The following is a 144,179-nucleotide window of genomic DNA, read 5'->3' on the forward strand; positions in this document are numbered from 1 at the left end:
TGTGTCCTCCCCACTCTGTGACTTGGCATCAACGGCACCATGCATTCTTTATAGCCCCGGCTGGGTGGGCTATCTTAACTTTCCTCTGTGAGGGGGGAATTATCTCACCCCTTTTAACCCCTTTGTGGGTGGCATTTTGAAAAAGCCCTTCTTAGTGTGTGCCTACGTCATAGAAGCAAGCTACTGTCCAAATGTCAAGTTCTTAGTCCTTATGGTTCAGGAGATTTTGTGATGAGTCAGTGTTATTTACCTTTTATATATATATATATATATATATATATATATATATATATACACATCCAAACGACGTGGCACTCCTGGTGACTTATATAACAAAACTCGCAGGCAGGCAATGTAAATAACAACGTTTCAATGCCGAATTTATTGAGGCATTTTCCTCAGGTATAAAAAACATACAACGTGAGCTTACCTTTAAAGGTTGTAAATCACCCTGTGCTCGAGCCGCACGTGTGTGGCAGGACGCCGTCTGCTCCGTCCGGCGCAGCGGGAGTGACGTCATAATACGTCACCTCCCACAAGTGCTCCCCATCACCATGGAAACATGTATCATACTTGCGGGTAGCTGTGGCTGTAAAACAAGAGGTTGTACACAATGCACATACGGGCACCAGTTAACTCCACTAAAGACGTAGCTATGCACATCTGTGGTGAACAATTACCTTATTAGGCCGCCTGGCATCTCTTGCATGTCCCTATGGATGCTATAATTAATGTTGGTAAATATCAGGTGTACCTATATGCTTTGTATTTAGACCATGGCCATATCAAAATAGTTCACAAACATCCTGTTGCCTTATAACAGATGCAACAGTTAGTACCCGTACAGGGCATATATCAACCAATAACAAAGACCCCAGGTTTAGACATACTACTCGTAATATATATGCAAAAATACCAGGATCTAAGCAAGATAAATGGTAAATCTCCAATTAGTAGTCATATAGCAAAACCACTAGGCATCTAAAAAAAACCTCATTTTGCCCCTAGGTGCACTGTGACAACCTCATGCACATCCCAAATCGATACAACTAAACACCTAACAGATAGATGTTAACAACTACATTGTAACAAATACATACATCCTACAGTAGCAGGCTAAGCTGGATATCACATGACAGTCTGATAGTATCTAGAACTGGAATTACCCTACAGACCTATATTGCCGTAACAGTCATACAGAAATATCGCAATTTAACAACATTTAGAAGAATTCATAAGAAACTATTAAACCCCTGGGACTCATTGAGACCCCGCGGGTGTATGTTATTTACATTGCCTGCCTGCGAGTTTTGTTATATAAGTCACCAGGAGTGCCACGTCATTTGGATGTGTATGTGAGTTATCACGGAGGCACCCGGTGCAGCAAACCCCTCAATGGAGAGCCGGATCCTATGGACTGTATATATATATATATATATATATATATTAAAATAAAACAATTAGTGAAAGCGCCAGTGTACTTGTGTATAAATAGTCCAACAAAGCCAACAGATGATCTGTAGGGAGTCTGCACTTATAACCACGTATATCAGGGCCGCTGCTCCCCTACTCCAACTCCAGAAACCCAGGATTCATGGGTGTAATTTCTAACAAAAAAGACAAAAGAAGAGGGGACGCTCCATAGTGCATAAAAGTTTTAATTCAAACAGACAGATAAAAGACTGTGAACTCCAGAGAGATGTGACTCGTACCAGAGAATAAAACACTGTGGGCTGGTTACCACACGACATGTAATGTTACCATCCAGGCAATACTCGTCCCGCAGTTTAACGACTCTCCAGAGCAGAACACATGAAGCTGCCAGCCGGAAAAGATGTTTTAGCTTCACACGGACCCGCCGTGTGTGTGAGCTGCTGCACTGGATCGCTTAGACACAGTAAAGGATTGCCGGAGGTGCAGATAGAGAGCGCACTGTCAGATCACACCCTGACCGGTTTCGTCTGAAAGACTTCGTCAGAGGGACGAAGTCTTTCAGACGAAACCGGTCAGGGTGTGATCTGACAGTGCGCTCTCTATCTGCACCTCCGGCAATCCTTTACTGTGTCTAAGCGATCCAGTGCAGCAGCTCACACACACGGCGGGTCCGTGTGAAGCTAAAACATCTTTTCCGGCTGGCAGCTTCATGTGTTCTGCTCTGGAGAGTCGTTAAACTGCGGGACGAGTATTGCCTGGATGGTAACATTACATGTCGTGTGGTAACCAGCCCACAGTGTTTTATTCTCTGGTACGAGTCACATCTCTCTGGAGTTCACAGTCTTTTATCTGTCTGTTTGAATTAAAACTTTTATGCACTATGGAGCACCCCCTCTTCTTTTGTCTTTTTTGTTATATATATATATATATATATATATATATATATATATATAGCAATGGTGATATGGGCGGCACTCATGCAGACTCCACAGCGTAAGTAAGATAATTTACTTTATTACGGCCAACATGTTTCGGGGACCTAACCCCGTCCTCAGGGCCAGACAAGCCACATACAACAAAAAAATTACTTATATAGAGAACAAAACAAGACATTAATGCAGATCATACTCACCTGCTTCGCGGCGCAGCGGCCCGCCAAACCGTCCGGCCACACTTCCGCGTCGCCATCCAGTGACGTCACGGCGCGCCGCGTCGCAGGCTGGTATCCATAGCGACCAGACAAAGCCACTGCTCGGTCACCTACGGAAACACAATAAAGGCAAAAAACAGTGATAAGACAAACATACAATGAAACTAAAAAACTTTAGTGTACATACAACTAGTGAGAAACTGCAGCAACAGCAATATGAACCTATGTATGTATAACCACTAAATACTGATTATACACCTACAGTATAAGAAAATAAGCAAGGTGAATAAGAGGTGATGTATTCAAAGGAACATATAAAAGGGCCTATGTATTATATTAATGGAAACACTGCAAGCCCAGGTTCTCATTAAGCCCCCCGGGTGACAGAGTTCCCAATTTATAAATCCATCTGGATTCCTTTTGTAATAATGCCCTATCCCTATTTCCACCCCTCAATGTGCAGGGAACATGATCTATAAGGATGGCTCTAATGCTAGCTACTCTATGACCCGTTAGCATACAGTGCCGCGCAAAGGGTTGATCACTTTCTTTCTTTTCAAAAGCCTTCTTTATGGCACTCCGATGGAGAGCCATTCTCTCACGGAACTGCCTAATGGTCTTGCCAACGTATGCAAGACCACAGGGACACGTGAGAAGATACACCACATGGGTCGTGGTGCACGTCAGCCGATGTTTGATAGGTATTTTACAACCTGTGGATGGATGATTAAAGGAGGTGCCTACTATCAAAGTGTTACATGTCGCGCATCCCAAACATCGGTAACATCCATTTTTGGCTCGTAAAAAATGGGATTCCCTGTTCTTAGCCATATTAGTGATGTCTAATTTTACAATGTGGTCACCAATATTCCTCCCTCTGGTATGGCTCGGCAACAAAGCAGTATTGGCCATAGAGGACAGGGCCCCATCAGTCTATATTATGGGCCACATCTGTTTGGCTTTCTTCACCACTTGTTTACTCATGGTGGTGTGTTTGTTAACCCAAGGAAATACTTCCCATATTATGTTTTTTACTAACATGGCTGGATTCCAAAACCTGTTGACGGGTCATGTCCAAAACCCGTCTTTTGAACACCTCAAGGTCCCCTATTGGGTAACCCCTTTCAACTTTTCTTTGAAAAGAAAGAAAGTGATCAACCCTTTGCGCGGCACTGTATGCTAACGGGTCATAGAGTAGCTAGCATTAGAGCCATCCTTATAGATCATGTTCCCTGCACATTGAGGGGTGGAAATAGGGATAGGGCATTATCACAAAAGGAATCCAGATGGATTTATAAATTGGGAACTCTGTCACCCGGGGGGCTTAATGAGAACCTGGGCTTGCAGTGTTTCCTTTAATATAATACATAGGCCCTTTTATATGTCCCTTTGAATACATCACCTCTTATTCCCCTTGCTTATTTTCTTATACTGTAGGTGTATAATCAGTATTTAGTGGTTATACATACATAGGTTCATATTGCTGTTGCTGCAGTTTCTTACTAGTTGTATGTACACTAAAGTTTTTTAGTTTCATTGTATGTTTGTCTTATCACTGTTTTTTGCCTTTATTGTGTTTCCGTAGGTGACCGAGCAGTGGCTTTGTCTGGTCGCTATGGTCGCTTGTCTGGTCGCGCCGTGACATCACTGGATGGCGATGCGGAAGTGTGGCCGGACGGTTTGGCGGGCCGCTGCGCCGCGAAGCAGGTGAGTATGATCTGCATTAATGTCTTGTTTTGTTCTCTATATAAGTAATTTTTTTGTTGTATGTGGCTTGTCTGGCCCTGAGGACGGGGTTAGGTCCCCGAAACATGTTGGCCGTAATAAAGTAAATTATCTTACTTACGCTGTGGAGTCTGCATGAGTGCCGCCCATATCACCATTGCTATATACTTGGGATATTGTATCTCCAACTGGGAAGGCACCTCAGCTGTTGCTGTTACTCTGAGTGGAGTGCCGGGCTATTCCTGTTTGTTCTATATATATATATATATATATATATATAGATTCACATCTTGAGAAATCAGTTGAAACCATTATATGACCCAACCAATAGTCGTTAGTTTCCTACTAAAGGTGCGTACACACTGGCCGATATATCGCCCGTTCTCTTGAACGGCCGATATATCGTGAGTCCGTCGGCCAGGGTGTACGAGCGATATGTCTGTGAACTCCATCGTTCACAGACATATCGCGTCAGCCCTGCAGCACAGCCAACGGCCAATATATCGGCTCTTACACAAGCTGCAGCAGCCGGCGGGGACTGACAGCTGAATTGTGTAAATGCCCGCCCAGTTCATGATGTCTGTCCCCGACGGATCGGGCAGTGTGTATGCACAGCACAATGCACAGCACAATGCCCGATCCGGCTTTAGATATATCTGCAGATCAATTGATCTGCAGATATATCTGTAGGTGTGTACCCAGCATAACACTAGTAGAAGGAGCCCAGAGACCGAGGGGGACGCAGTACCCCTAAAAGTATACTCATTGGGGTTAATTCAAATGAAAAGTCGGTTGGGTGTCTGTTTTTTTCCTGTCTATTAGATAGGAAAAAACAGACACCCAACTGACTTTTCAAACACTTGCATATCCCCCATTGAGTACTATAGGGGGATCTCCCGAAAGCAACCTAGTGTAATATCCCTCTGTATTTATGGGGGAGTCTCTAATACTCCTTTGAAAGTCTATGGAGAGAGTAGCTGCATAATTTTCCCAAGTATCAAAAAATTATGAGGTTCCGTTTCGCTTTATCTAAGTTTGTTTCCAACCAATCCATCTGAAAAACATTATGCAATTTCCTTTTAAAAAGAGTTAGGGGTATATTCATCATCCTTTAAATGTCACAATTTCTAGTTCCCCAGGGAATGTAGAAATTGTGACATTCATCAAACTCAGAAAAAAAAATATTTTTTGGATTTTGAAAGGGAAACTATTAGCCGAATCTCTGCACAAGCTGTGGAGAAATAATTCCACACCGAAGAGGTGGCTCTTTTGGTATTTTGCCCAGGCATGACAACGGGCTTTTTCATCCCATGGGCATCAACTGTCTCCACTGGTGCCTTATTCAAACAAACCACATCACCATCAGAATCCTCATCGTCAACTTCCTCCGCAGCGCCAGCTACACCCATATCCTCCTCATCCTGGTGTACTTCTACGGTGGCATCCTCAATCTCAATATCAGCAACTGGACTGGCGGTGCTCCTTCCAGCACTTTTAGGGGGCGTGCAAATGGTGGGAAGAGCCTCCTCTTCCCATACAGTGTTGTGAAGGTCAGGCCTAGACATTGCAACCGCGGACAGTGCCAGCACCCCTGTATTTTCACAACACCCCTGTAATTTAACAGCATACAAGACAAGGCCAGTGTACATTTTCACTGCACCCCTGTATTTTTACAGAATACAGGACCAGTGTACTTTTATTTTAACAACAGCACCCATGAATCTTTACAGCTCACAGGGCCAGTGTACATTTATTTTCACTGCACCCCTGAATTTTTACAGCATACAAGACAGGGCCAGTGTACATTGATTTTCACTGCACCCTCAAATTATTACAGCATACTAGATAGGGCCAGTGTACATTGATTTTCACTGCACCCTAGAATTATTACAGCAAACAAGACAGTGCCAGTGTACATTTATTTTCACTGCACCCCTGAATTTTTACAGCATACAGGACCAGTGTACTTTTATTTTAACAACAGCACCCATGAATCTTTACAGCTCACAGGACCAGTGTACATTTATTTTCACTGCACCCCTGAATTTTTACAGCATACAGGGCTAGTGTACATTGATTTTAACTGCACGCCAGAATTTTTACAGCATACAAGACAGGGCCAGTGTACATTTATTTTACTGCACCCCTGAATTTTTACAGCATACAGAGCCAGTGTAATATTATTTTAACAGCAGCACCCTTATATTTTTTACAGCATACAGGAGCAGTGTGCTTTTAATTTTTAACAACTGCACCACTGAATTATTACAGCATACATGGCCAGTGTAATGTTACTTAAACAGCAGCACCCCTATATTTTTATAGCATTCAGGAGCAGTGTGCTTTTAATTTTTAACAACTGCACCCCTGAATATTTACAGCATACATGGCCATTGTAATGTTATTTTAACAGAAGCACCCCTATATTTTTACAGCATACAAGAGCAGTGTGCTTTTAATTTTAACAACTGCACCCCTGCATTTTTACAGCATACATGGCCAGTGTAATGTTATTTTAACAGCAGCACCCCTATATTTTACACCATATAGGAGGACAGTGCCCCTGCCCCCTGTACAACATAGTGACAGCCAGGACAGCAACACACCCATGTACAGCTGCAGCACCCGTAAAAGCACATGAAACACCAGTGACAGCCAGGACAGCACCCCTAACACAGCACAGTTACACCACAGTGACTGCAGCAGCACCCCTACAGAGCACACACTAACCCCACACACAGAAATACAGGTCTGTCTCCCTCACTCTCCAAGTCTGGAGTGAAAATGGCGGCGACGCGCGACTGTTTATATGGAATCCAAAACCCGTGAGAATCTGACAGCGGGATGATGATGATGTTTTGCCTCGTTCTGGATTCCGAGTCTGGCGGGAAGTCACGAACCTGCTCATCTCTAGATAAAATGTATTGCTATGTATAAGTGTGTTTATGTATTAGGTAAAGTAGTTTATACTGTATTATGTAAATGTTATTGGCAAAGGTATGATCCTTAACCGAAAGGTGATTTAAAGGATTGTAAAGAACACAGTTTGGGATTTATTTTATTTTGGCACTGATTTGTTTGTGGTCTATAAGGTTTGTGAGTTTGCATTTGGCATGTGTGATTTTATGCGAGAGAAGGGTTACATTCTATTGGGCAGGATGCAGCAAAGCCAAAAATGCAGCCAAACCACCGAACATGCCATTTCTGGAGGTCTGGCCACTTACCTAGTATGCACCAAGCCCTGGAATGCAATAGATTCTGGAGCTTGGATGCGTTGGGCAACGTCATGTTCAGATGGCGTTGCCCTATGAATCCTATGGGCTTCTTATCGCACTTCCCCACTGAGAGGGATCATTCGGATCCCTCACAGCACTCCCTGTGGCAGGCTCATCATCCGACGCATGCATAGATAGGACTACCGGGATTAGGACCCGGCGTCCTATCATCTCAAAGGACAGCTCTTACCGTAAGAACTGTCCTTTGTGATATGCATGCGGTGAGTGGCTGGATGCATTGCATGCAAAATCTGATACTTGATGCATCCCACTCATTTAGTTGATGGCATTGCTGAGTGATAACTAATAGTATCTTGGTAGGAGGTGTTTGAAAAGTTATATAAGTGGGAGTTTGGGAGATTGTACTTCCTCTTGGATCCTGATGAATGCTTTTGTTTTCACTTTCGAGGAGATTTTTTAAAGCTTGGAGAGTACCAACCAATCATCTTCAGTCATGTTTCAAACCACACGTCGGGATGCATCAAAGGGAAAAATATGGCCAAACCTCTGAAAATGGAGGTTTGGCCGCATTTATGCACCAGTTATGCACCATATGCACCAAACTCGGGAATGTGACGCATTCTGGAGCTTCTACCCATTAGGCAACGTCATCTGTAGGGTTGCCTAATAGAAGCCTATAGGTTTCTTTTTGCAATGTGCGCTGAGAAGGATCCAGGGCACTCAGGGGTGGATTGGCCCACCGGGGCAGTTTGCTGCTGAGCTGGGCCCCCTTAGTGTCTGTGCTCCCCCTCAATGACGGACTGAAGTTGCTGTGTGCCGCCCTGCCCACCATACAATTAATCCAGCAGCAGCCAGGGCCCCACCCACTATGCAAATGATCCAGCGGCAGCCAGTGAGAGGCTGGGCATCATGCATATCCATCCCGGCCTCTTGGACATTGCCTCTGCTTTGGAGCTGTTTGTGTGTGTGTGCATCCTTGCAAAGGTAGTCTGTGACTGGCAACTGTCACAATGCAGACAGGGAAGAAGAGATTACAGCCTTCTAGCAGAGCGCTGCTTCTCAGTAGAGATTGCAATCGACCATCGATGATTCATTGATGGTCTATGACCAATGTTGAATGCTTTTACCATCGATGGGGGAGAACCACATGGTTTTCCGCCATCGATGATAAAGAAGCAACTGAATAGTTTCCTTTTTCTCTTTAAGGAACTTTGCACAGATCGTGGCTCCTCCCCCTTATGCTCCCATGAAGCTCCGCCCCAGGCAGATATTTCCAATATGGTATTACATATACAGAAGTGTTCTCTTGCACCTTGCTGCGGGAGGTCGCTTGTCATAGTGTTGCCGCGAAGCGTACAATGACCTCCCACAGCGTCTGAATACCTATTCAGTCATAAGGTGGCAGGGAGCATGCGTACGCACACTCCCGCCTTTTCTCCTGGCTGCCGCAGACATTTCTATGGGTGGTCGGTGGTGTGGGTAGTGTGGCATATAGTAGCTCCAGCGACTATATGCCACAGTACGTTACACTATATAGCCCGCAATGCATTCACAAAGCATCTGGACACATCTGTCATTTAAAAAGTAATTACCCCTTGCCTTTGTTATTATACAGCTTGGTGATGGGCAAGTGCATAGGTCAGTGCAAAATGGTCTATCAAACTTCCAGCTCACTGTTTGGTGCCAGTGTAACGGTTATTTTCCTGTCGGTGTCAGTGTAATGGTTATTTTTCTGTCTAGTGTCAGTGTGATGGTTAATTTCCCGTAGAGGACAATATGATGGTTATTTTCCTGTGGGGAACAATGTGAGGGCAAATGTGTTTATTTTTTCTTGTGCAGTGTTTTTCCTGAGCTGCGTCTGAGTGGCACCTCACATGCGTCCTGGTGGTGTTCGTACAAAACCGCAGTACATGGTGAGACACACACACAAAGAAGTGTATTAGGAATGTGTTGGGCGCTTCTGGTCGGTTACAAGGGGTTAGCTTATCAGATGCATATGTAGCACAGTATGGGTGTGATATTGGAGTGACAATAGAGTGACTCGGGCGTGTTGCTGAAAGTGGATGCATACAGAGACACTGAATTGCTCACATTGGAGGGCATACTCAGATGGGTGATCTGCACCTAGCATAGGGCTGCTGCAAGAGTCAATGGTGTGACTGATGGTGGCTTATGAAGACACACATAGCATGATTGCAGGGACTGTAGACACTGACAGAGGGCGTATCAGTCCTGCATATTTGGACACGCGCATGTACACCAGGGAAGGGCTCTGTAGCAGCATTTACATACTGTAGCAGACACAATTGCTGCAAAAGACCCAAGGAAGGCTGCAACTACATCCAACTCAGAATCAGGCTCTATGAGGAGGAATCCCACCCCGCTCGACAGCCTCCACCCCCCTCAGCAGACTCCGCCCCCATCAGGGTCTCATCCAGAAATTCTCCGGCCTGGTTTTCTCTCCCAATCCGCCCATGTGGATGCTAATATCGCACCCAGATCACTTTGAATATGTAACCAATGATAAATGGTTTCCATAGTGATACAATTAGCAATTCCAAATCAATGCATCAAAGTAAACTGCTTTAAATGTACACTTTAACTTTGACACATTGCAGGAAACCTCCAATTAAAAAGCTAGTGTTGACTTTGTTGATGATTATTTCCCTATAATCAACTGTGAAACAGTAAGTAAAATACAGTTTATTAGCTAATAGGCTTAAACAATACTTACATTCTTTCCGCTAATGAGCAAACATGTTAGTATTTCCTCAGTTCCTTCTAAAGCAAAATTGTATTCATTGTTTTTCTTTCTGTCCCAGTCTCTACCATGTCACTGTATGCCGTCAGTGGAGCCACAACACATACCTATGAGACCTTACATAATGATACAGCAGATGTTCCCCGGATGAATAGGATGGTAATTCCTGCTTACCAGAATGTCAACCCCCGATCCCTTGAATGCAAAGTTCCACCAGCGACAGAGACGTTTACGGTCCCTCCTGAGTTGTTACAGTGGAATCTGGCTGCTGTTGTGCCACAAAATATAGATTCATCGTCCTCTTTCTTCAGAACATTTGTGAAAGGCAAGCCAAAAGCTCTGGGGGTAAGTGTTTACAGCGGCGATCTACAAGAGTGATTCACCCTGTTTATATGTGTAATAACCACTTTGTCTATAAAGATTACATTACACTGCTCTATTATTAAACCTCATGGTGGCATTATATTGACAGTGGAGTAATAACGGCATGCAGTTAATATACCAGCTGTCAGGATCCTGGCTTTCAGGACCAATGGTGGGTCCACACAGGGCCGCTTCTGGCCCTTTTGGCGCCCCGGGTAGAAAATAGGGGCATGGCTTCATACAGGGGGCGTGATCCATTACGCTACCCTGTAGAGTTGTGCCCCCATTTGTGCCCCCTGTAGGAGTAGCGCCGCTTACACCAAAAAATAAATAAATTAATACTATCCCTGCTCCTGATTCCCGACCGCTGCAGACCTCCGCCGGCGCCGCACCTCTCCTCGGATCTTTGGGACAGATAGACACTAGAGGTCAATTATGACCCCTAGCGTCTGTGTCAGTCCCACAATGCTGTGCGGTGCATGATGATGTCATTGCGCACCGCACAGCAAAGGTCCTCTCCACGAAGGGAAACTAGATGGGTAGCGTCTAGTTCCCTTCACAGCAGAGGACCAGCGGGGGGCACAGTAGCATAGTAGCAGATCTTGCCATGGTGCGGCGCCCTCCGGAAGGCGGTGCCCCGGGCAAAAGTCCTGCTTGCTCGTGGCAAGATCCGCTACTGGGTCCACACCACCAACCGAGTGGGAATGGAACCTGTGGCATGTGAAGCGAGACACCGGGCCCAAGGCGTGTTGAGGGGAGTCGCTGCTGGGATTCTGGCAGACGGGATGCCACTGTCGGTATAGTGACACCCGCCATCCCGTCTGTCAGGATTTCATATGTATTCCATCATAAGACATGTAGCAGGTGGGAATGGGCACGTTATCATACCTCCCAACATCAGAGATGATTGAATTGTGGAAGGGGCTGTTGCCACATCCTGGCCTGGAGTGGGCCTATGTGCACCATGGAGGGGGGGTGTCTATATACCCAGATGATGTGCGGATTCCTTTTATCTGCCTCTAGTCCCTCTTCTAAATAAATAAATAAAATATAACAAAAGGGGAGTTTTACCTCCTTCTGGTTCTGAACAGGTCCAGTCACGCCATCGGAGCCAGCCTTACGTACAAGCTACCCATGTGATGCCGCCTTATCACGTGATCAGGAACCCTAGCGTGTTAAGCATGGATACCAAGCATACCTCTAAGCAAACATGTAATAATTAAAATTCCACCGTTTATTTAATGGTCATCTGTATAGAGTAACAATCAAATATATATAATCATATAATCTTCTTTAGTATGAAAAAGACTTCAATACAGAGGAGCAAACCTAAATTATTGTTTTATATACAAATACAAATAATATTAATGAAGGGGTTAAGGGAATAAATGCTTAGGATAATGGGAATGTATTAATTTTTACTTATAATTCCTTTATTTTTTCCACAAGTCATTACAAATTGTCATCCTGCGAAGAGGTAGTAATCCTTAAGTAGAAAAGTAGATAAATACCTGTATATGTAATTATTTATATACAAATAGCAGCAGTGTTCCATATACTAGCTAAGGAAGTTATAGATGAACGTAACTCATAGAAAATAATATATATATATATACACACACACACACACACACACACACACACACACACACACACACACACAATAATAGAGAAAAACCGTACACTCTTCACTAAAATATCATCAGGTGCTGTAGTCCCATACTGTCATAAATATCCAATCTTTCTCCAGTCCACGTATAGCAGGCAGAGAAAAGGAGACCAGCACACCACCAAAAACTTATTTCAAATATTTCTTGTGCAATACCAAAAAGTGTCCATGAAGGTTAAGAACAGCATAGTAGCAAACAATCTGTAGTTCAATAGGAGACAAACATGTTACTTATCATGTCCTCACGGGGAACTGGACCCAGGTTATCCCACAACAGCCCTTGAAATAAGTTTTTGTTGGTGTGCTGGTCTCCTTATTTCTGCCTGCTATACGTGGACTGTGGAAAGATTGTATATATATATATATATATATATATATATATGTGTAAATATATATATATATTAGGAGTGATATTAGATTTCAATCACAATAATGCATCCACTAGAGGGCATTAAACAGATTCTTATCAGTAGTTTATACCCGAGTCTGAAGATTTGTATAAAGTAGCTCAGGGTGGTACTGCATATACATCTTTTGGTATTTATTTTACATATATTTTTCATTAAAGAAAACATGATCCTTTAAATCACTGAGTTCAATTCTGTCATTTCATTTAACCCATTGTGGTGTAAGGAATTGCATTTTAACATCCATAAAACCACAGTTGGTGATCGGTACAGTGCCGTAATGAGAGATGCATGAAAATGCCATAGATTCATTATTATTATTCCTTTTAATTATATATCTTTACATTGGAATTCATTTTTATTTTTAATCTGTAGAGGCAAATAATACTCCAGACTTCTTTTATGTTCTACGATAAATATTTAAACTGTGTTTGATGGAATATTAATGCTGGACATGATTACTTACACTCTGATGTGCATCCTCCCACTGATGACCATCTTACTAGCCACAGTCACCCACTTGATACCCATTATATCATGCATTCCTCCCACAATCATGTTGCCTACATATTACTTTATCCCTTATGGGAGAACCCAGATGAGAAGGTTTATTTGGGGGTGTGGAGCAATGAATCACCTGCACTTGTTGTACATTGCTGCAATTCCTTTATTGGGCAACAGTGGAAGAGCAATGAAGACTCAATTCAACCCAAAACATGCCATCAAGCCCTAGACCACCAACTTCATTGGTGAAGTGGGTGCAGTCCATCTACTGAGATTCCAGGACAGCTACCTGGAATGGTGGAGTCTTGTGGGCATTCTGTGATGCCCTCCAATGATGCCATCCAACAATGCCTAGTGCTAATTTGCTCTTACGGGTTCAGTATGAGTTACCGATGGACGGGATGCCGGCGGTTAGTATACCGACAGCGGCATCTCGCCCATCATAATTCCGACAGCCCCCTATTAAGCCCCCTAACCCTCACCTTTTCCCTACCCTAACCCTTCCCTTGTGAATGCCTAACCCTTACCCTCCCTGGTGGTGCCTAACCCTAGCCCTCCCTTCCCCTTTTCCTAAACCTAACCTCCCCTGCTGGGTGCCTAACCCTAACCTTCCATTTCTGGTCCCTAACCTTCACATGGCTGCACCCTAACCGTAATCCCCCTTCTGCTGCCTAAAGCTAACTCCTCTCCCCCCACACACACCCGTGTCAGGAGGGCAGCGCTTCCTGCTGTCCGAACGATCGGGATGTCGGTTGTCGGTATATCGATGCTGGGTTTGTGTGCTACCTCGGGATCCGTTCGTCGGTAAGGTAACTGCTTCCCATTCTTGCAGAGTCTCTTCTAAATGGATAATACTCACTTGCCTCCCATGTCTTTGTAAATTGTTTCCTTACAAAGGCTGCAAACAGCTGACAGACGTTGGGCTGGGTGGAGAATGTTTGACAGCGGCTGTAGGAGCTGAGTAAGGAAAAGCCAGTTTTATTAGGGCTGCTGGATTTATACTCAATGAAATCTCATTATTGCCTTATTTTCTTTCAGATTGTTCTGATTGTTTCGGCCATTCTGCAAATTGCTCTGGGTATTGGATTGTTTTTCATCCCACATTTCCTATCCTTATATTCTGGAATACCATTTTGGGGTTCAGTGTTTGTAAGTACCGAAACCCCTTCCAACAAGTTGATTCTGAAAATTTTTTATTAGGTTATTCTGTAAGACTATATTAAGCTTAGAACAAAACTTTAAAAAAGGAGATTTATGGTAAGAACTTACCTTTGTTAAATCTCTTTCTGCAAGGTACATGGATTCCACAGGGAATAAAATCGGAGTGTAGATTAGGATCTTGATATGAGGCGCCAACAGGCTAAAAGCTTTGACTGTTCCCAAGATGCATAGCGCCGCCTCCTCTATAACCCCACCTCTGTGCACAGGAGCTCAGTTTTGGCAACCAGTCCAATGCAGTAGCAGGTAGAAAAGAGACGACAACAGTTAGTAGCCACACAGAACCACAATCTCACAACAGGAGAAGGTACCAGCGGCTAGTGCCATACAAACCCAAAGAAGCTAAGTGCGTCAGGGTGGGCGCCCTGTGGAATCCAGTGTACCTCGCAGAAAGAGATTTAACAAAGGTAAGTTCTTACCATAAATCTCCTTTTCTGCAGCGGGGTACACTGTATTCCACAGGGAATAACATCGGGGATGTCCTAAAGCAGTTCCTCATGGGAGGGGACGCACTGTAGCGGGCACATGAACCCGGCGTCCAAAGGAAACATCCTGTGAGGCGGAAGTATCGAAGGCATAGAACCTTATGAACGTGTTCACTGAGGACCACGTAGCCGCCTTGCACAATTGTTCAAGGGTCGCATAACGGCGGGCCGCCCAAGAAGGTCCAACCAACGGAGTAGAATGGGCTTTAATGGTATCAGGAGATGGAAGGCCAGACTGAACATAAGCATGTGCAATCACCATTCTAATCCATCTGGCCAAGGTCTGCTTATTGGCAGGCCAGCCACGTTTGTGAAAACCAAAAAGTACAAACAGAGAGTCAGATTTCCGAACTGACTCCGTTCTTTTCACATAAATACGGAGAGCCGTACGACATCCAATGACTTCTCTTTGGATGACAAACCTGGAGAGGTAAATGCCGAAACCACAATTTCTTGGTTAAGGTGGAAAGAAGACACTAGCTTAGGCAGATAATCAGGGCGCGTCCTAAGAACTGCCCGGTCACGGTGAAAAATCAGGTAAGGTGACCGACAGGATAAGGCACCCAAATCTGAAACCCGTCTAGCAGAGGCAATAGCCAGCAAAAACAAGACCTTAAGAGCCATTAAGGTCCCCTGACCCTAGGGGTTTAAAAAGGAGCCTCTTGTAAGGCGTCCAGAACAACCAACAAATCCCAAGGAGCCACAAAAGGCACTTAGGGAGGTTGAATTCGGCGAACACCCTGAGTGAAAGTATGAACATCAGCAAAGTCACAATCTTTCTCTGAAACCAAATTGACAAGGCCGAAATATGAACCTTGAGAGAGGCCAGATGCAAGCCTAAGTCCAGGCCCTGTTGGAGAAAGGCCAACAGATTGGCAGTACTGAATTTGAACACGTCAACATTGTTAGCAGTACACCATGTGAAATAAGAATTCCAGACCCTATAATAAATCCGAGCCGAAGCCGGTTTACGGGCCTTAAACATAGTTTGAATGACCGCCTCAGAAAAACCTTTGGCCCAAGAGTCACGCCATCAAAGCCAGTCGGGCCAAATCCTGGTAGACACAGGGGCCCTGAACGAGAAGGTCTGGGCATTGTGGAAGTAGAAGAGGTCTATCAAAAGACCCTGTAAGTCTGAGAACTAATGCCGCCTGGGCCACGCTGGAGCGAGCAGAAGTAGGATTCCTCCTTCTTGCTTGAACTTCCGTAGTACCCTGGCAGGAGTGACACTGGAGGGAACACATAGGGCAGCCAAAAGTTCCATGGAATTGCCAGTGCGTCCACAAACTCTGCTTGAGGATCCCTTGTTCTTGATCTGAAGACCGGAACTTTGTGATAGTGTCGAGATGCCATAAGGTCTACATCTGGTAGGCCCCACTTGTTCACTAGGAGTTGAAAGACTTCCTGATGAAGACTCCACTCTCTGGCATGTACGTCCTGAAGACTGAGGAAATCATCTTCCCAGTTGAGGACTCCCGGAATGAACACTGCTGATATTGCCAGCAGAAGGCGATCCGCCCAACAAAGGATTTTTGACACTTCCAGCATTGCCATGTGGCTCGAGTGTTGCCCTGATGGTTTATGTACGCCACTGTGATGGCATGGTTTGACCGTACTTGAACAGGCCTGTTCTGTATCAGAGGCAGGGCGAGATACAAAGTATTGAACACAGAATGTTTATCGAGAGGAGTGATTCCTCCATGGTCCATCAACCCTGGAAAGAGTGTTGCTCCAACACCGCACCCCCAACCCTTCAGTCTGGCATCCGTAGTCAGTAGGACCCAGTTGGGGGTCCAGAAGGGACGGCACTTGCTCAACTGCTGGTCCAGTAGCCACCAGGTTAGTGACAGGCGAACCTCCGGAGTCAAGGAAATCATGTGAGACCTGATCCAGTGAAGCAGGCCGTCCCACTTGGAAAGGATTAACCTCTGTAGAGGGCAGTAATGGAATTGAGCATACTCTACCATATCGAAAGCCGACACCATGAGGCCTAGTACTTGCATCACCTAGTGTACTGACACTCTTGGGCAAGAAAGAAAGTATCTAATCCTGTCCTGAAGTTTCAGGACCTTCTCTGGAGACAGAAACAGCCGTTGACTGTGTATGTCTGGTAGTGCCCACAGGTGCACCATGCTCTGAGCAGGGACCAGCGAGGATTTCCTGCAGTTGATAAGCCACCCGTCGGCTTGTAGGAAATTTACCGTCAGTTGTAGATGACTGAGGAGGACATCGTGGGAGTTTGCCAGAATCAGAAAATCGTCCAGATATGGCAGGAACCTGACTCCCTGGCGACAGAGATGAGCCGCCATCATGACCATAACCTTGGTGAAGACCCGAGGGGCCATGGCCAGTCCAAATGGCAGACCCTGGAATTGATAGTGAAGGTTGCCAATAAAAAATCACAGACATTGTTGATGCGATATGTCATCTTGTATAACCAGGGATACCATATAGTCTCCGGGTCCATGGCCAGTACAATTGAGGGCAGTATTTCCATACGGAAATTGGACACTCTCACAAACTTGTTCAGTGATTTGAGGTTGAGAATAAGCTGGAAAGACCCATCAAATTGCAGGACTAGAAACAGGGTCGCGTAGTATCCTCTGCCTCTCTGGGACAGAGGTACCGGCACTACCACTCCTGTATCCAGGAGGGAACGCACAACCATCAGTAGAGCTTGCGCCTTTAATGGATCAGAAGGGATAACCAATGTGCAAAACTGGCGAGGGGGACGTCTCTGGGAAGAGACTGCGTACCCATGAGAAACAACTTCTCGCACCCATGCATCTGAAATGGTCATTAACCAGACCTGGATGAATTGCAGAAGTCGGCCCCCCACCATGGGATCCCCCAGGGGGAGGCCTGTCCCGTCATGCAGCAGGCTTGTCATGAGAAGCAGGCTGACGAGCAGCCCAGGAATGTTAGGCCTTGGGCTTAGTGGTTGTTGGGAGCATGAGCCAATCTCGGGTATGCCTGACCTTCGCTTTCTCTTAAGGCCGAAAGCAGAGAAAAGTGGTACCTGTTGCCTTCTTTGCAGAAGGAGTAGCATTTTGGGAGAAAGGCAGTCATAGTAGCCACCGATTCAGACCCCATTTTTAATTAGGACTTCTCCAAATAAGATGTCCCCAGTAAAAAGGGAATACCTCCAAGGACTTTTGGAGTCCAGGTCCACCATCCACGACATCAACCACAGAATACGGTGAGCCAGGACAGACGTAGTCGATGCATTGGCAGCCAACACACCCGCCTCAGGGGACGCCTCCTGGTGAAGAAAAAGGTGGTGGTGGTATTGTGAGACAGGGAATGTCTGGCATTGTCAGATGTATCCTCAGGCAGCTCTTCCTCTAATGCCTGATCCAGTCATCAATCTATTTGGCAGCCCCAAGAGGATGCAATTGTGGTCTATGTACAACACCCATAAGGGAGTAATAGACTTCAGGCTTACCTGTCGGTTCCTACAGTGAGGGGAAAGTGGTGCGAGGCAGAGTGGATGACACCCGATGGGTGACACATGAGTTCATTAGCAGTGAATTACCTACTCGTTATATAACTCTGCAGGGGGAGGATATTGAGTTAATGCCCGTTGTAGACAGGGGGAATGTCTTCCCTGGATTAGACCAGGAGTCTTGTCTGATGTACACTTAATGGTCAGATTGTGGTAACAGAATTTTAATTACCCTTTGACGTGTGAACATATCAGTTTGCTTAACCACAGTAGGGGAATCCTATTATCATCAGTGATTTGTAGGATTTGTTACCCAGTAACTACAAGGGAAGTGGTATCATTTAGCAATGGAAAATCCTTGTCAGGAACACCTAATATAGGTACTGACAGGACAGCATGATCCCCCTCTCTTCAGAAAAAATATCAGAGACTATTGGATAGGGAGGAAGAAGTAGCCTGCTCAGATGACCCAGAGACACGAGAGTGACCTGGAATAAGGTTTTGCCTGACCAGGGAATGAGTCATATGCTACAATCCATGAGGTAAAATTCACCCGCCCAAAGCAGAGTAACCATGGGGACATCAGAGACTGTAATGTCACAGGTGGTCTCATAGGGGCATAAAGCGTTCAACTAGAGAACCCAGTAGGCTTGAGAACGCAGCTCAGGTTGGCTCCTGCTTGATTACAGGAGCTGCGGATTGACTGGGAGATGTATGAGACATAGCACACAAACCATCACACAAAACTTCCCCCTCAGATAAATCCGTTGCGCGTGCTCTGCAGGATGCAGGAGCGTCTCCAGAATTACTGCCCTACATGTTAAACATTATACACAAATGCAACAGAGAGCGGTTTAGTACGATGAAGCCAGACAGAGTACAATACCTGTGAATAAATACGTTAGCATGTGACTGAGTACCCAGTACACAACACCTGCAAATAAATCCGATATTATGTGATTGAGTACACAGTACAATACACGTAATAGGTAAATACTGTGGAACACTATATATGAACCCAGACGCACCTAGTCCCCAGGGTACAGTGTACAGTGATAGATATATCTGGAATACACCGCAGTGAAATCACATAGCAGATACAGGCACACACAGTCACGTTTGCAATGCAGATAATTATTTTCATGACAATAAAATTGCACTGGATTAATATACTGTATATAACAATGCGTGGTCTGAGACCGGATGTATATATCAGAATACTCATACAATATATTCTGGCACAGGTACTCTTGTTCTTAACTAACGCTGTCTTGTTATCAACATGTAGAACACTTAAGTGTTTGTAAAACCATGGTGCAGATGTACAGGTGGGTTTACAAAGGAGACCTTGTCCTGCAGTACCGGAGACCAGTCGCATCCATTTTAGAAAATGGCGCCCAGCGTATCAGTTAGGGAGTAAGGGAGAGTGTGAGGCAGCTCCAGGGCGGAAACACCAGCAGTAGATGGTGCCCGGAGCTGGGGGAAGGGATACAGGTCAAGCGCCTTTTCCCCGCTGCTGGTCCTCACCACTGTGGAGCCTTTTTAAAGTGGATATTTTACTATCCGACCTGTGCTCCCAGTCCCTTGTGGATATAGTGGGTGCCCTGCATTGTCACAGTGTCCACGCTAGCGTGGTGTGCCTAGGAACCGGAGCGCCTGTGCCGCAAGTACCCAGGAACAGAGCCAGCGGGAGTATGCAATGCTGCTGGGAAGGTGATGGAGCCGCATTTCATCTACAGGTTTTAAGACTTCATAAGAGGAAGTCTGTATTTATTGGTGGTCATTCTGAGTTGTTCGCTCGTTGCCGATTTTCGCTATGCTGCGATTTGCTGCTAAATGCGCATGCGCATGGTACGCAGCGCGCATGCGCTAAGTTATTTAACTAAAAACTTGGCAGTTTTGCTGGTGTTCGTGCGGCGCTTTTCAGTTGCACTGCTGATCGGTGAGTGATTGACAGGAAAGGGGCGTTTCTGGGTGGTAACTGAGCGTTTTCCGGGAGTGTGCTAAAAAAACGTAGGCGTGTCAGGCAAAAACGCAGGAGTGTCTGGAGAAACGGGGGAGTGGCTGGCCGAACGCAGGGCGTGTTTGTGACATCAAACCAGGAACTAAACGGACTGAGGTGATCGCAGTCTAGGAGATAAGTCTGGAGCTACTTAGAAACTGCAGGAAATTATTTAGTAGCAGTTCTGCTAATCTTTAGTTCGCTATTCTGCTAAGCTAAGATACAGTACACTCCCAGAGGGCGGCGGCCTTGCATGTGCAATGCTGCTAAAAGCAGCTAGCGAGCGAACAACTCGGAATGAGAGCCATTGTGAGGATGCCTGCTCTGCATTCTTTGTAATTCTGCCTGATTCCTGTTGGTGACCTCGATTTTCCTGATCTACATTTGACCTTTTGTTTTCCTGACCTTAATTACTGTAGCTTACCTGATTGCATTTCTGTCTACCGCCCGCTCTGAACTTGGACCTTGACTTGTGAATCCTGACTGCCACTTGCTTCAACTTCTTGCCTGTCTTGTACCATGCTTCAGCCTCATCTCTCTTCTGCTTCATCTGTTATCCCATCTTGCGGGCACCTGTCTGTGTCCTGCCCAAATCTATACAATCACAATCAGTACTTACCAAGGGAACTATCTAAGATGCTTTATTTATGGTTGCCAGTTTCACTCTCTCGTAGGGTTGCCACCTCATCCCTTTAATCTGGACACATTAATTACACAGGTTCTGTGGCTGATTAAAACCAGGTGAAATGGAGTCTTGAAGTCAGCCAGCCATAGAACCTGTGTAATTAATATGTGTCCAGAATTAAAGGGATGAGGTGTTAACCCTAGTCTCTCGTCATCTGTTCTGGGCAGATACTTGTGGTAGTAGTGCCACATGTCAGCTGTCCTTTTAATTTTTTTGTGCAATGTTGTAGCATATGTATTATTGTTAACATAGATATTTTTGGCTAAATGAAAATTGTATAAGTTTAATTTCTTCTTTCTGTTTTTTTTTATTTCCTATTTGGGGGTCTATTCATGAAGCAGTGAAAAAAGTGGAGAAGTGAGCCAGTGGAGAAGTTGCACATGTCAACCAATCAGCTGCTCTGTATCATTTTATAGTATGCAAATTATAAATGTTACTTCAATGCTCATTGGTTGCCATGGGCAACTTCCCCACTAGCTCTCTTCTCCACACTTTTCACTACTTCATGAATAGACCCCTATGTGCTGTGCTTGTGGAATAGTGTCTTGCCTTACTTTTGGATTGTGATTTTCTGGAATGGAAAGAGTTAAAAACGAATTCTATTAAAAATCATCCCTTTAGATTTTTTACAAGCAAATACTTTTTAACACTATCTTTTCCACAACATGTAGCATAGATGGAACTGTGCTTAGGAGACCCCCCTTTAGTAACAATGTACCTGTCGATACACAGAGACAGAAGCGCATGATGGTTACAGATTCCATCTTTGACAGTGCTATACCTAGTATATAAAATATAGGTTACTGTTGTACATGGTTTTATAAATTGCCTCCAATATAATCTATGTATATAGTGTAATGTGTGAGATTTACTGTGTATTGTGTTATTGCAGTACATCATTGCAGGATCTCTGACAATTGCAGCTCAGGCGAAACCTAGCATCTGTCTGGTGAGTAAGAGATTATTTTTCTTTTTATTTATAATGTATTATAAGGCTTTAAATACAGGAGTTCAGTATGATTTACCGACGGACACAATACCGACAGTCACTGACCTACAGTCAAAATACCGACAGGGTCAAAATACCAACATTCATTATGCCAACAAGTTCAAAAAGCAGACATAGTCAGAATACCGACATTTGAAATTGCGACATGTCAAAATACCGACATGAGTTTTTAGTTATTTTTGTGTGTCAGTGTCGACATACTGTAGGTCGACATGGATACCTTCTAAGTGTTCCACGTCCCCTTGTGTGGCTTGCTGCGTTCACCATGCTTCGGGCATGGTGATTTGCTGCGCTCGACACACTATTATATTCCTCCTCCAGGTCCACTGGGATGGTAAAGTATGAACAAGTCTGTTTTTGGACAAAAATGTCTTAAGAGCGCATGTCGGTATTTTCACATGTCAGCATTTCAAATGTTGGTTTTCTGACTATGTCGCCATTTTGAACATGTCGGCATAATGAATGTTGGCATTTTGACCGAGTCGATATTTTGACTGTCGGGAAATGGTTGTCATATTATGACCATCTGTATTGTGTCCGTCGGTAAATCAACTGATGCCCAAACAAAGGGCCAGGCAAAAAAAAACTACCAGATTTTAAAGTTTTCTATTCAAAATGTTAGTACATAATGTAAGAGTGCATGGAATACAGTTTATTTTCAATTGGTTTTGAATATGATATCATCCGGATGGTGGCCTCCATTTGTGGTACACATTTGTAGTCTATTTCTGAAGTTTTGCATCACTCGGTGGATCATTTCCAGCGTTATTGCTGCAATTTCCTGACAAGTTCACTTTCATTTGTCTATGTGAAGAAGCAGAATTTTTATTACTGGGCGGAAAACAATCCTCATCAACGCAATGAAAATCTACTACACAGCCAATGTGGTCATTGGAGAGCTGAGGTCTACAAGCATTGACCAAGAACCATTAATGAACTGAAGGCTGCTATTACCAATTGAAAATAAACTGTATTCTGTGCACTTTTAGTTTATGGGGCTAATTCAGACCTGATCGATGCTGTGCGTTTTCGCACAGCGGTTGATCAGGTCTGAACTGTGCATGCGCAGGCGCTGCAGTGCGCCGGTACATGCCAGAGATGCTATCAGCATCTCAGCCCAGTGATCGCCTCTGTCTGATTGACAGGCAGAGGCGTTCGCTGGGCGGGAGGGGGCGGACCGGCGGCATTGGGCCGCTGTTTTGGGGGTGCGGTCCGGGCAACGCAGGCGGTCCCGGACCATGCCCGGGGGCACACTGCGACCCAGAGAGTGACGGGTAGCTCCCTGCCAGCGCGCAGGAGCTGAGCTGGTAGGGAGCTACTCTTCAGGTATAAAAGCATCACCGCCGTGCAATGCTTTTGTACCTATGCAGCAGGGGGAGGGCCAGACATGCAGGGCGGACTAGCCCTGTGCTGGGCGTCCCCCCGCACGTCAGGGTGGCTGATCGTAGCCGTGCAAAATTTTGCACGGCTACGATCAGGTCTGAATTAGGCACTATGATGGTCATTCCGAGTTGATCGCTCACTAGCAGTTTTTAGCAGCCGTGCAAACGCTATGCTGCCGCCCACTGGGAGTGTATTTTAGCTTATCAGAAACGTGAACGAATGGATCGCAGAGCGGCGGCAACGTTTTTTTGTGAAGTTTCAGAGTAGCTCAAAACCTACTCAGCGCTTGCGATCACTTCAGTCTGTTCAGTTCCTGTTTTGACGTCACAAACCCGCCCAGCATTCACCCAGCCACGCCTGCGTTTTTACTGGCACGCCTGCGTTTTTCTGAACATTCCCTGAAAATGGTCAGTTGACACCCAGAAACGCCCACTTCATGTCAATCACTCTGCGGTCAGCAGTGCGACTAAAATGCTTCGCTAGACCCTGTGCAAAACGACATCATTCATTGTGCCCGTAAGACGCGCGTGCGCATTGCGCCCCATACGCATGCGCAGAACTGCCATACTTTAGCCTGATTGCTGCGCTGCGAACAAATGCAGCTAGCGATCAACTCGGAATAACCCCCAATGTACTAACATTTTGAATAGCATTTGCCATGCAGTTTCTGTTAACCTTTAAAATCAAGTGACATGGGAGTTAATGCAGAGGCGTAAGTTCATACCAGATGCCCGGAGGCGAAATGCATGGTGGTGCCCCCCTCCATGGCTCCAGCCTGCGCATGTGCCAATGACCATTGACGCATGAGCAGTCGGACAGCTGAGGGGCAAGGGAGGAAGTAATGTTGTGACATTACTTCTCAGTGAGTGCCAGGATGGGCTCTGATATCCCAGCGAATCACCAGTGGTGAATAAAGATTCCAAGATAGGAGTCAGTGGCCAGGACACTGCACGGAAGCTGGGGCTTCTGTCAGACATTGTGGGGCCCAGTACAGATGACACAGCCAGGGACCCTCTAAGTCCAGGCCTGGTACATTAGTACCGGCATACTCCCCTGATGGTGATCACTGGCTTAGATGGGCTAAACTTGTCCCCTGATACTCTGAACTATATACATGGTTTATCAATGCCATACTCTCCACTCCTATATGCTGCATATACTAAGGGGCCCATATATCATTGTATATCTGCGGCTACATCCCTGAAAACACCCATTTTCGGGGGTTAATCGCAAATATTAAGTATCCCCTGAATGTAAGAAGATACCTGCTGCAATCGCTCCATTCCCATAGCAGCTGCATTCCCCATAAGTTTCTATGGAGGATGAGATGCTGCCTGAATGTGATGCATTCCTGATATTGGCCCCCTGCAGCTACCGCCTATGAGCTACACAACACACTTGTGGCCAGGCAGGGGGTTCCCCTGGAACACTTCCTGGAAGTGGCTACTGTGCAATCTGACATCGCATGCACAGAAGCCACGGCAGCCATCACAGCACATCGCAAGGACAGGCTCCTTTTGGGGCCCCTGTACGTGCATGTGCACAATAATACAATCGGGTGACAGGATTGTATATTGCAATGCGATCCTAGGCAATAAGATCCTGCCCAGTACCTGCCAAAAAGGTACAGCTGGAGGGTATGCAAATATGCAGTAGGACACAGTGCCTCTACCTCTGCAGGGTCCTGACCTCCTGTTGGGGCAGTGAGCAGGGGCAGGTGGGCTCTGCACACCAGGCTCCCCATACTTGTTGACCTTTTCTTCTATCTGCGCAGGGTTTAGGGGGCATCATGCTGCCTATACTAGATGCTGGCAGCCTCTCTCCTCACACATGTGGATCACAGGCAGCAGGGGGTCCTCCAAGGGGCTCCTGAGAAGCGACAGCAGTGGCCGCAGAAAATCACTTTTAAAATGTGAGGAGAGACAGATCTCTCTGCAGTGCCTGCACTTTTCACCAGTGATTTGCTGCAGGCACTGTTGTCGATGCTCAGCAGTCCCCCAACAAACCCCCCACCCAGGGGTGGATTGGAAACTTAAAGTGGCCCTGGAAAAATTTGTAGAAGTGGCCTCACATGAGCAGAACCAGAGGTATACAGTGTAACTATGGTAGCAGCACCACCCCTTACATGGCAAGAAACAAAATAGGCCCCACACGCTCGTTGGCACGCCGGGAATTTTCCCTGTGAAGCCTATGGCCAATCAGCCCCTGCCCCCACCCATTATGAACAGTACATATCTGTTTGTTCAGCGTATGAACTCTGTTGCTGAGGTTCTCCTGACTCCCATCCAGTGTCCTCACAGTGACAGCCGCTCCGCCCCCTTTCTCTGTACACCCGCACTGTCTCCCTGACATTTCCTCACTCAGGGTCCTGACCACAACCAGAGCACTCAGCAGAGCACTGAGCTCTCTTACAGCAGGGGGAACGGAGCCTCGTTAAAGCTATACAGCGAAACGTGCACGTCGGCATTTCAGCGGCTTGCCACACACTTGCCACATACAATGGCGTAGACTATATTTAGATAGAAAGTTTGAATAGACCCTTGCTGACACCCTCCTATATTGAGGATATTAAAATAAAGTTTTAGTGTAAGGAATGGCCATCACGGAGCAATATTGAGAGTGATAAGAAAATGTATAGGACCTACCCAAATATGGATCTTTGAATGATTGATGTTATCCACTAATGTGTTCGGAATTGTCATTAGTAACAGCACCGCGCGGCCACTTTGAATTTCATAAGTAAATGCGCTGTACCTATGACATCGCTCAGTAACAGAACATTCTATATATTATATTAATTTAACAGTGGATTAACGGCAGCTATTATTGAATGCTGCGCTCTGCCTATTAATCTAATAGATACAAATCAGTTACTTAACATACATTTTCTAGTCTTCAAGTACAAGCCTGTGATACATGAGTTAAGTGAACTGTGCAATAGAACATTGATACATTGTATAATATATGCACAGTTGTAGCTAGAATGAGAATATTAATGTAGCAACACTATCTCTATACTTTCTACTGCCACAATTTTCAAGCAGTTCTGCATGAAAAGTACAGCAGCTGATTATCACTGGAAATGTAATAGCAGCAACCGCACATGAATTATTGATCCATCACATACGCAATATATAGGCTGCAAGAGAACCAATTGATATATCCCCCTATTACTATTCATCCTTGTTGAGTGGGTAGTAACCCATGGTTTTTCCAAGTAAAATCAATGACATATAATGTGAGGAGAATGTGTGGAATTAAAGAAAATAATTAATAATAAGAAATTGTGTATACTGTATGAACAAAAACACACACTGTACTTGCAGGAGCAATTTATTGTGAAGAATGATCTCTCATGTTACATTTTTATAACATCAGGTTGCAATACATATATATCTCAACTTTAAATTAAATGAATTCCAAACATAATGCAGGCATGGCAATATTTGAACTAGTATTACTGGCTTTTTGTACATAAGAGCTCAATAGAACCAGGGGATTTGGTCATCTAATATATCACCAACTCTCAGGGGCTCCACAAGTATCTTCAAATTTACACCTTGTGGGAGGAATTAGTGGAAGTACCGCTTTTTAAATCTATCTACACCATATCTATTTCTTTTTCACTCATTTGTTTGTATGTGTTCAAGTTTTTAACCTCTATGTTTTGCTGTGTAATCCCCAGATAAATGGGGTGTTTAGAAGTCATAAATAATAAAAGTTAAGTTTTATATAGTCAATCTGTTTAAATTACACTAGTGCACCCAACTAAGCAACTACTCCTTGGTTCTTTCCTTTTTGTGCCTTGAATTTGAGTTGCAACTGGGCTGCACCCCCACACAGTCAGATCTATCAGCAGATGCACAATAATCTTATTGGGGTTACAATGCAAGATAAGACCTAATTAATCTATAGAGCTTCTGAGTGTGCAGTTACATTTTCTTTCCTATCCAAAGCAGGGGGAACGGAACCTGGGGACAATGGAGGAGGTGCCCCCTTCAGGGCTGCGAGCCAGGCGGCAACCGACTCAGTTGTCTCCAGCAGTTCTGCCCCTGGATTAATGTATCAACCAGTGATACGAGTGGAGAAGTTACCCATTACAATCAATCAGCTTTTGAGGAAGCATTTATCAACCAATGCTTATTGGTTGCTATGGGAAACTCCTCCACTAGTCCACTGCTCTACTTTTTTCACTGCTTGATACATGTCAACCTCTTTTTTCTTACGTCCTAGAGGATACTGGGGTCCACATTAGTAACATGGAGTATAGACGGGTCCACTAGGAGCCTTGAGCACTTTAAGAAATCAATAATGTGCACTGGCTCCTCCCTCTATGCCCCTCCTACCAGACTCAGTTTAGAAAATGTGCCCGGAGGTCACGCTTGGAAAGCTCCTGAAGAGTTTTCCGCATTTATTTTCTATTTTATTGTTTTCAGGCAGGTCTGGTTGGCACCAGCCTGTCTGCTTCGTGGGACTTAGGGGGGAGAATAGCCCAACCTCCCTAGGGTTAATGGTCCCGTTTCCCGCTGACAGGACACTGAGTTCCTGAGGGTCCTATTCGCAAGTCCCACCACAGCGAGCGTAAAGACCCGCAGCACGCTGCCACCCCTAACAGAGACAGAAGAATGAAGAGTGGTGAGTAGGTGGCCGGCGTCCTGGTTAGCAGGTCGCCGGCTGTAATGGCGGCATAAAGGTAGGAGCGCAGCGCTGCATGCTCTGTGTGACTGCAGTGAGGGGTGGTTAGAGCCCCGACTATTACCCACAACTGGCACATATTACAGGGGTTTTAACCCACTGTAACCCTTTTTATGCACCTTAGTATAAAAAGCAGGAAGACCGCGCTCCATTACGGGGGCGGGGCCTTCACTATGAGCGGATCCAGCAACTCACCAGTGCCATTTCCCTTCTGCAGCTTACACAGGCAGCCTGACAGGAAAGCGCAGCTCCTCCACATGGACTCCAGAGCACCTCAGTGGTACCAGGGGGACATAGCAAAAGGGGGAGCAATAATTTGGTGTACTAAGCCCTATTAAGGGTACTTAGTTTGAGACCAACTAAGTCTATAGTTTAGCTATAGGGGCACTGTGTAGCTGGCTCCAATACTCTGTGCCTCCCTAGAAGGGTCTGTGTGGGTTAACTGTGCTTTTAACCTATTCCTCACTGTGTGTGTGTTCTTTTACATTTATCATGTCAAAGGAGTGTGTATCATACACAGCAGAGTGCTTTTCTCAATCTGGGGGATCTCTGCAGTGTACTCAGTATAGTACACAGTCTCAGGCTAGTGGATCTGAACCTGTATGGTTAGATTCATTAAAGGGGATGATTTCAAATATTTCCAACAAATTGTCCCAAAATGAAAAGGAGACGCAATATTTAAGACAATCTGTAGATGACTTGACGATTAGAGATTCAGTGGTCATCCCAGCGTCTCAGACCATTGCTATTTGTCCTCAGAAGCGTACTCTAGCCCAAATCATGTAGGCCGATACAGATGATGATGATGTATCAGACCCAGAGGAGGGGGAGGTGGACTTAGTGGGGGGGGGGGGGGGGGGGGAGATGCATCTTTAGCACAGGGAATACAGGCACTGGATGAAGCTATAAGAGAGGTCTTGCACATTCCTGACAAAGTGTCAGAGGAAGAGGAGGAATCCTTTTTAAATGTGAAAAAGAAATCCTCTGCTACTTTCCCTGGTTCTACGGAATTAAATTCCCTCTTTGAAGCACCTTGGGTTAACCCTGACAGGAGGTTTCAGATTCCAAAACGGTTGATTACATCCTTCCCATTTCCTCAGGACGATAGAAAAAAATGGCAAAACCCACCGATAGTTAACGCATCAGTTTCCAGGCTGTCACGTAAAATAGTTTTACCTGTTCCTGGGGCAGCTTCATTGAAGGATGCTGCAAACCGCAAGATTGAGACCACTCTCAAATCTCTGTACACAGCTGCGGGGGTGGCCCAAAGACCCGTTATAGCTTGTGCATGGATCACTAGAGCCATTGCAAAATGGTCTGGTAATCTAATTGATGGGTTAGATTCCTTGTCTAGGGGGGGAGATTATTTTACTCCTACAGCATATACAGGATTCTGCTAACTTTATGGTGGAGGCCATAAAGGAGATTGGACTGCTCAATGCACACACCACTGCAATGGCACTGTCAGCGTGCAGGGAATTGTGGCTACGCAGATTCCAGGAAAGGCGTGGAAAGCTTACCTTTCACAGGTGAAGCCCTGTTTGAAGATGAACTGGATACGTGGATATCCAAAGCTAAGGTAGAAAATCCTATTCTGCACCAGCTTTGCAGTCCTTTCAGACAGCAAAGTTTAAAGGTAAGTCCAAAGGTTCTTCTGCTGCCTTCAAAGGCAATAGAGGTAAGCACAGAAAACCTGCAAATACAGGCTCACAGGATCAGACCTCCGGTTCTGCTTCCGCAAAACCTTCAGCATGACGGTGGACCACACTGCCTGTTCAACAGGCAGGTGGGAGCCTGGTTACGATATTTAAGTCACATATGGACCACATCATGCCTGGATCCATGGGTAAAAGATCTTATCGTCCAGGGCTACAGACTAGAGTTTCAGGAGCTCCCACCTCACAGATTCTTCAAGTCAGGCTTACCAGCTTCACCGGAAGCAAGTATAACCTTACAAATGGCAGTTCAAAAACCGGTACAGACTCAGGTCATTGTTCCAGTTCCAATTCAACTACAAAACAAAGGTTTTTATTCCAACCTGTTTGTGGTACCGAAACCGGACAGTTCGGTGAGGCCTATTTTAAACCTCAAGTCACTAAACCCATATTTACGGGTGTTCAAATTCAAAATGGAGTCGCTGAGAACTTTTATCTCAGGTCTGGAGGAGGGAGAATTCCTAGTGTCTCTGGATATCAAGTATGCGTACCTTCATATTCCGATTTGGCCGCCTCAGGCTTATCTAAGGTTTGCATTGCAGGACTGTCACAACCAGATTCAGGCCCTACCCTTTGGGATCTCCATGGCACTGAGGGTGTTTACCAAAGTAATGGCAGAGATGATGTTTCTCCTTCGCAAGCAAGGAGTGAACATAATACCGTACCTGGACGATCTACTGATAAAAGCACCTTCCAAGGAGGGGTTGTTCCATAGCATTGCCCTCTCCACACATCTACTCCAGGATCCCGGGTGGATTCTGAATCTTCCAAAATCTCACCTGGAACCAACACAGAGGCTTCCGTTCCGGGGGATGATCCTGGATTCGGAGGTACAGAAGGTATTCCTTCCACTGGAAAAGGCGTTGGTGATTCAGTCAATGGTAAGGGACGTCCTAAGGCCGACCCGAATTTTGGTGCATCTGTGCATTCGCCTCCTGGGAAAGATGGTAGCCTCTTATGAGGCACTGCAGTACGGAAGGTTTCATGCAAGGCTCTTCCAGCTGGATCTGCTGGACAAATGGTCCGGATCGCATCTACACATGCACCAGAGGATACGTCTGTCGCCAAAAGCCAGGATTTCTCTTCTGTGGTGGCTACAGACTTCTCACCTGACAGAGGGCCGAAGGTTCGGGATTCAAAATTGGATTCTGCTAACCATGGATGCAAGCCTCAGAGGGTGGGGAGCGGTCACCCAAGGGGAACACTTCCAAGGAAAGTGGTCAAGTCAGGAAACCATTCTTTCAAACAATGTTCTGGAACTAAGGGCCATATACAATGCCCTTCTGCAGGCATCTCATCTTCTTCACAATCGAGCCATCCAGGTTCAGTTGGACAATATGACGGCAGTGATGTACATAAACCAACAGGGTGGCACGAAGAACAGAGCAGCAATGTCAAAGGTAACAAGGATTCTCCTCTGGGCAGAGAAACATGTGGTGGCACTGTCCGTGATCTACATTACAGGTGTGGACAACTGGGAAGCAGACTTCCTCAGCAGACACGACCTCCACCCAGGGGAGTGGGGCCTTTACCCGGAGGTGTTTGGGTGCTTGACTCGTCGGTGGGGGACTGCACAGATCGACATGATGGCCTCTCGTCTCAACAAGAAGCTCCAGCGGTATTGCTCCAGGTCAAGAGACAGTGGCGGTGGACACTCTCGTGACTCTGTGGGTCTATCAGATGGTGTATGTCTTTCCTCCACTTCCACTGATCCCAAGAATTCTCAAAAGATTAAAAAGGGAAAGGGTTCAAGCAATTTTCATTGCTCCGGATTGGCCAAAAAGGGCTTGGTACGCAGATCTACTGGAACTGCTTCTGGAGGATCCGTGGCCTCTATCAATTCAGGAGGATCTTCTGCAACAGGGGCCATTCGTCTATCAAGACTTACCGCGGCTACGTTTGACGGCATGGAGGTTGAGTGTCAAATTCTAGCCTGGAAAGGGATTCTGGACAGGGTAATTCCTACCTTGATCCAAGCCAGAAGAGGGGTAGCGTCTAAACATTACCACCGGATTTGAAAAAAATACGTCTCTTGGTGTGAAAACAGGAAATTCCCTGCGGTGGAATTTAAGATGGGTCGTTTTCTGCTTTTTCTGCAGTCTGGGGTGGATGTGGGCCTACACCTTGGATCAGTAAAAGTCCAGATTTCAGCCTTATGCATTTTCTTCCAGAAACAGTTGGCTTCCCTTCCTGAGATTCAGACGTTCTTGAAAGGGGTTCTGCACATCCAACCACCCTTTGTGCCTCTCACGGCACCTTGGGATCTTAACATGGTGTTGCAGTTTCTGCAATCAGATTAGTTTGAGCCTTTACAGGAGGTAGATGTAAAGTTTCTTACGTGGAAGACCGTCACACTATTGGGCTTGGCTTCGGTGAGGCGTGTTTCAGAATTGGGGGCCTTGTTTCACAAGAGCCCCTATTTGATTTTTCATGAAGATAGAGCTGAACTCAGTACTCGTCGGCAGTTTCTTCCAAAGGTGGTGTCTGCGTTTCACATCAACCAGCCTATTGTGGTTCTGGTGCTTACTGACACCTCTTCCTCTTCAAAGTCCCTGGATGTTGTGCGGGCTTTGAAAATCTATGTCAAATGGACAGCTCGTCACAGAAAATCCGAGTCGCTGTTTGTGCTTTATGATCCCAAGAAAATTGAGTGTCCTGCTTCAAAGCAGTCTATTGCTCAATGGATCACGCTTACTATCCGGCATGCTTACTCTACGGCAGGTTTGCCGGTTCCTAAATCTGTTCATGCCCACTCTGCTTGGTCAGTGGGTTCTTCCTGGGCAGCTGCCCGGGGTGTCTCGGCCTTACAGCTCTGCCGAGCAGCTGCTTGGTCTGGTTTGAACACGTTTGCTGAGTTCTACAAGTTCGATACCTTGGCCTCTGAGGACCTTCAGTTTGGTCAGTCAGTTCTGCAGGAACCTCAGCACTTTCCCACCTGGTTTGGTAGCTTTAGTACATCCCCATGGTACTAATGTGGACCCCAGTATCCTCTAGGACGTAAGAGAAAATAGGTAAATCCTTTTCTCGTAGTCCATAAAGGATACTGGGCGCCTGCCCAGCGCTTCGTGTTTCCTGCATGGTTACTTGGTTAAGTATTGTTGTTGGTTCAGCTGTTACTGTTCCTGTTCATGTTGGGTTAACATGGTTTTCTTCTTGTGTGTGTGTGTGTGTGTGTGTGTGTGTGTGTGTGTGTGTGTGTGTGTGTGCTGGTTCGAATCTCACCACTATCCTTTCTGAATCCTTCTCTCAAGATACGTCCGTCTCCTCGGGCACAGTTTCTAGACTGAGTCTGGTAGGAGGGGCATAGAGGGAGGAGCCAGTGCACACTATTGATTTCTTAAAGTGCCCAAGGCTCCCAGTGGACCCGTCTATACCCCATGGTACTAATGTGGACCCCAGTATCCTCTACGGACTACGAGAAAAGGATTTACCTATTTTCTCTTACGTCCTAGAGGATACTGGATTAAAATCCTATTATTCTCACCCAACCCCTTCCCTCTGCACCATCCTTCACAAATGTGACAGATTGTTTTATTATACAATGTTAGTTACAGAATTGTAATCTTGGGAATGTTCAAATGCAGCAAGAGATGTGTTTGGGGCACAGGCACAGGTTTGCTAATGGTATACTGTACATGAAGAGGTCAGGGTTGCAACTTGCAAGCAAAGGTTTAACAAAGAGGGGCACAAACACAGGTGACCTCATTCAGGACAAATCTAAAATGCACCAAGGGAATAAGTTGTATTTTGCTACCTATGAAGGGTTGGTTGCAAGGGTTAAAGTGAGCCGGAACGGGGCGGAACTGCATTCCGTCAGTTCCACTTGGAGACGGAACGCAGTTCCGCCTCCTTCGGCTCACCTCACCCGATGTGTGCCCGGCGCCGCAGGGAGATGCTGTGTGCCCGCTGAGATTGTGTTACCATCGGGCGCCTGGCTCTGTCTTCACAGCAGAAGCCGGCAGCAGGAGCTCACTACTGGGTTCCGGCTTCTGGCTTTGTCAGTGCGCACTATGGGAGAGATGTCATGACGTTTCTCCCATAGTGCAGAGGAGCGGACGCCAGGAGGATCACAGCGGTCGTACACAGGAGCAGGGCTTGGTAAGTATGGTGTTTTTTGTTTTTTAAACATATGTGTGACTGTACTAGCAGCACGTCTACTGGGGGCAAGGTACAGGGGGGCAAATTACTGGGGGCAAGCTACAGGGGCTAACCACTGGGGGCAAACTGCTGGGGGCAAGCTATGGGGGGGGGCAAGATACAGGGGGCTAACCATTGGTGGCAATCTACTGGGGGCAAGCTACAGGGGGCTAACCACCGGGGGCAATCTAATGGGGGCATGACTACTGTGGGGCAAACTACTGAGGGCAAGCCACAGGGGGCTAACCACTGGGGGCAATCTACTGGGGGCAAGATACTGGGGGCAAACTACAAGGGGGTTAACTACTGGGGGCAAACTACAGGGGCGCATTACTATTGGTGGCATAACTACAGGGGTGCATTACTACTGGGGGCATAACTACAGGGGGGCATTGCTACTGGGGGCATTACTACTTGGGGTCAAACTACTGGGGGCATAACTACAGAGGCTAAACTACTGGGGGCATTACTACAGGGGGCAAACTACAGGGGGCATTACTACTGGGGCTAAACTACAAGGGGGCAAACTACAAGGGAGCAAGATACTGGGGAAAACTAAAAGGGGGCAAGCTACTGGGGCAAACTACAAGGGGGCAGGCTACTGGGGACAAACTACAGGGGCGCATTACTACTGGGGGCATAACTACAGGGGCACATTACTACTGGGGGCATAACTACAGGGGGGCATTACTACTGGGGGCATTACTACTTGGGGGCAAACTACTGGGGCATAACTACAGGTGCTAAATTACTGGGGCATTACTACAGGGGGCAAACTACAGGGGGGCATTACTACTGGGGGCTAAACTACAAGGGGGCAAACTACTGGAGGCATTACTACTTGGGGCAAACTACATGGGGCTAAACTACAGGGGCTAACTACTGGGGGCAAACTACAGGGGCGCATTACTACTGGGGGCATAACTACAGGGGCACATTACTACTGGGGGCATAACTACAGGGGCATTACTACTGGGGGCATAACTACAGGAGCATTACTACTGGGGGCTAAACTACAAGGGGGCTAAACTACAAAGGGGCAAACTACAGGGGGGCATAACTACAGGGGCTAAACTACTGGGGGCATTACTACTTGGGGCAAAACACATGGGGCTAAACTACGGGGGCTAAACTACTGGGGCATTACTACTGGGGGCTAAACTACATGGGGCAAACTACAGGAGGACTAAACTACAGGGGCTAAACTACTGAGGGCATTACCACTGGGAGGCTAAACTAAAGTGGGGGTAAACTAACTGGGGTCATAACTGCAGGGGCATTACCACTGGGGGCTAAACTACTGGGGGCATAACTACTAGGGCTAAACTACAGGGTGCTAAACGACTGGGGGCATTACTACAGGCAACATTACTACTGGGAGCAATACTACACAGGGGCATTACCATTAAGGGCATTACTAATGGGGGCACTACTAGTGAGGGCATTGTAAAGGGGGCACTTCATAAGGGGCATCACTCCTTGGGACATAAGGGGCACTACTACTGGAGGCATTGCATAATGGGCACCACTACTATGGGCTCTATATAAGGAGCACTACTACTGTGGGCATTGTAAAAGGGGTGCTACTGCTGTGGGCATTGTGTATTACGGGGTGCTACTACTGTGGGCATTATGTGTATTACGGGTGCTACTACTGTGGGCATTGTTACTATTGTGTGACCACACCCCTTTCTTTTTGAGACCATGCCCCTTTTTGGGGCGGCGCGCAAACCTTTATTGCAAGGGCGCCCGGGGGAGGTAACAAAGGTAACAAACGGACTTACCCATGCAAGCAACAGAGCCGATGCGCCAGGAATAAGACAGGGGGTGTTGCTTCACATAAAAGATGATAAAAACACAGCACGGGTACGGGATCCCGGAGGTTGGAATCCCGGCGGTCAAAATCCAGACGCCGGAATCCCGACCATCAGAATGCCGGCAGGGGGGCGAGCGGAATGAAGACCCTTGTGGGCTCGGTGGCTCGCTGCGCTCGCCACAGGTTCTGTTCCCACTCCATGGGTGTCATGGACACCCAGGAGTAGGAATAGCTGTGGCGGCGCTGCCGGTATTCTGGTGGTCAGGATTCCGGCATCTGTATTATATTTTGACTGTCGGGATTCAAACCACCAGGATTCCAACTACATCCCGATTAGAAGTACCCAAGTCGCATGGAGCCTTTGAAATACTAATCGAATAAGGCACAAATATAAAATTTAGGGACTGATTTATCAATGAGTTTTAGCATACGTAACAAGTTTTAAAACTCGTTGCATATGATAAATGGTGCTCCAGCCAATCAGTCCTTTCATGTGTTGGAAAGATGACAGTTAGGAGCTGATTGGCTGGAGCACCATTTATCATATGCAACGAGTTTTAAAACTTGTTGCGTATGATAAAACTGGCTGACAAATCAGCCCCTTCATTTCTTTTTATATTTGCATAAATGGGTGTGCCTCAGACACGTGGCAGGTAAGCTGCAGCCCTTGGCCATCATCATCAGCTTTCTACTTACACCAGGGTTTCAGTACCTGCAAGTCCTGTTCCTCCAAACAGGCACAGAGGCACCTTTCAGGTGTTCAGCTTGGGTGCATTTCCTGGTATCACGCCGATCCTGTACTTTGGCTGCAACAATATGCTCCAGCCCAAGTCCCTTGGCTCAGGGAGTCATAAGTGTATCCACCCAGGCAAGTTGCCTGTTTTATTAAAGACAGGTAAGTGATTGTACATACATATACTGTACATGGACCAGCTAGAGAATGGGATATATAGAATTGAGGAAATAGTCCTAAGCACTGGCATATGGTAGAGGCCCACCCAGAACCAAAAAGCCACGTATGGCTTTCCAAAATGATCAGATTATAATCTGCCATTGGTTTCAATAAATCATCTTTAATAATCAATGAATAATTGTAAAATATATGGAACTATAGGGCAGCATAAGGGCTCTTCTGATACTATGCTTCCAACAGTCCCTGTGTATGCTATTCATTGTTTTGCCCTTTATCTCTATACAGGTGAAAGGCTCCCTCTCCATGAACATCATTAGCACAATGGTCACTTTAGTTGTATTGATCCTAAGTGGCATTGACCTAGCAGTAATTGACTGTGGTTACTTTTATTCTCCAAATGGAAGAGATAACCCCTACTTGTACAGAAGATGCCAACTACAACTTGTAAGTAGTACAGTATTCACATGTGTATGTAAAATATGCTAAGGGATGATGCCTTTATGTACAGTATAATGAAATGTAACCTTAAACATACAGTAATCAATAGTAATCCTCAATTTGATCAATTTGTGCAAAATATACTTATGTTTAAATATAGGTTTTAGTAACGTAGTTATGTATACAGTATGTATATATATATATTGTAACAAGCGACCTTCCACAAGACAAGACGCTGACACAGTTGTATAAAAGAAAAGTAGTCCGTTTACTTCCACAGCATAGCAAACAAACTTTTCACAGCAAGTTTCAATGGGTACCCTAATTAGGCACCAGTTCACAAACAGCATGTACACAATCTCAGGCTCCCTGTCCCTGTCTCTAACTCACTGGCCCGCCCTCTATCGCCTGGCCACTTGTTGGCATCAGGAGCCCTTGCCCTAACGAGCTTTATAAAAGTGTGGCACAGGTGTGCCTGATTGCTGGGAGTGCTTGCTCCAATACCTGGACCGGACCTGCATGGAAGGGATCTCATGTATGAAATTGCAGGGTATTTCTGTGTATCAACAGCAATACAATAATATCATTTCCAACTGCCAGATAATCTTTGACACAACATTAAAGAGACAACCTGCTGTGTCCCAACACCTCCCTGGGCTTCGTCTTGGTCCAGTCCTACACCCAGGTTGCTTTAGCTCGGAGCACCCAAACTGTTGTGCCACCCGGGGTGGCATCCGGACTGGACTGCCACAATATATATATATATATATATATATATATATAAAGTATATATCACTAGGAGGCTCCTGTTCTCACTTTTGTTTTCCATATAAATATATATATAAACAATAATTCTTGAGGAGCGCTCTGATTTAATAGTTTCTACCAATATGGATGTGAACTGAGGACACTCTATTAACACCCTCTATATCACACCAAAAGATCATAAAAACTTTGTTAATTTCATAAAATGTATATAAAAGACTTTTTCAATAAAATTCTTTGTTCAATCTCAATTCAAGTATTAATTTGTATAGGGTATATACCCTTACACTTTTGTTGATAAAAAATTAGTACAATAAAATATGATGTCTCAGCCAACGCGTTTCATCTGTAACAACTTCCTCAGGGGTGTCTTAAGGTGTGAAAAAAGAAGAAAAGAAGAGAATATACATGTATGTCATATTTACAGTGTGTTTACCAAATAATTCCATGTATATCACTTTTAACATTAGTACCCCAATTGGGAAACCATATACCATTTTGAAAGATATCATATGTTCTGTATTTTATATTTAGGGGAGTATATGACAATATATAGCTACAATCCATAAATTTATACTGAGACATGTTTCATTACACTTGGACAATAGAGGGTGTTTGTGAAACACAAGCAAAGGCGCAAGGGAAATGCTGCCTATAGAGCAGACTGATCCAATATGGATTTCACCTTTTATCCAAAAATAAACTGAATGTGACAAGAAGAAGGTAGGATCAGTTCGCTCTTTGGGCGCATAGGGAAAGGGAGGGAAAACAGGGTTAAATGAGACTTTCTTTTTGTCTAAATTAATTTCCCATATGTTCATACAAAGGGTAATTGTCGAAGGGTTATCTGCGTACCCCCACTCACACTGACGGGGGGTAAATCATGCACATAAAGGTATCTTTATCCTTATTCAATGGAACAGTGATGTCAATTCAGATGGATCAAAAAGCCTGGGTATCGTACCCCAACTCACACAAGGATGGAAATGATGACTCCTATCAGGGTATCTTTTAGTGCATGTTCAGTTTTGGCTCTTGATGTGTCACTGCGTCGTGTGGCGGTCTCGTGTAGTTGGAAGACAAAAAAGGAAAGCAACCAATGTGTAGAACCGTGGATGCTACAACTTTATGTAAATGAAGTACTTAGTATGGTGAATAAGTGTCTCACTTACACCTTGGGATAGTGCTGGTATGTGTGTAGCAATTTGTTAATTAGCAATAACACAAACACACCCTTCACCGTACTAAATCAATGCGTACCCCTGACTCACACAGTGATCAATAGGCTGACTTCTATCAAGGTATCTTTTGGTGACTTTTCACGTTTAGATATCGTACCACAACTCACAGCTCGATATGTAGAGGAAACTCCCATCAAGGTATCTTTACTGAATTCGTACTTTGTCAACACAATGGGGCATAAAACTCTTGGACTCCAAAAATTATCTGACTAGTTTTTATTCCTCAAAAAGTATAACAATCCATAAAAGACATGTATGAAAAAAGCAATAAAAGCAAGTTCCACAGAAAATCATCTGAGTAAAAAAAGTGGGTATAAGTAAAAAATGTAACAAAAAAATGCAGTTAAAAGTCCATAGATGAAAAAGTAGAAGGCTACTTACACAGCGGTCTGTCGACACGTTTCGGTCCTAGGACCTTTGTCAAGACATGACCTGCTGTGTGGGGAGCCAGTATTTATGATGTCAGTAGCCAATGTTGTGCTGACAGGAAATTCATCCACAGGAAGTGATGTCATCCTGTGATCAAGCACTTACAAATTCTCAAAAACAACATAATCCTTAACAATCTTCAATCATAATTAAAATGATAAAACTTCATATATAATAACCCATATGTTACAGCCATTCTATATCTTTAAAAGTGACTTGGTTGTCAAAGTATTCCCATTCACTTCCGGTCCCGCAAGGTATTGTAGGAAATGTAGTATTTTCAATCTTGTGGGACTTTAGTGCAAAGAATACAAACACCTCAACACTCTATAATATTACGTCCAGGATGGGCACATCATGATCCTAGGATGATTGTCTCTCCTTAGTGTGAAATCATCCAGATATAAACATAAAAACATCCCCGCCGCGATCCGTCGCTAAGTATTCTGGGAGATGTAGTCCAAATCATCTCCTGTCGGGAGATATGCGCATGCGTCTTCCAGCTTTATCTAACTTCCTGTTTGGCGGCATCAGTTCCGGAATTTCACCCCGCTGGTGTATGGGAGATGAAGTGCCCGAGACCAGAACGACTGTCATGATGATGAATATTGTGAGACCGGTTCTGTACAAATTGCGGAGGTGTAAAATCGAGTTGATAGAGAACACTCTCAATGGAGACCATATCCAGGTTTTTTCATCATATGAATATTCGTATATGATGCAAAAGAAATAAACAAAACCATATTAGAAACAATATTAAAAGTCCAGAATCTCAATTCCATACATATAGTGCAAAGTATCATAAAGGTGTGTTCTAGAAACAATGTACTCCACACTCAAAATTTTACAGAAACCACTTAAGTTCAAAGTCAGCGTTAAGGCCTTTTGGTGACAGGGTTTTGCATTGATAAATCAATCCCATTAATGCCTTTGCTAGCCTTGCTGCTATATCTCTATTTCTTAAATTGGGTTTAATATGCTTAATGCCATAAAAACCTGTGATTTCTGACGGGGAGCAATTATGATATTCCTTAAAATGCGAAGATAAGGAATATGTACATAATCCTTTTTTGACATTTCTTATATGTTCTCCGATACGGATTTTTAAAGGACGTGAAGTGCGTCCGATATAAAATAGACCGCAACTACAGCTGATGGCATATATCACATTTTTGGTCTCACATGTGATAAAGTCTGTAATCTTGATGATCTGGTTGTTAATACAGATTTCATTAATTTTATTTTTCCCTTCACTGTTTCTACACCCCATACAGTTTAGACACCTATAAAACCCTTGGACAAAACTTTAGGATATGCTGGAGTCACTACTGATGCACTGGACACTAATTTGGATTTTATATTAGGTGCTTTCTTGTAAATATGTCTCGGTCTATCTGGGATCAGTGAACCGATTACTGGATCTCTTTTAAGTATGTTCCAGTGTTTCCTAAAGATATTTTTCACCTGCTTATGGTGTATACTGTATTCCGTAATAAATGCCCATTCATAGCCACTTTCTTGTTTGGAAGGTACATTTATTTGTAATAATTCCTGACGGGATATTGCATCAGTGTTAGTTTTAGCTCTTTCTACAGATTGCTTAGTGTATCCACTAGCTATTAATCTGTCCGTCAGTCCGCTGGCTTGGGTCTGAAACGTAGTATTGTCTGTACAGTTCCTCTTTAACCGTTTAAATTGCCCACCTGGGATAGACTGTAACCAATTGCGGTGGTGACAGCTATCCGCTGGGATATAACACTTTGAATCTGTGGGTTTAGTGAAGGTCCTAGTGTTGATCTTCCCTGCTTCTATGTATACTGTGATATCTAAAAAGTTCACTGAATTCTTACTAGAATCAAAGATCAATCTAATGTTTCTGTCGTTATTGTTATGGTTAGTGCAGAAATCATTTAGAGTCTCACTGTCTCCTCTCCAAATAAACAATATATTGTCTATATACCGTGCATAGGACACCAGGTTCGCACCATAGGGATTGTTGGACCAGATATTTTCCAACTCCCATGCCCCCATGAAAAGGTTGGCATAGCTTGGCGCGAACCTGGTGCCCATAGCAGTATCGGTCTTTTGTATATAGAAATGATCCTTGAAGAGAAAGAAATTGTTGTCCAAGATAAAATGAATTCCCTCCAGAATCAATGTTTGGAGATTCTGATTTAAATCTGAAAGTCCTAGGAAATATTTAACCGCTCCTATACCTTTCGTATGGTTAATTATGGTATAAAGAGAACTGACATCTGCAGTAACCAAAATGCAGTTATCTTCCCAATTAACTTGTTCCAAAAGTCTAAGAAAATCCTTCGTATCTTTCAAGTGGGATTTATTAAGCAAGACCAATGGTTGTAAATAAAAGTCAATAAATTTGGACAGATTGGCAGTAATTGAGTTAACCCCCGAAATTATAGGTCTCCCTGGGGGATTGTTAGCATCTTTATGTATTTTAGGTAATGTATATATAACTGGCGTGGTGGGGGTCTCGTTCACAATAAATTTGGCTTCTTTGATGTTTAAAGTGCCATTTTTTTCATAAGGGTCGATCCATGTTTTAAGTTTGGAAATAGTTATTTCCGTAGGATCGTTCCTGAGTTTCTTGTAGGTCGTCTCATCATTTAGTTGTCTCATAACGACACCCCCGCCTTTATCTGCTGGCTTAATTATAAGTGATTTGTCCTGTCTAAGATCCTGTAGTGCCTTTCGTTCCTTAAAGGTAAGGTTTAACTTCTTTTTATGGGTTTTTTCTATCTGTTCTAGATCTCCCATAACAAGAGATCCAAAGGTCTCAATAAAGGGACCCTGTATGTGCTTAGGGAAGAATATTGATTTTGGTCTGAAAGATGTTGATGCACCTTCCTGTTCCCTATCTGAATTCTCTTGATTGGCAAAAAAATTCTTTAAAGTTAATTTGCGTAAAAATCTCTGAACGTCCAGATACATATCAAATGGATTTGGAATGTAACTGGGGGCAAACTTCAGTCCTTTTTCAAGGACTGAACTTTCACTTTCTGTGAGGAGGTGAGCACTTAAATTGAAAATCTTTACTTTAGGTATTGAACCAGTAGGTTCAACAATCTGAGGATTTTTCCTTGTTCCCCTCTTCTTTTTCCACTTTTTTCCATTAGTGCATTTGTGTACCTTTCTAACTCCGCCTCTCTTGCCCCTATACTTTCTGTGAGTTATCTGTATCTGACTGGTGGTCTGTCCTTCCCCAAAAAACGTGTGGATCGCCGTAAGTTATTCAACGGAGAAAACTGATTTGCTAAAACTACAGGATCCCTATCCTGGTAAAGTGATCTATTATTTGGTTCTTTAAAATGTACGCCCCTCCATTCCGGTGTCCGGTCTCTATGAGTCCTACTGAAATATGGTTCTACCGAGGGTTCTCGTCGTTGAGTTCTGGTAGTGGATCGTATTCTCTCCGTTTGTGGTATATAACGGGGAGGACTCCTCTTTCTCTCTTCACTCCTTCTTCCAGTAGTGACTGGTAATCTACTTCTTTTGTTCACCTTACAAAAAGAAGGGTTTTATCTTCAACAGCCTCCTCTAATGTTTCCCCATCTGCGATGTCTTCTTGTCGTTCCCTAGAATTGATTTTACCTCTGATATTTTTTTACTTTTTTGTCAATAAGGAGTTTTTGTGTTTTCCTTAAGTTCAGCTCAATTTTGCTTTCTAGAGCTTTATATTCATTAGAATTGACAAAAGGATCAATCAGAGATTTGTAGGTGGTTATCTCACCGTCTAACCTATCCAATTCCCGTTTTCTATCTTTAATGATTAATTTCATCAAGGAGAGGGAACAAGGCTAGCAAAGGCAGAAATGGGATTGATTTATCAATGCAAAACCCTGTCACCAAAAGGCCTTAACGCTGACTTTGAACTTAAGTGGTTTCTGTAAAATTTTGAGTGTGGAGTACATTGTTTCTAGAACATACCTTTATGATACTTTGCACTATATGTATGGAATTGAGATTCTGGACTTTTAATATTGTTTCTAATATGGTTTTGTTTATTTCTTTTGCATCATATACGAATATTCATATGATGAAAAAACCTGGATATGGTCTCCATTGAGAGTGTTCTCTATCAACTCGATTTTACACCTCCGCAATTTGTACAGAACAGGTCTCACAATATTCATCATCATGACAGCCGTTCTGGTCTCGGGCACTACATCTCCCATACACCAGCGGGGTGAAATTCCGGAACTGATGCCGCCGAACAGGAAGTCAGATAAAGCCGGAAGACGCATGCGCAGATCGCCCGACAGGAGATGATTTGGACTACATCTCCCAGAATACTTAGCGACGGATCGCGGCGGGGATGTTTTTATGTTTATATCTGGATGATTTCACACTAAGGAGAGACAATCATCCTAGGATCATGATGTGCCCATCCTGGACGTAATATTATAGAGTGTTGAGGTGTTTGAATTCTTTGCACTAAAGTCCCACAAGATTGAAAATACTACATTTCCTACAATACCTTGCGGGACCGGAAGTGAATGGGAATACCGTGACAACCAAGTCACTTTTAAAGATAGAGAATGGCTGTAACATATGGGTTATTATATATGAAGTTTTATCATTTTAATTATGATTGAGGATTGTTAAGGATTATGTTGTTTTTGAGAATTTGTAGTTGCTTGATCACAGGATGACATCACTTCCTGTGGATGAATTTCCTGTCAGCACAACATTGGCTACTGGCATCATAAATACTGGCTCCCCACACAGCAGGTCATGTCTTGACAAAGGTCCTAGGACCGAAACGTGTCGATAGACCGCTGTGTGAGTAGCCTTCTACTTTTTCATCTATGGACTTTTAGCTGTATTTTTTTTGTTACGTTTTTTACTTATACCCACTTTTTTTACTCGGATGATTTTCTGTGGAACTTGCTTTTATTGCTTTTTCCATACATGTCTTTTATGGATTGTTATACTTTTTGAGGAATAAAAAGTAGTCAGATAATTTTTGGAGTCCAAGAGTTTTCTGCCCCATTGTGTCGACAAAGTACGAATTCAGTAAAGATACCTTGATGGGAGTTTCCTCTACATATCGAGCTGTGAGTTGTGGTACGATATCTAAACGTGAACAGTCACCAAAAGATACCTTGATAGGAGTCACCCTATTGATCACTGTGTGATTTAGTACGGTGAAGGGTGTGTTTGTGTAATTGCTAATTAACAAATTGCTACACACATACCAGCACTATCTCAAGGTGTAAGTGAGACACTTATTCACCATACTAAGTACTTCATTTACATAAGGTTGTAGCATCCACGGTTCTACACATTGGTTGTTTTCCTTTTTTGTCTTCCAACTACACGAGACCGCCACACGACGCAGTCAAAACTGAACATGCACTAAAAGATACCCTGATAGGAGTCATCATTTCCATCCTTGTGTGAGTTGGGGTACGATACCCAGGCTTTTTGATCCATCTGAATTGACATCACTGTTCCATTGAATTAGGATAAAGATACCTTTATGTGCATGATTTACCCCCCGTCAGTGTGAGTGGGGGTACGCAGATAACCCTTCGACAATTACCCTTTGTATGAACATATGGGAAATTAATTTAGACAAAAAGAAAGTCTCATTTAACCCTGTTTTCCCTCCCTTTCCCTATGCTCCCAAAGAGCGAACTGATCCTACCTTCTTCTTGTCACATGTTTCATTACACGTCTATGTATACCATACTTAGACATATGTTATAATATATTTTGATATACAAGAGAAGAATTTTAAATAGTGTCCATTGATTGAAAGACTCCAAACCCCAAAAAATAATTAAAACCAATATACTTACTAATTATTAGTCTAATGAGAGTTCATAGTACTATCAGGAATGTTTCTCATTCTCGGATGGTAACACCATAGAAAATATTTATACCTGGTTCAAAAAATATATGTTTATTTTCTATTTGTTTATTTATTTTTTGTATAATTAATTGGTGGTAATGAGCTTTCTATGTTAGAATATATACGGTACTTACTGAAAATAGAAAATTCTCTCAATTTGGATTAATCCGTAGTATTTCAAATAATTTCTTTCTCATTAGGAGTCCTATAATAAAAGATTTGTATATATAATATTTTTGTAGGAGGTAGTAAAGGGGGTACATTGGGTTAACAGGGTTCACTGGTACATGAAGGGAAGGTATCAGTGTGGGAGTAATGTTTTTTTCCTACCTGGCCTCTGGCTTGTACAGTCCAGAGCTGATGCTGCGCGTTGAGACGGGCAGTGAGTGCCTCTGCTTTCCTCGCATTCACTTTTGGCGCCTGGGATGTCAGGAGATGGGGGTGAAATGTAAGTATAAAAGGGGAGTGAGGAGCTGAGAGAGCAGCCCCTCCTCCCCCTGTAGCCGGGCTGTCCCACACAGTCTGTATTATTGAGTATGTGGGGAGGAGCAGGGAGAACGGCCCCTCCTCCCCCTCTGGCCAGGCACTTAGCACACATCGGCAGCATTACAATATCTAAGAGGAGGAGTTATACAAGAGGCGAGGGGAGGAGATGGGAGATTGTCCCTCCTCACCCTTCACCTGCAGCATGGCACAAAGTAAGTGCTGGCATGCTGCGCAATGTTACTGGCGAATGGTGGAGAAGGTTCGGGAGGCGTCATAATGAGTCAGTGTGACTCATTATGAAGCCAGCAGTTTTGGGCCCCTTCACTGCGTTGGGCCCCAGTGCAATGTACTGGTTGCACCGGCGCAAGTTCCGCCACTGTCTCTGTCACTGGAAATACTATGGGATCAAAATTACCCCCAAATTCTATGATTTAAGCTGTTTTTGAGGGTTTTTTAAAAAAAACACCCAAATCCGACAAAAAAATTTCAGGGAGGTTTTGCCAAAACGCGTCCGAATCCAAAACACGGCCGCGGAACCGAATCCAAAACCAAAACACAAAACCCGAAAAATTTCCAGTGACAGTGGCGGAACGCCACTGTCACTGGAAATTTTTCGGGTTTTGTGTTTTGGTTTTGGATTCGGTTCCGCGGCCGTGTTTTGGATTCGGACGCGTTTTGGCAAAACCTCCCTGAAATTTTTTTGTCGGATTTGGGTGTTTTTTTTAAAAAACCCTCAAAAACAGCTTAAATCATAGAATTTGGGGGTAATTTTGATCCCATAGTATTATTAACCTCAATAACCATAATTTCCACTCATTTCCAGTCTATTCTGAACACCTCACACCTCACAATATTATTTTTACTCCTAAAATTTGCACCGAGGTCGCTGGATGGCTAAGCTAAGCGACCCAAGTGGCCGGCACAAACACCTGGCCCATCTAGGAGTGGCACTGCAGTGTCAGACAGGATGGCACTTAAAAAAAATTAGCCCCAAACATCACATGATGCAAAGATAAAAAAAAAAAAAGAGGTGCAAGATGGAATTGTCCTTGGGCCCTCCCACCCACCCTTATGTTGTATAAACAGGACATGCACACTTTAACAAACCCGTCATTTCAGCTACAGGGTCTGCCACACGACTGTGGCTGAAATGACTGGTTGGTTTGGGCCCCCACCAGTGGCGTAACTAGAAATTTTTCTTCCCCAAGCCGAAAAATTATCCGGCGCGCCCCCCCCCCCCCCCCCATCCCCCATAATTGGCACTAGTAAAGGGCTAAACATGCGCGCACAGAAGGCGCGCGCTGCAAAAAAGGGGAGTAGCTTCGTTGAAATGGCCGTGGCTTTGCATAAAGGGGCGTGGCATTGTAGGAAAAGACTACCTTATACCCCAGTTTTGCAACCTGCACGCCCAGACGTTAGCCACCACAGGAAAGAAAAATAATCCTGATTCATGCCCCTTACGTTATTTGTAATTTTTCCTCCTTACAGTAATGCCCTGTATACATTACGCAACATACTGCGATGGCCCTTAGACATGATGCCACACACAATAATGCACATGACACAATATGCACACACCATAATGCCCCCGACACATTATGCCACACACCGTAATGCCTGTGACACATTATAACAGGAATCGCAATGCCCGTTATACATTATGCTACACATTGCAATGACCCTGATACATTATAGCACATACAATGTCTGTGACACATTATGACACACACCGCAATGACCCTGAGACATTATACCACATACCACAATGCCCGTGATATAGTATCCAACACACCGTAATGCCTGACACATTATGACACACACCGCAATGTCCGTGATACATTATGCCACACACTGCAATGACCCTGAGACATTATACCACATACCACAATGCCCGTGATATAGTATACCACACACCGTAATGCCTGAGACACATACCGCAATGCCCGTTATACCCTATGCCACACACCGCAATGCCCGTTTTACATTATGCCACACTGCAATGCCCCTGAGACATTATACCACATACCACAATGCCCGTGATATAGTATGCCACACACCGTAATGCCTGTGACACATTATGACACACACCGCAATGTCCGTGATACATTATGCCACACACTGTAATGCCCATTACACATTAAGTCCTACAGTAAGGCTTCTAATTACTTTTAAATTACCTGCTCGTTGCCAGGGGTTTCATGCTCTTTGTTCCATGCACGGTGCCAGGGGTTTTCATGCTCAGGGTGTCATGCTCGTTGCCAGGGGTTTCATGCACTGGGTGTCATGCTCATTGCCAGGGGTTTCATGCACTGGGTGTCATGCTCGTTGCCAGGGGTTTCATGCACTCTGTGTCATGCTCGTTGCTAGGGGGTAGTGCCTGTTGCTAGGGCTGTGCTCCCAGTGCCACATATGCCCCCAGTGCCAGATATTCCCCCACAGTGCCAGGTACTCACATGCCCCCAGTGCCAAATATAGCCCCCCCATGTGCCAGGTACACATATACCCCCCAGTGCCAGATATGCCCCCTCAGTGCCACATATGCCCCCCGAAGTGCAAAATATGCTCCCCCTCCCCCTGTGCTGAATATGCTCCCCCAGTGCCAGTTAAATTCCCCCCGCTCCCCCGTTGTTTTGTGATGGAGTGACATGGAGGGCACAACGCGCGCCTCTCCTGTGTCCCTCCTGTGTCCCTCCTGCATTTCCGGCGGGTCTGTTAAATGAAGTGCCGGTTTGTGAGCCAATCAGAGCTCACGAACGGGCACTTCATTTAATAGACCCGCCGGAGATGCAGGAGGGACACAGGAGAGGCGCGTGCTGTGCCCTCTGTGTCCCTCCATCACAGCAGCGGAGGGAAGGAGGGAGAGGAGACAGCAGATTGACATGCGGACAGCTCGTCCGCATGTCAATCTGCACTAAATCAGTGGCGGCACCCCGCAGCCCTGCACCTCCAAGCCACCGCGAGGGCTGCGGGGGCAGTAGTTACGCCACTAGCCCCCACCAAAAAAGAAGCAATCAATCTCTCCTTGCACAAACTGGCTCTACAGAGGCAAGATGTTCACCTCCTCCTCATCGTCCGATTCATCACCCCTTTCACTGTGTACATGCCCCTCCTCACAGAGTATTAATTCGTCCCCACTGGAATCCACCATCTCTGGTCCCTGTGTACTTTCTGGAGGCCAGTTTGTGCAAGGGCCTCCAAATTGCCTCTTTTTCCTGTCAGTATACATACGGACTGTCTGACGTGCCTACTTGGATGCTGTCACTCATATAATCTTCCACCATTCTTTCAATGGTGACAGAATCATGGGGGTCATACCGAGTTGTTCGCTCGTTGCCGATTTTCGCTATGTGCGATTTGTTAAAAATTGCGCATGCGCAAGGCACGCAGGGTGCATGCGCTTAGTTATTTAACACAATACTTAGCAGTTTTGCTGTGGCATCTACGGCGCTTTTCAGTCGCACTGCTGTTCGGAAAATGATTGACAGGAAAGGGGCGTTTCTGGGCGGCAACTCAGCATTTTCCCGGTGTTGTCTAAAAAAACGCAGGCGTGTCAGGTAAAACGCAGGAGTGTCTGGAGAAACGGGGGAGTGGCTGGCCGAACGCAGGGCGTGTTTGTGACATTAAATCAGGAACTAAACGGACTGAGCTGATCGCAATCTGTGAGTAGGTCTGGAGCTACTCAGAAACTGCAAAGAATTATTTAGTAGCAGTTCTGCTAATTTTTCGTTTGCACTTCTGCTAAGCTAAGATACACTCCCAGAGGGCGGCGGCCTAGCGTGTGCAATGCTGCTAAAGCAGCTAGTGAGTGAACATCTCGGAATGAGGGCCCATATGCAGTGACAGTAGACGACATGTCAGTAATCGTTGGCAGTTCCTTCAGTCCGGACCAGATGTCAGCACTCACTCCAGACTGCCCTGCATCACCGCCAGCGGGTGGGCTCGGAATTCTCAGCCTTTTTCTCGCAGGAGGAGCTGTTGACGGGTCACGTTCCGCTTGACTTGACAATTTTCTCACAGCAGGTCTTTGAACCTCTGCAGACTTGTATCTGCCGGAAAGAGAGATACAACGTAGGCTTTAAACCTAGGATCGAGCACGGTGGCCGAAATGTAGTGCTCTGATTTCAACAGATTGACCACCCTTGAATCCTGGTTAAGCGAATGAAGGGCTCCATCCACAAGTCCCACATGCCTAGCGGAATCGCTCCATTTAGCTCCTCCTTCAATCTCTCCAGCTGCTTCTGCAAAAGCCTGATGAGGGGAATGACCTGACTCAGGCTGGCAGTGTCTGAACTGACTTCACGTGTGGCAAGTTCAAAGGGTTGCAGAACCTTGCACAACGTTGAAATCATTCTCCACTGCGCTTGAGTCAGGTGCATTCCCCTCCTTTGCCTATATCGTAGGCAGATGTATAGGCTTGAATGGCCTTTTGCTGCTCCTCCATCTGAAGCATATAGAGGGTTGAATTCCACCTCGTTACCACCTCTTGCTTCAGATGATGGCGGGGCAGGTTCAGGAGTGTTTGCTGGTGCTCCAGTCTTCGGCACGCGGTGGCTGAATGCCGAAAGTGGCCCGCAATTCTTTGGGCCACCGACAGCATCTCCTGCACGCCCCTGTCATTTTTAAAAAAATTCTACACCACCAAATTCTATGTATGTGCAAAACATGGGACGTGCTGGAATTTGCCCACATGTGATTCACGCACAATATTGGTGGCATTGTCCGATGTCACAAAAAAACTAGCCATGAACATAGGCCAGGGCCTCAGCCGTTCCTTGCCACTCCGTGTCGTAAATGGCATATTGGCAAGTTTACGCTTCTCCTCAGACGCTTTTAATTTAGATTTTTGGGTCATTTTACTGAACTTTTAGTTTTTTTGGGATTTTACATGCTCTCTGCTATGACATTGGGCATCGGCCTTGGCAGACGACGTTGATGACATTTCATCATCTCGGCCATGACTAGTGGCAGCAGCTTCAGCACGAGGTGGAAGTGGATCTTGATCTTTCCCTATTTTACCCTCCACATTTTTGTTCTCCATTTTTTAATGTGTGGAATTATATGCCAGTAATATATCAATAGCAATGGCCTACTGTACTGTCTGTACTATTACTGCTGGTCACCAAAATGCTGCACTGTCCTACTATATACTGCTCACAACAATGCAGCACAGATATGGATACTTAAAGTGATACGGAGCTGCAAGATACAGCAATAGCCTACTGTACTGTACTACTGTATATGTATACTGCTGGTCACCAAAATGCTGCACTGTCCTACTATATACTGCTCACAACAATGCAGCACAGATATGGATACTTGAAGTGATACAGAGCTGTAAGATACAGCAATGGCCTACTGTACTGTACTACTGTATATGTATACTGGTGGTCACCACAATGCAGCACAGATATGGATAGTATACTTGACACAAAGCTGCAAGATACAGCAATGGCCTACTGTACTGTACTATGGGGGTCATTCCGAGTTGTTCGCTCGTTGACGATTTTCACAATGGAGTGATTAAGGCAAAAATGCGCATGCGCATGGTACGCAGTGCGCATGCGCTAAGTATTTTAGCACAAAACTTAGTAGATTTACTCACGTCCGAATTAAGAATTTTCATCGTTGAAGTGATCGGAGTGTGATTGACAGGAAGTGGGTGTTTCTGGGCGGAAACTGGCCGTTTTCTGGGAGTGTGCGGAAAAACGGAGGCGTGCCAGGATAAAACGCGGGAGTGTCTGGAGAAACGGGGGAGTGGCTGGCCGAACGCAGGGCATGTTTGTGACGTCAAACCAGGAACAAAACGGGCTGAGCTGATTGCAGTGTAGGAGTAAGTCTCGAGCTACTCAGAAACTGCTAAGAATTTTCTATTCGCAATTCTGCTAACCTTTTGTTTGCAATTCTGCTAAGCTAAGATACACTCCCAGAGGGCGGCGGCCTAGTGTGTGCAATGCTGCTAAAATCTGCTAGCGAGCGAACAACTCGGAATGACCCCCTATATGTATACTGCTGGTCACCAAAGTGCTGCACTGTCCTACTATATACTGCTCACAATAATGCAGCACAGATATGGATAGTATACTTGACACAGAGCTGCAAGATGCAGCAATGGCCTACTGTGCTGTACTATATGTATACTGCTTGTCACCAAAATGCTGCACTGTCCTACTATATACTGCTCACAATAATGCAGCACAGATATGGATAGTATACTTGACACAGAGCTGCAAGATACAGCAATGGCCTACTGTACTGTACTATATGTATACTGCTGGTCACCAAAATGCTGCACTGTCCTACTATATACTGCCCACAATAATGCAGCACAGATATGGATAGTATAATTGACACAGAGCTGCAAGATACAGCAATGGCCTACTGTACTGTACTATATGTATACTGCTGGTCACCAAAATGCTGCACTGTCCTACTATATACTGCTCACAATAATGCAGCACAGATATGGATAGTATACTTGACACAGAGCTGCAAGATACAGCAATGGCCTACTGTACTGTACTATATGTATACTGCTTGTCACCAAAATGCTGCACTGTCCTACAATATACTGCTCACAATAATGCAGCACAGATATGGATAGTATACTTGACACAGAGCTGCAAGATACAGCAATGGCCTACTGTACTGTACTATATGCATAATGCTCGTCACCAAAATGCTACACTGTCCTACTATATACTGCTCACAATAATGCAGCACAGATATGGATAGTATACTTGACACAGAGCTGCAAGATACAGCAATGGCCTACTGTACTGTACTACTATAATTATATACTGGTGGTCCCCACAGTGCAGCACACTGAGCACAGATATTTGCAGCACACTGAGCAAAGATATGGAGCGTTTTCAGGCAGAGAACGTAGATATTTTCAGCACACTGAGCACAGATATTTGCAGCACACTGAGCACAGATACGGAGCTTTTCAGGGAGAGAACGCAGCCACGTCCTCTCCGTTCAATCTCCAATGCATGAGGGGAAATGGCGGCAACGCGCGGCTCTTTATATAGAATACGAATCTCGCGAGAATCCAACAGCGGGATAATGATGTTCGGGCACGTTCGGGTTAACCGAGCAAGGCGGGAAGATCCGAGGCTGCCTCGGACCCGTGTAAAATAGGTGAAGTTCGGGGGGGTTCGGATCTCAACGAACCGAACCCGCTCATCTCTAATTTATATCAATCTATCTTTATATATCTGCTGTATCACTCTATCTATAATTTATCAGAAAGCACACATTCCAACACATTACGGGAGTGGCCGGCATTTGGCATACCGGCGGTCAAAAGACCGACACTGACATCCTAATGGTGAGAATCCTGAAAGTATACTTACCATACCCCCTAACCCTCCCTTCATGCAGCCTGATACAAACCCCTCCCCCCGCAGCCCTAACCCTCCCCGTTGGTGATTAAACCTAACCCCCCCCCTCTCTGCAGTCTAACATAAACTGAGCGCAGCCTAACCCTAAACTCCCCAGTGGGGTGCCTAGACCTAACCCCCGCGGCCTAACCCTAGGAGTTCCCGACATACTTACGTCGCTTGGGATGTCGGCTGTTGAGATTCCGGCGTTGGCATTCCGAGTGATGTTGGGATTCCGGTGCCAGCATTCTGCCGTGTGTCGGGATTCTGGTGCTGGGATTTCAACTGCTGGCATCCCGTCCTTTGGCATTCTGACCGCTTCCCCTCATTACATATGCCTGCAGTGCAGGGGCAGATTCCCTTCTATTGGGCTGGCATACTTTGCTTGTCAGGCTGACTCACACCACCTGCTGGCCCGGGGCCTCTGCTTTGTTAGAAGAGGGGGGTACAGATGTTTTGTATTTTATTATAGCTCTGTGATGTCACAATTTTTTCCCATACCTACTTTAGATAGGCCACTCCTATAGGTTTTTGCCACACCATTTTTCCTTTACCATGCGCCAGGGCCACTTGCTCACTTCTTCCCCCAAGCTAAAAGTTGCCAGCCAGACCCTGGCCTATTCCTGCCCCTAAACAGCGGTGACATAACTCCATTTTGGAAAATAGAGGCCATTGCCACCCCCTCCCTGCCCCACAAATGGCAGCAGACTGTCAGTCACTGACAGCCTGCTGTCGTCCTGATACCTACATCACAGGACCTGGGTCCTACGCATGCGCAAAGGACCGATGATCGTTTTTATGCAAACTCAAACAGCTTAAAGAGTGGGGTGTTTGATTGGAATTCAACAGGTTATAGGTTTGAATCCTGGGGTTATGTGTTATTTAATAAAGGGTATTGTAATTGAGTAACAACGAGCTCTTAAGTTAAGTTCATGAATGTGGTACAAAGAAGATTTGTGTCCAAATCCATTTTCTTGCAGTGGTCTATAAATGTGTGTGTATAATTTATATATAATATAATATATTATCATACATTATATGTTATAAGATATATAAAATGTGGGATGGGGCATCATAGCATGGGATTTCTCTGGGATCAATCTTGTCATGTCCCTTCCCCACAAGGCATGCACCTTATGTCCCTATTGGAAAAATGGGGGGAGCCAATTCTCTCTCTGGCACAGGGCATCGAAAAGTCTAGTTACGGCTCTGGTTGTACATATGCCTTCTCCAACTAAAATCCATCCTGAAAAATAATACAGAATTTGTGTACTTATATGCAAAAGCAAAAGTAGACACTTTACAAGTAGCACCTTCTATCCAGCCATCTATTACTAGAGGTTGGTGTGAATTCCTGTGACCTAACAGATGCTATTAGCCTGGTCCATGGATCTCTGTTGTCTCTCTGTATGGACCACTGGCATATTTATAATGGGTGCAGTGTGTGTGGTGCATATGGGCCCCCGGGGTCCAGAGGGGGCCACACTGCACACCCTGCACTCTATTTTTTCATGCAGGGTAAATACTGTCAGCATATGCATGTAGCCCACATATGCTGTTTATATTTTAATTTGGACACGCCCCTCTTAAATCAAAATCTCTTTGCACATGTTACATCTGTCCTCCCTGATTTGCTACATGATTTTTTAAAGATGTACAGTTACTTGCTCTTATTTGCTTTACTCTCACCTCAAAATCAGGCCCATAATTACATAACATTTGAACATGATTCCTTTCACTAGGAGAGAGCCGATACTAGGATTTTCATCACCCGGGGCAAGACAGTAATTTGGCGCCTCCCCCCCAAAAAAAACAAACAAACAAACAAACTCTGTCAGACTAAATGAATCAGATTATCAAAAAACAAAGAAAAGGGATTCTATTGGACAATATTCCCCTATATGCCCATGATGCCTAAGCGTCACATGCTCCCCCCAGCAGCGTATTCCACCACATGCCCCCTTGTGTGTCCCCATACATTGCACTATATCACTGCACTACAGTGATCGCAAAAACGCGCAATGGCGTGTTGATGGTGGGGACTCAAAAATAAAAAAATGCAAGGTCCCTCAGGATGCGCTCTGACCAGCAGTGCTGTCATGCGCTGTCAGTTAGTTTTCGTCTCCACGGCAGCAGAGGGAGGAACTTGGAAGGGGAGGAGACCATGGAGAGAGTGTTTTCCTGCTCCGCCTCCCCTCACCTTCTGCTCCGCGCGCACACCACCAGCCCCTCCCACTTAGCCTCACAGGCCCCAACCCCTTCTGTCTGCACCGTGTCTGTATGTGTGTGTGTGCAGCGCCGGCCAGGCAGGACGTTTCCATTGATTACCGAGTAACGGGCAGTGGTGGCTATCAGCGCTCCTACCGATGTAGCCTGGCCTGTCCTGAGCACCAGCGGGTCACAGTGTGAGCGGCATCCACGCAGTACTGCACGGCGTACAGTCAGGGGGGTAGAAAGAAGAGGGTCTGCTACTATTATCATGGTAAGAGGAGAGTACAGCGAGAGGTGGCACAGCAGGGTAGTCTCAGGTCTCTCCCGTACACAACCGTACACCCGCTGCTCTGCGAGATCCAGGCTTCACCTGGCCCCGGTCCTGCATTACAGGTGACAGATGGAGGATGCGGTGCTATTGGGCCGAGCTAAAATCCGGAGGCTGAAGTCCTGAAATGCAGGGACGGCCGAGCCTCTACCTGCCCACAGGTCCCCTCTCTCAGTGCCTTCCTCCAAAGTTTGTGTGCAGGAACCTGGCTGCACCATTCACAGCATCCTCCTGGCTGCGCGACTGCTGTAACTGACAGTGTGCTCTGTGGTCCTGGCCTCCTCCTTGTTCTGTGGCTTTAGCTAAAGTTGTTCTGAGGGAGCAGAGTACTTGTTGTATGACAAATTAAATCTCTATACATTACACTGTGTTCCTGCAAACATTACTTTTGCAGTGTCTTTAGCGTAATTATCATTGATGTAAAATAGTACTGGTTACCTAGAAACCTTTTTTTTATGTTATTTTAGTCAAACTGTATTGAATGATGGCATTAGCATATTATGAATGTACATTACTACCTCCTATCTTCTGAAAGATGGATTATTTTGTATAAGTGCTCTACCTGGCGCAATGTGTATAGGGGGTTCTACCTGGTGCAATGTGTATAACGTGCTTTACCTGGTGTAATGTGTATAATGTGCTCTGCCTGGTGCAATGTATATAATGTGGTCTACCTGGTGTAATGTGTATAATGTGCTCTACCTGGTGCAATGTATATAATGTGCTCTACCTGGTGTAATGTGTATAATGTGCTCTGCCTGGTGCAATGTATATAATGTGCTCTGCCTGGTGTAATGTGTATAATGTGCTCTACCTGGTGTAATTTGTATAACGTGCTCTACCTGGTGTAATGTGTATAATGTGCTCTAGCTGGTGCAATGTATATAATGTGCTCTACCTGGTGTAATGTGTATAATGTGCTCTAGCTGGTGCAATGTGTATAACGTGCTCTACCTGGTGTAATGTGTATAATGTGCTCTGCCTGGTGCAATGTATATAATGTGCTCTACCTGGTGTAATGTGTATAATGTGCTCTACCTGGTGTAATTTGTATAATGTGCTCTGCCTGGTGTAATGTGTATAATGTGCTCTAGCTGGTGCAATGTGTATAACGTGCTCTACCTGGTGCAATGTGTATAATGTGCTCTGCCTGGTGCAATGTATATAATGTGCTCTACCTGGTGTAATGTATATAATGTGCTCTACCTGGTGTAATTTGTATAACGTGCTCTACCTGGTGTAATGTGTATAATGTGCTCTAGCTGGTGCAATGTGTATAACGTGCTCTACCTGGTGTAATGTGTATAATGTGCTCTGCCTGGTGCAAAGTATATAATGTGCTCTACCTGGTGTAATGTGTATAATGTGCTCTGTCTGGTGCAATGTATATAATGTGCTCTACCTGGTGTAATTTGTATAACGTGCTCCACCTGGTGTAATGTGTATAATGTGCTCTAGCTGGTGCAATGAGTATAACGTGCTCTACCTGGTGTAATGTGTATAATGTGCTCTAGCTGGTGCAATGTGTATAACGTGCTCTACCTGGTGCAATGTGTATAACGTGCTCTACCTGGTGCAATGTGTATAACGTGCTCTACCTAGTGCAATGTGTATAACGTGCTCTACCTGGTGTAATGTGTATAATGTGCTCTACCTGGTGTAATGTGTATAATGTGCTCTGCCTGGTGTAATTTGTATAACGTGCTCTACCTGGTGTAATGTGTATAATGTGCTCTAGCTGGTGCAATGTGTATAACGTGCTCTACCTGGTGCAATGTGTATAACGTGCTCTACCTGGTGCAATGTGTATAACGTGCTCTACCTGGTGCAATGTGTATAACGTGCTCTACCTGGTGTATTGTGTATAATGTGCTCTACCTGGTGTAATGTGTATAATGTGCTCTGCCTGGTGTAATTTGTATAACGTGCTCTACCTGGTGTAATGTGTATAATGTGCTCTAGCTGGTGTAATGTGTATAATGGGCTCTACCTGGTGCAATGTGTATAACGTGCTCTACCTGGTGCAATGTGTATAACGTGCTCTGCCTAGTGCAATGTATATAATGTGCTCTACCTGGTGTAATGTGTATAATGTGCTCTGCCTGGTGCAATGTATATAATGTGCTCTACCTGGTGTAATTTGTATAACGTGCTCTACCTGGTGTAATGTGTATAATGTGCTCTAGCTGGTGCAATGTGTATAACGTGCTCTACCTGGTGTAATGTGTATAATGTGCTCTGCCTGGTGCAATGTATATAATGTGCTCTACCTGGTGTAATGTGTATAATGTGCTCTGCCTGGTGCAATGTATATAATGTGCTCTACCTGGTGTAATTTGTATAACGTGCTCTACCTGGTGTAATGTGTATAATGTGCTCTAGCTGGTGCAATGTGTATAACGTGCTCTACTTGGTGTAATGTGTATAATGTGCTCTAGCTGGTGCAATGTGTATAACGTGCTCTACCTGGTGCAATGTGTATAACGTGCTCTACCTGGTGTAATGTGTATAATGTGCTCTAGCTGGTGCAATGTGTATAACGTGCTCTACCTGGTGCAATGTGTATAACGTGCTCTACCTGGTGCAATGTGTATAACGTGCTCTACCTGGTGCAATGTGTATAACGTGCTCTACCTGGTGTAATGTGTATAATGTGCTCTACCTGGTGTAATGTGTATAATGTGCTCTGCCTGGTGTAATTTGTATAACGTGCTCTACCTGGTGTAATGTGTATAATGTGCTCTAGCTGGTGCAATGTGTATAACGTGCTCTACCTGGTGCAATGTGTATAACGTGCTCTACCTGGTGCAATGTGTATTTCGTGCTCTACCTGGTGTAATGTGTATAACGTGCTCTACCTGGTATAACGTGTATAATGTGCTCTGCCTGGTGCAATGTATATAATGTGCTCTACCTGGTGCAATGTGTATAACGTGCTCTACCTGGTGTAATGTGTATAACGTGCTCTACCTGGTGTAATGTGTATAACGTGCTCTACCTGGTATAATGTGTATAACGTGCTCTACCTGGTGCAATGTGTATAACGTGCTCTACCTGGTGTAATGTGTATAACGTGCTCTACCTGGTATAACGTGTATAATGTGCTCTGCCTGGTGCAATGTATATAATGTGCTCTACCTGGTGCAATGTGTCTAATGTGCTCTACCTGGTGTAATGTGTATAACATGATCTACCTGGTGTAATGTGTATAATGTGCTCTGCCTGGTGCAATGTAAATAATGTGCTCTACCTGGTGCAATGTGTATAATGTGCTCTACCTGGTGCAATGTGTATAGGAGGCTCTACCTGGTGCAGTGTGTACAAGTGGCACTACTATGATGTGCCAACGCCCCTCCTCCACGAAGCCATGCCCCTACATTTTTGCTGCGTGTTTTCGGTGCACACTGTCCATGTTTTACAGTATGAGAGGGGGGGAACCAATTCAGTTTCTGCCAAAGGGAACCAAAATATATAGTTACAGCTCTGGTGCAGAGTGTCCTGTATGCTACACAGCCCGGCAGCATTGTCACCTCAATCCTCCCCCTTGCAGCACTTTTGTAGTGTCAAAATCAAGTCTGTGTTTTTATATTTGAATAATTAATAAGATTAATAAGAACCTTTATTCCGATGGAACCCAAAAAAAAGACAGGTATGACCCCAATTTTTAAAAGTGAGGGGTCCCTGGGACCCACTTTTTTTTGGGCTCAGCGCGATCACTGTACTATATCATAACACTTTATCACTGCACTACATTCCCCTATCCACTGCACTACATCACTATACTACATCCCCTACACGCTGAACCACATCACTATACTACATGCCCCTATACACTGCACTACATACCCTATATGCTACACTACATCACTACACTACATCCCCGTATATGCTACAATACATCAGTGCACTACATGCCCTTATATAGTGCAATACATCACTACACTACACCCCCTATAAGCTACACCAAATCCCCCCATCTGGGAGGCAAAGTGGAGGTTGATACCGCTAACTGGGAGCACACTGCCAATAATAAAGTTTGTCTTAAACTCACCACAAAGCTGCTGTAGTGATACTCGGTTAGAATTGGAGGTTGTCCAGGCTCTTAGTTTCCACTGCCAAGTGGATAGCTAGCTAAGTGAGCCTTTAATTTCTCTATCATCGGTGACTGAACCTGTTAACAAGCAAAAGCCTGGGGCAGTGTGTCCTCTCAATGGTGTGTAGCCAGCAGCTTGTTATCGGTTAGTGCTGGGCAGGCAGCCGGGATCATAGCTTGCTGAAAAACACAGCACCAACAGCTTGCTTCTATAGCTGGGTGGTCTTCAGGTTGCCTCCTGTCGGGATCCCGGCGCACAGTATACCGGTGCCAGAATCCCGACAGCCGGCATACCGACAGATTTTCTCCCTCGTGGGGGTCCACGACCCCCCTGGAGGGAGAATAAATGGCTCATTTGTGCTCGCCACGCTGTCGGTATGCCGGCGGTCGGGCTCCTGGCATCGGTATGCTGTTCGCCGGGAGCCCGGCCGCCAGCATACAATACTACACCCCTATAGCTTGCACGGTGCACCGCACACTAGTTGCAGCACTGCATGGCAAAGAAGAGAGTTTAAGATAGTAGCCGGCAGAGGAGAGAACCCAGGTACTGGAGCTCACCCGCACAGGGTTGGAGCCAGCTGCGGACAGATAGGTGGGTCAGACACACTACCCTGGGAGCCGTCTGCTGTCTCACTGGCGCAGCCCAGCACTGCCAGTAAAAAAAAAATAACAAAAAAACAAAAAGCAAAACATGCTCCTCTGTAACTCCTTGGCGCCCCCTTAAAATCCTTCACGCGGGGCACATGCCCCCTTAGGGGCCCCACCTAGTTGCGGCTCTGTCTAGGACATTCAACCTGTCACATCTTGCAATATAATCAGTGGTGCCTCTATGCCCCTTTCAGCTCCAGTTCCTGTACAGTATTTGATACATTTGATGAGCACCATTGCTCAGGGCTGCAGATAGGGAGTTCCAGGCATTATAGTTTCCAGCAAACTCGCAGCTGTCTGAACATGGAGCCATACCCCGTCTTACCATAAATTTACATCTCAGTTGGCACTCAGTGCTAGGTGATTATGTTCAGTTCCTTGAAATTGTGTGAACCATTTTTACCTTTCTGACTACCCCTCTGTCTGCTGTGCTAATTTGTGGTTTCCTGCTGTTAGTGCCGGGAGGCGTGTGTCCCGGCCTTTGTCATGGAGCCGGGATGCTGCACCTTCCGCTGACCCCCTGCCCGGCGCCCGGCAACAGGCGGACGCCAGGCACAAGGTTTTCTGGTCCCCGTCCGGTGCCTAGCAACAGGCAGACGCCGGGCGCTGTGAGCCACCAGATACCTAGCAACGGGGGCGCCGGAGGCAGACTGCGTTCCCCGTTGCTGGGTAACTAAGTACCCAGCTGTGTACAAGGACGTGCAGCAGGACAGCTGCACGATATTTGCAATTAAGGAGTTTCTTCTTTGATTGGTGCAGCACCATTTATATTCTCTTCCTGGTCACTCCAAAGACGCTGGTGATAGTTCTTACTTCTGTGTGAACCTGTCAGCTCATTGGAGATCCTGCCTGTGTTATGCTGTGACCTGGAGACTTTGACTGATCGATTCTTGACTAGATTTTTCCAGCCGGTGTTCAGGTTTTCGTGGAGTACCCACGCTAACAGTTCTTTGTTTATAATTATATCTTTAACATCCCTGAGCATTGTTGCTCTCACTGTTTATTTACATATATCATCTAAGACCATTGTTGTTCTCATTGTCACTCGTGCATTGGTGTTCCCCCTTACTCACTCACAGTCTCGGTGGTGACTTGCCACTTAATAAGACTGGGGGCATCGGAGTTTGGGTGGACCTAATTCGCCCATTCAAACGCAGCTGCCGTGGGCAGAAGAACTCTAGCACTGCAGGTACCATCCGATCACTAAGAGGGGTAACGGAGTCAGGGGTAGAGCATAAATTGCTGCAAACATCAATTCTAGCTGCAGCTTTACCTGTGAGTACTGGAACTTCCCAGTTGTTGCATACCCCCCTGAGTTCCAGGTACTCATAACACCTACATACAGTACATAGCAACTCAGCTCCTTGATCTGGACTTCGCTGTGCTAACTTGTTGACTGTTTGTGTACCGACCCAGGTCTCTGTCTTGTCTATTGCCTAACATTGTGGCTTTGATGCTGACTATCTTTGTGCTAGACCTTGGATTGTAATTGGACTCACAGTATTTCTTTCTTGTTGGCTCTCACCTGTCAGTGTACCAGACCTAGATTGCCCAACCACGAGATATCCCACAATTCCTCCCTGCAGGTGAGCAACGTACATGCTCACTGTATAATACTTGCATTACATTTATCTGAGTAGCCCCTAAGATCTACCCTATATGGATGTGTCTTACATGGATTTAAAATAGTATGCCTTGAATTATCAGCATAAACTGAGACTGAATGTAGTAACTGTCAGTCAAATCATTACATTACAGAGTTTTGCAGATGAATGAGATTTTATATCTGTTGCATGGTTGTAGATAAGATCATTAATCTGTGTGTGCCAAGACTGTATTTTATAGTTACTGAGGCTGGCACAATGAAGATTCTTCACTGTTACTCTTTGCTTAGAACAACCTTCCTCATTGTAATTGAAAAAGAGCAGTGCAGCAAACATAATATTTCCCATTATCAATAAGCCATTTTTTTTTGTAAGATGTTTATTGTTTTCATAAACAAGTACAACATTCCCAAATACAGTATATCAAAATGTGTAAGAAAGGCCACATACAGATCAATAAGCTATTTTGAATAATATGGAAGAGATTTTAACAAATGAATGAATGAATGAATGACTGAGAGGCCAATACCTATTCCACATCACTCTCATCATTCTGAGACTAGGGCAGTGGATCCCAAACTTTTTTAATCACGGCGCCCTGGAGTATCAGAATTTATTTTATGGCACCCCTAGGCCAAAAGTTTCTTATTGAGAAATATAGAATGAAATATTAAATTAAGTAAATTGTGTTTATTAGTCATCCTTATGGTCAGTTGTGTGGTGAGGGACAAGATTTGCTTCTGTTTGTCCACATAGTTTATGATTGGCAGCCACCAGCACTGGTTTTGCCTATTATATTTACCATAAATAATTTTCATTGTTCCTGGACCACCAACCCAGAGCACCCCTGCAAGTGTCCTGAGGCTGGTGCAGTGGGGGAGGGGCGGGTGCGTGGGTGCCGCAGGTGGGAGTCCGGAGCCACAGCGGGTGGGGGAGGAGTGGTTGCGGGGGTGCTGCGGGTGGGGGATGGGGTCCGGAGCCACCGTGGGTGGTAGAGGGGGGTCTGTGGGGGTGCCGCGGATGGGGCCCGGAGGTCCTGCGAGTGAGGGAGGGGCGGGTAATGCTTCTCCTTCTGGAAGCAGCTAAGCTGCTGTCCTCCCTTTGGCAGTGGCTCTCCCAGAGACTCGCACAGCAGCCAAGCAGCCAGTCACTATTGTTAGCGTTGGTGTCCCAGTGCGCCACATTACAGGGAAGAAGATGCATGCAATAAACTAAAGCTCCCAGCAGCCCTTAGCGCCAGAATGCTTTGGCGCTAAGGGCTGCTGGTAGCTGTAGTTTATTTAGTGCGTCTACTTCCCTGTAATGCGGCGCGTTGGGACACCGACACTAACAATAGTGACTGGCTGGCAGAACTGACTGACTCGCTGAATCAATGTAAAAGGTGTGCAGTGTCACATTGATTCAGCGCCTAGACATTACTCTCCGTGAAATCACCCACTGTATCCATTACATTAGCCATCTCGGGACTCTCAGGCCGGCAGCCCAGGTGCTGTGTTGCGGAGTCAGGGCCTCTGGGAATCTGGGCGCAGCTGTGGCGGGGAGGCACTTCTGTGACATCACGCACAGAGGAGGCTCTGGGGCTCAGAGTATGCGGCGCAAGGAGGGCTATGAAATCCTTCGGCTGCGCTGCTTTCATACACATCTATGCTGGTGGCCGCAGCAGCTTTTGTTCCACCTGAACAGCGGCTAGGGAGTGGGGATTGTTGATGCCGGAGGGGGCAGGCGGACTAGCAGCAGGACATAGGATTTTTCCCCCCCTATCTACAGTGCAGAGACTTGCTGCAGATGCAGTGGCATACCCTCCAGCTGTACCTTTTTGGCAGGTACTGTACCTTTTTTATGGTCTGTACCGATTTTCGGCTCTCCAAACTTCCATTGAAAGTATATGAAAAGGGGCGTGGTCATGTCACTACCCGTGGACACGCCCCCTTTTCGAATTTGAAGCTTTTTTTATGTGTAAATTGTTGGAGGGTATGTTGCTGCAGATGCAGTGGGCCTCTGTTGGGGTGTGGACCTGGAGCTGCAGCTCCATCAGACCCATTGTTAATCCTACTCTGGGAACACACAGCAGCCAAAGTGCAGAGCCTCCCATTGGATGTAACCTGTGTGGGAGGGCGTTTCTCGCCCAATCAACTGTGGACTGGGTGTGATAGACCTGCTGCTAACCCAATGAGAGCTCCTTGCCACGCCCAGTGTTATCCACACAGGCACAGAGTCACAGATCTGGGATATTATATAGGAGATTGCTGAATATGATTGGCTAATAATCTAAGAATATTAGATTTTTAAAAACCTAAGCCAGTGGTTCTCAAACTGTGTGCCGCGGCACCCTGCAGTGAATCAGGACACTTGCAGGGGTGCCTTGGATTGGTAGTCCAGGAACAACTCAAATTATTTATGGTCAATATAATAGGCAAAACCAGTGCTCGTGGCTGCCGGTCATAAATTATGTGGACAAACAGAAGCATACCCTGTCCCTCACCACACAAATGAACCTGACAATGAATGACATTTAAAAACAATTTACGTAATTCACTATTTCTTTCTAAATTTCCCAATAAGAAACTTTTGGCCTAAGGGCGCCGTGAAAAGAAATACCGATGCTCTAGGGCGCCATGGTTCAAAAAAGTTTGGGAACCACTCACCTAGGCCTTTTCTCCTCAGGTATAACCAGATTGGGATCAAAATAAAAAAATTTACTCCTTGCGTATTCCTTCTCATCTTGTATAATATGTAAACAAATGTTTTAACACCATTTAATGACAGAATATGAAGTCAAGTCCAACGTAAGGTGGTGCATATATATAAAAAGAGGGTAAATAAAGGGCACTCTAAAATCAACAAGTGTAAACATGATGAATAACATTAACTATTACATTGTGTGACAACTGACACCCATCATTTCAAATGTGGTGTTTACTGTAAAAGCTATTTATATTTTGAAAATAAATAAATCCCAGGCGCACTAAAGCCCCGTATACACTGGGCGACATAAGTATAATGTTCGATGAGCGCTATATTGTTCAATGGTATAGCACATACACACTGAACGAATATCAATTAACGACATTGTTCAGTGATGTCATCCCCGCATTCAGCTCAACAGAACATGCAGCTCAACGATATAGTCAAAGTTAAGCAGCATGTTCGATAGACCATAGATCAGGGGTGGGGAACCTCAGGCCCGCGGGCAGTATAAGGCCCACAGAGCCACTTGATCCGGCCCGGCCAGGCTCACCTAACCGTGGAGATACTGGGCGCCCGCTGAGATTAGTTACTAGCAGGCACTTGGCTTCTTTCCCTCAGCAGCAGCCGGAAGCAGGAGCTCACTCCTGAGCCCCAGCTTCCGGCTCTGGCAGTGTGCATGTGCGGCTGTGCGGTGCTATAGGAGAGATGTCATGACATCTCTCCCATAGTTCTGCGGAGCGGGCGACCAGGCGGAGGGCAACGGTCCAGAAGCAGGAGCAGGGCTGGTGAGTACTGTGGCTTTTTTCTTTTAATGTGTGTGTATGTTGCGCTACTAGGGGGCATACTTAATGGGGCATAACAACTGACTGGGGGCATATCTAATGAGGAATACCAAATGACTGGGGGTATATCTACTAGGGGCATAACTACTGACTTGGGGCATAACTACTCGGGGCATATCTACTGGGGCATAATTACTGGGGGCAGGCTCATTTTTAAGTTGATAATTTTTGTCTGGCCCCCCAAAGGATTTTATAAATATCCAAATGGCCCTTGGTAGAAAAAAGGTTCCCCACCCCTGCCATAGATGATAGTGAACGACCCGCGGGTGCACTCATCATTCATCGTTCAGGCATACACACTGGACTATATGAACTATGGACTAGAGATCTTTCAAAAAGATTGTTATTGTTTACATCGTCCAGTCTTATTGCGCAGTGTGTATGGGGCTAAGGGGTCTATTTACTAAGCCTTGGATGAAGATAAAGTGCATGGAGATAAAGTACCAGCCAATCGGCTCCTAACTGTCATTTTCCAAACACAGTCTGTGGCATAGCAGTTAGGAGCCGATTGGTTGCTACTTTATCTCCAGCGACTTTATCTCCATCCAAGGCTTAGTAAATAGACCCCTTAAATCTTTACATTTAGGGGGGGTATTCAATTAGTAACGTTTTTAGGACCAGTCGAAAAAACTGCACTTTTCGCTCACTGTTAGGTCGAATTTACAGTCAACCTATTCACTGTCCGTGCCGTTTTTCAAGTGGTTTGAAAATCCGTCACTGGCTAAAACCACGTGTATGTCAAACGGTATGGGCGAAAATGGATTAAAAAACGGGTGAAAATTGAATACCCGCAATTGACCCTGTGTCAAATTAGTGCCGTTTTTTTGACCAGTCGAAAAAACAGAACTTAATTGAAATCCCCTATTAGTGTGATTAAAAGAGAAATCATTTTGAAAAATGATTACAGTATTTCAAGGAGCAGAAACATTTTGCATTTAGTCAAAGACAAAATGTGTTTCTGGTACTATTATAACCAACTGCAAATCTTTCCAGAAAGTGTAAAAATTACCACTTCTATATGGTTTACAGGGGTACTGTTCTTTATTGGAAAACTGGTTCCAAGTTGATTTTAAGCAATGAATGTACTGTACACTCTGCTGTCACTGGTGATTACAGACAACTATTCCCATCAATACAATTATTTATCATGTATAAATCAAATATACTCCACAAAATTAAACTGGAGATATAAAACATATATAACATATAAAACATTTGAAATATTTAAAATCATTTCTCAGTATGAATTTCTATGTTAAAAATTAATTTAACTTATAAAGTTTGGCTTCACTGTCGCAACCGTCTGAAACGGACAAGATTTGCTGCTCTGCCCAGCAAAAGTTCCACACGGAGTTTAATTAATCCATGAGGTTTAAAAGGTTTTAATCATTGTGATTATGACAATCTGAGGAATTGACAGAATTTACACAGTCAATTTATAATCTTTTGTAACTGCGAAAACATTATAAAAGATTATTAATTGACTGTACTATCTGTCAATTCCTTAGATTGTCATAATCACAATCTATACATTGAATTTTAAGCTGCAATTTCATTATTTGTTCAAACATTTAAACAGATTTGTTGTTCTATTTTATTGAATTAATAAATAATTAAAAGAAAAGTGGTATGGTTGTAATACATTTGGGAATGTAATTTGAATATTTCAATCCTTTCAGTTTATGTAGTTGAACCTGAAACAATTTCAATTAATTCTACCAAGAATGGAGCTGTATAATCAGCATCAGGCTCTTTGAGCCGGTTCTGATCCAAGAAGGAAATATGGGGAACAAAATTGCTCAGTACTCCCCCGTATTTTAAGAACCTGCACTGGGCTGGACTACTGTCACAGCCAGGGGACACACTTCTCGGTTGGGCCTGTGCCCCCATACTAGTAAGCCCAGGCCAGGGATTCCTTGGGACGTGCTGAAAGATATGAATGAACGAGATCGTTCATATCTTTCAGTGTAATCGCTAAGTGTGTAAGGCCCATAAGACTGACTTAAATGATGTACACAGTATCACAGGCAATAAATGTGTAAAACTAAAAGTTCTGTATATTTTGCGTTCCATTTCCAATAAATACACAGTAAAATGTTAAGTATTTTTACTTTGTCTTCACAGATCATTGGATATGTCTGTCATTCTCTTCTCCTTGGGGTAAATCTGCTGCTGTTTTGTATCACCATTTCTGTCTCCATCTTTGGATGTCGTTCCCTATCTCATGTGCAAACAAATGTTACGCAGGTAAAGGACCTTTATGTCAGCTGTGTCAACACTGAGAAAGTTGATACCTAGTTTCACCTAAATAAGTCCTCACATCTTAACAGCCTTAAATGGTATCTCTGGACAAGTCAAATACCAGACATTTTTTTGAATTTTAAATTCCCCTTAAAGTATGATTTACCCCTTGTTTGAGCTTGCCTTGATAAAGTAGGTGTTTTTCTGCTGTGTACTCAAGGTCAAGAAAACAGATCCCGAGGCTCCAATGGCCCTAGGTCACAGCCAATATAAAGCTGAAACTGAGGACCAACTGTAAAAGAAGAATTAAGAGTTTTTTCTCCTCATTTAAGAATTGTGGCAACATTATTTCAATGATTCTTAAAGAAGAAACTGCTTTCCACAGGGGACACCACTACCAGGAGTTAAGGTTGGGGAGATACTGGGAAAGAGGAGGGGGTGGAGAGTATAGAGAACTGAAGGGAGAATGAAGCTTAGACGGGGAGGAGAGGACCAGAGTTGAGGCATAAGCAGAGGATTAGAGCGAGGATTGGCGGCATAGATTCTGAGAGTGGGGAGGAAACACAACAAGAAAGAGAGGGGAGAGAACCGGGGGGAAAGGGAGTAGACATGAGTAGTAAAAGAACCAGAGATTGGTATAGAACTAAAGAGGAGAGAAGAAAAAACTGGAGAGCGAGAGATCCAATGAAGGTGAGGAGGTGAAACAACAAGGAGGAGAGAGGACCATGAAGACAGAGTGTCATGCTAGGCTGGAATTGAGGATCCGGCAACTGAGATTTTCGCGAGGAAGCGATTGCCTGGGGATGAAGGAGACGAGGGGGCTGGATATAGTTCCTTCTCATGAGACAAAAGGCCAATGGAATACGTAGCCTGAGGTAGGAGTGAGTGAGTTGTAGTTGAAAAAACGAGACTGAGGAAAAGAACTGCGGGCTAGTGAACTGTGGTTTGAAAAGATGAGGTTAAAGATAATGAGCTGCGGACTTGAGAACTGTGGCTTGAAAGACGACGCTGAAGATAATGAACTGTGGAATTATGAACTGTGGCTTGAAAAACGAGGCTGAAGATAATGAACTGCAGAATTATAAACTTTGGCTTGAAAGACGAGGCTGAAGATAATGAACTGCAGAATTATGAACTGTGGCTTGAACAACGAGGCTGAAGAACTCTGCCTTAAAGAACTGAACACTGCGGAGGTCCCCGTAGCGCCCACGATTCCTCTACGGCTTAGGGTCCCTGTGGGCACTCTACGAGAGGAGGCGGGCTGAAGGTAATAGGACTGCTGCAGCGAAAGATGGTAATCTGAACCAGGGCATCTCAAGCAACCTGGGAGCACAGAGCTAGAGTACCTTATGCAAGTAAGCAACTTGAAGCACTGGCACCCTTACTCTGAACCAGCCCCTTTTTGTAAGGGAAGCCAGCCCTGGATTGGCTGAACACAGAATGGGACTAAATTGGCTTTGTTGGTCTCCAATATGGCGGCCCCCAGCAGAGAGGGGACACACACACACACACACACACACACACACACACACACACACAGACACCACAGCACCTCAGGTCCCCAGCCTCCGGCCCCCAGCCGCCGGACGGGCGCACCAGAGGTCCGCACTGCAGCAGCATCCTGGCGCCGCAGCCCTGCCACCTGTCGGAGCGGCGATACCCGGGACCTCTGGCCGGAGGTAAGGCTCCGGTCACTGACACAGAGAGCTGGAGGTGGTGAGATTAAACACGGAACTGTAATGGATAACATGGGAAAATATGAAGAAAGGATAGAGAGAGAATCCTGGGGGACTCTGGTGAAATCTGAGAGAGCACAATGGCAGTATCAACAATATTCACTTGTTGTATTGCACAAAATTTAACAGTATGCAAATGCTTGCCCCAGAATTCACAAGGTTGGAAGATGCTGGCCAACTTTAGAAGGCATGGCCCATTGTGCTATCCATACTGGGACTCCCCTATCTCTCCATCCCTTCCACCTTGATGTGAGCCATTTCATATGAATATAACTACCTCAGCAAATACTGCAGGTCTTCTTTGTATCACATTATTTATCAGTTAGGTATAAAAATGATAAAATACACCTGTTCAACTTCTTGGCAGTTTTAAATCAGTACAGTAATAGAATCTGGGCACTATATACAAAGACTCATCCAGTGTTAAAGTCAGTGTAGACTCATTTTTATGTTACAATCAGTTGCTTCTTCTAAATGGAGTATAGTTGTAAACTCTCTTTGAAAACAACAGTAAAGCTTTCAAGTTAGTAAATTGTGCACGTTGAAGAAACTTCTCATGCTGTGTGGTACAAAACAGGTGTTCCCCAGTACTCTTACTCTTATTTAAGCCATTGGTTATGCTGTACTCTTATTGACCTTGGGCCTTATTCAAAGGGAAATGTATTTGCAGCTTATTTTTGGCCGAAAGTTGCATTTGACTTTAGTGCAGGTCTGTGTCTTTTTGCAATGTACATATTTTTCAGTTGTGCAACAGCTAGGGGCCAGAGGCCGGGGCTGACATGGCATTCAGTTGCAGGCAGTAGGTGTGCAGATACAGCTGAGGTACAGTAAAGGAGTGGTGTAGCTGTGTAGTCGCGAATGTATGTGCATGAACAGCCTACATGAGTTAGGCTTCCTGTCTGATTGTTTTGCTCATGTAGGGTTGCTATAATCATACCTCCCAACTGCTCCCGCTATTCGGACCCTGTCCCGCTGTCCCACCCGCGGGCATCAGTGTCCCGCGGGCGGAGGGGAGGACGGCAGTTGGGAGAGCCTTTGATCACCCGCTGCTCTGCTCTGCAGAGCATCCGGTGATCACTGAAAACATGCCGTGCGCACGAGCACGGCATGCATTCAGTGCTAGGAGGGGAGCGGGGGCTGCCCAGCTGCTCGGGGAGCGCTGGGCACGCCCCCAAAAGGCAGGGAAATGCCCCATTTGGTGAGGCCACGCCCACTCAGGTGAGGCCACGCCCATCGCGGGCGAGATCACCCCCCTTTTCGGGTCATCAAGCCGAAAGTTGGGAGGTATGCTATAATATCCCTTCAATCAGACACAAATGCATGTTCCAGGTGGTTGACTTCCATTCTGCATTTCACTAGGTTTTAATCAACCACAGGACCGCTGTAATTCATATATGCTCCTGATTACAAGGATATTATAGCCAGGGCCGGTTCTAGACCTTGTGGTGCCCAGGGCTTACATTGTTTTGGCGCCGCCCTCATTCAAAACAGGGACAGTAAAAAATATAGGAGCATGACTTCATGGTGAAGGAGAGTGGCTACAGAATAGTACCAATTCATATTTCACTGCATATTAGTGTCCGTCAGTCACATTACACCACACAGTAGTACCCCTTATAAACATTATGCCCCCATTATGTTAAGACCCCTTATACGCATCACCATGGTAGAGCAGATGCCCTTATAGACATTATGCAAGGTAGAGCCCTTTTTATGCACGTAACGCCAGGTAGAGCCCCTAACACATGTTATGCCAGGTAGAGTGCCTTACATGTTATGCCAGGTATAGCCTCTTACACATTATGCCATGTGGAGCCTCTTATACACATTGCACCAGATAGAGTCACTTACACACATTATGCCAGGTAGAGCATCTTATAAACATTGCACCAGATAGAGATCCTTACACACATTATGCCAGGTAGAGCTTCTTATACACATTGCACCAGATAGAGCCCCTTACACACATTATGCCAGGTAAAGCCTCTTATACACATTGCGCCAGGTAGAGCCCCTTAAACACATTACACCAGGTAGAGCCTCTTATACATACTGCACCAGGTAGAGCCCCTTACACACATTACCCCAGGTAGAGCCTCTTACACACATTGTGCCAGGTAAAGCCCGTCTATAGAGAGTGAGAGTGTGTGTGTCATCCGCCATGCTGCCTCTGTCCCTGGCTCGTCACTCACCAGCACTCTGTTCTGGCCACGGCACTATGTTAACCAGTTCCCGACCAGTTCATACCTCACATCACTGAAGTCGGTAGCGGGAGGCAGCCAGTGACGTGCGGGCAGTGGCATGGCACTTTCAGCTGGGGCAGAAGTCAATAGCAGGAGGCGGCTAGCGGCATGGCAATGGCGGGGGTGACTGCGGCCGAGCCCTCAGGCCACAGCACCCCGGGCAGCCGTCCTGCTAGCCTGTACCTAAAACTGCCACTGATTGTAGCAACCCTATGGTCTTACCATCACCTCTCACTGCCTTCTTGGAATTGGTAACATACTGTGTTGATGACATGAAAATAGGCAGCAAGGCCAGATTAACAATGGGGAGGATGGAGCTAAAGCATAAGGCCTTAACATAAAAGAAGGCCATCATCATGACAGTTTAGTAATGACCAGCTGCCTAGCTGCCCACACATTTGACCATAAATCATAATTAAAATTGTATTTGTTGTTTTCCCCCACAAAATTCCGCAATTTTGCTATTTTCTAGACAGTGGGGCTGATAGTGTAGGGATGTAAACAGCCATGTGGCTCTGGTCATACCCACACATCACTGGTCACACCCACACAGCACTGGCTACGCCTACATCACACTGGTCACAGCTCCTTCCCTTCTCAGTATAGGCCCTTGAACATTTGCAGCCCCAGGATCATGTAGCCCTTAATGCGGCTCCGAGAAGCCATCAGTGTCTTGAAACCTGCAAACTGGAAGCCACAGGTGTACTAAATGTTGCCATATCTATATGCCAAATATTTTTCAACAGAATAAAACAAGTCAATTTTTTGTGAATACAATTTTTTTTATTATTGTTTTTTATTATTATATTTACATAGCTGTTTTTATGTTTTGCTGTTTTGTTTTTTCCTGTTTTCAGGTGTTTCTGATACAGAATGATTCTGTGGTTTCCATGAACCCTTCTACAGCTCAAGTTGTTTCTCAAGTACCGCCACCACCAAAACGTATAGTCCAATACGTCAATGCATTTTAATATCCTTATTTATAGTTAATATTTGTATTAAATATTGTTATGTCAGTAAACAAACAGGAAGACAGATTATCCCTATAGAGGGGCGCACTGCTGTGAAATGATCTTATCTTTGAATATTTTTATTACCGTGAACAAAAAGAATAAAGAACGTCACCTATATAAAGTACAGCCCTCGGGCACCAAATGAAAGTTACATTTTGGAATGCTAATTATACACTGAAAGATAAAGGAAAACTCCAACGTAAAGGACAAGTCACAAAACAAAAGGAAATTAAATGTGTAATCTTAATTTATTTCATAATAAAATTTTATATTAAAAAAGTATTTTTTTTGTTGTAAATATAGATTTGTATTGTGTTTTAAAATAATAGTGTATTAAACCTGGTCCACCTGAGGAGCTTCTCAATGGTTTTCAAAAGTTAAAACAACTGTTGTTCTAAGCCAGAGGTTCTCAAACGCTGTCCTCAAGGCACCCCTACGGTCCAGGTTTTAACTTTATCTGTGTATATATTTTTATTATTTTTCATTGACAAAACCTCCGAAGGTATATCAACCATTCACAAACCATAATTAATCTAAATGTATGTTATTTATTGTAGAGCAAACACCTTCTCATATGTACTTGATACTCCACTTATATAGTCCTTCATCTTGTTATCATTACTTAAATTTGTTATGTGTTTTGAATGCAAATGATCTTGTAATTGTAGTCATGCATGATTATGAGGTTCATTTAACCCCTTGCATCACTCCAAACTAAAGTAATGATTCTGCAATTCATTATGTGCCTGAGTTGGTCAGAAATCAGACATATGTACTCCAGCATTGCATGCACAGAAATAAATGAGCATATTTGCACATCTGCAGAGTTGCTCCCACAACTGGAAAAAGGCATATGAACACTTATGTCCAATTTGGCATAGTCCAGCATAGTCCACAATTCCGTTGACATGCCCACACTGAACTTTGACTATGTGAGAACTCCCCATTACATCCCAGTTAGGATTTTTCAGTAGTAAGATGAGATGCGACTAAAATATGTATGATTCTGTACTGACTGTTAATATACTGTCAGTTTTATGACATTTTACCTAATTCTGTGGATTGATACGTCCTGCCCCCAATCTCATAAAAATCCTTCATCATAATAAATCCCATTAATGCAGTAACTCCTTATAACGTTATACTGTTACATACCACATCTATCTATACCCCTCCTCCCATTCCCTATCTTACATGTTGCACATCTTCACTGTCCCTCTCCTGGTGCAGCCACTGTGCTCAGGAAGCATTCTGAAGCAGCTGCCTGTCAGGCAGGTCCCACTGAGGCTGCTGCTGTCAGCAAGGAGGAGGAGGGGCTATGTAGCCTATTGCTGCAGACCAGTAAGGGGGAGATAACAGTATGCTGGCCTGCTCTCCCTCCCTGCTCTTTGGCACCCTAACTGCTATAGCAGCTGCAACTCTGGCTACCCTGTTGGTCAACCCCTCCATCTCCTAGCTGCACCCTGCATGTAGACATATACTGTAAGTAAATGAAGATAAATAATTAAACATAGATACTGTATAAATCAGGAACACATGCTTTGATAAAGTTAATTTAGGAAATGTTTAAATTACTTATTTTAAATAAATGTGTGATAAAAAATAACATACAGTAAGCAGCAGTAATGGTATAAAGTAGAAAAACAAAAAAACTCTATATGCCTTGAAAGAAATGTTGTGGATTGTGAAGATATGTAAAACATTATTACAATATTGTGAAATTGTGTTCTTACACAATTATATAGTGTACAAATATGTGAAGTGCACAAAAAAATAGTAAAACGAGGGATTTAGGGCATTATTGGGGTTTGTAAGAAAACAAAAAAGCACACAACTGGGCAAAACCATGTTGCACTGCAGGTGGGGCAGATATAACGTGCACAGAGAGTTAGATTTGGGTGGGGTGTGTTCAAATTAAAATCTAAATTGCAGTTTAAAAATTAAACAGCCAGTATTTACCCTGCACAGAAGAAAAATGAACCCACCCAAATCTACCTCTTTCTGTACAGGTTACATCTGCCCCACCAGCAGTGCAATGTGGTTCCCCATTTGCATGCTTTTTGTGGTTTGCTTGCAAACCTGAATAACCCCCTTAGTTCTGACCCACTACCAGGGGTGGATTGGGATGGAAAACCAGTCCAGGAAATTTATGGGGTGCGGTCTGATGAAGTGTGGGATCTACTGTATTGACGGGGGCTGGTTCCCTCCTCATAGGGCCTGATTGTACGCAATTGCGTCTTTTGCTGCAGTTGTGTCTGAGACCTGGGGCAGATTGGGAACTAAATGTGTCCCTGTAAAATTTTGTAGAAGTGACACGACATGAGGCAGCACAAGAGGTATAACACACTGTATAGCCATGGCAGTGTACTGAGTGTGGTGGGCTGCCTGTCATGTGGGGGGTGAAGCCACATGACAGCACACAAAACAGGCCCCACCGACACGTCGGCCTATTAGGAATCTTCCTGGTGAGCCCTCTGGCCAATCTGCCTCTGCCCACCACAAAAGCTATCAAAAATGGAAATCGTATTGATAATTCATTTGAACTTATATTTAAGTAACATAAATTGAATAACTATAAGTCGCCCATAACTTTATTGTGACACACTTAAACATATATTTACTTAAACTAGCTTAGCACTAAGAAATAAGAAATAACGACACGGACACCAACTGCTAGATTTAAAAAGGTCAACAGGTATTTATTGTTTGATGACCTAATTTTAACTATGTATTGAAGGATGGCAAAGAAAGGCGTTACCAACTCACCAGCACCAGTTAAGTAGAATAATACCAAATAACCTAGGAGGGTACTTACCACCGCCTCCTAAAACATAACCCACATTGTGCAGGACTCACCACCCTTTACTCTAGCAGAGCAATGGATGAAACCACACGGGAACGTTCGTAGTCCACCCGCAGGGGGAGGACACACTCGCCGTCTTACCAAAAGGGGATGCCCCACAATGACCACTTATGCAAGCTTTTGACCGCTGGCTGGTAGCGACTTTCCACCACAGCAAGGTTTACCTAAACTGCAGGACACCATCCAAACCAAGAAAACCAAAAACCGTAAAGTAACCTTTCAAAAAGTTACAAATATTTTCCAAAAACGCACTAATGCCTGCAGGGGAAAGGTGAACACCATCCATCCTATAACACTGGGAATTACTAAGGACCAGCAGCGGATGCCGGACTACCAAACCCCTCTTGGTTTCAACATACACAGACACCACAGAGTTCACCCACTCAGGAGCTGTTTCTATGGCAGAAAATCGAACCGCACCCCGCCAGTGAACACGGGGCACAATGGCTGACACACCATTCTAACTCGAGGCCAAGAGGTTAACAAAGCCACCAAATCCGTCTCGACACTTGGGATGAGGTCGATGCCCTTAACTCGACCCATGTCAGTCCCGCCAAGGGGAATGACGATCTAGTCGGGCCGGACCCACCTTTGTTCGTGATGGAAAAGAAGCATAAGAAAAACAACCCAACGCAAATACTCTCACACCTAACCAACTGACCACCCGGTCACCTAAAAAGTCAGCCGTTTGTCCAGCCATAGATGCATCTCTGCCCAAAAATGTATGAATGGCCAAATCTATTCTTAAGTATCCAATGAAGCTGAAAAAGAAAAACCCTAACAGCAGCAACAACAATGCAAACTTAAACATTACTACAATACAGACAAGAACCCAAGTGAAGGAGAAAACTCAAAAAAACTCCTGTGGACCATAAAAGTGCCAATTGTAATTCGGCCCCCTCAGAGGGAAATTTAAAAATTCACTTCACACCCTCAATTCCTGAATGCTAGCCATTCAAAAACTGACAGGTAAACTACACTTTTGGGTTAGTGCAACAGACGCCACAAACAATCAATGCATAGCAAACAATACAGGCTGACATGTCCAGTGGCCAGGCCCCTGTATCAGGGCCGCTCTTGCCCAAGGGCCCCAGGAGTATAAGGGACCTAGGCTGATAGCTGAGAGTCCCCTCTTTCCAGGGGTACCAGATTTTTGAAAATCGGCCCTGGGGAACCAGAGATATCGGACTTCAAAGCAGTGGTCCCCATCCGAGCCTGTTAATTGCTCTTCCCAGCCAGATATCTCGGGCTCTGTATGACTTAGAGTTTTTCTGAGGGTACATTTCAAAATCTGTGACTCTCCACTCTCTGTGGACACTGGCAGCTTGTCTCTACTATGCCCAGAACCAGAGATATCAGCCTTCCAGCAGCCGGTCCCTGCTCCAGCTCCACATGCCTAATATGCAGTTTTATATATTTGTTGGTGGATTGCTCTGGTTCCTGAACTGTGATACCCAACTCCCAGTACCTCCTAACAGGTGGGACTCTCTAGTTTTTTTTATCCCATTCAAAGCTAAGGAACTTGAGATATCTGCAGTCAAGTAAGCTACTCTCTCACCAGAAAATGATGAAAATTAAGCCCACTCCACTATTTACCCCTCCCTTATGTATTAAACACCCCATACCACCCTGGAAGTCATGTACCGGGGCCCCTTCATTCAGCCCAATGCCTCCTTCTACAGTTTAGTGTTCTCCCTCCCGCCCCATCTGTTCAGTAAAGGAGTAATTAGCAGAAATTACTGCTCCAGGTCCTACATGCTGAGCGGAAGATAGAACACCCGCAGGACATCAAAGCTGCCGCTGATAGCACCCCCACCCCTACCGCTGGAGGATGAGTAGGGGCCCCAGTGTATTGCTGTGCCCAGGGGCCCACACTGCTGTTAAGACGGCCCTGCCCTGTATAGCTACTTCTGGAACACACCAGATGCAGCCAGAGCAGCAGCCCCCATCCGCAAGGAACAGCCGCACTGAAACTAAAGAAATAAAACGACCCCAAACTGCGAGGCCCCGATTAAAAGTAGAGATGTGCAGCGGCCACTTTTCGTGTTTTGTGTTTTGGTTCTAATTCCCCGCTCGTGTTTTGGTTTTGGATTGGTTTTGCCAAAACCACCCTTTCGTGTTTTGGTTTTGGATCTGGAAGATTTTTGAAAAAAATATAAAACCAGCTAAAATCACAGAATTTGGAGGTAATTTTGATCCGACGGTATTATTAACCTCAGTAACATTCATTGCCACTCATTTCCAGTCTATTCTGAACACCTCACACCTCACAATATTGTTTTTAGGCCAAAAGGTTGCACCGAAGTGGCTGTATGACTAAACTAAGCCAGGGCCGGATTAAGGCTTTAGGGGGCCCGGGGTACTTTAGACAAGGGGGGGGGGGGCCCAGAGGACTAAATATAGTGTATATAGGAAGGGGATTTTCCTTACATGTGTGTGCGTATATATATATATATATATATAAAACGAAAAACATCCGGCACTCAGAAAACAATGAATAAATCAGGGTGCCCTCCTAATGATGTAAGGGTGTGAAAAAACAAAGAACCACAGCACCAGGGTCTACTTACCTGATGAAAAGGCTGCCATGCCTTGAAACGTCGTAAAATACCTGCCGTTTGTTTTGTTTGACACAATGTAATTTGAAGTCACTATGCTTTGAATACAAATATCTTTTTTTGCACAAGTCCATGGAGTGCAGCCTCATTTCCTTCGCTGCTAACACCTGAGCCACAGGTGGGGAAGGATACCTCCTCTCTCTCTATATATATATATATATATATATAGAATAGATACAAGTATAAGCAGAAAGCTGTTTGAGGCAGTAACAACATATAGCACAGATTATTCAATAGAAAATTAGCGTATGTATACACTGTAGAAAAACAATATCACACTGTAGTGCTCAGCTAGACTCAGAGGATTGGACGTTGTGGCTAGTCTGCGAGGCACAGGGTCACCGCAAACCTGTCACACAGTAGGTGGTGATAGTATGATGTGGGGGCATAATCTGTTTGCGTCTAGGGATAGGCAAGCTGATGGTTACAACAGTACAGGATTGTATAATCTGCCTGTCACAAAATGAAGTATATCAACTAATCCTAAACCATACAGTACTGCAAGAAGAAAACTGTTAACATACACACACAGCATACCTACATCCACACAGCATACAGCCACACAAAACATCCACACACATACAGTACATACTACATACACACACACACACACACACACACACACACACACACACACACACACACACACACACCATACCTACATAAACACACATATAATGCATACAGTACACACACACACACACACACACACACACACACACACACACACCATACTTACATAAACACACATAGCATGCATACAGTACATACATACAAACACACAATCAGCATGCATACACACACACTACACACCTACAAACACACACACACACACACACACACACACACACACACACCATACCTACATAAACACACCACATAGCATACATACAGTACATACACCACACAGCATGCATACACACCTACAAACACACACACACACACACACACACACACACACACACACACACACACACACACACACACACTACATACCTGCAAACAGCATATCTACAGAAACACACACACACACACAGCACTAACCAATTTAAGAGAAGAGAAGGAGATTCTGACGGAGTTAGTTAAGCACAGGAGCTGCTGCAGCTGCACATGCTCAGCAGCTCCTTCCACTGTGAGTCATGTGTCCAGTACAGAGAGCTCAGCTGATCAGAGCTCTCTGTGAGGAGAGTTCTCTACAGCTCTTTAGTGCCTGTGGGTGATCCCGCCGGGTGCAGAGACGGAGACAAGGCTTTCTCCGTCTCTGAGACAGTTTACTGAACTTCATTAAAAAAAAAAAAAAAACATTCAAAACTACCAGTGCTTCACGGCAGGCACGGGGGGGCCTTAAATTTGGGGGGGGCCCAGGGTAATGTGTCCCCTGGGCTCCCCCCTTAATCCGGCTCTGAGCTAAGCGATACAAGTGTGCGGCACAAACACCTGGCCCATCTGGGAGTGGCACTGCAGTTACAGTTGCAGACAGGATGGCACTAAAAAAAACTAGGCCCCAAACAGCACATGATGCAAAGAAGAAAGAGAGGTGCAATGAGGTTGCTGTATGACTAAGCTAAGTGACACAAGTGTGTAACTAAGCTAAGCGACACAAGCACAAACACCTGGCCCATCTAGGAGTTGCACTGCAGTAGCAGACAGGAGGGCAGATATAAAAAAAAGGCCCCAAACAGCACATCATGCAAAGATGAAAAAGAGGTGCAATGAGGTAGCTGTATGACTAAGCTAAGCGACACAAACAATTGGCCCATCTAGGAGTGGCACTGCAGGGTTAGACAGGAGGGCAGATATAAAAAAAAAATCCCCCAAACAGCACATCATGTAAAGATGAAAAAGAGGTGCAATGAGGTAGCTGTATGACTAAGCTAAGCGACACAAACATTTGGCCCATCTAGGAGTGGCATTGCAATGTCAAACAGGATGGCACTTAAAAAACATTATGCCCAAACAGCACATCATGCCAAGAAGTAAAAGAGGGCAATGAGGTAGCTGTATGACTAAGCTAAGCAACACAAGTGTGCTGCACAAACACCATCTAGGTTTGGCACTGCAGTCACACTGCACTAATGCCAGAAACCGGATGCACGTCTAACACCAGGCTCACTAGAATTATACGGCAGGATCACTAGAATTTGGAATTATATGGCAGTATCACTGGACTTATACGCCAGTACCACTGGAATTATATGGCAGGATCACTGGAATTATACGGCAGGATCACTGGAATTGTACGGCAGGATCACTAGAATTGTACGGCAGGATCACTAGAATTGTACGGCAGGATCACTGGAATTGTACACCAGTACCACTGGAATTTATACGGCAGGATCACTGGAATTATACGGCAGTATCAATGGTCATATACGGCAGTTTCACTGGACTGGATTTATACGCCACTACCACTGGAATTATACGGCAGGATCACTGGAATTATATGGCAGGATCACTGGATTTATACAGCAGTACCACTGGAATTATACAGCAGTATCACTGGACTGGATTTATACGCCAGTACCAGTGGAATTATACGGCAGGATCACTGGAATTATACGGCAGGATCACTGGAGTTATACTTGTCACAATCCAGGTAATTCTTTATCAGTATTTACCTTCCAAATGCCTCCTGAGACTGTCCCAGCGTTCCAAGCCTGGATTCCATCTGCACTGTCTGTGTGCAGCACGCTGCATCTCATTGTCTCAAATCTCTTCACTGTGATTCTGGCAGCTTCATGGTTAAAACTCACATGCAAGTTAAAAACAGTCTTTCCATCCAAGTTCAAACATGGGCGCAGCCATGTTTGTTTTCATCACGTTACTTTTCAGCCTATCAGCTGCACTCTGGTTTCTGCCTCATTATGTAGCAGCTGCACTCTAGACTCTGCTTAATCAGCCAGCCAATCCCTGTTCCTGGGCTGGAAAGTTGTCAGTGCTTCAATTGTCATCCTAGTGATAGCAGTCTCTCCTGATTGTGGTGATCGCCGTCTGCAAGCTCCACTAGAGACTCACACCAGTTCCACTCTCCATGGTGCAGCCTGACTCTGCAGTGTCTCATCATTGCATCCTGTGACCGGCAGTTACCCGACACCGGCTTCCAGCGGTGGTCTGCCCTGCCGGTAACCATTGGTGTTCCACCATCGATCTCCAGTCACCATCGGTGTTCCGCCATCGATCTCCAGTCACCATCGGTGTTCCGCCATCGATCTCCCATTGTACCCTGCGTCTGGCAGATTACTATAACACCGGCTTCCAGCGGTGCCCTGTTCCTGTATTCCAGTAATCTGCGCTCACAAGCATCTCCTGTATCTGCGCTCACAAGCATCTCCTGTATCTGCGCTCACAAGCATCTCCTGTATCTGCGCTTACAAGCATCTCCTGTATATGCTCTCAAGCATCTCCTGTATATGCTCTCAAGCATCATCCGTATATTCCTCGCACTCAAGCTATATTAGTGCGTTCCTGCACTATCAACTCAGCTCTACTATTGGACCAGTCCCATCTGGCACAACCCGGCAGTTCAGTCATCAGCTTCTATTTCCCATCAGCTACCCAGTGCATCGGTGTTGGTAAGGACATATCATCTCCAAGTCCTTCAAGACTGTGCTTAATTATACCACACCTAGAGACTGCCTATATGCACTCCTGGGAACTGTGACTTATATGCTGTTCTTAATATTGCTAACTGCCGACATATGCTTGTAAGCTGAGTTTCAATAAAACCTTTGAACTGTCCTTTGTTGTCGTGGTCACGCCTTCGGGCATCTGTGGTAAAGGTTCCCTGTATGTCTAAGAACCTGTACTGCCTCCCAGGTTCACATATACCTCAGCCCCTACAACTGAGGCTTCCCCTGGTCAGCACCAGCCCTCAGTTGTGACAATACGCCAGTACCACTGGAATTATACGGCAGGATCACTGGAATTATACGCCAGTACCACTGAAATTATATGGCAGGATCACTGAATTTATAAGGCAGTACCGTTGGACATATACGGCTGTATCAATGGACATATACGGCAGAATAACTAAAACAAAACACCAGGTCGGCGCTCAATAACAATGATGTTGATAAAAAAACTATTTATTAGAATATAAAAACAATAACAGACATACTAAAAAAGACCACAATAATTCCTAAAGCATGAAACTGAGGTGTTATAAGCCTCTAAAACTACATAGATGCATACATATATAGTAAATTGATGTATGAAAGGGACGCTGAAATATAGGGAGAGAGACACTCTCTGTTGGATTGAATTAGTCTCTCAAAGTAATTCCATATCTCACAGTTCAAATGGGAATAAATCCTCCAACTGGTATAATTAGCGTCTATGACCATATATAAGTGTCCAAACTTAAATAGATGTTTCCATGGAGTAAATAAGAACTATATAACCGTGCGGTTGCTGCTACTCACTGAGACGCTGTAATCCCTTGCTGCACGGGGTAAGTAGTTGAAGGACGTTTGTTATCACCCTGTGCACGGGTGAGACATCCGTCAGCGGTACGTTCAGGTGGGAGCCGTTCCCTTCGATGCGGCACAGTGTGAATTGTTCAGCTGCGATCAGACTACAATACTCAAACTTTCCCCTGCATTTGGAACTCATAAATATTCCGCCCGGCTGGGCATTGTTCACTTGAGCTGGGGGATCTGCACGGCGGCCCGGTGCATTCACACTGTGCCGCACACTTCCAAAAAATTGTCCCCATACAGCACATGATGCAAAGAAAAAAAAAGGCGCACCAAGGTCGCTGTGTGACTAAGCTAAGCGACACAAGTGGCCGACACAAACACCTGGCCCATCTAGGAGTGGCACTGCAGTGTCAATCAAGACAGGATGGCACTTCCAAAAAATTGTCCCCAAACAGCACATGATGCAAAGAAAAAAAGAGGTGCACCAAGGTGGCTGTGTGACTAAGCTAAGCGACACAAGTGGCCGACACAAACACCTGGCCCATCTAGGAGTGGCACTGCAGTGTCAATCAAGACAGGATGGCACTTCCAAAAAATTGTCCCCAAACAGCACATGATGCAAAGAAAAAAAGAGGCGCACCAAGGTGGCTGTTTGACTAAGCTAAGCGACACAAGTGGCCGACACAAACACCTGTCCCATCTAGGAGTGGCACTGCAGTGTCAATCAAGACAGGATGGCACTTCCAAAAAATTGTCCCCAAACAGCACATGATGCAATGAAAAAAAGAGGCGCACCAAGGTGGCTGTTTGACTAAGCTAAGCGACACAAGTGGCCGACTAAAACACCTGGCCCATCTAGGAGTGGCACTGCAGTGTCAATCAAGACAGGATGGCACTTCCAAAAAATTGTCCCCAAACAGCACATGATGCAAAGAAAAAAAGAGGCGCACCAAGGTGGCTGTTTGACTAAGCTAAGCGACACAAGTGGCCGACACAAACACCTGGCCCATCTAGGAGTGGCACTGCAGTGTCAATCAAGACAGGATGGCACTTCCAAAAAATTGTCCCCAAACAGCACATGATGCAAAGAAAAAAAGAGGCGCACCAAGGTGGCTGTGTGACTAAGCTAAGCGACACAAGTGGCCGACACAAACACCTGGCCCATCTAGGAGTGGCACTGCAGTGTCAATCAAGACAGGATGGCACTTCCAAAAAATTGTCCCCAAACAGCACATGATGCAAAGAAAAAAAGAGGCGCACCAAGGTGGCTGTGTGACTAAGCTAAGCGACACAAGTGGCCGACACAAACACCTGGCCCATCTAGGAGTGGCACTGCAGTGTCAATTAAGACAGGATGGCACTTCCAAAAAATTGTCCCCAAACAGCACATGATGCAAAGAAAAAAAGAGGCGCACCAAGGTGGCTGTTTGACTAAGCTAAGCGACACAAGTGGCCGACACAAACACCTGGCCCATCTAGGAGTGGCACTGCAGTGTCAATCAAGACAGGATGGCACTTCCAAAAAATTGTCCCCAAACAGCACATGATGCAAAGAAAAAAAGAGGCGCACCAAGGTGGCTGTTTGACTAAGCTAAGCGACACAAGTGGCCGACACAAACACCTGGCCCATCTAGGAGTGGCACTGCAGTGTCAATTAAGACAGGATGGCACTTCCAAAAAATTGTCCCCAAACAGCACATGATGCAAAGAAAAAAAGAGGCGCACCAAGGTGGCTGTGTGACTAAGCTAAGCGACACAAGTGGCCGACACAAACACCTGGCCCATCTAGGAGTGGCACTGCAGTGTCAATCAAGACAGGATGGCACTTCCAAAAAATTGTCCCCAAACAGCACATGATGCAAAGAAAAAAAGAGGCGCACCAAGGTGGCTGTTTGACTAAGCTAAGCGACACAAGTGGCCGACACAAACACCTGGCCCATCTAGGAGTGGCACTGCAGTGTCAATCAAGACAGGATGGCACTTCCAAAAAATTGTCCCCAAACAGCACATGATGCAAAGAAAAAAAGAGGCGCACCAAGGTGGCTGTGTGACTAAGCTAAGCGACACAAGTGGCCGACACAAACACCTGGCCCATCTAGGAGTGGCACTGCAGTGTCAATCAAGACAGGATGGCACTTCCAAAAAATTGTCCCCAAACAGCACATGATGCAAAGAAAAAAAAGAGGCGCACCAAGGTGGTTGTTTGACTAAGCTAAGCGACACAAGTGGCCGACACAAACACCTGGCCCATCTAGGAGTGGCACTGCAGTGTCAATCAAGACAGGATGGCACTTCCAAAAAATTGTCCCCAAACAGCACATGATGCAAAGAAAAAAAGAGGCGCACCAAGGTGGCTGTTTGACTAAGCTAAGCGACACAAGTGGCCGACACAAACACCTGGCCCATCTAGGAGTGGCACTGCAGTGTCAATCAAGACAGGATGGCACTTCCAAAAAATTGTCCCCAAACAGCACATGATGCAAAGAAAAAAAGAGGCGCACCAAGGTGGCTGTGTGACTAAGCTAAGCGACACAAGAGGCCGATACAAACACCTGGCCCATCTAGGAGTGGCACTGCAGTGTCAATCAAGACAGGATGGCACTTCCAAAAAATTGTCCCCAAACAGCACATGATGCAAAGAAAAAAAGAGGCGCACCAAGGTGGCTGTTTGACTAAGCGAAGCGACACAAGTGGCCGACACAAACACCTAGCCCATCTAGGAGTGGCACTGCAGTGTCAATCAAGACAGGATGGCACTTCCAAAAAATTGTCCCCAAACAGCACATGATGCAAAGAAAAATGAAAGAAAAAAGAGGTGCAAGATGGAATTGTCCTTGGGCCCTCCCACCCACCCGGGCCCTCCCACCCACCCTTATGTTGTATAAACAGGACATGCACACTTTAACGAACCCATAATTTCAGCGACAGGGTCTGCCACACTACTGTCACTGAAATGACTGGTTGGTTTGTGCCCCCACCAAAAAAGAAGCAATCAATCTCTTCTTGCACAAACTGGCTCTACAGAGGCAAGATGTCCACCTCATCATCATCCTCCGATTCCTCACCCCTTTCACTGTGTACATCCCCCTCCTCACAGATTATTAATTCGTCTCCACTGGAATCCACCATCTCAGGTCCCCGTGTACTTTCTGGAGGCAATTGCTGCTGGTGAATGTCTCCACGGAGGAATTGATTATAATTCATTTTGATGAACATCATCTTCTCCACATTTTCTGGAAGTAACCTCGTACGCCGATTGCTGACAAGGTGAGCGGTTGCACTAAACACTCTTTCGGAGTACACACTGGAGGGAGGGCAACTTAGGTAGAATAAAGCCAGTTTGTGCAAGGGCCTCCAAATTGCCTCTTTTTCCTGCCAGTATACGTACGGACTGTCTGACGTGCCTACTTGGATGCGGTCACTCATATAATCCTCCACCATTCTTTCCATGGTGAGAGAATCATATGCAGTGACAGTAGACGACATGTCAGTAATCATTGGCAGGTCCTTCAGTCCGGACCAGATGTCAGCACTCGCTCCAGACTGCCCTGCATCACCGCCAGCGGGTGGGCTAGGAATTCTTAGCCTTTTCCTCGCACCCCCAGTTGCGGGAGAATGTGAAGGAGGAGATGTTGACGGGTCACGTTCCGCTTGACTTGACAATTTTCTAACCAGCAGGTCTTTGAACCTCTGCAGACTTGTGTCTGCCGGAAAGAGAGATACAACATAGGTTTTAAATCTAGGATCGAGCACGGTGGCCAAAATGTAGTGCTCTGATTTCAACAGATTGACCACCCGTGAATCCTGGTTAAGCGAATTAAGGGCTCCATCCACAAGTCCCACATGCCTAGCGGAATCGCTCTGTTTTAGCTCCTCCTTCAATGTCTCCAGCTTCTTCTGCAAAAGCCTGATGAGGGGAATGACCTGACTCAGGCTGGCAGTGTCTGAACTGACTTTACGTGTGGCAAGTTCAAAGGGTTGCAGAACCTTGCACAACGTTGAAATCATTCTCCACTGCGCTTGAGTCAGGTGCATTCCCCCTCCTTTGCCTATATCGTGGGCAGATGTATAGGCTTGAATGGCCTTTTGCTGCTCTTCCATCCTCTGAAGCATATAGAGGGTTGAATTCCACCTCATTACCACCTCTTGCTTCAGATGATGGCAGGGCAGGTTCAGGAATGTTTGGTGGTGCTCCAGTCTTCTGTACGCGGTGCCTGAATGCCGAAAGTGGCCCGCAATTCTTCGGGCCACCGACAGCATCTCTTGCACGCCCCTGTCGTTTTTTAAATAATTCTGCACCACCAAATTCAATGTATGTGCAAAACATGGGACGTGCTGGAATTTGCCCAGATGTAATGCACGCACAATATTGCTGGCGTTGTCCGATGTCACAAATCCCCAGGAGAGTCCAATTGGGGTAAGCCATTCTGCGATGATCTTCCTCAGTTGCCGTAAGAGGTTGTCAGCTGTGTGCCTATTCTGGAAAGTGGTGATACAAAGCGTAGCCTGCCTAGGAACGAGTTGGCGTTTGCGAGATGCTGCTACTGGTGCCGCCGCTGCTGTTCTTGCTGCGGGAGGCAATACATCTACCCAGTGGGCTGTCACAGTCATATAGTCCTGAGTCTGTCCTGCTCCACTTGTCCACATGTCCGTGGTTAAGTGGACATTGGGTACAACTGCATTTTTTAGGACACTGGTGAGTCTTTTTCTGAGGTCTGTGTACATTTTCGGTATCGCCTGCCTAGAGAAATGGAACCTAGATGGTATTTGGTACCGGGGACACAGTACCTCAATCAAGTCTATAGTTGCCTCTGAATTAACGATGGATACCGGAACCACGTTTCTCACCGCCCAGGCTGCCAAGGCCTGAGTTATCTGCTTTGCAGCAGGATGACTGCTGTGATATTTCATCTTCCTCGCAAAGGACTGTTGGACAGTCAATTGCTTACTGGAAGTAGTACAAGTGGTCTTCCGACTTCCCCGCTTGGATGACGATCGACTCCCAGCAGCAACAACAGCAGCGCCAGCAGCAGTAGGTGTTACACTCAAGGATGCATCGGAGGAATCCCAGGCAGGAGAGGACTCATCAGACTTGACAGTGACATGGCCTGCAGGACTATTGGCTTTCCTAGGTAAGGAGGAAATTGACACTGAGGGAGTTGGTGGTGTGGTTTGCAGGAGCTTGGTTACAAGAGGAAGGGATTTACTGGTCAGTGGACTGCTTCCGCTGTCACCCAAAGTTTTTGAACTTGTCACTGACTTATGATGAATGCGCCGCAGGTGACGTATAAGGGAGGATGTTCCGAGGTGGTTAACGTCCTTACCCCTACTTATTACAGCTTGACAAAGGCAACACACGACTTGACACCTGTTGTCCGCATTTGTGTTGAAATAATTCCACACCGAAGAGCTGATTTTTTTTGTATTTTGACCAGGCATGTCAATGGCCATATTCCTCCCACGGACAACAGGTGTCTACCCGGGTGCCTTACTTAAACAAACCACCTCACCATCAGAATCCTCCTTGTCAATTTCCTCCCCAGCGCCAGTAACACCCATATCCTCATCCTGGTGTACTTCAACAGTGACATCTTCAATTTGACTATTAGGAACTGGACTGCGGGTTCTCCTTCCAGCACTTGCAGGGGGCGTGCAAATGGTGGAAGGCGCAAGCTCTTCCCGTCCAGTGTTGGGAAGGTCAGGCATCGCAACCGACACAATTGGACTCTCCTTGGGGATTTGTGATTTTGAAGAACGCACAGTTCTTTGCTGTGCTTTTGCCAGCTTCAGTCTTTTCATTTTTCTAGCGAGAGGATGAGTGCTTCCATCCTCATGTGAAGCTGACCCAGTAGCCATGAACATAAGCCAGGGCCTCAGCCGTTCCTTGCCACTCCGTGTCGTAAATGGCATATTGGCAAGTTTACGCTTCTCCTCAGACGCTTTTAATTTTGATTTTTGGGTCATTTTACTGAACTTTTGTGTTTTGGATTTTACATGCTCTCTACTATGACATTGGGCATCGGCCTTGGCAGACGACGTTGATGGCATTTCATCATCTCGGCCATGACTAGTGGCAGCAGCTTCAACACGAGGTGGAAGTGGATCTTGATCTTTCCCTATTTTAACCTCCACATTTTTGTTCTCCACTTTTTAATGTGTGGAATTATATGCCAGTATCAATAGCAATGGCCTACTACTATATTTACTGCGCAAAACTAAAATGCACCACAGGTATAGAATGTAGATGGATAGTATACTTAATGGATGACGAGTGACGACACAGAGGTAGGTACAGCAGTGGCCTACCGTACTACTATAGTAAATATAGTATACTGGTGGACACTGTCAGCAAACTGCAAAACTAAAATGCACCACAGGTATAGAATGTAGATGGATAGTATACTTAATGGATGACGAGTGACGACACAGAGGTAGGTACAGCAGTTGCCTACCGTACTGCTATAAGTATATATATAGTATACTGGTGGACACTGTCAGCAAACTGCAAAACTAAAATGCACCACAGGTATAGAATGTAGATGGATAGTATCCTTAATGGATGACGAGTGACGACACAGAGGTAGGTACAGCAGTGGCCTACCGTACTGCTATATATAGTATACTGGTGGACACTGTCAGCAAACTGCAAAACTAAAATGCACCACAGGTATAGAATGTAGATGGATAGTATACTTAATGGATGATGAGTGACGACACAGAGGTAGGTACAGCAGTGGCCTACCGTACTACTATAAGTATATATATATAGTATACTGGTGGACACTGTCAGCAAACTGCAAAACTAAAATGCACCACAGGTAGAGAATGTAGATGGATAGTATACTTAATGGATGACGAGTGACGACACAGAGGTAGGTACAGCAGTGGCCTACCGTACTGCTATATATAGTATACTGGTGGCCACTGTCAGCAAACTACAAAACTAGACACTGAAACCCACCACCCCTTACGGAATAGTGGCGTAGACTGAGCCCCCAGGCAGGTGAGACAAATGCTGAATGAAGAGAAAACCTACCCGGGGCATTCTAGGGACCACCCCTAAAGGGGACACACACCAGCCAGACAAAAGCGGGGGGAAAAAGGGGGGCCGTTCCGGCAACCCAACCGCAATCCAGACTCAACTCTCTGCATGACCACCCGGGGGAAGTCACAAGACAACCTGAAATACCTACGTACAACAATGCAAACAAATACACTAGCACGTTGGGAAACGAACCCGGGACTCTCAGCATGGGAGGAGAAGGACTTCACCGCTAGCCCACGTAGCTTCGAAAACAGTGATGGCTAATGAGAACCAATATGAAAACCATCCAACAAAAACTGACCCGCAACACTGTAAGGAGAAAAGCGACCCACGCAACCAAACCACCAACCGTAATGGTAGAAAAAGCCTCACTGGATCCCCCAGATAACGCGTTAGCCACGGAGAGTCCATTGCCGGCGGCGGAGGTGCGTTCTGCGGCCTGGGGGCCGTCCCCACACACTCCCCTCAGCCGCTTCCCAAAACCCCTAGAAACAGCCGTGGAGGCACCACGAACCATCTCCACGTAGAAAGGAGAATCGAGAGGAACAGAAGTACCCCACCCCCGCCCTACCAATCCTATCCTGTGCAAGAGATGTGCAATGAGCTTAGCCAAGTCAAGTGGGCTCCTGGGAGAACCGGATGACACATTAATGGAAGAAGAACTGAAAGAACTGCAGAAGGGGAAAAAGTAACAACATGCTCACGGGTTCCTGGAGGGACCTTGACTCTGTCTGCCGCGGTACCAGGGAACGCCTCTTTGGGAACCCCGGATCCCCCCAACTCGCCAGCTCCGGAAAGCCCAATCCTCAGTGACGACGCCCGCACACCCACGGCACCAGAAGCTAGGTCCGCTGTAGGCTCAGGGGAAATGACAGCAGGTGAAACATTACTCAACCCAACAACGCCCGCAGGGAAGTCAGGAGGAATGCCTCTTCGGGAACCCCTGATCCCCCTGACTTGCTGGCTCTGGAAAGCCCGATCCTCCGCGATGACGCCCACACACCTGCGGCACCAGAAGCTAGGTCCGCTGTAGGCTCAGGGAAATGACAGCAGGTGAAACATTACTCAACCCAACAACGCCACCAGGAAAGTCAGGAGGAGGAGGGGGAATATCCCCAACGGCGCAGAAATGGGGCCAGGAGGAAAAGCAGGGGAAGAAGGGTAGATGGGAAGAAGGAACGGGAGAACTGATAGGGGTACAGAACCACAAGCTGCCAGGCAATCGTACACTGTGAGCCATGGGGGCTCACAGACCAATTCCCAGTCAAATGCGTTGTCCGACGCTAACGCTTGGGAAACCACGGGAGAAGCCTTGGCAGGAAGCATAAACGTGGAAGAAAGCGAACTGAGGGAAGAATCCCTGCGACACAAAACCGGGCTGGCTAGCAGGTGGCGCACCAACCCCATGTATCAAGGCACCCGCAGTAGGTAATGAAATCTAGGAATCAGGAACCACACGCACGGCATCCACTGAAAGCCGCTGTTCAGGAAGGGGGGGGGGGAAACGGGCCGGCGGCAGGGTCCAGGGGGGGTCCGGGAAGGAAGCCCTAAATAACCCTGACACAGTTAGCAGCAGGACACATGGCGCTACAACCAGCCAGCGCAGAAGGAAAAACGGGGTACCAAAGTAAACCCCTTCCCATTCCCCCAAAGGGAACCTGCCGGGCAAGGAACTAAACACCGGGGCAAGACAAGTGGAAACGGGGCCAACCCGCCTCCCGTGACTCCGGCCGGTGGAACACCCGCCCAGGCCAAACCGCGCCCAGGGACCCAAGTGAGACGTCCCCCGCACCATGCAGGAGAGTGTACGGCATTACCCCCCCGTGACAGAGCACCCGCCGACGCAGTAGGCCCGCACGCGCCGGGTGCGACGGGTACACTGAGACCACTGCAAGGCGCGGAGCCAGGGAATGGGTGCGGCAACCTCCGGAGGACCTAGCCGTGACCCAGAGGTAACGGAGGGGAGTGGAGGGAGGGGCAGCATCCATCCGGACCGGGGACCACTACAGCCCGCAGCAGGTAGCGGGCGAGAGGACTCAGCCAGCGGCGTGGGGGAGGAGGGGACCTGAGCGGACAGGTCCTGGCAGCAGTAAGGGGAACTTGGGAAGTACTTTAAATGTAGGGGGAAAATGAGTAGGGAGAGAGGGGGAACAAGGGAAAGGCATATGAACACAATATGCACAAAACTGACAATATAGTGAATGAAGAATTCTCAGCTGCTTCCAAATGGCAAAGAGAAAGATGGCCCCCAGGATCTCCCTATAAGTACTGTATTATTATTATTTTTTTTTTTTAATTATAAATTAAATGCTGTATCCCTGGATATTTTTTTCAGCTAGGAATTTATCTAATCCATATTTAAACTTATTGATTGTGTCCACCATTACTACCTTCTCTGGGAGAGAATTCCAAATCCTTACTGCTCTTACTGTGAAGACTCCTTTTCTCCGTTGGTTGGGTATGGAATTTTTTCTCCGCTAACTTCAGTGGGTGTCCTCGTGTCCTATGTATTGTTTTTTTGGTAAACAAATTGTTTGATAGATCCTTGTATTGTCCCTTAATGTATTTATAAATATTAATGATGTCCCCTCTCAGTCACCTCTTTTCCAGTGTGAACATATCAAGCCTTTTAAGTCTTTCCTCATAGTCCAATGCCTCTAACCCCTTAACCAGTTTGGTGGCTCGCCTCTGAACCCTTTCGAGTTCCAAGATATCTTTTTTATAGTATGGTGCCCAAAACTGTACACAATATTCCAGGTGTGGCCGCACCAATGATTTATACAGTGGCAGGATTACACTCTCATCCCTTGTCTCCATACCCCGTTTTATGCATGATAACACCTTATTAGCCTTTGCTGCTGCATTTTGACATTGCAAACTGCTACCAAGTTTATTATCGATGAGCACACCCAGATCCTTTTCAACTACCGTTATCCCTACATTTTCCCCAATTAGTTTATAAGCTGCCTGATTGTTCTTAGTCCCAAGGTGCATAACTTTACATTTGTCTATAATGAACCTCATTCCCCATTTGTCTGCCCAGGCCTCCAGTCTAGATAAGTCATTCTGTAGAGACTCAACATCCTTGTTTGAATTAATTATTCTACATAATTTAGTGTCATCTGCGAAAATTAACACTACAGATGTAGCCACCTTTATCTTGACTGGCTGAGGCGTTTGTCCCGATCGAGCATACGCAGTGTACCGGGGCGTAGGGTGGCGCGCCTAGTCACAGAGAGGCGTACCTAATCGCACGGAGGCAGACAGAGTGTTTGGCGTTACCTTTACGTGTAATACCTGCGATCATCCACCAGATGTCGCTTTTTACAATCACCACTGCGCATGCGTGTGGTCTCCCGTAAAATATAATACTGAAATATATAATAAGGACTACTTTAGTAAGGCGTCTCATTAAATACTCATTACGCTTCATTATTTAATACAGTAAATACTCATTATGCTGCATTATTTAATACAGTATATACGGTACAGATACAAATAGTACAGCATACAGTATATGATCCATCTACAGTACTTTATGAATATGTGAGCGTCCAAGTCCCGCAGACAAAACAACATTAAACCAGTAGTGTACACTATTGCAAATGGACGTGTTAGAAGTTCACTATTGCCTCTTGAAATTAGGAATTTAGGGGGTCATTCCGAGTTGTTCGCTCGGTAAAAATCTTCGCATCGCAGCGATTTTCCGCTTAATGCGCATGCGCAATGTCCGCACTGCGACTGCGCCAAGTAAATTTGCTATGCAGTTAGGATTTTTACTCACGGCTTTTTCTTCGTTCTGGCGATCGTAATGTGATTGACAGGAAATGGGTGTTACTGGGCGGAAACAGGCCGTTTTATGGGCGTGTGGGTAAAAATGCTACCGTTTCCGGAAAAAACGCAGGAGTGGCCGGAGAAACGGGGGAGTGTCTGGGCGACGCTGGGTGTGTTTGGGACGTCAAACCAGGAACGACAAGCACTGAAATGATCGCAGATGCTGAGTAAGTCTGGAGCTACTCAGAAACTGCTACGAGGTGTGTAATCGCAATATTGCGAATACATCGTTCGCAATTTTAAGATTCTAAGATTCACTCCCAGTAGGCGGCGGCTTAGCATGAGCAAATCTGCTAAAGGGGGTCATTCCGAGTTGTTCACTCGCAAGCGGATTTTTGCAGATTTGCTCAGATTTTTGCGTTTTTTCCGGAAACGGTAGCGTTTTTCCCCACACGCCCATAAAACGGCCTGTTTCCGCCCAGTAACACCCATTTCCTGTCAATCACATTACGATCGCCAGAACGATGAAAATGCCGTGAGTAAAATTCCTAAGTGCATAGCAAATTTACTTGGCGCAGTCGCAGTGCGGACATTGCGCATGCGCATTAAGCGGAAAATCGCTGCTATGCGAAGATTTTTACCGAGCGAACAACTCGGAATGACCCCCAAAATCCGCTTGCGAGCGAACAACTCGGAATGACCCCCTTTGTACAGTATGTTAGCGTCCTAATCCCGTAGCCATTACAGCATAATCAAAACCAATGGATTTATTCATCTGTCTGTGGCGAAGTGGTGAAGTGTTCCGCTTCCTATTCTCAGAGTCCCGAGTTCGATTCCTAAAGTACGAATACATGTTAGTTATTTCCAGACACTTTATTATTTTTTTTATTCACATAAACCAGGGCAAAGCTGCAGGAGCGGTTCTACTGTTAAGGTTCTATGCACCGTACAGTACACATACAATTCTGTAGCAGGGCAGACTCAATAGAAATAGCTACCACCTATGACTCCTTGCCCCACGGAGGCCCTAGGCTATGGAGCAAGTAACAGTCCAGATTTTGCAGGCTACGGGGCAATGCTGAAGGAGCGTCACAATCCCCTAGCCAAAATACACAGGGGCGATAGAGATAAGCGAGGTCTATGCACATTACGTTACATCAGGCTCGATCGCATAGCAAACTGACAAAACACAAGTTTTACATAAAGCAGGGCAAAGCTGCAGGAGAGTTTCTACTGTCAAGGTTCTATGCACCGTATGGTACACATACAATTCTATAGCAGGGCAGACTCAATTGAAATGGCTACCGCCTGTGACTCCTAGCTCCATGGAGGCACTCGGCTATGGAGCAAGTAACAGCACAGATTTTGCAGGCTACCGGGCTATGCTGAAGGAGTGTCAGAATCCCCTAGCTAAAATACACAGGGGCAATAGGGATAAGCGAGGTCTATGCACATAACGATACACCGGACCCCATCGCATCGCAAAGTGACAAAATGTCAGAGGCACCTGAACCCCTGCCTTATGGCAGCACTCAGCTATGGAGCGAGCAACGGCATAGGTTAGGTTTTGCAGGCTACGGGGTAATGCTGAAGGAGCGTCAGAATCCCCTAGCTAAAATACCCAGGGGTGATAGGGATAAGCGAGGTCTATGCACATAACGATACACCGCAAAGTTCCCCATGGTTTTGATTATGCCTTTTCTTTGAACACGGTATTTTCCACTGCCTCGCCCTACCCCCATCCCACTTTCCCCTTCCCCCCTGGGAGCCTGCAAAGTACATGCAGTAGACAGGCAGGGAGTTCCGATCAGGTTACAAGACATGTGCAACAGTATACTACTGTATGTAGGAAAATCCCCAGCCCACTCTGAATTATTTGAAACCTGTCTGCACCCTTCCATTGAATGTATAACAAAGAAAAAAAATAAAGTGAATGTCACGGGAACATATTGAAAAAAAAAGGTTGGCACTTTGGGACTCAAACCTGGGACTCTCAGCGTGGGAGGTGGGAGCCTTCATCGCTAGGTTGGTATGGAAGGGGAGACAATTAGCTACCGGAGGGTACCAACCCCAAGTTTCTGTGACCCCACAAGGCTCATGGCAAGCGTCGAAACCCATGGTGGGTCTGAATTAACGGGCCCATTATAGTCTATGGTAAAATGGGTCCAATTTGCATACTGATATCTCTGGTTTTGGGTATCCCAGAGACTCAGAACTAGTACCATACAAAAAAGGAGACTCTTGGCTTTCGGGGCAGACCAACCACTAGTTTATGTGGCACTGGAAAGGGATACAGGAAGCAACCGTATATCGGGTCCCCTCCAGTCATCCGCCTAGCTTGCACAGGATGCAGGGTTTCTGGCTAGATAGGAAATACTGTACAGAAATGCTAAGCATGGTAATTTGACATCCAGGAACATAGGGAGGAGTTTTTATCTCTCTCTATTATACTTAGAAAAATTACACTTGCCACTGTATGTTATAAGCTGTTCGTGCTACTTAGTACACTAGTAGAACATACTGTACAGATATACTAAGTACAGTGATTTAGCATCCACGAACTTAGGGAGGAGCTTTAATCTCTCTCCATTGTAATATTTCTAAGTATAATGGAGAGAGAAAAAAGCTCCTCCCTAAGTTCCTGGGTGCCAAATTACCGTCCTTAGTATCTCTGTACTCTATGTTCTACTAGTGTACTAATTAGCACAAACAGCTTGTAACGTACAGTGGCAAGTTTAATCTTTCTATGTATAATGGAGAGATAAAAGCTCCTCCCTAAGTTCCTAGATGCCAAATCACCGTCCTTAGTATCTTTGTACAGTATGTTCTACTAGTGTACTAATTAGCACGAACAGCTTTTAACTGGATGCCAAATCACCGTACTTAGTGTCTCTGTACAGTATGTTCTGTTAGGGTACTAATTAGCACGAACAGCTTGTAACGTACAGTGGCAAGTTTAATCTTTCTATGTATAATGGAGAGAGATAAAAGCTCTTCAGTAAGTTCCTGGATGCCAAATCACAGTACTTAGTATCTCTGTGCAGTATGTTCTATTAGAGTACTAATTAGCTGTTCGTGCTAATTAGTAACCTAATAGAAAATACTATACAGAGATACTAAGGATGGTGATTTGGCAACCAGGAACTTAGGGAGGAGCATTTATCTTTCTATATTATACATATAAAGATTAAACTTGCCACTGTACGTTACAAGCTGCTCATGCTAATTAGTACACTAGTAGAACATACTGTACATAGATACTATGGACAGTGATTTGGCATCAAGGAACTTAGGGAGGAGCTTTTATCTCTCTCCATTATACTTAGAAAGATTACAATGAGGAGAGATAAAAGCTCCTCCCTAAGATCCTGGATGCCAAATCACTGTACTTAGTATATCTGTACAGTATGTTCTACTAGTGTACTAAGTAGCACGAACAGCTTGTAACGCACAGTGGCAAGTTTAATCTTTCTATGTATAATATAGAGAGATAAAAGCTCCTCCCTAAGTTCCTGGTTGCTAAATCACCGTCCTTAGTATCTCTGTATAGTATTTTCCATTAGGGTACTAATTAGCAAGAACAGCTAATTAGTACCCTAATAGAACATACTGTACAGAGATACTAAGTACGGTGATTTGGCATTCAGGAACTTACTGAGGAGCTTTTATCTCTCTCCATTAAACATAGAAAGATTAAACTTGCCACTGTATGTTACAAGCTGTTCGTACTAATTAGTACTCTAATAGAACATACTGTACAGAGATAAGTACAGTGATTTGGCATCCAGTTAAAAGCTTTTCGTGCTAATTAGTACACTAGTAGAACATACTGTACAGAGATACTAAGGACGGTGATTTGGAATCTAGGAACTTAGGGAGGAGCTTTTATCTCTCTCCATTATACTTAGAAAGATTACAATGGAGAGAGATAAAAGCTGCTCCCTAAATTCCTGGATGCCAAATCACTGTACTTAGTATCTCTGTACAGTATGTTCTACTAGTGTACTAATTAGCACGAACAGCTTGTAACGTACAGTGGCAAGTTTAATCTTTCTATGTATAATATAGAGAGATAAAAGCTCCTCCCTGAATTCCTGGTTGCCAAATCACTGTCCTTAGTATCTCTGTATAGTATATTCTATTTGGGTACTAATTAGCACGAACAGTTAATTAGTACCCTAATAGAACATACTGTACAGTGTCACACGCCATTCACTGCGCTTTCCCCTGCATACCTGCTGGTCTGTGTTGCGGCCTCCGCCTTCGGTGGTCCACCATGACACCCGACATCACGTGGGCGGGGTGCAGGTGACGTCATCAGACTGTTCCGCCAATCCAGCGGAGGCGAGAGATTCAAAGGCAGATGCCGGGCAGCGCCTTGGCGCCTGAGTATCGTTTTTTCCCCTGAAGTGGATGCCAGTGCTTCTGTCCTCGGCGGATCGCTCTGCAGCATACCCCAGTGTCTCCGGCATTTCCAGGTGTCAGTTGTTGCACAGCTTCCAGCGTTCCCAGCCGCTGCTGGGTTCCACTGCGCTCTAGTCACCAGTGCTTCTTGGAGTCAGCGTGGGCTGCAGGTTAAACGTCGCTCTCAAGTTATACAAGTCCTCAGTGTCTTTAACCCTCGCTCTCAAGTTATACAAGTCCTCAGTGTCTTTAACCCTCGCTCTCAAGTAATACAAGTCCTCAGTGTCTTTAACCCTCGCTCTCAAGTTATACAAGTCCTCAGTATCTTTAACCCTCGCTCTCAAGTTATACAAGTCCTCAGTGTCTTTAACCTTGGCTCTCCAGTTATACAAATCCTCAGTGTCTTTAGCCACCGCTCACAAGTTCTTCAAATCATCAGTGTCTTTAACCATCGCTCTCAAGTTCTTCAAATCATCAGTGTCTTTAACCATCGCTCTCAAGTTCTTCAAATCATCAGTGTCTTTAACCAACGCTTTTAAGTTCTTCAAATCATCAGTGTCTTTAACCACCGCTCTCAAGTTCTTCAAATCATCAGTGTATTCAACTACCGCTCTCAAGTTCTTCAAATCATCAGTGTCTTTAACCACCGCTCTCAAGTTCTTCAAATCATCAGTGTCTTTAACCACCGCTCTCAAGTTCTTCAAATTATCAGAGTCTTAACCACCGCTCTCAAGTTCTTCAAATCATCAGTGTCTTTTAACCACCGCTCTCAAGTTCTTCAGTCACCAGTGTCTTTTGCCATCACTCACAAGTACTTCCTGGACATTCCTCCATACGCTCCTTCTCTGTTATGTGACATTGTGTTGCTCTCTTCCTGCAATAAAGTCCTTTAATATTTTCACCAAGCTTTACTGTCAGAGTCCTGTATGAGGAAGACCTATATCAAGCCATCCCTGTTCCGACCCAACTGTGGTTCCTCTCCCCTACCATCGGGAGAACCCCCGAGTTCACAACACCCCCAACCTAGGTCAGTGACAGTATACTCAGGCCTCATGGACCCGGGGCATCGGAGCTCAGAGGCAAGTACCATCCAGGACTTGATTTCTCGAGTACAAAGTCAGGAAGCAGCACAGGGCCAGGTGATGCATTATCTCCAGGAATTATCTGGCCGGCTGGATCAAATTCAGACTTCTCTGGCTTCAGTAGTACTGGCCCCAGCTCCAGTACCCGCTCCAGTGGTTGTCTCTAGTAATATTCCATCCTCCTCTGGAAACAGGTCACGTCTTCATCTCCCTACTCCTTCTCGCTATAATGGGAATCCAAAGAATTGCCGTGGTTTTCTCAATCAGTGCGAGGTACATTTTGAACTGCTTTCACATAACTTCCCTACTGATCGGTCCAAGGTGGCATACATTATTTCTTTGCTCGAGGGTTCAGCGTTGGATTGGGTGTCTCCGTTTTGGGAGCGATCTGATCCATTGGTTTCTAGTTACATCAATTTCATTACGTCATTCCGGAGGATCTTTGATGAGCCCGGCAGGACGACCGCTGCCTCTGCAGACTTGCTTCGTGTCCGACAAGGCTTTCGTTCAGTGGGACAGTATGTGATTAATTTTCAGACCATAGCCTCAGAACTGCGCTGGAATAATGATGCCCTTCGGGCTGCCTTTTGGAACGGGCTCTCCGATCGTCTAAAGGACGAGTTGGTCACTAGAGATTTGCCGGATTCTTTAGAACAGTTGATCTCGCTCTGTGTAAAGGTGGATCTTCGCATGCAGGAACGAGGTGGCGAATGTAGTCGGTCAGATCGATCAAGGGTCCGATCTCTTCCGTCTAAGCAAATGTTTATTCCAAGTCCTGATGAACCCATGTAGATTAATCGATCCCGGCTGTCCCCGGAGGAACGTCAGCGTCGTCGTGAGGGTAGACACTGCCTCTACTGTGGAGCCACTGATCACTTTCTCAAGTTTTGCAAGTCACGCCCGGGAAACGGGCAGTCCTAGCTTGTTCTGGAGGAGTCGAGCTAGGAGTTTCTTCTAAACCTTCTCTGCCAGTGGACTGTTTACTCTCCGTGTCTCTGTTCTCCGAGTCAATAGCCAAACCCGTTAAGGCTCTGCTGGACTCAGGGGCTGCAGGGAATTTTATTTCCCTTTCCTGTGCCCAGGATCTGGGTTGTCAGCTACGGTCGGTCGAACGATCTATTACGTTGACTGCTATCAATGGTACCCAAATTTCTAATGGTCTGATTTCAAGTTGTACAGTACCAATCAAACTGCAAGTGGGAGCTCTGCATCAAGAACACCTAGAGTTCTTAGTGATTCGGGAGATGCCCCACGATCTGGTTCTTGGCCTTCCTTGGCTTAAACTTCACAACCCTCACGTCGACTGGAGTTCGACACAAATAATATCTTGGAGTTCTTTTTGTCATTCAAATTGTCTCACCCCAGTCTATCCACTCCGTGTATCTTCCAGGTCAGATGAAGGGCTCATTCCGGAGGCCTATCGGGAGTTTTCTGATGTGTTCTCGGAGCAAGCGGCCGATCAGCTACCACCGCATAGACCCTGGGACTGCCCCATTGAGCTCATTCCGGGGAAAATGCCACCTCGGGGTCGCACTTATACCTTATCATTGCCCGAGACCCAAGCTATGTCGGACTATATCAAGTCTAATCTACAGAAAGGATTCATCCGCCCCTCTACTTCTCCGGCGGGGGCGGGTTTCTTTTTTGTGAAGAAGAAGGACGGAGGGCTGAGACCATGTATTGACTATCGTGGTCTAAATGATGTCACCATTAAGAATAATTATCCTTTGCCGCTCATTACGGAGCTTTATGATAGAGTTCGCGGAGCCCGAGTTTTCACCAAGCTTGATTTAAGGGGAGCTTATAATTTGATACGTATCCGACAGGGGGACGAATGGAAGACGGCCTTCAATACCAGGGACGGGCATTACGAGTATCTGGTAATGCCGTTTGGCCTCAGCAACGCCCCTGCTGTCTTCCAGGGATTCATTAACGAAGTCTTTCGGGATATGCTATACCTAAGTGTAGTGGTATATTTGGATGACATTCTGATATTTTCTAAAAATCTCACAGAGCACAGAATACAGGTCAAAGAGGTACTTCTTTGATTGTGAGAGAATCATCTTTATGGCAAGATTTCCAAATGTACTTTTGAGGTTCCTTCTATTCCATTTCTTGGTTACATAATTTCGGGCACGGAGCTTCGTATGGATCCAGAGAAACTCACTGCCATCCGGGACTGAACTCAGCCTCTTTCCTTGAAAGCGGTACAACGATTTCTGGGCTTTGCAAATTACTACCGGAAATTCATAAAGGTATTCTCTACCATCGTGGCACCTATTACTGCCCTAACCAAGAAGGGTTCTGACCCAAGTCATTGGTCCTCCGAAGCTGTAGCAGCGTTCGCTCATTTAAAGGCAGCCTTTATGTCTGCTTCAGTCCTTCAACAACCAAATTTTTCAAAACCATTCTTCTTGGAGGTTGATGCTTCCATGGTAGGCATAGGTGCTGTGCTTATCGCAGTACGCTGCAGATGGGAAGTTACATCCATGTGGTTTCCATTCTCGCAAATTCTCTCCTGCGGAACAGAATTACACCATTGGAGACAAAGAGCTTTTGGCAATAAAATCTGCCTTGGAGAAATGGAGATATCTTTTGGAAGGTGCTAAACACCTAATTACAATTTTCACTGATCATAAGAATTTGCTGTACCTCAAGACGGCCCAGTGCTTGAATCCCCGTCAAGCTAGATGGGCACTCTTCTTACCCGGTTTTCGTTTGTTATTAAGTACCGGGCTGGAACTTTTAACACCAAGGCTGATGCTTTATCCCGTTCCTTAACAGCTTCGGATGAGGAGAATTCCGTTGAGAAGGCTTTGATTCTCAGTCCAGTTTCTATGTCAGCGGCTCCCACCGCTTTGGGTCCTCCTCCTGGGAGAATGTCTGTGCCAGCTAAATTTCGACCAAGGTTGTTGCAGTGGGCTCATGTTTCCAAGTTTTCCGGTCATCCTGGAGTTCAAAAGATGTGGGAGTTTCTACGAAGGTCTTACTGGTGGGACACTATGAAGAAGGATATTCAAGATTATGTCAATTCATGTCCTCAGTGTGCTCAGCACAAAATCCCTCGTTTGCCTCCTGCGGGGTTATTGCATCCACTGTCCATTCCTCAGAGGCCTTGGACCCATATCTCTATGGACTTTGTCACCGAATTGCCTCTCTCCAAGGGTCACAATACTGTCTGGGTAATTATCGACCGTTTCTCTAAGATGGCACATTTGTACCTTTGACTGGGTTACCATCAGCTCCCAAGTTGGCTTTGTTGTTTATCCGAGAACATTTCCGCCTGCACGGCTTACCTCAGGAAATTGTCTCTGACCAGGGGGTAAAATTCACTGCAAGATTCTGGAGAGCTCTCTGTACGGCCTTACAAATAAAACTCAAGTTTTCATCCGCTTACCATCCACAAACCAATGGGCAAACTGAACGCTTCAATCAAGATTTAGAGACTTTTCTCCGTGTTTATCTTTCTCCTTCGCAAGATGATTGGGTAGAACTGTTGCCATGGGCCGAGTTTGCCCATAATCATGTGTACCACTCTTCGACTGGTGAGTCCCCATTTTTCATTAATTATGGGTTCTATCCTCAAGTTCCTGAATTACCCATTTGTCCTCCGGAGGATGTTCCTGCTGCAGCCTCTACTCTTCGGCACTTCAGCCAAATTTGGAGTCGAGTTCATGCTAATCTCAAGAGAGTTTCCGGCCGCTATAAGTTCTTTGCGGATAGGAAGCGATGAGCAGCTCCCCAATACAAGGTTGGTGACAAGGTATGGCTTTCCACCCGCAACCTCCGGTTAAGGGAGCCCACTATGAAGTTCGCCCCAAAGTTTATTGGTCCTTACCCTGTGTTACAAGTCCTGAACCCGGTTTTCTGCAAATTGGGATTGCCTTCCCACCTCCGTATACCAAACTCCTTTCACGTCTCTCTCCTTCGCCCCCTTGTTTTAAACCGGTTCCATTTAAAGTCCCCGAGGCCAACCTCTGCAGAGTCTGAAGATGGAACGGACTTTGAAATCAAAGCTATTCTTGACTCCCAACCTAGGTCAGTGACATACAGACATACAGAGATACTAAGTACGGTGATTTGGCATCCAGGAACTTACTGAGGAGCTTTTATCTCTCTCCATTATACATAGAAAGATTAAACTTGCCGCTGTACATTACAAGATGTTCGTGCTAATTAGTACCCTGATAGAACATACTGTACAGAGATACTAAGTACGATGATTTGGCATCCAGTTAAAAGCTGTTCGTGCTAATTAGTACACTAGTAGAACATACTGTACAGAGATACTAAGGACTGTGATTTGGCATCTAGGAACTTAGGGAGGAGCTTTTAACTCTCCGTTATACATAGAAAGATTAAACTTGCCACTGTACATTACAAGCTGTTCGTGCTAATTAGTACACTAGAAGAACATACTGGGGACTCGGACTCATACAGTACTTGCATTTCAAAAGCACGGTATTTTCCTCTGCCTCCCGCTAGCCCATCGCCCTTCCCCCCTGGGAGCCTGCACAAGTCATGCAGTAGACAGGGAGGGAGTTATTCACATAAACCAGGGCAAAGCTGCAGGAGCGGTTTTATTGTTAAGGTTCTATGCACCATACGGTACACATACAATTCTGTAGCAGGGCAAACTCAATTGAAATGGCTACCGCCTGTGACTCCTAGCTCCATGGAGGCACTCGGCTATGGAGCAAGTAACAGCACAGATTTTGCAGGCTACGGGGCAATGCTGAAGGAGTGTCAGAAACCCCTAGCTAAAATACACAGGGGCAATAGGGATAAGCGAGGTCTATGCACTTAACGGTTCCCCCAGACCCCATCGCATCACAAAGTGACAAAATGTCAGAGGCACATGAACATCCCCCTTGTGTCAGCTCTCAGCTATGGAGCGAGTGACGGCATAGGGTTTGCAGGCTTCAGGGCAGTGCTGAAGGAGCGTCGGAATCCCCTAGCTAAAATACACAGGGGCGATAGGGTTAAGTGAGGTCTATGCACATAATGCTACAAGGAAGGTGTTCATGTGCCTCGGACATTTTGTCACTTTGTGATGCAATGGGGTCTGGTGTATCGTTATGTGCATAGACCTCGCTTATCCCTATCGACCCTGTGTATTTTAGCTAGGGGATTCTGATGCTCCTTCAGCATTGGCCCGTTCTTTGAACAGGGTATTTTCCACTGCCTCGCCCTACCCCCATCCCACTTTGCCCTTCCCCCCTGGGAGCCTGCACAGTTCATGCAGTAGACAGGTAGGGAGTTCCGATCAGGTTACAAGACAAGATTTATGTGAAACCTGTGTGCACCCTTCCATTGAATGTATAACAAAGAAAAAAATGATAATAAAGTGAATGTGACGGGAACTCGGATGCTCATACTGTACATGTATTTCAAAAGCACATTGTTTATGCATTGTACATACTTCCTTTTACACAATTATTTGTGTCTCCATACACAATCTTGCGTCTGCATACACAAGTGTTTTAACATGTTCGTTTGTGTCTGTATAAACGATTTATTTATATTGAGAACTCTCACCGTCTGACCATTGGTCACCATCTATTAACATTACAGTCGTCACTGACCATTTGCCAGAGCTGTAGATCAATCCGCCGCTACACGATCGAAAGTACTGGATTAGTGGAGCATTAGCCACCCACTGGTGGAGATGTGTAATGCATGCTGAGTATCTAGAATCGCCTCAACGCGCCTGCCTGTGATTAAACTCAGCAAGCTAAGCTATCGCCTTAGAGTGACTAAACGTCCTTCTAGGCGGAGAATCGGTCAAGATAAAGGTGACTACATCTGTATGCTTTCCAGTCCCTCACCTAGGTCATTAATTAATATATTAAACAGCAATGGCCCGAGTACTGAGCCCTGCGGTATTCCACTGAGTACTGAAGCCCATTCAGAGTACATCCCATTAACCCCCACTCGCTGTTCCCTATTAAACAGCCAATTACTCACCCAAGTACAGATAGTGTTTCCCACCCCAAGCTCTCTTAGTTTGAGGATTAGTCTCCTGTGTGGAACTTTGTGGCTTCAGGCTCAGGCAGCCCTCAGCCTGCTTAATTAGGGCCAGATTAACTATGGGGCGGATGGAGCTACAGCTTCTGGCCTCCACATAAAAATAGGCCCATCATCATGGCAGTATGATGATCACTAGCCACCGGCTGGTAACATGATCAGCTATAAATCATAACTACTAAGACTGCATATCTATTTTTCTCACAAATGTATGCAATTTCTTATATTTCTACATGTTGAGGGAGACATTGGAGCTGATAGTGTATGGGGTGTATACACCCACATGGCTCTGGCCACACCCACACAACACTGATCACACCTCCTCCATTTCTCACAATAGTCCCTTGAATATTTTCAGCTCCAGGCCCATGAGGCCCTTAATCCGTCCCTGACTATAATATTACATGCAGATAGTTGAGTGTACAAGAGCAATATAAATTTGATCTCTTATTACTATTGGGACTTTTACCACTGTACAAGTTATCAGCTATATAGGATAATCTCCATGTTTATGCAGAAAATGTTTTACCACCATAGTTAATTGTTTCATTTTCTGAACATCAGTCTGAATTTCTTATGATACATAGGGGGCCCATTTATCAATCCTTGGAGAATGATAAATAGCACAGAAATAAAGTACCAGCCAATCAGCTCCTGTCATGTTACAAGCTGTGTTTGAAAAATGACAGTTAGTAGCTGATTGGTACTTTATCACCCGGATATTTATCACTCTCCAAGGCTTGATAAATCTGGGCACAAGTATTTATTTAAAAGGTCTTATAGTTATTACAATATTTTGTTTATAACAAAGATAGGTCACACAATAAAATACTGGAGGTTAAAATTTTATAAAATGTTGTATTTTCCAAGGTTGTCCATATTTTCTCTGATACACCATTGTTTTAATAATCATAACATCTTCCACAGATGCAGAATTTAGGGCCTAATTCAGACCCGATTGCCGCTGTGCGTTTCGGGCAATCGGGTCTTAACTGCGCATGCATATGCACTGCAATGCGCAGGCACGTTGGTCCGCAGCACCGGGGAGCACCGGGCAGCGACGGGATGGTGCGAACAAAGCGATCGCACGGGCGATCGCTAGGTGACTGACAGGAAGAGGCTGTTTGTGGGTGGCAACTGATCGTTTTAGAGGAATGTCCGGAAAAATGTAGGAGGGACCAGGCGTTTGGAGGGAAGGTTTCTGACGTCAGCTACGGCCCCGATCATCGCAGCGGCTGAGTAAGTCCTGGGCTGTGCAGAGACTACACAAACTTTTGTTTGTGCAGTCTCTGCACATGCGATTGCACACCTGCACAGCGAATTCCCCTCCCCCTGTAGGTGGCTACCTGATCGCAGGGATGCAAAAAACGCACCCTAGCGATCTGGTCTGAATTACCCCCTTAGGGCCTAGGGCCTAATTCAGACCTGATCAGTGCTGTGCATTTTTGCACAGCAGCCGATCAGGTCTGAACTGCAATTGCGCCGGCGCTGTAGTGCACCGGTGCATGACAGACAGCCGACGTCTGTCTCAGCCCTGCGATCGCCTCTGCCTGATTGACAGGCAAAGGGCGTTCGCTGGGCGGGAGGGGGTGGGCCGGCGGCATTTGGCTGCCATTTTAGAGGCACGGTCCGGGCAACGCAGGTGTGCCCGCACCGTGCAGGGGGCGGGCCACAGCTGCGTGACATCACACGCAGCCGCTGCGACCCTCACAGCGACAGATAGCTCCCGGCCAGCGCACAGGAGCAGCGCAGGTGGGGAGCTACTCTTCAAGTACAAAAGCATCGCCTCCATACAATGCTTTTGTACCTGTGCGATGGGGCAGGGCCTGACATGCGGAGCGGACTAGCCCTGTGCTGGGCGCCCCCCCACATGTCAGGGACCTGATCGTAGCAGCAAATTTGTTAGCAGATGGGCAAAACCATGGCCCTCATTCCCAGTTGTTCGCTCGTTATTTTTTTCTCGCAACGGAGCGATTAGTCGCTAATGCGCATGCGCAATGTTCGCAGTGCGTCTGCGCCAAGTAAATTTGCTAATAAGTTTGGTATTTTACTCACGGCTTTATGAAGAAATTTCTTCGTTCTGGTGATCGGAGTGTGATTGACAGGAAGTGGGTGTTTCTGGGCGGAAACTGGCCGTTTTATGGGTGTGTGCGAAAAAACGCAGCCGTTTCTGGGAAAAACGCGGGAGTGTCTGGAGAAACGGGGGAGTGTCTGAGTGAACGCTGGGTGTGTTTGTGACGTCAAACCAGGAACGAAACTGACTGAACTGATCGCAGTGGCAGAGTAAGTCTCGAGCTACTCAGAAACTGCAAAGAAATTTCTAATCGCAATTCTGCTAATCTTTCGTTCGCAATTCTACTATGCTAAGATTCACTCCCAGTAGGCGGCGGCTTAAAAGCAGCTAGTGAGCGAACAATTCGGAATGAGGGCCCATGTGCACTGCAGGGTGGGCAGATATAACATATAGATTTCAGTTTTAACACATCCCACCCAAATTGAACTCTCTGCACATGTTATATCTTCCCCCCCTGCAGTGCACATGGGGGGTCTTTCCGAGGTGATCGCTAGCTAAAAATGTTCGCTGCAATTAAGGAAAAAAACAGCACTTCTGCGCATGCGTATGCGGCGCAGTGCGCACGCGCGACGTACTTTCACAACGGCCGATGTATTTTCACACAAGGTCTGGCAAAGTTTTTCAGTCGCACTGCTGGCCGCAGAGTGATTGACATGAAGTGGGCGTTTCTGGGTGGCAACTGATCGTTTTCAGGGAGTGTTCGAAAAAACGCAGGCATGCCAGGAAAAACGCAGGCGTGGCTGACCCAACACAGGGCGTGTTTGTGACGTCAAATCCGGAACTGAATGGTCTGAAGTGATCGCAAGTGCTGAGTAGGTCTGAAGCTACTCAGAAACTGCACAATATTTTTTTGTAGCCGTTCTGCGATGCACTAGTTCGCACTTCTGCTAAGCTAAGATACACTCCCAGAGGGCAGCGACTTAGCGTTTGCACGGTTGCTAAAAACTGCTAGCGAGCAATCAACTCGGAATGACCACCATGGTTTTGCCAAACCGCTAACAAATTTGCTGCTACGATCAGGGCTGAATTTGGCCCTCAGTTTGGTGGCCAGCTCACAAAAAAGATGCGAGGGAATGAGCCTCTAATAAAGATGTTAGTGATCAGCGTCTTATGTCCCTACTTTAGGTATTCCAAAAGACCATGGTTCCATATTTTACCTTAGATTTTATTGCAGAACTAAAGGGTTTAACGCCATATGGGTAGTGGTGATCGATTTAACAAGATGGCCTTCTTTCTGTTATGTTGCATTTGGCAGAGAATTGGCTTTGCTATTTTTACAGCATTCTGCACTGCATCCTATCAACACTGTTTCTGAAAGATGGTCAGAGTTTGTCATGCTTTTTTAAGTTCTTCTTGTTCTACGCTGGATGTTAATACATTTTTTTCCATTAGCATATTACCCTTAAAGTAATGGCCAGACGTACAGTAGAGGGTAAATAAAGGCTTAGAGCAGTATCCTAGGTTTCTCAATTAGATAAATGGTATCAGTCACTCATAAGAATGCCTCTGATACATCATTCTGGCCCTTCTCCGTTCTTTTGTGTTTAAAGGCCTTGTAATTTGTGATGTTCTGCAAACTGACACCTCAGGCACTTGGAGAACTTCTGCTCGGGAGAAATCGGAGGAAGGTTTAGGCAGCTCCCTAGTGTGCAGCAGCTCACTCTGAAAATATTTCATAGGCACCAGGAAACACGTTACTTCAAAGTGAAGGACTAGGTGTGGTTGTCTACACATAATATTGGTTTATATCAGACTTTTTAAGATTATTACTGCTATAAATTGGATTTGCCTCCATCTTTAAAGATTCATAAAACTTTGATTTTTTTTTATAATTTAAGCCTGTATTTTATTCTTGAATGTTTTGGTCCAGATCTTCTACTAACTCATCTTCGGTCTGGGGTGAAGGTTGGCCAGAGTTTAGGTTTGAGAAAATTCTAGACCAGTCCACTGGAAGGCTTGGACACCCCAGGAGATGGCTTGTTCTAGCAAACCATTTGTATGTACTCATACTCAAGTACATTTTTCACAAGATGTTTATCCAGGAATCTCAGTATTGGTGTACCTTCATTTCTCCTTAATGATTTGAGGGAAATATTAGATGTGGTGGACAAAGTGGCGGCCGCTATACAGCAACAGGGTCACTTAATCTAAAGATTGATTACAGGTACTAAGGCTTCCTTCCCGATTCGCTTGTGCTAGTTCCTGCTAAACCGCTTGTTGAACTGACTGAGTTTGTGAGTATATTTCTTATTGGTGACCCAGATTGGCCATGTAACTTGCTGCCATTTCCTGTCCTCGCCTTGTCTTCTGGATTTCCTATTGCATGCTGTTAGCCTTGATATTGGCCTGTTAATTGGACTGCAGGTCTACTGTAAGTCTGCCAGGATCTTCTTTAAAACATACTACCGGTAATATCTTGAGTTAAAAAGTCCCTACTATTTAAGGCTGAAGACCTGGGGCATCCATATACTGATAAGCATATTAGGAACTCTAGCAAAGACAAAGTACAATCTCACTTGTGTTACAAAAGTCCTAAACTTATGATGGTCTTTAGTGTGATGTTTTCACAATGTCCACTTGATTCCAAAGGGTAGTATCCAATGGATGGTAATAACATAAAAAGCAAAAAAATCATATAATAGTGTAATACTGCAGATATAATCAATTACACCAGCTGGTGATCACAATATAGAAGGATGTGCAGTCCCATCATTAGATTCACGTTCCCTCAATCCTTAAAGTCGACACCAGAGTGATGATAGATGCAAAATACGCAAATGCTTACTTGTAGCAAATGGATATGAAGCACATAAAGGTTTCTTTGAACTTCTATTGGGTTCTCTCTGGATATTAGTGCGAGCAGATATCTCTCATTTCACATGGATATAACCAGAAAGGAACTGTATTAAAATCCAAAAATATTTAATGAAGAATAGAAAAAAAAAAAATATATATATATATATATATATATATATACAGAATTGGACAAGACAACCGTACCATAAAGATATTACATAGAATCTACTGAAAGAAGAAGTAACCCGGGTATCAATTCACAGTGGGCTCAAAAATACGGATCTGGGTTGTCAAACCAGATAGAAACAACACTTTTATATGCATTTCAACACTCTGCAGCGTCTTTTTCAAGTTGACAGCAGTGTTGTGAGCACTTATACGTCAATGCATCAGCTTGATCCAAGTTAGTATGTCCAAGAAAAGCAGTATTAGAAACTCCTCAACCGATCATCCTCTCATGGCCCCTCCTCCTGCTTCTATGCTCCTTTAATTAGCAACACATGATCTGTAATGCTAAGTGATGCCCCAGGATCCAAAATGCAGCACTTGAGAAATGAAAGTTCATCAAGCTGTGAAGGTCTGGTTACACACATTCCACACTTGATGTCAGTCCGTCAACTAGTGTATCTGACATTATACATGTTGCTTACTATAACAAGTAGTGTCCACTCTCAATTTTACACAAGCATTATTCCTTACAATGATGACGTTTTAAGGGCTGATTCTGAGTCAGACAAAGTAGAGATATCAGACACAGTGGAGCATTGTTTTTTGTCTACTCAATGTCCCAATTTTGTATGTACAGAGTCGCAGTACAGATTTGGGTGAACAGTGGCAGAAATGTGAGGAGCAATCCTGGACGGTGGTTGGAAAATAACGGGGGTGGCAATAAAAAGACACATTGCGTGATGGACTATGCATCGCATCTGCAATGTGATACATCCCGCCACTCTTCGAGTACATAACGGCGTTAATGCCAGTATATACCTTGCGATTAGTATAGCAAAGAACCGCTCTCCTGATAAGAGCTATACTTTGTGTTCACAGGACTTCCGGGTTTGGGAGAGTGCCACAGTTGGCATGGGTGGTGCAGGGAGGGATCCGATTAGATCCCTCTTAGAGGGAAATAAGGCCCATGAGCTTTTATTGGGTAATGCCATCGTAAAATAACGCTACCCACGTGCTCCAAGCTCAGAAATGCATCACATTCCGGATCTTTGTACTTATTAGAATGCAGCTAACACTCAGAAAATAGGATTTTCTGTGTTTGGGCCCCATTTTTGGAATTAGTACATGTCTTGACTTAGGATGCCACCAGGTGTGGCGTACAAAGACGCTGAACTGCTGATATAGGAGGCCATTTACGGACACTGTCAGTGGGCATCTCAGTCCTCGCTCATTCGGATGCAGAGATGAACACCAGGTAAGGACATTGTAGCGGCATAAGCATAAACTAAGAAACAGAGACTTACGGTGCCTAATAAAACAATGAAAGAGCTCAGGCTATGTCCACCAGGGGCCGCTCTCCCACCAATCCAGTTCAACCACTGAACATTTTCAGCTCTGTACTGCTGCTAATTGTGTGTGGGGGGAAAAGGTGCTGGTGTATTCCAGGTAGAGATGAGCACAGACCATTTTTGCAAGTTTTAGATTTGGCTCTGATCTGTCATCTGGGTTTGGATTTTTTTTTCAAAATTGACAAAAAAAAAAGCTAAAATCATAACATTTGGGCTCAATAACATTAATTTCCAGTCATTTCCACTCAATTTAGACCACTTCTCAGCTCACAATATTATTTTCACCAATATTGGCCAAAGGCTGCAGCGAGCTGGCTAATTACTAAGTGACAGAGCAGCGTCACAAGAACACGGGAGTTTATAGAACATCTATGAAACGTTGCCACAGCGCACTGGGGTACAGTGCACAGAACAGGGCAAACAATAGATCTATAAATATATTTTTTAACTTGCAGCTCGGTTAAAACTACAAGAAGTCACAGGGCTTAGATGCACATGAACAAAGCAAATTAGGATAAAGCTCATCAACCAGTAAAAATAATAAATGTATATATATTTTATTTTTCAGTTTTTTAACTTGCAGCTTGGTTCGAACTGCGCGGATCACAGGGCTTATAGATGTACGTGAACAAAGCACCAGAGCCGTAACTAGGTGTGTGCAGAAGGTGCATTGCCCACAGCGCACTTGCCCTGTGGGTGCACCTTCTACATACACCCCGAGTGGCCCATATCCCTCCCGCTGATGGTCACCCTTCCGCTTCCCTGTGCTTGCCGCCCGCCGCAGCACCAAGCTCCGCCAGCTGGAGCCTCTGCTGCTGACCGCTGTGTTTAGTCAGCGGCAGCGATGCATAGTTTGTCCCCCCTGTGCTACTGCGCTCCCGAGTCCCGCGGCCCGCCCCTCTCTGTGTGTGAAGTGTAGTGTTCTGTACAGGAGCCGGTGGGCCTCGGGAGCGCAGCAGCACAGGGGGAGAAAACTTCTTGTCACGTAAGCGCCTACAGTCACTACACTACACCTACTCTAACACTACACTACACTAACACTACACTAACACTAATACTAACACTAACACTACACTACACTACACTTGCGCTGGAGACGCTGTGGAAGAGCCACCCGAGAATAGTGTCTGGTTTCTGCTGGGGGAAGCGGCACAGGACTAACGGTAGGGAGGCTCCTCTCCGCTCCATTTTCGAGCTGGGCTGGCCGGGTGACGCAGTGATTGTCTCGTGAGTCACTCACACTGCAGGTGGAGAAGGGGAGTGGGGGGGCTTTAACAAATGATGCTTGCCAGGTGAGCCCCCTCTAACCTGGTATTCTGGGGAAGGGGAGGGGGGCGGGGGAGCAGCATCTATGATAAGCCGCCTCTATGATAAGCTATGGTGGCTTATTTACTTTAATTAATTATAGTGGCTGTTTTCCATTTTTATGTGAAAGAGGTGTGTGTAAAAAAGGGCACGCTGTCTGCCGTAATGTGTAAAAAGGGGGACACTATCTGCCGTAATGTGTAAAAAGGGGGACGCTGTCTGCCGTAATGTGTAAAAAGAGGGACGCTGTCTGCCGTAATGTGTAAAAAGGGGACTCTGCCGTAATGTGTAAAAAAGGGGACGCTGTCTGCCGTAATGTGTAAAAAGGGGGACGCTGTCTGCCGTAATATGTAAAAACGGTATGCTGTCTACCATAATGTGTAAAAAGGGGGACGCTGTCTGCCGTTATGTGTAAAAAGGGGATGCTGTCTGCAGGGCCGCCATCAAGGGGGTGCCCTGTGTACAGTTGTCCTGGGCCCAGCCACTCTGACAGAGTGTAGGGCCTGGGCTGCACACACAGCCAGCCGTGGCTATTCCCGGTGGCGACTGCCGCCGGTGACACTGACCGCGGCGCGTCTTTTGCCCCTTCGTGTCCCGCCGCCGATCACGTTGTTCGGCTTAATAAAGTTTCTTTTATTCTAATGCGACGCAGCGTGATGTCATGACGTCACGCCGCATCGGGTGAAGAGGAGCCGCGGAACTAGGGACAGGAGGAGGCCGGCAGCAGCAGATAGCGTGGGAGAGACCGAGAGAGAGCAGAGAGGACGGATTTCTAGGTAAGTATGTTGTATGTCTCTGTTGTCTGTGACTGTCTGTTTTGTGAGAAGGGGGCCCGGAGCTGTGAGGACATGTGTACCTGGCACTGGGGTCTGGGGGCATATCTGGAACTGGGGAGTGGGACATATCTGGCACAGTGGCACTGGGGGCATATCTGACACTAGGGGCATATCTGGCAGGCACGGGGGGGCATTTCTGTATCTGGCACTGGGGGCATATCTGGCAGGCACAGTGGGGGCATTTCTGTATCTGGCACTGGGGGCATACCTGGCACTGGGGGAATTTTTTTATCTGGCACTGGGGGCATTTCTGTATTTGGCACTGTGGGGTATTTCTGTATCTGGCACTGGGTGCATATCTGGCAGGCACAGTTGGGGCATTTCTGTATCTGGCACTGGGGGCATATCTGGCACTGGGGGCTTATCTGGCATGCACAGTGGGGGCATTTCTGTATCTGGCACTGTGGGCATATCTGGCACTGGGGCATTTCGGTATTTGGCACTGTGGGGTATTTCTGTATCTGGCACTGCGGGCATATCTGGCACTGTGGGCATATATGTATCTGGCACTGGGGGCATATCTGGTACTGGAGGCATATATGTATCTGGCACTGGGGGCATATCTGGCAGGCACTGTGGGGGCATTTCTGGATCTGGCACGGGAGCATATCTGTCAGCCACTGTGGGGCATTTCTGTATCTGGCACTGGGGGCATATCTATGTGTGTATATATATATATATATATATATAAAAATAAAGAAAAATGAGGTGAGATCTTAAGGTGGCTGGCGAATTAAAAATTTTCAACTAAAATAAATAAATAAATAAATATTCCTACCTTAAAATACACAGACTTGTGGGGGTGGCTTCGTGTCTGCATAGAAATGTTATTTTTTATTTTTTGGAATATATATTTATATTTATTTTACTTTTTTTATCGGGGGAGGGGGGGGCTTCCTATTTTGTCAGTCCCGGGCCCCACAATTTCTGGTGGCAGCCCTGGCTGGCTGCCGTAATGTGTGAAAAGGGGGATGCTGTCTACCGTAATGTGTAAAAGGGGGATGCTGTCTGCCGTAATGTGTAAAAAGGGGGACTGTCTGCCGTAATGTGTAAAAAGAGGACGCTGTCTGCCGTAATGTGTAAAAAGGGGGACTGTCTGCCGTAATGTGTAAAAGGGTCTCTACCTGGTGTAGTGGTGCTACTGTGCAGCGTAATTTGAATAATGGAGACTACTGTGCACCGTAGTATGAATTGGTATTATTTTGTGGCCACACCCCTTCCCCATGAAGCCACGCCCCTATATATTTTTTTGCGCGCCTATGGCTCACACTGCCCCTGTCTTGCATGGGGGATGGCTAAAATGCCTTGTTACGGCACTGGTAAGAGCCCACAAAAAAACATTTGTGAAAGGGAAATAATATCCCCTTCCTACTCCCAAAGAAACACTTTGGTCTCCACCCTTTCCCTGTGCTGGAGGGGCATGATCAGAGAGGGGTGGAAGTGGGGACAGGAAACTGGTGTGGTAGAGGCGAGGTTGGGGGACATGAGCAGACCTTAATCTGAAGACAACACTGGCTGTATGAAAGGGTGGCATAAAAGACCCTATTACTCAGAATGAACCATACAGAAGTACGTGGCTGTGAACCAGTGACAATGACATACAGCTGTGGTAGGTACCTGCAGAGACACACAGCTGTGGTAGCATTATCCCGGGTGTCATCCGCCGAGGAGTGACACCAAAGTGCCAGCTCCTGCTCAGTGACAGGAGCCGGGTGCTGCACTGTAACATTACGTGCAGCAACCCGGCCTCTGTCACCATGTAGGAGCTGGCACTGCAGACACATTAGTCTCCGGGGGCAAGCAGCAACTACTGGACCCCCGGGGTGCCAAAAGAACGGGAGTCGGGTGCTTAGCCACGCCCCTTCCTGTGAAGCCACGCTTCTCCCGTGGGTCATTTTGCGAAGCCGCGCTCCCTTTGCACCCACTGCCGCACCGGGTTCAGAAGTGGTGAGTGACGCCTCTGGACTGGTCATCTTGGTAGAATGGATGATAAAGCCTGTAGGGAAATTTGACAAGAGAACCTGTCAGGTGGCTGATAAATGGAAGCTTGGGTAAACATTCATCATTTAGCAGGACAATGATGCCAGACCCGAAGGTAGAATAACATTGATGGGGCTCAAGAAGAAAAACCTAAATGTCTTACTATGTCCCTGTCACAGCCCTGAATCTCAGAACCAGATACTGAGGCACTATTTGAAAATTGGGGTGCACAAAAGTGTCATAAAAAATCTTCCTGGAAGAATGGGTCCCAATGATTCCTGAAGTTTAGAAAGCAGGTAATACTTCCAAAACTTATTGCCACCAGAGCCAGATAAGGGGGGTGGGGGGCCCGGGGGATACATTACCCCAGGCCCCCTGGCCTTAAGGGGCCCTCCTGCTGAACCAAGGGCCTAATTCAGACCTGGTCTCTGCAGCGGCAATGTATGCTGGCTGAAGCCCAGTGAAGTGTGCGCACGAGTAGCAGCCACACTGCACGTGCGCACATGATGGCATCTCAATTGTGCGATCGCCTGTGCCTGATTGATAGGCAGAGACTGTCGTGAGACGTGAGGGCGGTGTTGCCGCAGCACTTTCAGGGAGCAGTCCTGATGGCGCAGGCGTGTCCGTGCTGTTGTGTCGGGTCGCGACGACTGCATGACCTCACACGCAGCCGCCAAAAACATAGCTGAGCTGCGTAGGCAGAGAGCTACTCGGCAGGTGCAAAGGGGGCTGGCAGGACCCGGCATGCAGGGCGGACTTGCCCTGTGCTGGGCATCCCCCCGCATGTCAAAGATTTTGACTGTAGTTGTGCGTTTTTTCTCACATCTACGATCAGGTCTGAATTAGGTTCGAAATTCATTTTTCAGACACGGAGACAGTCTTGTCTCTGTCTCTACATCGGCCAAGGCCACATGTGGGCACAATCGGAGCGCATGTACAGCTGCTCATCACAGAGAGCTCTTATCAGCAGAGCAGAGCTCTCTGTGCTGGATACATTGTATTGTATACACACAGCTGAGGCCGGGAGCTACTGAGCATGTGCAGTAGGAGCAGCTCCGCTCACATGGCCTCTGGCAGTGAATCTCCTACTCCTCTTCTCCTGCTTCCTTGGTTAGTGCTGTAGTGTGTGCATATGTATGTAAGCTGTGTGTATGTATGCTGTGTGTGTGGATGTTGTGTTTGTACTGTAGGTATGCTGTGTGTGACTTTGTGTGTTTGTAGGTATGCTGTGTGTGTTGTATGTATGTACAGTGTGTGTGTGTGTGTGTGTGTGTGAATGCATGCTAAATATATATATATATATATATTCCTTAGGGTCCCCCCTTTTCTTAAGTACCCTGGGCCCCCCGGACCCTTAATCTGGATCTGATTGCCACAGAATTTGTTACTCAAAAAAAAGTGCACACGCAGTGCATGTATGAGATATATGCAGGGTCAGTGGCGTAAGTTCGTCCCAGTTGCCCGGAGGCAAGATAAATATTGGTGCCCCCCCTATTTCCTATATTGAGATAAATAAATGTATGCATGTGTGTGTGTGTGTGTGTGTGTGTGTGTGTGTGTGTGTGTGTGTGTGTGTGTGTAGTGTTCTGAAAAAAATGTATATACTGTATTTATACATTTAATTGACTTTTATTTTAAATCACACATTTCTTAGCAGTCATACCCAGGATTAGAACCCATGACCTGTTCCACTGACAGCAGACACTTTACTGATGGAGCTATTTGCTCCTGTACAGGAAGCCTGAGAATTCTAACTATATAAAGTTACATGTAATTGTCAGAGAAGTATCTTCATATAGTTAAAATTCTCATATTTCCTATACAGGGGCAAACAGCTTCATCAGTAAGGTGACTGCTTCCAGTGTAATAGGTCGTGGGTCCTAATCCTGGGTGTGATACTTGTAAAATGTGTTTATTCAGTATAATAAAGAGGGTGTGATTTGTAAGGTTCAGGGACCAGTGAGGAAGTCGGCCACTAAAAAGACAGCGTCAGATATCAATTAACTTAATTCAATGGTGTCACAGAATGGGAGGAGGTGCCCCCCTTCAGAGCCGGAGCCCGGCGGCAGATGACTCCGTTGCCTCCCACAGTTCTGCCTCTGTGCAGGGTACAGCACTACTCCTACTATACACAGCATGTTAGCCAATGGGGGTGTAAACATCACAGCAAAGCATGCCAGCTGCGCTTGTGTGACATCACTGAATAAAGCGTAATCCCTCCCACTTCTGTAACATATATGGCAGGCCAGGACTTTGCACTTCTCCTCACACCACTCACCCAATGCTCTGCTAGATACAGCCCATTTATGCTGATCATCTGTGTAAGAGTGAAAAGGGGGTGGGGCACAAAAGTGACAATTTTCTCATTCCTCTTGATTAGAATCTCATGGGGACGTGGCTGCTGCACAACCACATGGTGAGTGCACCGAGGCATGGATGCAGGGGGTAAGAGGAGGTTTTTGATCATTTAGCAGTACAGTATCTTCCTAAATCATTTGCGGCCTCCCTTCTATTTCATAAAATAAATGTTCCTCTATGTCCAAATCGCTGCACGTAACAGGTGAAAGGAACAGGGGAGATGAGGATGCCAGCCTGATATTCCTGAGGAAAAGATGGATCCCAAGATATAAACACAAGTGCACAGCTGAGTGGCCAATTCTGTTGCTGAGAGGGTCAGACAAGCTGGGTACATACTCAGCGATATATTTGCTGTTCAATTGAATGGGCGATATATCGCGAGCCCATCGGCGTGTGTGTAACCCCAAAATGTCTGTGAATGACGTTGTTCACAGACATATTGTGTCAGCCCTGGAGCACAGCCGATGGCCGATATATGTACAGATATATTGGTGCATCTTGCTGTGTACGGGCGGTTGATATACTTGCAGCAAGAACCACTGGTGACTGACATCTCACATGTAAATGCCCGCCCAGTTGTGACGTCAGGCACGACACATTGGGCAGACAATTGGTAAGTGTATATGCACGTACCAATCATTGGATAGGTCAGCAGATTGGGCAAACTCGTTGGCCAGGTGTGTATCCAGCCTAAGTGTGGTGAAGGAAGTGTAAATGAACAGCATCATCTGTACAATGTGGACTGTAGAAACTGGGTCTATTATTTTCCTAAGAGAAACAGCAAAAGTGCGCAATACCCCAAAGGAGGGAGGAGGAGGATCTGTTCCTGCTCCAGTGTACACAGATGTCAAAATACACCCTGCCTCTTTATCGGAGCCCTGCTAAACCAGTCTGCCCGCTGCATTGTTTCCACTGCCGCGTGAATCTATTCACATTATAGGAAGAGCTTGGGGGAAGCCCAGCACTTCCGTAGGTGATGGATACGCCCCCATCAGTGATGCCGGCGGCTGTGACACACTCCAATTAGTAAAAGGAGGGGGTTGGATCGCCCCCAATAGTGACCGCACCTGCCCTGGCCGCATCCTAGGGGGAACAGTAGCAACTGTTCAAAAGGTTGATATATATTAGTGATGTGCACCGGAAATTTTTCGGGTTTTGTGTTTTGGATTCGGTTCCACAGCCGTGTTTTGGATTCGGACGCGTTTTGGCAAAACCTCCCTGAAAATGTTTTGTCGGATTCGGGTGTGTTTTGGATTCGGTTCCACAGCCGTGTTTTGGATTCGGACGCGTTTTGGCAAAACCTCCCTGAAAATGTTTTGTCGGATTCGGGTGTGTTTTGGATTCGGGTGTTTTTTTACAAAAAAAACTCAAAAACAGCTTAAATCATAGAATTTGGGGGTCATTTTGATCCCATAGTATTATTAACCTCAATAACCATAATTTCCACTCATTTCCAGTCTATTCTGAACACCTCACACCTCACAATATTATTTTTAGTCCTAAAATTTGCACCTAGGTCGCTGGATGACTAAGCTAAGCGACCAAGTGGCCGTCACAAACACCTGGCCCATCTAGGAGTGGCACTGCAGTGTCAGACAGGATGGCACTTCAAAAAATAGTCCCCAAACAGCACATGATGCAAAGAAAAAAAGAGGTGCACCAAGGTCGCTGGATGGCTAAGCTAAGCGACCCAAGTGGCCGACACAAACACCTGGCCCATCTAGGAGTGGCACTGCAGTGTCAGACAGGATGGCACTTCAAAAAATAGTCCCCAAACAGCACATGATGCAAAGAAAAATGAAAGAAAAAAGAGGTGCAAGATGGTATTGTCCTTGGGCCCTCCCACCCACCCTTATGTTGTATAAACAGGACATGCACACTTTAACAAACCCATCATTTCAGCGACAGGGTCTGCCACATGACTGTGACTGAAATGACTGGTTGGTTTGGGCCCCCACCAAAAAAGAAGCAATCAATCTCTCCTTGCACAAACTTGCTCTACAGAGGCAAGATGTTTACCTCCTCCTCATCGTCCGATTCCTCACCCCTTTCACTGTGTACATCCCCCTCCTCACAGATTATTAATTCGTCTCCACTGGAATCCACCATCTCAGGTCCTGTGTACTTTCTGGAGGCAATTGCTGGTGAATGTCTCCACGGAGGAATTGATTATAATTCATTTATAATTCATTTTGATGAACATCATCTTCTCCACATTTTCTGGAAGTAACCTTGTACGCCGATTGCTGACAAGAGGAGCGGCTGCACTAAACACTCTTTCGGAGTACACACAGGGGGGGCAACTTAGGTAAAATAAAGCCAGTTTCTGCAAGGGCCTCCAAATTGCCTCTTTTTCCTGCCAGTATACGTACGGACTGTCTGACGTGCCTACTTGGATGCAGTCACTCATATAATCCTCCATCATTCTTTCAATGGTGACAGAATCATATGCAGTGACAGTGACAGTAGACGACATGTCAGTAATCGTTGGCAGGTCCTTCAGTCCGGACCAGATATCAGCACTCGCTCCAGACTGCCCTGCATCACCACCAGCGGGTGGGCTTGGAATTCTTAGCCTTTTCCTCGCAGCCCCAGTTACGGGAGAATGTGAAGGAGGAGCTGTTGACGGGTCACGTTCCGCTTGACTTGACAATTTTCTCACCAGCAGGTCTTTGAACCTCTGCAGACGGGGGGGGGGGGGGGGGGGGGAAGGGGGGTTCGGATTCCGAAGAACCGAACCCGCTCATCACTAATATATATATATATATATATTTATATGAATATATATATATATAGATATATATATATATATATAAATATACATATCTATTATATACATATTAATATATCTAATATATATAATATTATATATATATATATATATATATACACTGCTCAAAAAAAAATAATGGGAACACTAAAATAACACATCCTAGATCAGAATGAATGAAATATTCTTATTAAATACTTTGTTATTTACATAGTTTAATGTGCTGACAACAAACTCACACAAAAATTATCAATGGAAATCAAATTTATTAACCCATGGAGGTCTGGATTTGGAGTCACCCTCAAAATTAAAGTGGAAAAACACACTACATGCTGATCCAACTTTGATGTAATGTCCTTAAAACAAGTCAAAATGAGGCTCAGTAGTGTGTGTGTGGCCTCCACGTGCGTGTATGACCTCCCTACAACCCACACAAGTGGCTCACATAGTTCAGCTCATCCAGGATGGCACATCAATGCGAGCTGTGGCAAGAAGGTTTGCTGTGTCTGTCAGCGTAGTGTCCAGAGCATGGAGGCGCTACCAGGAGACAGGCCAGTACATCAGGAAACATGGATGTGGCCGTAGGAGGGCAACAACCCAGCAGCAGGACTGCTACCTCCGCCTTTGTGCAAGGAGGAACAGGAGGAGCACTGCCAGAGCCCTGCAAAATGACCTCCAGCAAGCCACAAATGTGCATGTGTCTACTCAAACGATCAGAAACAGACTCCATGAGGGTGGTATGAGGGCCCGACGTCCACAGGTGGGGGTCGTGCTTACAGCCCAACACTGTGGAGGACGTTTGGAATTTGCCAGAGAACACCAAGATTGGCAAATTCGCCAATGGCGCCCTATGCTCTTCAAAGATGAAAGCAGGTTCTCACTGAGCACATGTGACAGATGTGACAGAGTCTGGAGACGCCAAGGAGAACGTTCTGCTACCTGCAACTTCCTCCAGCATGACCAGTTTGGCAGTGGGTCAGTAATGGTGTGGGGTGGCATTTCTTTGGGGGGCCGCACAGCCCTCCATGTGCTCGCCAGAGGTAGCCTTACTGCCATTAGGTACCGAGATGAGATCCTCAGACCCCTTGTGAGACCATATGCTGGTGCGGTTGGCCCTGGGTTCCTCCTAATGCAAGACAATGCTAGACCTCATGTGGCTGGAGTGTGTCAGCAGTTCCTGCAAGACTAAGGCATTGATGCTGACAAAGCCTAATATTTATCCTATTTAAAACACTCTAAAAGGTTAATGAACACAGTACGCAATTGGCGTATGGAATACCGTAAGAGTACGCACGTAGCGTAACAAACGCTTAGCCGTGGACAAAACGCACGAGCGGCACGTTCGCTCACGGCTTAAAGCGTAAAGGCAAGCACGTTATAGGCTGCCGACTAACGTAATGATACGCTATCAGCGTAGCGGACGCTCGAGACCACGAGGAGATCACAAGCGGCGCTGACGCTCACAGAGTTAAACCTTTGTAACAATATCATAAACAATGTACTTATATTGTAAACCTTTGTGCAGTGATAAGGTGTAAATGCAACACAGTGTAACTTTGTTAGTTTAAAAGCTGTATGAGCGACTCTTACGCTCTGAGAACCCTTTAACAATATAATAAACACTCAAATACCGGTCTGAGGGTCTAACACCTTTTAAGGGAGAGAATGAACGTTCAATCGCAAAAGAATACACAATACAAGTTATACACTACCAAACTAACATAAAATACCTAACCGAGTTACTACACGTTAAAATACAACAAAGACACAATTACATTTAAGGGGGAAGGAGAGAGAGAATGGCTTACAACAAAATAGGAGATAAATATGGTTGCAGAGAACTTACGCACAAGGGGAACAATCGCAAGCGCCTTTCTGGATATCCAGCTCCCGATTATCAGTGATGAGAACCGTTGAGAAGAGTAGAGAGAGCTGGCCCAGATCGGCTTGTCTTTTTATACACTACACACAATACAGTACAATGGTCCCTACATTCTTATTGTTCATTGGACACAGGAATTCGTCTCCGCATTATAACAAAAGGTCATAGGTTGGTTCATACAGGTGGGCTGTGACTATTCCAAACTGCTCAGGTGGGAGGGAAACTGGGTTTCCCGCCGCATGGGTAATAAAGTGCAAATATAGTAAATGTCCATAAACTTCTTATGTCCATAACTATACGCACGAGCGAGTAATCCGCTTCAAACCAACACCGGAATATTGCTAATTATATTCTCTTCCGATGGATACTAAACACCACTGTGTAACCCCTGTCTGACCCTTCGTATCAAACAAAGAGGAATCTCTTTGTCCCCGAACATGCTACATTAACTAAACTTTCAGATTCTATCAAAGGGACCATAATCTACAAAATACATTATATGACTAAAATATGTAACGATCGAGTCGCCCGCTAGACGCACACAAACTCTACCGTAAATGCGCATACCGTGCGCCTGCGGGAGGGCTCATGCACGTGCAGCGGGCACACGCATGAGGTGCATATATGGCAATGTGCAGCGTGATATTTTTCTGACTTTGACAGTCCACCCTTTGGCAGTCACCAATAACTGCCACTTCCTAAAACAGTTCAAAAAGAGAAAAATATATGTCATGTATAATACATTTCTATGATTGGGTAGGGGAGAAGAGAAGAAGGTGGGAAAACGGTATGACCTAGTGAGATAGCAGAAGCATGTGTGTATGAATCCATGTTTGGGGGGTCATGTATCATCGTGGCGTACGTGTTTTAAATTCAGCTTCGAGGTATTGCGAAGTATACATTTGAATTCCTTCTTATCCCGTATTACGGGCCTGTGGATGGGCTGTCAAACTTTACCGAGCTCTTTTCGGCTTTTGGTTGCAACAAAATGGGGGAGCACATTTTAGTTGATGATACATGAATGGGGGGATATGTGAGTGCTGATATCTGTGCCTATATTCCCTATCGACTATGTGTGTCATTACCTGAAGGTTGTAGAGATGATGATAAGAAGCAATTATGGTAAATGCAGTCGTAAACTATGTGAGTTTAATATACATTTGTTGATTGAAGTCTTGTCTGGTGTCTTGTCTTGATGTACATGTTGACTGTAGTCTCTTTGGGCTTTTGCCAAAATGCGAGCAAAAGCTTTCTCAATGTCCATAGGCTTACAAAAGTGTTGGGCTATCGTAAAATGTTAAAATTGCTAGGGATATTGGGGGTCTATGGCATTGTCCATCAATTGTCTGTGTAAAAGGTTGTCAAATTCTTCTTCCAAGCGGATGTCTTTGTACCTTGGAGAAAAACAAAGGAGAAACGGGTGAAAGAAACGGACCGTGGAATCACATTTTCATCACAACATTGTCTCTATCGTTGGGTCATAAATCAAATCAGTCGTTGTTATTACAGTATCTTCACTTCTTAAACTCATCACTCGGGCGCTACGTTTACACTTTGTTAAACCCCGAACGCATCTAAATATCAGACCGACCAATATGATGACACCCAGAATACACAAAAGAAATTTCCCTACATCCATGATAATTCCTTGAGCCCATTCTCCTAAACCAGAGAACCAATTTCGCGGGTTCAACCATGACACCCAACCGGTCAGCTCATTACCCACAGCAGCGAGGGTGAGATTGTGTCTCCTGCGGAACTCCCACTTTAATTGGAGAATGTCGTCCATCTTTTGGTCTATGACCTCGACCGGGTCCTCGGTGCTATTCGTAATATAAGTGCAGCATTTTACGCCGTACTGCATTGCCAGTGTGACACAATATCCACCTGTCACTGCCGTGAAATAATTAAGAACCATCCTATGCTGAACCAGTTCTGTTTTATAAGCTTGGAGCTCCCTTCCGGTATACCTGAATGTGTCATCATACATTTCAGTGATATTGTCTAATAAATTTGCAAGCGCAGATATATATTTATAATTTATCACTCCTCTGGCGGTACGAGTGATATCTAACGCGATTAGGAATTGAATCCCGGTGGATTCATGGATCAGGTCAGAGGCCGGATGCTCTGTTCTTTCTATCAGGTGCCGTTTAACGAGGTGCTCGTAATGAGTGTGAGTATAAGGAGCTTGGGCACTGCGGTGAATATCCTTCATTTTAGTGTGGGATACGGTCATTACCTCAGGCAGTACTTTTCCAATATAACATAACCCTACTGAGTTTGGGGCAAGCCACTTATACGCCTTCCTCCCGCATATGAAGTATGCATCATCGGGGAGAACATATGGGATGGAGTAGGACATTACCATATTACAAATTTTCCATATGAAATCTCCTAACCCTAATTCTCCCATCTGTTTAGTACACGTATCTGTTTGTACGATATGTGCACAGTATCCTGGTGATACTTCTCCAACTCTCATGATCCTACTTCCTAGGTTATACCTATATCGGAAATATTTTCCACTACCGGCTATGTGGCGTATAAGTTCTGTATCTGTAGGCATTCTATCGGCTCTGTATGAAAAGGTCATGGTTTGGTTATTCCATGACACTTCCCAATTTCCCGGCTTTCGGGGATTGGAAATGTTAAAACATACTAGGGATCTATCCACATGATATTGGTGGAGCTTCAAACTAGGAGGACTAGAGATATTAAACCTCCTGTCCACCGGCCTCCCACCACTTAGCTCAAGTACCTCCCCTATAGTTAAAGGGAATGGCACTAATCCTGATTTGCTATGGCCTTGAGGTACTTGAGAGCATACCCAACAATCTGTCTGATTTAACACTTTACCCACTAAGGAGTGATAGTCACTCAATGGATGCCGGTCCATGTGGATATTAAAACTGGACTGACATTTCTTGATGCACCCATCCTCAACTACACTGTCACAGTGTCTACAGATGCAGTTCTCTTTAGCTAACAATCCTTTACAATGTTTACGAATAACATGGCTGCTGGATCGTTTCCGGTACTCGCCTTTGCTCGGTGATTGTGTTGCTATTGGAAATTTACACCTCCGTCTCAGTCATCAGAAACCCTTCTGGATCCTTTCTCGACCTCACTGGTACTCTCACCGAAACAGACTGCTCTGGTCAACATCATGGTTAACAGGAAAATCCGTATCACAGTCTCTTGGGGCAAGTCCATCTTACAGGAGGAGAAAAGGAGAAATTTGTAATGGGGGTACAGAAAAAAAAAACAACAGTTTGAGGGGGAGAGAAACTTGTTACGATAATTAGTTCTCTAGTCTTGTTGTTCTTCTTGTTCTGCTGTCATCTCAAAGGTGCTGTCTCTCAGTCTTCTAAACATTCTGGTGATACAATATTTCTTCTAGCTCAGCGCTCTTTCTGTAAGGAGAATAAATCTTGCATTACCATTTGTCCAACTAATGTGTGACATACCATCTGTAACGTTATGAGAACATGAGAAAGAAGAGAGAGAGAGAGAGAGAGAAAAAACAACAAGAGAGAGAGAACCGTTCATATATATATGCATCACATAAATCAACAATAAACAACAACAGGAAGAAAAACATTTTTCAAACATTTTTCAGGAGAGGAAAAAAAAACATTTTCAAATCTTCCGTTCACCATCAGGTTGTCACATCTACATGTCCAATGGTATCTCTGCATAGTCTCTCCCACCAGTATTTCCATACTCCACCCTTTGTATCTGGCCAGGATAAATCGATGCTGGTAGGTCATGCTGGGGTTTAGTAGACTTCTGCAAAGACCAAGTAGCTATGTAATGTTTGAGTCCTACCGATAACCGTAAGAGATGGGGAGAAAAAAAACATTTTACAGATACTCAACAAATTTTACCCCGGTCATTCCTGTGTCTTCAGGGAATGACCTCCCAATTTATTAACCGTTACCTCAGGCTTACCATCAGTCCTAATGATCACCTTTCCTGACTACATATCATGGGTGTGGCCCAAAATTCTTCCTATGTGATCCCTGATTATAATTTGGTGTGTCATAACTTTGCTCATATCTTTGTTTAGGGGGTCTGACTTTATGTGGGCTGTTACAGTTGCTGGCATAATGCCCTTCTCTTTTACAAAGATAACAAACCCTTGGCTTCCTCCATGTGCCAGTGGCCTGGGGTTTTGGTTGATTTGATGCCTCCTCTACTGCTTGGATGCTCATCACCATCAACCGCTTTCCCTGTACTTCCCTGATTCCTTGGATACCATGGTTATGTTGTTGTCTAGGGGGTTGATATGACTTTTGTCTACTTCTTGATCTACAATCTCTTGCAAAATGTCCCTCTTTGTGACAATAGTAACAAACTACCACATTTGAATTTCTCACAGGATTTTGGGTCTTAAGCTGGTGTGGCTTCGTTGTCAGGGCATGTCTACTGATTGTTATTTGCTTACTGCCCTGTGACTCCAAGTGTCTTTTGATGCTCCACTCGACAATGGCTGGGAAATATTTTCCTAACTGTCGGTTGATCTGCTTAATACATTCCTGAATGTGTTCCTCCGTTTGAGGTACTTCTGTGTCTAATTTACAATCAGAAATAAATTTCGCAGGGTCAACACTGGAGGGCAAACATGCCCTCAGCACTGTCCGCCAATCTTTGTTGGTGGGTTCTGTGGAGTTTCCTAGTTCTTTAATAAACCTCTGACATGCAACTAAATCTTCCCTGGGATCAGGGAATTCAGACATGATCGATCTCAATTCTGTCCGAGACCAGGGACAGCGCATTGCGCTGTCCTTGACGGGAATGATTCCCTGATCGTCAGTCTTCCCATTGGGGACTGTGATCACTTTGACAGGACTAAATTCAATTTCATCACCTTGTGTTGGTCTTACAATATGGGGTACATTTGTTTGTGCGCTTAGCCGTGGACGAGACGCACGAGCGGCACGTTCGCTCACGGCTTAAAGCGTAAAGGCAAGCACGTTATAGGCTGCCGACTAACGTAATGATACGCTATCAGCGTAGCGGACGCTCGAGACCACGAGGAGATCACAAGCGGCGCTGACGCTCACAGAGTTAAACCTTTGTAACAATATCATAAACAATGTACTTATATTGTAAACCTTTGTGCAGTGATAAGGTGTAAATGCAACACAGTGTAACTTTGTTAGTTTAAAAGCTGTATGAGCGACTCTTACGCTCTGAGAACCCTTTAGCAATATAATAAACACTCAAATACCGGTCTAAGGGTCTAACACCTTTTAAGGGAGAGAATGAACGTTCAATCGCAAAAGAATACACAATACAAGTTATACACTACCAAACTAACATAAAATACCTAACCGAGTTACTACACGTTAAAATACAACAAAGACACAATTACATTTAAGGGGGAAGGAGAGAGAGAATGGCTTACAACAAAATAGGAGATAAATATGGTTGCAGAGAACTTACGCACAAGGGGAACAATCGCAAGCGCCTTTCTGGATATCCAGCTCCCGATTATCAGTGATGAGAACCGTTGAGAAGAGTAGAGAGAGCTGGCCCAGATCGGCTTGTCTTTTTATACACTACACACAATACAGTACAATGGTCCCTACATTCTTATTGTTCATTGGACACAGGAATTCGTCTCCGCATTATAACAAAAGGTCATAGGTTGGTTCATACAGGTGGGCTGTGACTATTCCAAACTGCTCAGGTGGGAGGGAAACTGGGTTTCCCGCCGCATGGGTAATAAAGTGCAAATATAGTAAATGTCCATAAACTTCTTATGTCCATAACTATACGCACGAGCGAGTAATCCGCTTCAAACCAACACCGGAATATTGCTAATTATATTCTCTTCCGATGGATACTAAACACCACTGTGTAACCCCTGTCTGACCCTTCGTATCAAACAAAGAGGAATCTCTTTGTCCCCGAACATGCTACATTAACTAAACTTTCAGATTCTATCAAAGGGACCATAATCTACAAAATACATTATATGACTAAAATATGTAACGATCGAGTCGCCCGCTAGACGCACACAAACTCTACCGTAAATGCGCATACCTTGCGCCTGCGAGTATACGCACGCACGGGAGGGCTCATGCACGTGCAGCGGGCACACGCATGAGGTGCATATATGGCAATGTGCAGCGTGATATTTTTCTGACTTTGACAATGCTATGGACTGGCCCGCCCGTTCCCCAGACCTGAATCCAATTGAGCACATCTGGGACATCATGCCTCGCTCCATCCACCAACGCTACGTTGCACCACAGACTGTCCAGGAGTTGGCGGATGCTTTAGTCCAGGTCTGGGGTCTGGGAGGAGATCCCTCAGGAGACCATCCGCCACCTCATCAGGAGCATGCCCAGGCATTGTAGGGAGGTCATACAGGCACGTGGAGGCCACACATTACTGAGCCTTATTTTGACTTGTTTTAAGGACATTACATCAAAGTTGGATCAGGCTGTAGTGTGTTTTTCCACTTTAATTTTGAGGGTGACTCCAAATCCAGACCTCCATGGGTTAATAAATGTGATTTCCATTGATAATTTTTGTGTGATTTTGTTGTCAGCACATTCAACTATGTAAAGAACAAAGTATTTAATAAGAATATTTCACTCATTCAGATCTAGGATGTGTTATTTTAGTATTCCCTTTATTTTTTTTGAGCAGTGTATATATATATATATATATATATATATACATACAGTAGCTAGAAAGGAGGCACTCAGCATTATAATTTGCCCCCCACCAAACCTATACTAGTCCTTAGCAGCAGCACATGAAGCAGTGTGTGCCATGTTACAGGCTGCGTTTGGAACATGACAGTTAGGAGCTGATTACTTTCTTATGTATGAATATGATATTGTCAATGTACAGTATTATTTAGGGTCTCTGTATACCAGAAAGAAGAAGCTGCACAGAGGGAAATATCTATACTATAACATATACTGCACACTACAGGTGGTCTCTCAGGTGATGACATCACAAACTGGTGGGAGGAGCCAGAGTTCAGACCAACTGTCAGTCCAGACCAACTGCCATTCACCAGCACCAATCTGCACCTACAGAGACACTGGGAAGATCGGGAACATACAGGGGGAACTTTTCAGAAAAGCTTTGTGAAACTGGGGGAGGTGTATCAAACGTTGGAGAGAGATAAAGTACCAGCCAATCAGTGTGTGTCATTCTACAGGCTGTCAGCCAATCAGTGTGTGTCATTCCACAGGCTGTCAGCCAATCAGTGTGTGTCATTCCACAGGCTGTCAGCCAATCAGTGTGTGTCATTCCACAGGCTGTTTGAGAAATGACAGTTAGGAGCTGATTTGTCGGTCCTTTATCTCTCTCCACCAAGGTTAATGATGGGCCCAAAATGTATAATTAAATTGTAGGAGGTTTGTCCCATCGCATCAAAGTGCACATAGTGCAGGCCTGGACACTCGCCCCAATGGCTCCCACTGTAAGGGTGACGAGACAGAGCTAGAACCAGGGGGGGAGTCAGGAGAGAGCGGTGGGCATGGAAAGAGCTGTGAATGAAGCAGGGTGTAGGGGGAGTGTCAGACAGCAGAGATGGGTGGGTGGACAGATTGACTGGTGGGATTGGGCAGAGCAGGGGCAGGGAGGAGACTGAGGGGACCTGGGATAATTTAAATAATTGGGTTTTTAAAATTTTTATTTTTATTTAATTTTTATTGATTTTTTATTATCATCTTTTTAGTTCTCTATAAAAGTGGTACGACCCTGGGAAGCAGTACGTCCTGTATAGTGTTCTACATTTGGTCATCAACACATATGGACTGCAGCCTTGACAACCAGCTAGGAGGTGGTAAGAATTTTTATTTTTATATTACAGAAGTCTGTACGCTAGCTTATATATCCTATGATGCAATATGATCAATTCATTTGTGATAAAATTAGATTGTACGTGTGCACACATTATACATTGTCTGGCCAATTATAATAAACTTTATCTAATCTGACAGATAATTGTATATTGTGTACCCAGCATTAGGGGTTAGGAAGTAGACAATATGCAATGGGGAGAAAGAAGACACTCTTTTAGTGGGGCATGTTTACATCAGAAATATTCAGACATGCGTATTGAAAAGATTAAATGTAACTTAGTGATGTGCACCGGACATTTTTCGGGTTTTGTGTTTTGGTTTTGGATTAGGTTCCGCGGCCGTGTTTTGGATTCGGACGCGTTTTGGCAAAACCTCCCTGAAAATTTTTTGTCGGATTCGGGTGTGTTTTGGATTCGGGTGTTTTTTTACAAAAACCCCTCAAAAACAGCTTATGGGGGTCATTTTGATCCCATAGTATTATTAACCTCAATAACCATAATTTCCACTCATTTCCAGTCTATTCTGAACACCTCACACCTCACAATATTATTTTTAGTCCTAAAATTTGCACCGAGGTCGCTGGATGACTAAGCTAAGCGACACAAGTGGCCGACACAAACACCTGGCCCATCTAGGAGTGGCACTGCAGTGTCAGACAGGATGGCACTTCAAAAAATAGTCCCCAAACAGCACATGTTGCAAAGAAAAAAAGAGGTGCACCAAGGTCGCTGGATGGTTAAGCTAAGCGACCCAAGTGGCCGACACAAACACCTGGCCCAATTAGGAGTGGCACTGCAGTGTCAGACAGGATGGCAGATTAAAAAATTGTCCCCAAACAGCACATGATGCAAAGAAAAAAGAGGCGCAATGAGGTAGCTGTGTGACTACGCTAAGCGACCCAAGTGGTCGACACAAACACCTGGCCCATCTAGGAGTGCACTGCAGTGTCAGACAGGATGGCACTTCAAAAAATAGTCCCCAAACAGCACATGATGCAAAGAAAAAAAGAGGTGCACCAAGGTCACTGGATGGCTAAGCTAAGCGACCCAAGTGGCCGACACAAACACCTGGCCCATCTAGGAGTGGCACTGCAGTGTCAGACAGGATGACACTTCAAAAAATAGTCCCCAAACAGCACATGATGCAAAGAAAAATGAAAGAAAAAAGAAGTGCAAGATGGTATTGTCCTTGGGCCCTCCCACCCACCCTTATGTTGTATAAACAGGACATGCACACTTTAACAAACCCATCATTTCAGCGACAGGGTCTGCCACACGAATGTGACGGAAATGACTGGTTGGTTTGGGCCCCCACCAAAAAAGAAGCAATCAATCTCTCCTTGCACAAACTGGCTCTACAGAGGCAAGATGTCCACCTCCTCCTCATCGTCCGATTCCTCACCCCTTTCACTGTGTACATCCCCCTCCTCACAGATTATTAATTCGTCCCCACTGGAATCCACCATCTCAGGTCCCTGTGTACTTTCTGGAGGCAATTGCTGGTAAATGTCTCCACGGAGGAATTGATTATAATTCATTTTGATGAACATCATCTTCTCCACATTTTCTGGAAGTAACCTTGTATGCCGATTGCTGACAAGGTGAGCGGCTGCACTAAACACTCTTTCGGAGTACACACTGGAGGGGGGGGGGGGGGGCAATTTAGGTAAAATAAAGCCAGTTTCTGCAAGGGCCTCCAAATTGCCTCTTTTTCCTGCCAGTATACGTACGGACTGTCTGACGTGCCTACTTGGATGCGGTCACTCATATAATCCTCCACCATTCTTTCAATGGTGACAGAATCATATGCAGTGACAGTAGACGACATGTCAGTAATCGTTGGCAGGTCCTTCAGTCCGGACCAGATATCAGCACTCGCTCCAGACTGCCCTGCATCACCGCCAGTGGGTGGGCTCGGAATTCTTAGCCTTTTCCTCGCAGCCCCAGTTGCGGGCGAATGTGAAGGAGGAGCTGTTGACGGGTCACGTTCCGCTTGACTTGATAATTTTCTCACCAGCAGGTCTTTGAACCTCTGCAGACTTGTGTCTGCCAGAAAGAGAGATACAACGTAGGTTTTAAATCTAGGATCGAGCACGGAAGCCATTTTAGGGACACAGAGTTGTAATGTGGTGGTGCTGCCGGCACACCAAGAGCCTGCATGGGTGAAAGAAATACGTGATAGTGTGCATCATATCAATAGGAGATTAGGTAAGTCTGAATCTCATGCAGAATGCTGGAGAAAATCTGTGGAAAATGTGATTTTTCAAGGTTCTGTTCTCCCATCCGCAGGTGACCCCTCTGGGTCACATAAAAGACCGTTTGCAAATATTGTGAATACTGATACCGACACGGACTCTGATTCCTGTGTCGACGATAGTGACTCCAGGGAAGTAGATCATAAATTGGCGATAAATATACAATATATGATTGTGGCTAAAAGGGAAGTTTTGGAAGTTACAGAAGCCCCTCGTGTACCTCAGGAGAAGGCCTATTTTTATAAAGAAAAGATATCTAAGGTTGTTTTACCTCCTTCCCACGAGCTAAATATTCTCTTTGAAGGGATGTGGGTGAATCCTGAAAAGAAATTTCGCATTCCCAAAAGGATTCAGATGGCTTATCCTTTTCCTTTAGAAGACAGGAAAAAATGGGAGGTACCCCCGGTGTTAGACAGTGCCCTGTCTAGATTGACAAAGAAGGTGATTCCCTGCACCTGGGACGGCTTCGCTAAAGGAGCCAGCAGTTCGCAAAATGTAGACTACTTTAATTAAAAATCCATTTACGTTGCCAATGGTACGCTGCTCAGGCCCAAAATTGCTTGCGCATGGGTGAGTCGTGCAATTGAAAAATGGTCAGACAACTTGTCATCGGAAATTGACACGATTGATAAAGATGAGATACTCCTAAAGTTAGTTAATATCAAAAACGCGGCCTCATACATGTTAGAAGTGATGAAGGATATTGGACTCTTGGGTTCAATAGCCGCTACCATGGCAGTATCGGCTCGGCGGGCGTTATGAATTTGCCAGTGGAACGCGGATGCAGATTCCAAAAAGTATATGAAGGCTCTCCCATATAAAGGTGAGGCCTTATTTGGTGATGGGCTGGATGCGTTAGACTCGGCGGCTACCGCAGGTAAGTCGACGTTTTTGCCTTATGCTCCTGCACCGGCAAAAAAGACACATCCCTCTCACATGCAGTCCTTTCAGCCCAACAAATACAAAAAGGTTCCCCCTTCTTTGCAGGTAGGGGAAGGGGAAAAGTAAAGAAGTCTGCAGTGTCTCCAGGATCCCAGGAGCAGAAGTCAACCCCTACTTCTGCCAAATCTACAGCATGACGCTGGGGCTCCCTTGCGAGAGGCCACTCGGGTGGGGGCACATCTGAAACTGTTCAGTCAAGGTTGGATTGAATCTGGCCTGGACCCATGGGTTTTACAAATAGTATCCCAGGGGTACAAGCTGAAGTTTCAAGACGTCCCCCCATGCCGATTTTACACATCGACCTTGCCAGCTTCTTTTCCAGAAAAAGTGGCAGTAACAACGGCAATTCAAAAGTTATGTCAGGATCAGGTCATAGTCCTGGTACCCTTGTCACAACAAGGAGAGGGGTTTTATTCAAGCCTCTTTGTAGTTCCGTAGCCGGACGGCTCGGTCAGACCAATTTTAATCCTAAAAAATCTGAATCTCTACTTGAAAAGGTTCAAGTTCAAAATGGAATCACTGAGGGCAGAGATTTCCAGTCTGGAGGAGGGGGGCTTCATGGTGTCGGTAGACATAAAGGATGCTTACCTGCATGTTCCCATTTATCCTCCTCACCAGGCTTATCTGAGATTCGCGGTTCAGGACTGCCATTACCAGTTCCAGACGTTGCCTTTCGGTCTCTCCATGGAGCCGAGGGTATTCACCAAGGTGATGGCGGAGATGATGGTCCTCCTTCGTCAAAAAGGAGTCCATATAATTCCTTTATCTGGACGATCTCCTGATAAAGGCGAGATCCAGGGAGCAATTGCTGCAGAACATCACACTCTCCCTGTCCGTACTCCAACAATACGGTTGGATCATACATTTTCCAAAGTCTCAGTTGGAACCGACAACGAGATTGTCCTTTCTCGGGATGATACTGGGCTCAGAAGTTCAGAGAGTATTTCTTCCTGTGGAAAAGGCTCTGGAAATCCAGAGTATGGTCAAACAGATACTGAAACCAACAAGTGTGTCGATTAATCGGTGCATTCGTTTGTTGGGGAAGATGGTGGCGGCCTACGAGGCCATACAGTTTGGCAGATTTCATGCCAGAGTATTCCAATGGGACCTGTTGGACAAGTGGTCCGGATCCCACCTACACATGCACAGGAAGATAATACTGTCGTCAAAAGCCAGGATTTCGCTCCTGTGGTGGCTGCACAGTTCTCACCTAATAGAGGGATGCAGGTTCGGGATTCAGGACTGGGTCCTGGTAACCACGGATGCAAGTCTCTGAGGTTGGGGAGCTGTCACTCAGGGGAAAAGCTGCCAAGGAAAATGGTCAAGTCAGGAAGCCTGCCTTCACATAAACGTTCTGGAGTTGAGAGCCATTTACAACTGCCTTCTACAAGCGGTACATCTTCTTCAAGTTCATCCCGTGCAGATCCAGTCGGACAATGTAACAGCAGTCGCGTACATAAACAGGCAATGTGGAACGAAAAGCAGAGCAGCAATGGCAGAGTTGTCAAGGATTCTCCTCTGGGCAGAAAGACATGTCAGAGCTCTGTCGGCGATTTTCATTCTGGGAGTGGACAACTGGGAAGCAGACTTCCTCAGCAGACACGATCTCCATTCAAGAGAGTGGGGCCTCCACCAAGAAGTCTTCGCAGAGGTGACAAGTCTCTGGGGCGTTCCTCAAGCAGACATGATGGCATCTCGTATCAACAAGAAGCTTCAGAGATATTGTTCCAGGTCGAGAGACCCTCAAGCAATTGCAGTGGATGCACTGGTGGCCCAGTGGATAATCCGGTCGGTGTATGTCTTCCCTCCACTTCCACTGATCCCAAAAGTTCTCAAGATAATAAGAAGAACAAGAGTTCGAGCAATCTTCATTGCCCCAGACTGGCCAAGGAGGGCTTGGTACCCAGATCTTCAGGAGTTGCACATAGAAGATCCTCGGCCTCTTCCTCCTCGCGAGGTCCTGCTACAGCAGGGGCCGTGCGTGTATCAAGACTTACCATGGCTACATTTGACGGCATGGCTGTTGAGCGCCGGATCCTAGCCCGAAAGGGTATTCCCAAGGAAGTCATTCCCACTCTTATTCAGGCCAGGAAAGGAGTAACGTCTAAACATTACCACCGTATTTGGAGAAAATATATATCTTGGTGTGAATCCAAGAAGACTCCTACAGAAGAGTTTCAGTTGGGACGTTTTCTCCATTTTCTGCAGGCTGGTGTGGATGCGGGCCTTAGATTGGGGTCAATCAAGGTCCAGATTTCGGCCTTATCAGTTTTCTTTAAAAAACAATTGTCTTCTCTTCCAGAAGTTCAGACCTTCGTGAAAGGGGTTCTGCACATCCAGCCTCCATTTGTGCCTCCAGTGGCACCATGGGACCTTAAGGTGGTGTTGCAGTTCCTTCAATCGAGTTGGTTTGAACCTCTACAGGAGATAGAGTTGAAGTTTCTCACTTGGAAAGTGGTGATGCTTTTGGCCTTGGCATCCGCAAGGCGGGTGTCTGAGTTGGGGGCCTTGTCTCACAAGAGCCCTTACCTGATCTTCCATGAAGATAGGGCGGAGTTGAGAACTCACCAACATTTTCTTCCAAAGGTAGTTTCATCTATCCACATAAACCAACCTATTGTGGTGCCAGTGGCTACTGACACGTTCACTGAGTCAAAGTCTCTAGATGTGGTTAGGGCTTTGAAGATTTATGTCACTAGAACAGCTCGGATACGGAAAACAGAGGCTCTGTTTGTCCTGTATGCTCCCAACAAAATTGGTTGTCCTGCTTCCAAGCAGACCATTGCGCGCTGGATCAGAGGTACGATTCAGCAAGCTCATACTACGGCTGGATTGCAGTTACCGACGTCGGTGAAGGCCCATTCTACCAGGAAGGTGGGCTCGTCCTGGGCGGCTGCCCGGGGGGTCTCGGCTTTACAACTTTGCCGAGCAGCTAAATTTTATAAGTTTGACACTTTGGCCGATGAGGACCTCAAGTTTGGTCAATCGGTGCTGCAGGGTCATCCGCACTCTCCCGCCCGTACTGGAGCTTTGGTATAAACCCCATGGTCATGAAATGGACCCCAGCATACTCTAGGACGTATGAGAAAACAGGATTTTAATACCTACCGGTAAATCCTTTTCTCCTAGTCCGTAGAGGATGCTGGGCGCTCGACTCAGTGCGTACTTTACCTGCAGTTTTGTTCATTTTAGTTACATAGTTGTGATACATTTGTTTTCAGCATGTTGCTGTAAATGGTTCATGCCTGTTGGCGTGTATTATGTTGAATGCCATGTTGTGCGGCATGGTTGAGGTGTGAGCTGGTATGAATCTCACCGTTAGTATAAAAGTAAATCCTTTCCTCGAAATGTCCGTTTTCCTGGGCACAGTTCCTATAACTGAGGTCTTGAGGAGGGGCATAGAGGGAGGAGCCAGTTCACTTCACACCCCTTGAAAAGTCTTAAAGTGCCCATGGCTCCTGCGGATCCATCTTTACCCCATGGTCATGAAATGGACCCCAGCATCCTCTACGGACTAGGAGAAAAGGATTTACCTGTAGGTATTAAAATCCTGTTTTCTTTAAAAGACAATGGTAATTAAGATATCAGTGCAAACGCACCTGTTAATCAAATACCACTTTGATCATGTGACAGTTTATTAGTATATTACAGCAATGTGCCTTGATATCCGCAGTCACGCTGAGATAAAAAAGTATTAAACAATACCTAAATTTCAGTCGGATGTATATAAATCTGATAGCATCCAGTTTCTAGTCGTGTGTGATTAGTAATGATGATAATAAGGTTTAATCATACAAGCTTAAATAATCACTTTTACCATCCTCACAGTAAAGATAAAGGTCAAAAAAAGTATTTGTAATTATAAGGAATGCCAGAGTGTGACAATGGAATATGCACAGTGTCGAAGTCGGAAAATATTACAGTACACACATCACGGACAAACTCCACACAAATGGCCTCCGTGCGCATACTTGTTCTGCCGTGCGTGCACATATTCGCAAGTTGCGTATGACCACTCATGCGGTCCTGCGTATTAGCGCGTGGTATGAGTAATTACGGTAGCATTGGTACTCGCATGGAAAAGCCACAAAGACATATCTCATATTTAATCTACATAGTGCACAATGTACACATAGCCCACATGCACCACACCAGCAAGTTATACTTGATTAAAAGGTACAACAACAAAGGGATTCACAAAGTGCGTACATGGTATTGGGCTTTGTACGCTAACTGAGTAAAAAGTACGTAGGTTAAGGAATGAATACAGCAGCCGCAGCGGTTCGATTTTAAAGTGTATTGAGTGTATTAAAGTATTGCTTTTAGTCCTGTAAGTAAATCAGCATTTACAACAGAGACAAAGTTACCGTACGTTCATCTAGAGCACCCCTGAACACTATTCATGTCAATGTAAAGATAATATAACATTCTATGGTAGATCAATCTATTGTAACGTACAATTGCTCATGAAATTGTACCAAGATAATTACTCCAACACAATCATAGATTGGCAGCTGGTAATCTTGCAGTTTGAAAGATAAAGCACGTGCACGTGGTGGATGGATATTGGGGACTATAATAGATATGTACAATAAGAAATTATTATTATATCGTGCATACACAATATACAGAACACATTGCACCAAGTTATCTAGTCAATCAATAAAATATAATAAGTGCAGATCAAGGAGTATAGAACTACAATAAATATGAGGTTTATGTAGTAAAAGTTATTATTGCACTGTGCTTATGAGATGTACTGAGCTCACTGAACCTAGACACTTTGGGGGTAATTCAGATCTGATCGCTGCTGTGCGTTTTCGCACAGCAGGTGATCAGATCTGAATAGCGCATGCATATACGCTGGCGCATCGCACAATAGTGACAAGCATCGGCGCCTGGGGACGGGACGGTGTGAAAAATCCAAACGCATGGGCGTTCGCAGGCTGATTGACAGGAAGAGGCTGTTTGTGGGTGGCAACTGACCGTTTTCCAGGAATGTCTGGATAAACGCAGGCCGGCTCAGGCGTTTTGAGGGAGGGTGTCTGACATCAGCTCCAGCCCCGATCAGCAGGATTACATTGCAGCGGCTAAGTAAGTACTGGGCTGCGCAGAGACTGCACAAACTGATTTTTGTGCAGATCTGCTAATGAAACGATTGCACACTTGCACAGCGATTTCCCCTCCCCCTGTAGGCGGCGACTATCTTGTCGCAGGGCAGCAAAAAACGCAGCCCAGCGATCAGATCTGAATTACCCCCTTTGTTTAAATAATAAACAATGTAACAGGTTTATAATGTTATAATATTTTTTCTAAATAGATACAATGTAAATTGTATGATCAGAATGTCTATAGCAAGAGCTGATCATTTAAAGCTGTAGCTGAACAGATGGGGAATATAACCACAGATACTGTTCAGTATGAGCGTATGAGAGATAAAGTAGCCCTTCTGCTTTTGGTGTTAGAGGTGCAGAGTTGCCCTGTTGTCACAAAGTAGACATTGCCGGGCTATCGTACCACATCCGCCAACGATAGAGAGCTGAATAGCAAGAGAAAATTATAAAAAAAATAAAGGTATAGAAACAGAAATAAATTTTTTCAAAAGACAGAGGAAAAAAACATAAAAAGAAATACATGGCACCAATCTACACATACAGAGACCCTTAGTACCCCCCTGTCGCCAGACCTGATAACAACACAAATTGCGCTAACCTACCCGGTTGTATGGTCACCGCTCCCCACCAACCTGCCCATGGGACAAGTACAGCAAACCAGGTAGCAGAGGGCCGCCGGTAATTACACCACACCGGAAGTGACGTCAGAGAAACATCAACAGCGCCTGCATGACCTGGCAATCACATCTAAATGAAGTTGCCAGGACCCCAGCCAAAAGGTGAGTATGCACGAAAGACTTCAAGGAGTAAGTGAACTAAACTTTTTAACTTCCAGCCCTCAGGTAAGTAAAGTTGCCAAGACCCTGGTTGGAAGGGAAGTATGACTGTCTGACTTCAAGGAGTAGGTGAGTTAAACCTTTTAAATCCCAGCCTCTAGGTATATGCAGTTACCATGACCCCCCACAGGAAGGTGAGTATGCCTGTTTGACTTCAAGGAGTAGGTGAGTTAAACCTTTTAAATCCCAGCCTTCAGGTATATGCAGTTACAAGGACGCCCGCCGGAAGGTGAGTATGCATGCCTTACTTCAAGGAGTAGGTGAGTTTAACCTTTTAAATTCCAGCCCTCAGATAAGTGAAGTTGCCAGGACCCCTGCCGTAAGGTGAATTTGCCTGTCTTACTTCAAGGAGTAGGTGAGTTAAAACTTTTAAATCTAAGCCTTTAGGTATATGCAGTTACCACGACCCCCACCGGAAGGTGAGTATGCATGCCTTACTTCAAGGAGTAGATGAGTTTAACCTTTTAAATTCCTGCCTTCAGTAAGTGAAGTTGACAAAAGCCCTGCCGAAAGGTGAGTATGCATGCCTGACTTCAGGGAGGAAGATGTATATGCCCATTTCACTTCAAGGAGTAGGTGAGTTAAACTTTTTAAATTCCAGCCTTAAGGTAAGTGAAGTTGCCAAGAACCCCCCCCCCCCCCCCCCCATCACCACCACCCAGAAGAAGAGTATGCATGACTGACTTCAAGGAGTAGGTGAACTAAACCTTTTAACTTCCAGCCCACAGGTTAGTGAAGTTGCCAAGACACCCGCCGGAAGGTGAGTATGCCTGTATGACTTCAAGGAGTAGGTGAGTTAAACCTTTTAAATCCCAGCCTTTAGGTATATGCAGTTACCAGGATGCCCATCAGAATGTGACTATTCCAGTGTGACTTCAAGGAGTAGGTGAGTTTAACCTTTTAAAATCTAACCTACAGGTAAGTGAAATTGCAAAGAACCCCGCCGGAAGGTGAGTATGTTTGTCTGACTTCAAGGAGTGAATGAGTTTACCCTTTTAAATTCCAGCCCTCAGATAAGTGAAGTTGCCAGTTACCACGACCCCCGCCGGTAGGTGAGTATGCATGCCTTACTTCAAGGAGTAGATGAGTTTAACCTTTTAATTTCCAGCCTTCAGTAAGTGAAGTTGACAAAAGCCCTGCCGGAAGGTGAGTATGCATGCCTGACTTCAGGGAGGAAGATGTGTATGCCCATTTCACTTCAAGGAGTAGGTGAGTTACACCTTTTATGGACCAGCCTTTAGGTATATGCAGTTACCAGGTCGCGCGCTGGAATGTGAGTTTTCCTGTCTGATTTCAAGGAGTAGGTGATTTAAACCTTTTAAATCCCAGCCTTCAGGTATTTGCATTTACTAGGACGCCACCGGAAGGTGAGTGTTCCTGTGTGACTTCAAGGAGTAGGTGAGTTAAACGTTTTAAATTCCAGCCTTAAGGTAAGTGAAGTTGCCAGGACCCCCACCACCACCCAGAAGAAGAGTATGCATGACTGACTTCAAGGAGTAGGTGAACTAAACCTTTTAACTTCCAGCCCACAGGTTAGTGAAGTTGCCAAGGCACCCGCCGGAAGGTGAGTATGCCTGTATGACTTCAAGGAGTAGGTGAGTTAAACCTTTTAAATCCCAGCCTTTAGGTATATGCAGTTACCAGGATGCCCATCAGAATGTGACTATTCCAGTGTGACTTCAAGGAGTAGGTGAGTTTAACCTTTTAAAATCTAACCTACAGGTAAGTGAAATTGCAAAGAACCCCGCCGGAAGGTGAGTATGTCTGTCTGACTTCAAGGAGTGGATGAGTTTAACCTTTTAAAATCCAGCCCTCAGATAAGTGAAGTTGCCAGTTACCACGACCCCCGCCGGAAGGTGAGTATGCATGCCTTACTTCAAGGAGTAGATGAGTTTAACCTTTTAATTTCCAGCCTTCAGTAAGTGAAGTTGACAAAAGCCCTGCCGGAAGGTGAGTATGTCTGTCTGACTTCATGGAGTAGGCGAGTTAAACCTTTTAAATTTCAGCCTTCATGTATATGCAGTTACCAGGACGCTTGCCAGAAGATGAGAAATCCTGTCTGACTTCAAGAAAAAGGTGAGTTTAACCTTTTAAATTCCAACCTTCAGGTAAGTGAAGTTGCCAAGACAACCGCCGGAAGGTGAGTATGCCTGTCTGACTTCAAGGAGTAGGTGCATTAAACCTTTTAAATTCCAGCCCTCAGGTATATGTAGTTACGTGAACGCCTGCAAGAAGGTGAGCATTCCTGTGTGACTTCAAGGAATAAGTGAGTTTAACCTATTAAATTCCAGCCTTCAGGTAACTGAAGTTGTCAAAACCCTGCCAGGAAGGTTCGTATGCATGCCTGAATTCAAGGAGTAGGTGAGTTAAACCTTTTACAGTAAGTACGAGTCTTTAGGAAGATTCAGTTACCAGGACGCCCGCCGGAAGGTGAGTATTCCTGCGTGAATTCAAGGAGTAAGTGAACTAAACCTTTTAACTTCCAGCATTCAGGTAATTGAAGTTAACAACAGACAGAGAGGAGGGGGGTGCAAATCCCCACCCCTAAATTCCCTTCCGCACACTGAAAATTACCTGTAACCATCCCTGAACCTATCTGGTAATAAAATTCAGAGAATTAGTCACAAATGTTTGCAAACACATGTTTTGCTGCTGGCCACGTCACGGCTTCTCCGATACAGCAGTCCTAACCTACATAATAGCAGTGCCCACATAGGGCCATGTAAATTTGTCACAGTAGGCCTCATGATAAAGGCCATTACTAAAACACTTCCAGACAGAGAGCTTACTTACCCAGGAGCCACCCCCAGGATCTCCCATTGGCACTACAAGGAACAGTATGCCTTCCAAATGCTGCTCCCATTCAATGCCTCTTGCACACAAGCAGACAAACAATTTGGCAGTTGCTCAATCACACCTGGAGATAATTATATATCAGGTGCTGGAAGGGGGAGGGGTCACAAACAAACAACAGACAAAGAGGAGGGGGGTGCAAATCCTGTTCCTTGTAGTGCCAATGGGAGATCCTGGGGGTGGCTCCTGGGTAAGTTAGCTCTCTGTCTGGAAGTGTTTTAGTAATGGCCTTTATCATGAGGCCTACTGTGACAAATTGACATGGCCCTATGTGGGCACTGCTATTATGTAGGTTAGGACTGCTGTATCGGAGAAGCCGTGACGTGGCCAGCAGCTAAACATGTGTTTGCAAACATTTGTGACTAATTCTCTGAATTTTATTACCAGATAGGTTCAGGGATGGTTACAGGTAATTTTCAGTGTGCGGAAGGGAATTTAGGGGTGGGGATTTGCACCCCCCTCCTCTCTGTCTGTTGTTTGTCTGTGACCCTCCCCCTTCCAGCACCTGATATATAATTATCTCCAGGTATGATTGAGCAACTGCCAAATTGTTTTTCTGCTTGTGTGCAAGAGGCATTGAATGGGAGCAGCATTTGGAAGGCATGCTGTTCCTTGTAGTGCCAATGGGAGATCCTGGGGGTGGCTCCTGGGTAAGTTAGCTCTCTGTCTGGAAGTGTTTTAGTAATGGCCTTTATCATGAGGCCTACTGTGACAAATTTACATGGCCCTATGTGGGCACTGCTATTATGTAGGTTAGGACTGCTGTATCGGAGAAGCCGTGATGTGGCCAGCAGCTAAACATGTGTTTGCAAACATTTGTGACTAATTCTCTGAATTTTATTACCAGATAGGTTCAGGGATGGTTACAGGTAATTTTCAGTGTGCGGAAGGGAATTTAGGGGTGGGGATTTGCACCCCCCTCCTCTCTGTCCGTTGTTTGTCTGTGACCCCTTCCAGCACCTGATATATAATTATCTCCAGGTATGATTGAGCAACTGACAAATTGTTTGTCTGCTTAGGTAATTGAAGTTGCCAGGACCCTCGTCGGAAGGTGAGTATGCATGCCTGACTTCAAGAAGTAGGTGAACTAAACCTTTTAACTTCCAGCCCACAGGTAAGTGAAGTTGCCAAGACACCCGCCGGAAGGTGAGTATGCCTGTCTGACTTCAAGGAGTAGGTGAATTAAACAATTTAAATCCCAGCCTTTAGGTATATGCAGTTACGAGGACGCCTGCCAGAAGGTGAGTATTCCTGTATAACTTCAAGGAGTAGGCGATTTTAACCTATTAAAGTCCAGCCTAGAGGTAAGTGAAGTTGCCAAGAACGCCGCCGGAATGTGAGTATGCCTGTCTGACTTCAAGGAGTAGGTGAGTTTAACCTTTTAAATTCCAGCCTTCAGATATATGCAGTTACCAGGACGCCTGCAAGAAGGTGAGTATTCCTGTTTGATTTCAATTTATACGTTAGTTTAACCTATTAAATTCCAGCCTTCAGGTAAGTGAAGTTGTCAAAACCCTTACCGTAAGGTGAGTATTCATGCCTGACTTCAAGGAGATGGTGAGTTCAAACTTTCAA

The 144,179-nt window shown here is 45.4% G+C and overlaps 1 protein-coding gene across 1 annotated transcript; it reads left to right on the forward strand.

Moving 5' to 3' along the window:
• Positions 1 to 10,390: 10,390 nt before the first annotated feature.
• On the forward strand, positions 10,391 to 73,251 carry LOC135057519 (membrane-spanning 4-domains subfamily A member 4D-like). Its single transcript, XM_063963375.1, has 6 exons — positions 10,391 to 10,651; positions 14,288 to 14,398; positions 21,977 to 22,033; positions 37,038 to 37,196; positions 67,910 to 68,032; positions 72,863 to 73,251. The coding sequence occupies exons 1-6, from the start codon at positions 10,454 to 10,456 to the stop codon at positions 72,974 to 72,976; spliced, it is 762 nt and encodes a 253-aa protein (XP_063819445.1). The 5' UTR covers positions 10,391 to 10,453; the 3' UTR covers positions 72,977 to 73,251.
• Positions 73,252 to 144,179: the final 70,928 nt, after the last annotated feature.

Source organism: Pseudophryne corroboree, chromosome 3, assembly GCF_028390025.1.
Source record: "Pseudophryne corroboree isolate aPseCor3 chromosome 3, aPseCor3.hap2, whole genome shotgun sequence".
In the NCBI taxonomy this organism is placed as follows: domain Eukaryota; kingdom Metazoa; phylum Chordata; class Amphibia; order Anura; family Myobatrachidae; genus Pseudophryne; species Pseudophryne corroboree.

Bases quoted from the DNA above. Each gene is read 5' to 3' on its own strand.
- LOC135057519 (XM_063963375.1), top strand. From the start codon at position 10,454: ATGAATAGGATGGTAATTCCTGCTTACCAGAATGTCAACCCCCGATCC. The intron at 10,652-14,287 runs GTAAGTGTTTAC...ATTTTCTTTCAG, and splicing joins GCAAGCCAAAAGCTCTGGGG to ATTGTTCTGATTGTTTCGGC. The intron at 37,197-67,909 runs GTAAGTAGTACA...TTGTCTTCACAG, and splicing joins GAAGATGCCAACTACAACTT to ATCATTGGATATGTCTGTCA.